This window comes from Notolepis coatsorum, assembly GCF_963971535.1.
Source record: "Notolepis coatsorum genome assembly, chromosome: 11".
In the NCBI taxonomy this organism is placed as follows: domain Eukaryota; kingdom Metazoa; phylum Chordata; class Actinopteri; order Aulopiformes; family Paralepididae; genus Notolepis; species Notolepis coatsorum.
The window spans coordinates 13075745-13203716 of record NC_140175.1 but is presented as its reverse complement, the minus strand read 5'-3'; the positions used below and the strand labels follow the sequence as shown (position 1 = coordinate 13203716).

The window sequence follows — 127972 nt, the reverse complement described above, 5'->3', positions numbered from 1 at the left end:
AGCCATCTAAAAACAGTTAATACATAACATACAATTATTTAGTACTTTGTTAAAAACAAAGTGTGTGCATGTGTCGGAGGAAGCATGTGATAGTCTCTGCCCTCCCAGACCGACGGTAGGGGGTAGGTGTGCAGCGACCAGGAAGGGGATTGGGAATTGGCATAACGACTAACATTGGGATGGGAGAAAAAGCGGAAAAAGAAGGGGGAAAAAGATTAAAAAAAAAAATAATAATAATAATAAGTGTGTGAAGTTTGTCAGGGTCCTGGTTATTTTGACATGATTAAAATCCCTGTTGATGAGTATGAATGCGTTGGGATGTGTTGGGTATCCCAGACTAGCAATGGTAGAATGGATGACGTCACACGCTTGGTGAAATGTAAACACGGAAACTGCATCTGCATGTGAAAATTCTCTCGGGAGGTAATACGGTCTCAGTTCTACCACCAATAGTTCTATGTCTGGGGTACATATATGTTCCTTGACCGTAACATGTCGGGGATTACACTGTTATGGTGATGTTATGGTGATGTTATTACTTCTCCGGCTGGTAATATCCAGTAACTGTTACCTCGGAGGACTAGCGGATGTCACTCTTCTTCTACGGTGTTGGAATGTAAACAAGCTCGGCACGAGCTAGAACGCTACAGCAGCTGTATGTGATACAGACGTTCAATAAAGTAACCAACTGAAACATACACCACTTCGGGATTTAACTAAAATATTCACCCGCCACCTTTCCACTTACCGCTGGCTTTGTTTCTGTCGGCTCGCATGATCGCATCATGGTGAAGCCATGCAGTTCCACCGCACTGACCGCAGTCTGGGATATTTCCATGCAAGCTGGACTCTGTATTCCACTTGGATTTTTACCAGGGCCGAAAGTTCATCTGTCTTGTTGACCAGTGATCTTACATTTCCCATGACGACGGAGGGCAGGTATGTTTTCCTATCATTATGTAAGCTATTGTGGTGCATGGGTCAAAACATAATGTAGCACTCCGTTGCAGTCTGTCCTCCCATATCTCCCGGGGGGGGGGAAACAACACCCACAGCATAACAGTGGTGCCCCCTACACACGGAACGCTGTGTTGGGGATAGGGTTCCGCACGGACAATTATGTTTGTTGTCTTGACAATAAAGCAAAATTGTATTTAGCAAACTACATTTTGTGTCGTCAGTTGTTGTCAACGATATTGCATGAATTATTTAGTCACGTTAGTGTCACATGGTCTACATTAACGTGACGTCACGTCTCGTTGTCGTCATGAAAAAGCGCTTCGTTGACGAACATCTTTAGTCATAATTTTCGTTGACAAAATTAACACTGCCTGTAGTGTACCTCCCCTCCCACCATGCTGCCATGACACCCACATTTCCCCAAGGGGATCATAATTGATCTGATCTTATCATCTCAAGCCCTGCAGTTTTATGTTATAAATACTTGTGTGGATCATCTGAAAGAGCTTTATAATTTTTTTCTATCTTTTCTTATTTTTTTATTATGTTATTATTGTTCGAAATAAACCATTCATTCAACTATTCAAGCCTTGTGATCCTATAAGCCTCACTGGTATGTTGATTTTTTCTTCAGAATATATCACATAACAAACAACATAACTCAAAGCAGCAGTGGACTTAACTGACTCAGCACTTCGGCAGTAAAACCTTCATAAGTTTGTCATGGCCCCTCCCCTCCCTGTCCCACCCACCTCATTATTACAACTGATTGATTTACTAGAATCAGTTAACAAGCTCGTGCCTATATTATAGACACCTTCCTAACTATAACTCAATATTTATAATACAATTGAGTACCTCAGACGAAGAACCATATAAGTTAGTTTTTTTTACGTTTTGAGAGGAACAATGTTTTCTAACTGTATTATCTAAAGATGGTACAGTAAGTTAGAGTGTTGTGTTCATTCATAGGTAAAGACAGTAGAGGTTGAGTACTTTATTATCTGAAGATGGTGAGTTAGAGTCTTGTGTTCACTCATAGTTAAAGACAGTCGAAGTTGAGTAGTTTCTTATAATATACAGTATCACATTCACACTCATTCATTCAACAAACGCATAATAAATACAAAAAAAAATAAACAGAAAGGTCAATCAATTAAACATTTACAGTCAAATAATTAAAAACAACTGCAGACTGTGGTGAAGTGGCTTAAAGATTTAAACTGACCAATAGATACTAATGCATTGAGTTTTAAAGTGCATTGTAAAACATGTTTCTGGGGCACAGAAGCTAAAAGCAGATGTTCCTACAGTAATTCAGTGCAAACTCTAGGAACCTTAAGTGTAAAAGTCAATCACCAGAGAGAGTATCATAAGGTCCAGAGTGCCAATCCAGCAATGAGGTGATGTAGGGTTGGGAGATGACCAATAATGGCCTTGTACAGAAACAGATACCAAAGCAAGTCATGTATCTCTACCAGGGAGGACCACCCACCCTTAGCATATAGGATACAATGATGGGTACTGTACTGTCACCAGTGATACATCTAAGAACAGAATGATATACAGCCCAGAGGCTTTAGAGTGGAAGCAGCAGCATGTCTATAAACTATGTCTCCATAATCCAAAACAGGCTTCAACGACCCTCCTTCTGCTAAACATAGGAAAACTGGTGTTGTTTCTGTACAAAAAGCCAACCTCCTGACGCAGTTTATTTGCAAGATTATCTACATGGCATTTAAATGTAAATTTCTCATCAAGCCAGATGCCAAGATATGCATTATTCTTTAACTCTCAATATCAGATGCATTTAGAGTGGATATATGTAACGGTTGTGACATCGTCACCTTAAACTTCGATGCCCCGGGGGAGTTTCGAACCCGCGGTCTCCCACACCGCGGGCAACAGCACAGACCGCTATACCAAGAGGTAAATTCACTGCTTTGCAACGTGTCTGTGTCTTTTAAGAGTGAGAGTGAGTTTAACCCATAGTACCGCTACTCGCCCCAGTCAAGTCCATCGTGACTGCGCTGCGCGGTACCATCCGTTACATATAATAATAATAATAATAATAATACAAATCATCACACACAGTACCTTTGGCACTGTACAATAGACAATAGTGTCATCTGCATAGAGATGAGCCCGACAACCCCTCAACAAAGAGACAATATCATTCATATAAATAGTAAATAAGACTGGGCCCAGGTTTGAACCTTGCGGTCGGCCTTTTGTAATGGGCAAGCACTCGGATTGGACATTTGGCGTTTTCAGACACTGAAGTGAGTGAAGTCTCTTGGACAGATAGCTCTTAATTAAACCATTTGCAGGCAACTGTGTCAAAACCAACATGTATTAAGCTTTGCAATAGAAGAGAGCGATCAACTGTGTCAAATGCTTTTGACAAATTTACAAAAAGGTTAATCTAAATCTAAGGTTGTGGACAGCGACTCCTACAGGTAGGTTGGGGGACGCCTGCACAGCAGAGACAGGAAATGGCGGGGGTAGTGTGAGCCTCCCACACGTTACACCTCGCCAATGAGAGTCCGCGCTGGCAGGTGAAAAGATGTGACAGGCTGCCTCCTCATGTACCGGAGGGGACACGTGATGCAAGGCTTCTATCCTCCCTACAACCGACCTGTGGGGGGCATATGCGAGCAACGTTCAAGACAGGGGAGGGGAGAATTGAAAACTGCGAAATTGGGATGGGAGAAAAATTGAAAATAAGGAGAAAAAGTGGATCAAAACAAAAAAAACAGACTTATATGGAAGGGTTCAATTATAGCACAATGTTTTCTTAAAGTCAGTTAACAATTCAAATAGAATGTTTCTTTTGGTAATTATTATGGGGTTCTGTGCTGGCGTGTTCCTTTAAATAATAAATATATTATAATATTCAAATCAGATCTTGCTCTTCTAACTAGGGCCGAAATGCTGAGTGGAGAGATTTACGTGTTGTCGTTTACATGTTCATACAGTTGCACACAACAACCCCCTCAATACATCACTTATTCATTAACAATAATGTTTTACTAACCTGGTCAACATCAGTTAAAGTCGATTAACAATTAAACGTTTCTTTTGGTCATTATTGTGGGGTTCTGTGCTGACTAATGTTTTCATTTTCATAATAATTGTTTGATTGAAGCAAAAAAAAAATTTAATGAAAAAGAATGAATAGTGACGTGAATGTCAAAAATATCCAACAAGTTTCTTGTGATATTATCACATTCACACTCCAAGTGATTATTTTAGATCAGTCAGATCTTGCTCTTGTAGTCTATTTTGGGCGTAAATGTCAACGACCCCCTCAATACATCACTTGTAGATTCATTAACAACAATGCTTTACTAACCTGGTCAGTGTCGAAGGTGTTCATGTTCCGCTCTGCGATCAGCTCAGTTCAGCTACAGTCACGACAGGCCTCGGCATACAGGACCGATCAGCTGATTTCACCGTGAGACGTGTCAGAATTAACCCAATGAGCACAGAGCAGCTCTCCTGCAGGGTTAGTTTCTCAAGAGAGATCAAAACGGGCCTAAGCCTCGTTACAAGAGGGAGTCGTGCCAAGGATTAAAGGGGGGCATTGAAATCTTTCATTTCTCTGCAGGTGTTTAAATCACGCCTCAAAACACATTTATTTCCTTTGGCTTTTGGTTTTCAGTTTGAGAGACCTGCCTTTTTTACGTCACACATTGTATTATGTTTTATTGTGTGCTTTTATCTTTTTACATCCTTTTATTTTATGCAAATATTTGTTGTGGGACTTGTACAGCACAACTGTGTTGTTTTTAAATGTGCTTTATAAATAAAGTGGATTGGGATTAGATATGTTTTGCAGAGATTTTGAGTAATATCATTTTGTAAACTACATCCTCACGCAATGACATCACAGCGTCATTTACTGTAGCAACAAATAGACCTGCCTGTAGCAACTTCCCTCGACCGGTTCTTTATAATAAAACACAAGATACTTGTGCCCTAATGATGAGGATAAAGGCTCAATGAAAAAACCCAATCCCCTTACCAAATTAGATTATTTGCCATCTACCCTGGAGTTAGACAAGAAGATACATACCTTTTTCTTCTCTGTGCATGCAGTAGAAGTAGGAAGACGTTGGGAACTAGGCTAATGGAGGAACCTACTTCCAGTGACTGACGCTAAGCTAGGCTAACGGTGCGCGTCTTCCTACTCCTACTGCATGCACAGAGAAATAAAACGTATGTATTTTAACACTCCAACATTTTGGGAACCCTAGAGTTAGACAATAAGATACATACCTTTTTATTCTCTGTGCATGCAGTAGGAAGACGTTTGGAACTAGGCTAATGGAGGAACCTACTTCCAGTGACTGACGCTAAGCTAGGCTAACGGTGCGTGTCTTCCTACTCCTACCGCATGCACAGAGAAGAAAAAGGGTATGCATCTTCTTGTCTAACTCCAGGGTAGATGCCAAATAAGCTAATTTCCCAAAATGTTGGAGTTTTCCTTTAACTCGAGCCTTTTAGCCCACAGCTCTTCTCTCTGACCGACATTACCATCATCTCTACATTCTCCTACAGCGCTTTCTCCCTCCTCAGTGACAGGGTCACGGATATCCTGCAAACTGTGGTTTTCTACCCGTCGCTGGACTTCAACAGACCGACTCGAATGACTTCTCGAGAAGTACTGATCAATGTGGCCAAACCGGCACTCCCTCTACCGAGCACTTCTTCCTTCCCTGGTGTATTCTACCTGCACTCCCTCTACCGAGCACTTCTTCCCTCCCTGGTGTATTCTACCTGCACTCCCTCTACCGAGCACTTCTTCCTTCCCTGGTGTATTCTACCTGCACTCCCTCTACCGAGCACTTCTTCCCTGGTGTATTCTACCTGCACTCCCTCTACCGAGCACTTCTTCCTTCCCTGGTGTATTCTACCTGCACTCCCTCTACCGAGCACTTCTTCCCTGGTGTATTCTACCTGCACTCCCTCTACCGAGCACTTCTTCCTTCCCTGGTGTATTCTACCTGCACTCCCTCTACCGAGCACTTCTTCCCTCCCTGGTGTATTCTACCTGCACTCCCTCTACAGAGCACTTCTTCCCTGGTGTATTCTACCTGCACTCCCTCTACCGAGCACTTCTTCCTTCCCTGGTGTATTCTACCTGCACTCCCTCTACCGAGCACTTCTTCCCTCCCTGGTGTATTCTACCTGCACTCCCTCTACTGAGCACTTCTTCCCTGGTGTATTCTACCTGCACTCCCTCTACCGAGCACTTCTTCCTTCCCTGGTGTATTCTACCTGCACTCCCTCTACCGAGGACTTCTTCCCTGGTGTATTCTACCTGCACTCCCTCTACCGAGGACTTCTTCTCTGGTGTATTCTACCTGCACTCTCTCTACCGAGCACTTCTTCCTTCCCTGGTGTATTCTACCTGCACTCCCTCTACCGAGCACTTCTTCTCTGGTGTATTCTACCTGCACTCCCTCTACCGAGCACTTCTTCCTTCCCTGGTGTATTCTACCTGCACTCCCTCTACCGAGCACTTCTTCCTTCCCCGGTGTATTCTACCTGCACTCGCTCTACCGAGCACTTCTTCCTTCCCTGGTGTATTCTACCTGCACTCCCTCTACCGAGCACTTCTTCCTTCCCTGGTGTATTCTGAGGCCTTTTACTGAATACAGACAAGAGATGAATTCCTTTAGTTGGATTAGATGCTGGGCTGAACTCACAAGGGAACAAACAAAACTTTATTCACATATTTTACAGAGCAAAGCCCAGAGAAGTATTCAGTGGCTTCAAACAATACTGATATGGAACTTGTGTTCGCACTTTTCTCTCGCATGATAAATCACAATGTATTGAACAGTGCATTTCTGTACAAGTCTTAAGGCTTTAGAATGAGTGGAATTTAAAGGTGCTGTAAATGGTATTCAAATAAAAACATGGTCTACGTGTTAAAATAATAGCTCCACATTCCGACAGCCGTCACTGATTATAGAGTGTCTGGTCAGTAACATGGGTCTCCCAGTCCCTCCTGCTCTGCAGTAAACAGCCATCACTGATATAGTGATATAGTACTTACTTTTTTTAATAGTAAAATAATCTGCCAGTGCAATAACCAAATTTGGCGTGGTAAGATTTCTTGAAATAAGTAAAGATAGCTAGGGTTATTTCTCCTGATTGGATAAAGTGGGAAGGGATACCAGAAAATGTAGGTTCTGTTTACTGCAGAGTGGAGGGACTGGGAGACCCATGTTACTGACCAGACACTCTATACCAGTGATGGCTGTTTACTGCAGAGTGGAGGGACTGGGAGACCCCATGTTACTGACCAGACACTATACCAGTGATGGCTGTTTACTGCAGAGCAGGAGGGACTGGGAGACCCATGTTACTGACCAGACACACTATATATCAGCGATGGCTGTTGGAATGTAGAGCTATTCAACACGTGTTTTAACCAAGAAATACCACTTACAGCATCTTTAAGTACAATTTGCATCTGTAAAAGAATTGAGCAAAGCTCGAGTTTCTCTGCTTGTGCCATGGTGTGGTGGGCCTATTTTTAAAGAATGTAAACAGGAAATGAGCTTCCTATGAGAGTGTCCGCCTGTCACTTGACCCCGTTACTCAGGTCAGGCATTAGAAATCATGATTATGTCCCTGAGTAAACGGCCAGCATGTACAGCGTCAGCAAACACCGCTTTCGAGTCTTCTATGTACACAGTACTTCTCATGAAAACAGATGCAGAGAAACATAAACATGATTACTGCAAAATACATTACTTTACAACCGCTTATTAACAGTAGCTGTTTATAAAACAAAACAAAATAAATAGTTTATACAACAGTTTCATATTCATAAAACAGATCTGAGAACAGGTCTAACAACAGAACAGACCCAGGGTCCATTATACGTAAAGCCTCTCAAAGTGAGAGTACTGATCTGGAATCAGCTCAGATATATATATTTTTTGTTTGAACAAGGTAATAATTAAGACTTAAGTGTTTCCTGGTCACTGACCGCAGATCAGCACTCCTGACTTGGGGACGCGTTGTGAATAGGAATCCAGAAAGAAGGGGGATGGTGGTGATATGAGATCATCTTTAGAAAGACTTCACGTGCTTGTGAGGAGAATAAAAAGAAAGAAATCTGCAAGCTCCTTCGGTTAGTTTTACTAGCGACTGTCAAATGCTTTGGCTGTTAAGACGTCTACAGTCCAACATCTACTCAAATTAACAAACATTTGATCATAAAACCTGAGAACAGCATTTTAGCAAGTTTTTTTTTGCATTTTCAAAGTGCTATTGAAATTCCTATTGAAATAACTATGTTTACTTATTTATACTCATGTTTAAATTACATTTTACGACTAGTAAGGAAATCATAGCTGTACAAAAAAAATAAGTTTTCTCAAAAGCGCCACCATTCAAGACATCTAGTCCTCCATGACTGAATCCAGAGTTAAAAAAGGGGCAGTTCACCCCAAAATTCAAAAAAACATATTTGCCCCCTTACCCAGAGCGCCCTCTATCCATCCAGATCGTTTTAGTGTGATTCGCCCAGTTTTAGAGACGTCTGCCGGAGAGACATTCTGCTCAGGGTGACAGTGGCTCAGGAGGTAGAGCAGTCGTCTGGTAATCGGAAAGGTTCCCGGTTTCCGGCTCCCGGCAGCGTGTCGAAGTGTCCTTGAGCGAGACGCTTATTAACCCCCTAACAGCTCCTGATGAACAGGTCGGCACCTTGCACGGTCGCCTCCGCTGTCGGTGTGTGAATGTCTGGGTGAACGGGTGAAAGTGAGGTTAGTTGTAAAGTGCTGTGGATAAAAAGCACTATATAAAATGCACCATTTACCAATTAGATGTCTGCCCGCCGTCATTCAAGTACAATGGAGCTGAATGGCACTTCAGAAATACATTTGAAAAACTTTAAAAAGCTTGCTTTCAGTTTAGCTGGTCGTTCATACTAATACACATTGGCAGTATTAGGGGGTGGGAAACTGATGGGTGGGGATCGGGCGTTGTGGACAGCGACTCCTACAGGTCGGTTGGTGCGCCTGCGCAGTAGAATCAGGAAGCGATGGGGGTGGCGTCCCTCCAAAGCGCAGACCCCTGACGCTGAAAGATCGCGCCGCGCAGGTGAGAAGATGCGACTGCTGTTACCTCGAGTATCGGAGGGGACTCGTGCTATGTATGACTTAGTCCACATTGCAGCCGGCTTGTGGGAGGCAAGAAACAGCGTTCGAGACAGGGGAGGGTTGAATTGGATGATACGAAATTGGGATGGGAGAAAAATAGAAAATGGGAGAAAAAGTGGATAAAAAAAAAAAACTTAAAAAAGCAATGTCTCTTGGGCGGCTGGCTAGCACAGTGGACTAAGCACTCACTGAGACTCTGGTATCTAATCCAGCTGTCAGCTGGTACCTCCGGCTTGGTGGGTCGGTCGGGGCGCCTGTTCAGCAAGAGGGGGATCGGGGGGAGATAGCGTGAACCTCCGCGTGCGTTACGTTCCCCCAGTGAGACTCCTCGCTGTCAGGTGAAAAGAAGCGGCTGACGACTCCACATGTATCAGAGGAGGCATGTGGTAGTTCTACACCCTCCCCAGGCCGACAGTGGGGCAATGCGCACAACGACCAGGAAGGGAATTGGCATAACGACTAAATTGGGATGGGTGAAAAATACGGAAAGCCCAAAAAGAAATATAATAAAAAAAAAATTATTTTTTTTATAAAAACGTCTCTCTCTGCAGAAAGCGTGACCCCGTCACTCAGGATAACACACAGACCTGGGGGCACTTCGGTAGAAAGTAGTTCCTACATGAAAACTGCTCACAACATGGTCTGTAGGGCTGTCCCCGACTAAGGATTTGGATAGTCGACTATGATTGGCCAAAATATGCCGTTAGTCGACTATTAGTCAAAAAAGTAATTTTTTAAAGTATAATATATATATATATATTTTTTTATCATTCCATTTGGGCTGTGGGGGTGCTTAATGTCTGAAGGAGTCGACTGAAGGCTTCTTGTCCTCTGCAAAAGCATGCAATTGGTCCACTGATGGATACATCTTGATATTTCTGATATACTGAATCAAACCGCACTTTTTTACTCTATCTATTCTATTTTATTATTTGTATTTCTGAAGAACTGTGATTTGCCTAACCTTGCTATCTCTCTATCTCTTTGTATTTACATTTTTTATTTTTATGCTCGCTTATGCCTGTATTTTTTACTGTTGTGAAGCACTTTGAACTGCAACCTCTGTATGAAAAGTGCTATACAAATAAAGTTATTATTATTATTATTTGTCTTGTCTAGTGTGTTCATTAGATGGGTGAAATCCTCTTTCAGTGCCTCTGTACCTGTTTTCGTAGGCAGTTAGCCTCTCTGGTATGCGTGCCATTAGCGTTAGCCACGCTTCTAGGTCTCTTTTCTTTTGGAAAGAATGAGAAAAAAATATATATATTTTTCTATAAATTTAAATTTAAATGTTTAATTTTTTTTTGTATTCGACTAAGAGGTTGGCAGTCGACTACGGCTCCTTTCGACCGCTTAGTCGACTAATCGACTAATAGGGGTCAGCCCTAATGGTCTGTGGAGTAACCGGGTCATGATTTCTGGAAATTACGGCCGACAGTGGCTCAGGAGGTAGAGTGGTCGTCTGGTAATCGGAAGGCTCCCGGTTCGATTCCTGCTCCTCCCAGAAGCGTGTCGAAGGGTCCTTGAGATGAGATATTCCTTTATTGATCCCCTTGGTGGAAATCAGGGCATCATAGCAGCATGGGGGAGTATGGGCAGGGTAATAGTAGAAAGACTACTATATAGGCATAAATATAGGCAATAAAATTGAATCTAAATAAAAAATAAAATAAATAATAACAATAGCAAGACACTGAACTCCTAACTGCTCCTGATGAGCAGGTTGAGCACCTTGCATGGTCGTCGGCGTGTGAATGTGTGAGTGAATGGTTGTAAAGGGCTTTGGATAAAAAAGCGCTGTATAAATGCAGTCTATTATTTACCGTTTGTACATTGCTTTTGAGTTTTTCCAAATGTATCTTTCTGGCCGCTTTGAGCGCTACATACCAAGACATCTCCACTGCAGACATCACAACCAAAACAATCTGGATGGATAGCTAGCCCTCCGGGTTAAGGGGGAAAATGTGTTTTTGTAAATATCGGGTGAACTGCCCCTTTAACCCCGATCCAGAGCGCCGCCGTCCTCCTCGTGTTCCTCTTCTTCCTCCTCCACCACCACCACCTTGGTCTTCTCCCGCCGCTATCCATCGCTCTCATCTACCTCTGTGATAATGTCACTAAAGAAAAACTGAGATATGTTGGTGGGCTCCTCGTCCACGGAGACCATGTCCACCACGCTGTCGTCCTGCGGGACCTCCGCCACCTGGAACCGGGAGATGGGGAGGAGTTAGAATTTTTGAATTTTTGAAATAGTCGTGCCAGTGCTGTTATTATTATAGGCTATGATGGTGAATGGTGTCATTTTGATTTATTGTCGATAAGCTGAGCCGATCAACGTTCTTCTGAAGGATTATCTGAAGTGGCTATTTATGTGCGATACCCTTTGATTTTAATGATCCATTCTATTAAAAAGAATCACTGAATTTAACTGAAACTGAACATTTGAACTGAAAAACAGGGTTAGGGTTGGGGGGGGTCGAATATTCGGTCATAAGAAGAGTAGACTATTCGAAAATGATTTTGGTCAGTCATGCACATCCCTACCGGAAGAGACCGTGGGAACGGGTCATCAGTTCAATATACAGTATTTCCATTACATCATCATCATCACAGACACGTCGGCAGGTCGAGACGACAGGCGATTGTAATCAAATTGACGGGTGATTATCATTAAATGACAAACCGTTGGCCAATGAGCAGCGGTAGCAGCACTGTGTCGTATCGCTAAGAAATGCACAACATGTCATGAGGATTAGGGACGGACAACTCACAAAATTACTATTCGATAGTCACTGGGAACTATTTGAATACTAATACCCCCCCCCCCTTCCCCCTCAACATATGATTTTATTTTTACTTAATAGCGAACATGATATAATCCAACAAGCGAGCTAGCTGGCTGCCGTCATTGCTAACAGCTAACGCTAGCGTATTTCCAGGAACAAACGCGTTCATTCTTGAAGTTACATCACTGATGCTTGAAATGTGTGAACTTAGTGAAACAACATGGCAAACTTACAAAACGTTGCTACCATGTAACATATCCGGCCTCTCTTTCTTCATCTTTCTTTTCTGTTCTCCCAGCCGTTATGCTACCGTTATGCTACCTGGTTAGCTAGCGAGCTGTACCCAGCATGCCGTTCAGCGGTGTAAAAGTTAATAGGATCCCCTCTCAATACAATACAGTGTAGTTGCCGGTAAAAACTAGGGATAACATATTTTTTTATACGATATTCGCATAAACGATTCATTTTGTTACGAATATTAAAAAATCGGTGCCCATCCCTAGTGAGAATGCTATGAGCATGTGTGTGTGTTGCTAAAGGCTTTACCTCCATTATAAAGGAAGAAGTGCTGGGTTCTGGGTCTGGGTGTAGCTGGTAGACCTCTGTGCAACCAGCAGGGGTCACTGGTTGCGTAGTGAGTCTTGTGGCAGTGGATGTGGAGGGTTGCGTGGCGGTTCTTGTGTCAGTGGATGTGGAGGGTGCAGCAGCTGGTAGTGCCGTCGTAGGGGCGGCCCGTTTCCTTCCTGCGCACGAGGCGTTGACCTGAGGCGCCTGAGAAGCTGCCTTGGCCGGCGGAGACTTCCCAGAAGGCACCGCGCTGGGGTCACGGTCGACGATTAAGGACAGGAACCCTTTGGGTCTCCTGCCGGGCCTTGGAAAACAAAGACAAACAGTGAGGCTGCGTTCAGACTGCAGTCAAAAGTGGAATAAATCAGATTTTTTTAGACTCAGGTGTGAACAGCAAAAAATAAATAAAAGGAGGTGTATTTCTATTGTTGGGGTTAAATTGTGGAACAATGCTGATATACATTTAAGAATGAGTCATTCACTTTTGGTTTTTAAGAAAATGGTTTGTACCGTATAGCTATTTTTGAAGATTACAAATGTGAATACTTTTTTTGTTATTTTCTTTTAGAATACTGTTTTGGAGTCTTAATTTAGTTAAGAATATAGGACAGGCATATCTAAGCATTATGCTTCAGTCTGTACCTTTTCAGTCACTGCCTGAATCAAAGATTGTTAAATGATTGTGTATTATTGTATTGTGTGATGACTGAATAAACTACTACTACTATATGGAATCTGATCTGGCGGCCATCTTGACAAATCATGAAGTTTCCTTTTGAACCGTAGCACCTGTATGCTAACCCTTCATGTATGAAGACACTTTTTCCACAACGAGGATTCCGATTCTGATCAGTTTCACGTTATGCACATCATTGTGACCCAGGAATCCAAGATGGCTGCCATCGAGTAGAGTGAAAACTTAACCTTTGAATGGGAAGGTAAACTATGTTTCAGTTTGTCTATACACCTTAATTTTACTTTTTAAACTATATTTGATCATGTATTCTGGTAGATCATGACATTATCTTTCAAATTATATATAACACACCAAGGTTAAAACAAATATATCTTGGTTGGTACACATGTTTTGAAGACATTTTAGTATGGGAGGAGGCATGGTGTTGAACCTGGTTTTGCTGACTTTCTGATTTTTTTTTTTATCTTTGCTGATTCTTGTTTTTTGGGGGAATCTCTTCCAAATAAATACAGGAGGGTGCCCGGTGATATCCCTCGAGCATTTTCCAGATATTAACTATTTCGTGCCCGAAGCACCAAAATCCAAGGAAAATAGGAATTTATGAGGTATTTAATTTATGAGGAAATATTAGGGATGAAAGTCAGAATGTAAAGCAATTATTTTAACAGGTATTTAAACAAATAAAATAAAATAAATTATTATTATTATATATTTTTTTAAACACCATGTGGCTCTAACTGGTTCCGCTCACCTGTCCGGTGGGCTACTCATCGACGGTAGAGTGCTGTGATGGGAGGCCTCTGCTCCTGAGGTTCTATCCTCAGCTGCATCTCCAGAACCCAGAGCGACCGACGCCTCGGGGGGGCCCGTGAGCTCCGACTCCTGGGTGGTGTCGTGCATCCGGGTTCTGGAGCTCGGCTCCGCTTCCTCAGCAGTGGTACCAGGTCTCCTACACGCCATCCTGGGTTTCACCTGCAGCTTGGCTGGTTTAAAAAACGGAGACAGGTAGATGGTGAAACACCACATTGACCTAAGACACGTGTATCACAGTGAGCTTCTAGAATAGAATAGTATAGAAGTAATGTATTCATCCGAAGGGGAAATTCAGCACTACAGATCACTCACAATAGACATTTTAGGTAGTGAAAAATGACACATCACAAATAATAATAAAATACAGTCTGGGATATACATTCTAAATAGGGATGTCCGATATTATTGGCCTACCGATATTATCGGCATTAAAATGTGATATCGGAAAATATCGGTATCGGTTTTCAATTTTATTTTTTTTAACATTTCTATCACCTTTATTTACCCAGGCAAGCAAGTAAGAACAAATTCTGATTTTATTTATTGTCAAACGTATGCATAATGTTGTGTTAATTCCACAACAAGAGATATGTAATGTTAATTACCTGAAATTATTTTTAAAAAAATGGGGGGGGGGGAACCCTGCATATATCGGTATCGGTTGATATCGGTATCGGAAATTAAGAGTTGGACAATATCGGTATATCGGTATCGGTAAAAAAGCCAATATCGAGCATCCCTAATTCTAAATATATATATACATTCTAAAATATACAGCCAAAAATAAAGAGTAATATACAGTAAAATGTACAGTAATAAGTGTACGATTTTTTTTTAATGCCGCTGTAAAGGTAAAAGGTTAAAAAAGAATCCAGGAACATATGCCAGAGTTTGTATCGTCACAGTGAGGCACAGTGAGCAGTTATATAGTCTGATGGTTGTTGGAATGAAGGACTTCCTGTGCCGTTCAGTGTTCTACACGCCCTATGTACAGTACTATAAACTCTTGCATATCTTCCTGGACATTCTACATCTACATTGTAAATGTTTACTGTACATTTGACTATATTACTGTATAATTTTGGCTGTATATCTTAGAATGTATATACATATTTTAGAATGTATACATTTGACTGTACTTTTATTCTTATTTTAGATTTTTGACTACCTACATGTTTATTGTGAGCCATCTGTGGAGCTGAATTCCCCTCAGGATCAATAAAGTACTTCTATTCTATCTAAGAAGCGTGAATCACGTTCAGTGTTCTACATGTCTACAGTAGGGATGAGTTGGAATATTAGAATTTTCGAATAGTCGATGCCAGTCTCCACATTCGATTTTCATGCCAGAGTCGATTTCTTTTTAATAAATTTTTTTTTAATTGACGCAAACCATTCTTATTTAATTCCTTTTTATATTTAGAGGCAGCCTAATTGTCATAGCCTAATTGATCTAAAAGATGCACATGCTACTGTTTCTGTTTGTTTATTAAAACCGATTGATAGGCCAAGGCAATGCTGTTATTATTATAGGCTACGATGAATGGTGTCATTTTGATTCATTGTCGGTCAGCTGAGCCGATAAACGTTCTGAAGGATTATCTGAAGTGCCTATTTATGTGCAATACCCTTTGATTTGAATGATCCATTCTATTAAAAATAATAACTGAATTTAACTGAAACTGAACATTTTAACTGAATTTAAACTGAAACAGAAAATAACAATATATTTTTAATATAATTTAAAAAAAGTATTTTTTTGGGGGGGTGGTTGGGGTCGAATATTCGGTCTTAAGAACAGTAAACGATTGGAAAATGATTTTGGTCAGTCATGCACATCCCTAGTCTACAGTCTCTACATGTCCTACCTCTCCTTAGCGTCTCTTGTACTCGTCTCTTCTTACAGGGAAGATCCACCTCCTCTTCCGCACTGCTCTCCACGGGCCTCGTCAACCCAGATGGTCGGGCTTTAGCCATTTCTGTTCCGGTGGTACACAACACACACAAGTTCAAGTTCTTTATTTGTCAAATACAAACAATACAGGGGTCATTGTGGCAGGTAATGACATTTTTTGTGTTTCGAGCTCAGCACAGTGCACAATTAAGAAACAACAATGAATACAAGAACGGTAACAATAAGTAGTAGTGGTAAGATTAAATGTATTTTTTATTTTATGAAATAAAATAAAACTAAATGAGGTAAGATCAAATTAAAATAGTCAATTATTTACAGAAAGTGTTGCGTATAGTGTATGTGCATATTAAGGTGCAGTGCAGGGTGTGTTCAATAACAATAAGTAGTAGTAAGATGAAGTAAAATGAGGTCATATAAAATAAAATAGTCAATTATTTACAGAATATGATGACACATGATGGACATTAACTTTAGACCATATTAGACAAACGTAGTCCAGGCTGAATGAATGACAATAAACAAGTAAAACCATCCTACCGTGTGGCTCCTCTGGGGTCTCAGTGACTGGACTCTGCGGTGAGGAAAACAAAATGTCGGCCGTGAATAAAAGGAGTGGGAAGAAGCATGTACACTTATTTAATCCCACCCCTATTTACTCACCAGAACATGATGAGTAACCCCCATCTTGCACGTTGAACAATCTTTGCATATTTCCTGGGAGTTTATTGTTTTTTGCTTTGTACATTATTTGTGCAGTGTGATACATTACAATACATTAAAATGTGTTGCGACGAGCGACGGCTAAAGGTTGAGTTACTTACTGCTGGGTCTGGAACAGCGTCCCCCACACCACCTGCCACGCCGCCTCCAGGAACAGCAAGAGCACTGCTTACGGATGCCGATGGTGAACTACAAGACAATAATAATAATAAATGTTCTCCTTTCTCCTCTTCTGTTTTCAATGTAAATTTATGTAAATTATATTCAGAGTTAATTATATTGTTTACACCGTTTCTTTTTCGCATTGCTTTTTTTTTTTTAAATGTAATTCCATGTCTTATATTTATGTTTATTTCATACAGGAATTGGACCCCAAAGTGCTTCACAGCAGTAATGTAGACATAAAATAGGCATAAAATAGGCATAAATATAGACAGGCATATTGGCTGTATGCTCCATCTCTCTTTGACATGACCACATGCACTCGGGTCACAGTCACAAGACTTGGTTAAAATTACAAATAAGGACAAAACTCATGGTGAATATCCACCCGTATGGGATATAGATCTAAGGTTCGAGTTATGGGGGGGGGGGGGGGGGGGGCAATGGGGACTTGGCCCCCATAGAAAGAGTCTGGGCCCCCATAGTCAACAACACCTGTGGGGGTATCTCTCTCCCAATTTTTTTTTTAATTATATACCGGTATATATTTTTTTTCAATGTACAAATTAGTATTATTTATGTTACCTAAATAAATTGTTAATAGATAATATTTTTCTTTTCAGTTTTTAAGGTTAGGGTTTGTCAAATAAAATTGTTGTATTTTATCAGATGCAAAATGCGACTGAATGATTAGACTGTTGTGTGATGTCATTACTCACTAGTATTACTCTAATCCTAATGAGATATTCCTCTAAATATGACTTCGAAAACTGCCACAATGTGGTAGTGAAAGGGTTAACCTGCTGTCGTGCGGCAGTGAAAGGGTTAACCTTCTGTATTGTCGCAGTGAAAGGGTTACCAGGCAGCCACTGACCTCCGAACCTGCCCTGGAGCCTCTGCAGTGGGACAGGAGAGTGGATGGGAGGTGCTGCTCAGCCACGCGCCCGGCGGGGAAACTGGGATCTCAGTCAGAGAGAGGATGAAGAAGGACTCCTCCGGTTCCGACAGGACCTGCTCCGATGGCGCTGAGATGGACGAAGAGAAAACGTGATGAAACTTGTATACAGCACCACTGAGAAGATAAGATTTGATTAGATTAGGGATGTCCGATATTATCGGCCAATATTGGCATTAAAATGTAATATTGGAAAGTATCGGTATCGTTTTTTTTTTTTTTTTAGAAATTCTTATTTTATGTTATTGTCAAAAGTATGCATAATGTTGTGTTAATTCCACGACAAGAGATATGTAATGTTAATTACCGGAAATTATTCAGTTTTGGGGGGGGGGGGGGGGACCCAACATACCGTATATCGGTATCGGTTGATATCGGTATCGGAAATTAAGAGTTGGACAATATCGGTATATCGGATATCGGTAAAAAAGCCAATATCGAACATCCCTAGATTCAAATGTATTGTCATCATGCAGCACAAGTACATTACAATGAAAAAAGTTTGGCATCCAACCAGAGTGCAAATGTAACAGTAAAGTGCTATAGTAATATACAATGTACAGGAGATTAACACTTTCTCTGCCAAGGACGCCTAAACTCGTCATTCCCCGCCATGCTAATTCTGCCAATGACGCCATAACACGTCATTGAGATCAATATTTCAAAAATCTGTGATCGCAATCATATTTCTCCCCCGGAGACTTGAGATCTACTGTTGATCCCCTCTCAACTCTCCAACGGTTCAAGAGCGCCATCCGGTGGCCGATCGGCGGATCGCCCAAACCGGAAACCGGAAACTGGTGCTCATTCCAATTCGGTCCGATCACTCGCTAATAGTCCCGGGACTCGAGCTAGACACAATGGATAGCAATCCGTTACCAATAACTCGATAAACAACATGATTTGGACGTATATACTATTATACAACCTGGAGATGGATTGCATATTTCAACATCCCATAATAGGAATCTGTTTGCTCCACGCTCATCGCCCAACGCTACGAGGAAGCTACGGTGAGTTTCAGCATTTTTTTTACCGTGTTCGATACAAACTGCTCTAATGATCATATCACCCACACTAGATGAATCATCTAACGTTGGCCACGGAATTATAAACGACCCCCCCCCCATCTGGTCAACATCAGATGATAAGTAGTAACTTCTAGAAGCACGTCCATTTGACATTTTTTATCTCGCGCTGATCGCTATCAAACTGTATACAATCATCAATATAATGCATTTAGGGCTATAAATCACGTTCTGCAGAAAGCTGCAGAAAACGATAAAAACATATTTATACTTTAGACCGTATTTTAGTATGAATATGTGAATGAAAAAGTATAACGTTGCTACACCCTGAACAATAGATACTTGATGTTGAATGGGCCATAGTAATGTCAATTTAGCAATACAATTTAAAAAGTTATAGCCCTGCAAAGAAGGGGAACTTCTCCATAGACAAATAGAGCTGGCAGAGGATGGTATAATGATGTACATAAGCCTGGCGAAGAAAGTGTTAAACTGGGTATAGAATATATAAATTACACATTATTAAACACAGTATTCAAAATGTAATAATATTAGTAACATAACGCAGTATTAAAAAAAACACAATAGATGTTAGGGGCATTTCACAGAGAAAAATATAATTATAATAAAAAAGAAAATATCATATACGGTACTATGTTCCCTCTTACCTATCTATCCAGGTTGTTTTGGTGTGATTCACCTAGTTTTGGAGATATCTGCTAAGGAGATATCTGCTATAGAGATACTCCAGTACAATGGAGATGAACAGCACCTCACTTTGTGGCACTCAAAGCACGAAAAAACAAATACATTTAAAAAAAACTCAAAAAGCATCGTCTCTTTCCAGAAACCATATATTACTCAAGATAATCCACAATAACTACCAACTATTTTCTACCATTCATTATTATGGGGGGTATATAGTTCGTTTGAAAACAGTTCCAAGTGATGCGCGAGCCGACTATGGCTCTATTTTGTGCAAAGTGCCCCTTTAACAGAGTGGATCAGAGGCTGGCATGCAGCCATGTAACATTTTTAGTTTAATATTTATAAAATTGGTAAACCTAAGTCATTGTGGTCAGAACTACAACGCACCAATACTAGACATGGCTATGTCACCAGACACGCCGTGGGTCTTCATTTGACTCGACCTCTACCAAGAACAAATGCCCTTAAGAGAACCGTAATGTATATAGAGCTGCTGCAAACTGGAATTGTATACCTGTGAAGATAATGATGATCAGCAACACATTTACTTGAAAAAAGTAAATTTGTTGAAAAATGCTGTTGTGAATAATGAAATACAGTTGAGTTACTGATTTATTTAGTTAGTATTGTTAGTTTAGTTAGTTAGTATTGTATTTGTGTCTAGAGCCTTTGTGTGTGTTTTTTTGTGTGAGATTTTAAAGATATTGAGAATGTACTTAGGCTAAAGTGTTTCTTGTGTTTTTAATATTGTTTTTTTATTACTGTAATGTAATGTAATGTACTGTAATGTTGTAAGTTATGTGTTCGGACCCCAGGAAGAATAGTCTTTCACCCATGGGTGTACTGTAGACTAATGGGGATCCATAAAATAAACAAATAAATAAACAGTGCCTACCAGCTGGGGTTACCGTGGAGACCGGGCGACTCGGGCCCCCCCTTGCCCCCGGAGGAGTGGCGCCCTGCGAGCGTAAAGACAGAGCATCAAACACACATCAGACACAAAAGGTGACAGGAATCTCAGGAATGGTTACAGGTTCATATATAGGGGGTTGAGACAAAGACTCCCTGACTCCTTCAGACAGTGACGGACAACCTCTCTGTCCCTGTTACACGTTTGCAGAGGGCGGGCTGGGCTCATGACTTAAGACAAGAACCTCTTAAAACAAGAAGCCATTGTGTCGTTTAAGCCGTTTATGTCACAAATGTATCAGTACTAAATACCTATATGTCCCTATGCCATAAATGTCATGTATGTTGTGTATGTCATAAATGTCTATATGAATTGAAAATGGGGGACCCTGATGGAAACAAGACAAACGTCTTTCTCAGGTCTGCATCCCCTTAACAATTGTATGTATTGAGCCGTACTGTATTGTACCCATTCTGCAATCTGTTAAATAAAGTTTTCATTCATTCATTCATTCATTCATTCATTCAAACACCATCGACACACACACACACATCCTCCTGGTTCTGCTGATGTTTCAAGTTTTCAAGTTTGTTTATTATTTGTCACAATAAAATACAGAATACTTTACGATGAAATGCTTGTTTCTGTATGAGCCCCTGAGAGTGTGCTTCATACAGTAAAAAAGTAAGTAAAAATGTTTTTAAGAAGTAGGTAAAAAGGAAGTAAATTAATGTTCAATATACAATATATACAATATACAGTACAGAGTAAAATGGGTAACAGTGAGGTACAATGCAGAAATGAGGTACAAAACGTAGGGTAATGTGCCAATGAGGTATGAATGTAGTGCAAATCTCTATAATAATAGATAAATATAATTTAGTGTTAAAGTGTCTAAAGTGAGTGGTAAGGTGAGTGTTTGTTTAAAGTGAGTGTGTGTGCCGTGAGTGTGGATGATGGGTTGTTACATAGTGTCATCATGTCACGTTTGCCCCAGTTCCTACCTGCAGGGAACGCACAGGTGTTGTGGGAGCGGTGCTGCCGTCTCTGGCGCCACCTGCTGGCTCCTGGGTGTCAGAGCTGGGCTTGCGGTCTTCCGTCTGGGAAGCAGAGTCCTCCAGAACGTCTAAACGAGTGCCGGGAAGGGTAGGGTTGAGCAGACGAGAGAAGAACGTTCATTATTGTCCAACTAAGATCCTCCTGCGATCATGTCTTGCAGGAGTCATAATTATAAAATGATTCTCCGATTCTTTTTTCAATTAAAATGTTTATATTCAGTTTATATTCAGAGTTGATTATATTGTTAACACTGTTAATTTTTTATTCAGATCAAAATTGTATTGCCTATATTTATGTATTTTTACTATTACCCTGCCCATACGCGTCTATTCGAAAGGCAACCGGTTTATGCGTTTTGCTAATCTGATTGGCCACTGGCGTTTCTGGTCATGTGACATGTGCGCCCAATCGCGTGACACGCCCATTTCCGCCTCGACCAGCAGCAAACTACCTAACGCCTAGTTTATCACTGGTTAAGCTTAGGCGACTCTTTCGAAGTTGGTTATGGTTAGAGTTTGGAATCAAAGCTGGTGTTCTATCGCCCTGTTCTAAGACAAACTCTAACCTTAACCAACTTCGAAAGAGTGCCTAAGCTTAACCGGCGAAAGAACTTGCCGTCACACGATTGGTGTGACCAGAAACAGCAGTGGCCAATCAGAGAGACGCTGCCCATACCTGTACCTCCCCTCCCCCCCTGCCCCATGCTGCTATGACTCCCGAATGTCCCCAAGGGGATCAATAAAGGAATATCTTATCTTAAATGACACTAAGCAATACTGTATTGGTCTGATTATAAGACGACCCCTCTTTTTCAAGACTCAAAATGGAATATTTATTTTTTTGACAAAATCTTGTTTTATAAAGAAAATATTGAATTAGAAAATAATGACAATAAAACACATTTCTTTATTCAATGTAGTCATTTTTGGTAAATCATATTTTGGTAAAATCTTTTTTCAACTAAAAACAAATTGAATAAAACAATAGGCTGTTGATTTTTAACATATTTTGGTAAATTATCTTTTTTAACATTGAATAAAAACGTTTTTTTTTTTTTTTTTTTTTTTAATAAATGTATGGTGTTTTTTAAACCAGGGCCCCACAAGTTTTTTTTTATTTTCAAGTGTTCTCACCTAATTCTGATGGTGTCGTGTCTCGGACTGGCTGGGAGCATGCAGGTTGAGATCTGCGACTCAGGTTGGGTTTGGGTTTGGGGAGTCTGACCCTGCGAACCGGGGGAGCCTTCTTCGAGAATTGATCCGGGTCAGATGTCCCTGGCTGGGCGTCTCCGGCACTGGGAGTGGAAGAGGAAGAAGATGATGTTCTAAACAAATGATTGTTCCAAACAAATTACTTTCACACATAATGGACCCAGATGAAGATGAAGGTGTGCATCAGACTAAGGATTTGTATAGTCGACTTTGATTGGCCAAAATTTGCAGATAGTCGACTGGTAGCCGAATGCAAAAAATATATACCGTAATTCCTCTAATAGTAACCCCGGCTTGTATTTGTTTCAACTGTAGCGGGTACCAGGCTTGTATTAGGAGGAGGCCTGTATAAGAGAGAGGCCTATATTTCAAATTTTCAAACGGATCGTAATGAATAAATCAACATTTTGTGTCAGTATGAACCCAGTAAAATGTACTGGGTTCATTTATTGAAACCAAGTACTGTATGAAATACGGTAGTAAACAGTGCAATTACAGGTGGTCAAAAAAAATTAAATAAAGTAAAATAGTGCAATCACAATACTGGTATAATAATAATAACTTCGTTTTATACAATTCTGAGGTAGGCTTACTCTCTTGGTAAACATTAACACATACCATTATATGGTATTTACTGCACAGCCAGGCCAGCATATAACAACAATAACAAAATATATTGCCTATGGTAAATCCGTTGAGGGAAATACCGTAATTCCTCTAATATACATGAAACCCGGCTTGTATTAGGAGGCCGGCTTATAATTGCTTAGCTCAACAGCACACCCGGTCATTAATAGAGACCCGGTTTTTAATTGAATACCGGTTACTATTAGAGGAATTACGGTATACATTTAAATGTTTTGTATCATTCTATTTGGGCTGTGGGGGGTGCTTAATGTCTGTAGGAGTCGACTGAAGGCTCCTTGTCCTCTGCGAAAGCATGCAATTGGTCCACTGATGGATACATCTTGATATTTGTCTACTCTAAGTAGTGTGTTCATTAGATGGGTGAAATCCTCTTTCAGTGCCTCTGTGCCTGTTTTCTTAGGCAGTTAGCCTCACTAGTGGTATGTGCGCCATTAGCGTTAGCCACGCTTCTAGGCCTTTTTGCTTTTGGAAAAAGCAACCGCTATGTGAGATGTGTGTGATGACTATGTGAGATGTACTCTGTCGTGTATACTGTGTGTTGTACCGTTAGAACAAGGACTGTTGTATGTTCTTGCGGTAACTGTGTCAAAACTGTGTGTCCTTACATTGGTGCATAACGTGATTCCGATTCTGCCGATTATTATGCCGATTATCTCTACAGTGTGCATCCATCATGACATTCCGCAGCTCCATGCCGATACAAAAGACAAGGGAAGAACATGACATGTCTTACCTCTGAGCCTGTGCAGAATCATCCTCGTTCGATCGCTCACGCTGTTCTCGGGAGGCATCGTGACCTTTCACCTCCGAGTGACCCATACGAATGGCACCAGTGTTCTCAGAGCACGACAGCTGGCTAGTAGTCGGCGAAGGTTTCGAGGAATCTTGTGTCGTGTCCTCTGCGGACTCTGTGGCTCTGGGAGACCGTCTGAGGTTGGGTTTGGGTTTGACTGTTGACACACGGCTCCTCCTGGTGGCCTGGGGGACGTCCTGCTCGGAGCTCGGTTCTGTCTGCAGAGCGGACCCAACGTCCGTCTTCTCTTCACCACTAGACGGCTCCTCTGGTGGTGTGGTGGCAGTAACGGGCATCTCACAGTTTTCCGATTCGTCCGTGAAGAACGGATCTTCAATAAGCCAGGAACTTTCAGTGACTACAGGTTCAGAGGTCACAGTCTCACTGTTGGGTTTGGGGAGTCTGGCCCTGCGAACCGGGGGAGCCTTCTTTGAGAATTGATCCGGGTCAGATGTCCCTGGCTGGGCGTCTCCGGCACTGGGAGTGGAAGAGGAAGAAGATGATGTTCTAAACAAATTACTTTTCACACATAATGGACCCAGATGAAGATGAAAGTGTGCATCTTCACCTCCAACGTTAAAGGCGTCCTTCTCTATGGTTCAGAGTAGGCCTGTCCCAGACTAAGGATTTGTATAGTCGACTTTGATTGGCCAAAATTTGCAGATAGTCGACTGGTAGCTGAATGCAAAAAAATATATACATTTAAATGTTTTGTATCATTCCATTTGGGCTGTGGGGGGTGCTTAATGTCTGAAGGAGTCGACTGAAGGCTTCTTGTCCTCTGCGAAAGCATGCAATTGGTCCACTGATGGATACATCTTGATATTTGTCTACTCTAGTGTGTTCATTAGACGGTGAAATCCTCTTTCAGTGCCTCTGTGACCGTTTTCTTAGGCAGTTAGCCTCGCTGGTATGCGCACCATTAGTGTTAGCCATTATTATAATATTCAAATGTTTTATTTAAATTTTCTTTATTTCTTTGCATTCGACTAAGAGGTTGGCAGTCGACTATGGATCGAGTCGGGTCGAAAACATGGAGAATGACAAAAAAGACGTTGCAGAAGATCCAGACACATGCTCTGCTTGGAGTTAATTAGCCCCTTTCGTGACTGTGATGCAAGCCTTGCTTGAATACGCAGTCACTGATTCTACGCTACTAGCCATGTTAATGTGCACCATCAAGCACTGGTTAAAAACGAGCGGTTGGTCCAAAATATATCAGATATACATTTCAAAAGGTACTCACTGTTGCATTAGGGTTTCACACACAACAGCGGGGGGGTTTAAAAGGTCGCCGTTGCTAATAAACATTTAAAATAATTTTTATAAACGAGTAAAAAAATCACTGAGCTAGCCTTGGCTAAAATGGCTGCTTCCTCATTTTGACGCAGGAGCGCTGTGATTGCTGGCTGCTTTGTCACATGCCTGGTGCGCCCAGCAATCACAGCGCTCCGGCGTCAAAATGCGGAAACAGCCATTTTAGCCAAGGCTAGCTCAGTGATTTTTTTTACTCGTTTATAAAAATTATTTAAAATGTTTATTAGCAACACCGAGCTTTCAAACCCCCCCGCTGTTGTGTGTGAAACCCTAATGCAACGGTGAGTACCTTTGAAATGTATATCTGATATATTTTGGACCAACCGCTCGTTTTTAACCAGTGCTTGATGGTGCACATTAACATGGCTAGTAGCGTAGAATGAGTGACTGCGTATTCAAGCAAGGCTTGCATCACAGTCACGAAAGGGGCTAGGAGTTAATGGGCCTAAGATAATGGACCCATCTCAAACCCTGCCCTGTTTTCCTGATCCTCCAATCACAATTGTTTCCTCAGACAAGCATGTTCTTCCCGAGGGAAGCAACATTGGAGGATCAAGAATAGAAGGCAGGGTTCGAGATGAGTCAATTGAAGCATTCAGAAGAACCATATATCTCTTATGCCGATTATCTCTACAGTGTGCATCCATCATGACATTCAGCAGCTCCATGCCGATATACAAAAGAGAAGGGAAGAACATGACATGTCTTACCTCTGAGCCTGTGCAGAATCATCCTTGTTCGATCGCTCACGCTGTTCTCGGGAGGCATCGTGACCTTTCACCTCTGAGTGACCCATACGAATGGCACCAGTGTTCTCAGAGCACGACAGCTGGCTAGTAGTCGGCGAAGGTTTCGAGCCATCTTGTGTCGTATCCTCTGCGGACTCTGTGGCTCTGGGAGACCGTCTGAGGTTGGGTTTGGGTTTGACTGTTGACACACGGCTCCTCCTGGTGGCCTGGGGGACGTCCTGCTCTGAGCTCGGTTCCGTCTGCAGAGCGGACCCAACGTCCGTCTTCTCTTCACCACTAGACGGCTCCTCTGCTGGTGTGGTGGCAGTAACAGGCATCTCACAGTTTTCCGATTCGTCCGTGAAGAAGGGATCTTCAATAAGCCAGGAACTTTCAGTGACTACAGGTTCAGAGGTCACAGTCTCACTGTTGGAGGTGAAGGCTTCATCAGAACTCAATGGAATAGGCTGCTCGGTGGGCTCTGCGAAGTATTGGGGTAAAGAGTGAAAGAGTGCACTGAAAGGGCTACCAACCCTTTCCACGGGAGGTTGTGATGCCGTTTGGAGAGGTTCTGGTTCTTCCGAGTGTGTGGTCACTATCCTAGTAGCCGGTCGCAGGCAAGGTTTAGGTTTAACCCTGGAGACGCGCCCCCTCCTGGTCAGTGGGAGGGTCTGCTCAGCGTCTAACCCGACTTGCATGACGTTCCTAGCTTCAGCACCTCCGCTCTTCTTCTCACCGGCACGTGGTTGTTCTCCTAGCGTGACTTCAGCAGAAGGCATCTCACGGCTCTGAACTTCAGGGACGGAGTCTGTCACCATGAATGGATCTTCAATGAGCCACGATGCCTCGTCGGCAACCGAGTTCGGATTTACGACTTCGGGCGGACGAACCAAAGACACTGGAACAGCAGTGTGTCCCGTTGAACTGGAGGTTTCTGAGATTGAGGTAACTTGCAGTGAAATTGGCCGTTTGCTGGAATTCCCTGCAATCTGTGGTTCTTGATGTGGACCTACATCCTCCTTAGTTGGTTGCGTTTTGGAGTATGCGTTTGATGCATCTTCCAAAACCTCTGGTTCAGAGTGTGAGAGGGCGTCTTCTCCGGGCTTTGGTATCGGTTGTGTGGTTCTGGAGGACCGTCTCAGGTTGGGTTTGACCTTTGGCAAGCGACCCCTCCTGGTTTGAGGGACATTCTGCTCAGAGCTCGGTTCTTCAACTTCAGTCTTCTCTTGACTACTAGATGGCTCCTCTGTCGGTGTGGCGGCAGTAGCAATGGGCATCTCACGGTCTTCCGATTCATCCATCGAGAGTGGATGTTCAATAAGCCAGGGATTTTCAGCAACTACGGGTTCAGAGGTCACAGTCTCACTGGTGAGCTCCTCGGTTAACCTCCGTGACCCGGATACTGAGGTGAAGGCTTCCTCGGAACTCTGTGGTATGTGTTGCTCAGTGGCCCGGGCAAAGTATTGTGGTAAAGAATGCTTACCGGCATCCTCCGCTGGTTCTGGTGCAGATTGGAGAGGTTCTGGTTCCTCTGGGCGTGTGGTACTCTCCTCTGTGGGTTGTGGTTCTGAGCATGCTGTCGTAGTAGCCGGTCCCGGGCTAGGTTTAGGTTTAACCCTGGAGATGCGCCCCCTCCTGGCCGGTGTGAGGGTCTGCTCAGAGGGTGAGGCTCTGCTTGCTGTGACTTCAGCAGAAGGTGTTTCACGGCTCTGGGTTTCAGGGACAGAGTCGGCCACCGTGAACTGATCTTCAATGACCAACGTCTCAGCAATTTGCGGTTGTAAATGTGGACCTACATCCGTAGCTGCTTGCGTCTCGGAGTATGCGTTTGACGTATTTTCCAAAACCTCTGGTTCAGAGTGTGATGAGGGGTCTTCTCTGGGCTTTGGTATCGGTTGTGTGGTCCTGGGGGCCCGACCCAGATTGGGTTTAGGCTTGATTTTAGAGAAGCGGCCTCTCGTCGTCTGGGGCACATTCTGCTCTGCGACCGACACCGCTTGTGAGGTGGAGGCCGCTTCGGCGGTCTTCCCCTGATTTGGACTAACCTGCTGCGCTGTCTGTGCAACAACTCCAGCGGTGGGTTTATCACTGCGGCTCCGAGGTTCAGGAACAGAGTCCGAGTCGGGACTAGGTTGTTCCGTCTTCGACGACGGCACCGAAGCCGAGGCGGGAGCAGAACCCGGAGATTGAGGTGTGATGCTCTCCGTAATCTGCTGTGGTTCTACAGAAGCGGGGACGCTCTCGGTGGAAGTTGGGCCAGAACCTGGAGATTGAGGTGCGATGCTCTCCGTAATCTGCTGTGGTTCTACAGAAGCGGGGACGCTCTCGGTGGAAGGTGAGCCAGAACCTGGAGATTGAGGTGCGATGCTCTCCGTAATCTGCTGTGGTTCTACAGAAGCGGAGACGCTCTCGGTGGAAGGTGAGCCAGAACCTGGAGATTGAGGTGCGATGCTCTCCGTAATCTGCTGTGGTTCTACAGAAGCGGGGACGCTTTCTGTGGAAGTTGGGCCAGAAGGAGTCTTTATAGATTTCGAGTGAGCGGCAGTGTCCTCTGTACACAGAGGACTGAATTGTAAGGTTCTGGTGGAGGCCCGTCCCAGGTTTGGTTTGGGTTGGATTTTTTTTGTGAATCGGCTCCTCCCCTTGCTGGGAGACGACGCCTCCTCTATGGGTGTGACGACGGCGGCAGCCGGATGGTCACTCGTCTGAAGGCGCGGGACAGCGGTTGTCGTAATGGACTCCTCAACAACAACGGAGTGTGATTCCACTACAGCAGAGTCAGAGGGGATGATTTCAGGCGGAGTGATGCTGCTGGTATCCTCGGTTGTCCTGACGGGCGATTCCAATGTTTCATCCGTGGACAGAGGCTTGGTCTGTGGTGCGGTTCTGGTGGACCGTTGCAGGTTAGGTTTGGGTTTGATCTTAGACAAGAAGCGGCTCTTCCTGTTCCGCGGGGAGTTCTGCTCTGAAATGTCCGAGCCCGATTCTATCCGAGGGAGAACAAGTCCTGGATCAGCACACATCTCCCGAACGACAGACGGCTCTTCTGTGGTTCGGGAGGCTGGGACAGAGTCTGTTATTGGTGAACAAGGTAGTGGCTGAGTAACTCTAGAGACGTCGGAAGGAATTACGCCGCTCTCCTCCGCCGTCCTCACCGGTGATGTCATGGGACTCTCTGCGGGCTGTGACCTCATGGGACTCTCTGTGGGCCGTGATGTCATGGGACTCTCTGTGCGCTGTGACGTCATGGGACTCGCTGTGGGCCGTGACGTCATGGGACTCTCTGTGGGCCGTGATGTCATGGGACTCTCTGTGCGCTGTGACGTCATGGGACTCGCTGTGGGCCGTGACGTCATGGGACTCTCTGTGGGCCGTGATGTCATGGGACTCTCTGTGCGCTGTGACGTCATGGGACTCGCTGTGGGCCGTGACGTCATGGGACTCTTTGTGGGCTGTGACGTCATGGGACTCTCTGTGGGCCGTGACGTCATGGGACTCTCTGTGGGCTGTGACCTCATGGGACTCTCTGTGGGCCGTGACGTCATGGGACTCTCTGTGGGCCGTGACGTCATGGGACTCTCTGTGGGCTGTGACGTCATGGGACTCTCTGCGGGCCGTGACGTCATGGGACTCTCTGTGGGCTGTGACGTCATGGGACTCTCTGTGGGCTGTGACGTCATGGGACTCTCTGTGGGCTGTGACCTCATGGGACTCTCTGTGGGCTGTGACCTCATGGGACTCTCTGTGGGCCGTGACGTCATGGGACTCGCTGTGGGCCGTGACGTCATGGGACTCTCTGTGGGCCGTGACGTCATGGGACTCTCTGTGGGCCGTGACGTCATGGGACTCTCTGCGGGCTGTGACCTCATGGGACTCTCTGTGGGCCGTGACGTCATGGGACTCTCTGTGGGCTGTGACCTCATGGGACTCTCTGTGGGCTGTGACGTCATGGGACTCTCTGTGGGCTGTGACCTCATGGGACTCTCTGTGGGCTGTTGTGACGTCATGGGACTCTCTGTGGGCTGTGACGTCATGGGACTCTCTGTGAGCTGTGACGTCATGGGACTCTCTGTGGGCTGTGACCTCATGGGACTCTCTGTTGGCTGTGACGTCATGGGACTCTCTGTGGGCTGTGACCTCATGGGACTCTCTGTGAGCTGTGACGTCATGGGACTCTCTGTGGGCTGTGACCTCATGGGACTCTCTGTTGGCTGTGACGTCATGGGACTCTCTGTGGGCTGTGACGTCATGGGACTCTCTGTGGGCTGTGACGTCATGGGACTCTCTGCGGGCTGTGACGTCATGGGACTCTCTGCGGGCTGTGACGTCATGGGACTCTCTGCGGGATGCGACTTTGACTGCGCGGTTCTCGAGGCTCGGCCCAGGTTGGGCATGGGTTTGACCTTGGGCAAACGTGCCCTCCTGGTCTGCGGGACACTCTCTTGTGAGATCGCCACGCTTGGCGGCTCCGACTGAGACGGAACTTCTCGATCGGGAGCACCCTCTTCCGGTCCGCTAATAGGCGTTCCCTCCCTCGCTTCGATCGCAGGCGTTCCGCCGATCTGAGGCGCCGGGACGGTATCTATTGCGTTGGCGTCCAGTCCAAAGATTCCAACGGCCTGTGGTGCTTCCGTTACTATAAGAGCATAGGTTTCGGTAACAGGAGTGGTGCCGCTTTGTAGCTGGGCGACATCCATGTCTTCCTGGAGGTCTTGGCTCCAAGTGTCGCCGTCGCCGATGATGAAAGGCGCTCCTGCTGTAACGAAAGAACATTTACATTTAGATATTTAGTCATTTAGTCATTTAGACGCTTTTATCCAAGCTGTGTACAACACACACACTACACTGTGGCTGGGGGGGGCACCAGGATGCTGATGATGTCTCGCCCTCCCAATCCCTCCCAATCTCTCCCCCCCCCCCCCCGTGCGGGTGTTCCGCGCCTAACATGGCAGCGGTGATACACATACGCCTGTCTCAAGACTAGTCCAGCATGTATCAACAAATGTGCATGTTGTTGTGAATTTATGCGTGTGCCATTATTCCTCCAAATGTAATAATTGTGGAATATTATTATAATGAGCTGTATGTGTATGAACCAAGCATTTCACTGTAATGTACCTGTACTTTATTCGTGACAAATAAACTACTACTACTACAAGTCATCAGGAAGGGAAGGGTACACAACCCTGGCCGCTAAGGGTCAGTAACATTGTTCGTCAAACTGAGTGTCGAACCCTGAGTGCTACACACTTGAGTACATATTAGCATAGTAGGTAATAATATAGATAGCGCATACTAGTAAAAGACAGTTCAAAGGTTAGTGTTTCTTAGGCAATATAGCCATTATAACTGCAATAGGTGAGAGAGAAAAAGTGATGCAACAATCGATGTTACCGTGTTAAGATAATGCTCTGACCTGATGCATCATCTTGCGTAGGTGCATCGTTCTCTGGAGATGTACAGTCCTGAGCGTATATATAATCCTGTGTGCTCTGGGAGAGATGTGAAAGGTTCCCGATGGTCAAAAGGGTTTCAGCCGCCTCGTTGTAACTCACATCAGATGCTGAAACACAAAGAGAACAGAAAACAAGGGGATGATATTAGACTAGATTAGATTAGATTAAAATGTATTGTCATTATACAGTACACAAGTACAGTACACTGAAAAGAAGGTTGGCGTTAGGGGCGGGAATCACCAGAGGCCTCACGATGCGATACTATCACGATACTTGAGTCACGATACGATAGTATTGCGATGCTAAATATATTGCGATATGCTGAGTATTGCGATATTAATATTGCGATATATTGCGATTTATTACCTTTTTTCAACTGCAAAGTAAAACTTTGTCATGTTTTATCTAATAAAATAAAGTTCAGTCGGTTCATCTCACTTCAATAATTTTTATTGCAGAACATGGTATTTTCTCAAGCAGACGGATGTAAACACTGTAATCTGTGTTGCATGTACCTGACAAACTGAACTGTTTGTATTACAGTCATATTCCAACTTAACTGAATGCACACGTGTGTGTGTGTGTATGTGGACTACTGTACTATTACAGGTATTGAAATGAACAATGCAACTTCCTTATACGCATATACAGTATCGCCACGCAAAGTATCGCGATACTACTACGTATGGATATTTTGCCCCGCCCCTAGTTGGCATCCAACCAGAGTGCAAATATAACAGTAAAGTGCAACAGCAATATACAGGTGATTAAACTGGGTAAGAAATATACAAACTAGTACTACAGAGTGTAGTGCTAATCAGATGTACGTAGAGAGTTGTAGGATAATATTTATTAATATGTTATATTACATTACAGTTGCCAGAAATAAGAGTTTTACACCATAAGATAAGGGACACGTAGGATAACGAGCATACCTTCCATGGAGTCTGAAGACAGGAAGTCTATCACATCCTGAAATAAATTAAACACAAACATAATCAAAAACAAGTGGTGTATAGACGAGCAGAACTTTAGATATTGTAGTTGTGATACAAATGGAACACAGTCACCCAGGTTACACTTCTGATTTGCATATACCGTGTTATCTGATGGTGTCATTGCCAAGACGCCTGAGCTGACAGGTGTGGATGAAAGGAGAAGCGGGTTTTCCTGGCAGTGGTGCCAGAGCCAACGGGCCGGATACGGTGGTGGTAGTCAGACTCCAGGGTTCCCACAGACATTGCCAAATGAAATTCAAGGACTAACAATATGAATAAATGTTTTTTTCCCACCAACTTGTTCAATTAACAACTGAAAATGGCTTAGTAGCCTCACTACAATTACATAGTGTGCACACCCTGCCCACACCTGTACCCCCCCCCCCCCCCGCTATGATGCCAGAATTTCCCCAAGGGGATCAATAAAGTAATCTCTCATCTTACGACTGAGATGACCATGTTGATGTGTCGAAGCACAAAGAACAAAAAACGAACCGGTTTGTGGCTGCAGATTGAAGTTGAAATAAAAAAATATATATAGGATATTCCAATCATTCAATTCCAAATGTTCAGCACTGCAAGTCCCGCCCCCAAAGTTCCTGTACTTTTGGAAAGTACTACTATCCCCCGAGCAAGGACTTTCCGAGGGGTACAATAATGTCCCCAGAACTAAATTTAGACCCTGGTCCCAGGGTTCCCACAGACATTGCCAAATGAAATGCAAGGACTTTCAAGTAGTGAAAATCTGATCAAATATTTATGACCAAATTTCCGACAATTAGTTACACATTAAATGGAAAAGATTCAATTTCCTGATTCAGAAATGTTGTATCATGGATGAACAAAACTTAAACGGTATTGAAATGAGAAGTGTAACAAGAGTCAGTGTGGACATGACGTGCACCTGGACACAGGACACAGCGGGGGACAACTTACAACCAGAAGATCCAACTGATGCTCACGCTCGTATGAGGTGTCGGGACAGAGTGCATCTTCCTGGGAGATGCCCAGCATATCAGGCACATCGACTGACATATCGAGCTGTGATGATGATGCGTGAATGGGGGGCAGGGGGGGCCCGGGATGGAAGGCGTGAGGTTAAGGGATGGAAAACCATGCATAAGGAAAAAGAAACAAAACACAGGGTCACTTCCACACACACAAACAAAAGTAGAAAACGATAAACCAACGTGAAGAGGCGCAGAAATGATAGAGTGGTGTGGAATGAGATCCGATGGCGGACGATAACAAAATTAACAGATGGGGATTGAATCTACGTTAGTGCTGCGCGATTAATCTAATCTCAAATTGAAATTGCTTTGTTGGGCAGACGGCTCCTTCTAATCAACACTGCGATCTAGCGTTCGCAAGCAAAGTGTGTGTAACGTTACGTTAAGCAACTTGTGTTCCCGTTGGGAAAGACCATTCATCACTGCAATACAACTTAGTTTAATCCAAAAGTCCATTCGGAAACTTTGTATTATTAGATAAGACATTGTGGGGATGTCTGGTGGTCGTGGTACTATTCTCCCTGTGGCTTCATGTGAGTCAGGATGTCTGGTCGTGGTACTATTCTCCCTGTGGCTTCATGTGAGTCAGGATGTCTGGTCGTGGTACTATTCTCCCTGTGGCTTCATGTGAGTCAGGATGTCTGGTCGTGGTACTATTCTCCCTGTGGCTTCATGTGATTCAGGATGTCTGGTCGTGGTACTATTCTCCCTGTGGCTTCATGTGATTCAGGATGTCTGGTCGTGGTACTATTCTCCCTGTGGCTTCATGTGATTCAGGAGGTCTGGTCGTGGTACTATTCTCCCTGTGGCTTCATGTGGTTAATTGTTAAGATTTTTTAATTGATTAAAAAAAGAATGTATGCGTTAATATTGACAGCCCTAATTTCTTAAATATAACAATCGCACGTGGTTACGTTTGTATGTTTGAGAAACATTTCAAAACGATCAGTAATCTCTGCATTTTCCTTGATAACCAAGCAAGTAGACGACACTGTTTATTTGTTATACCGCAATCGCAATATTGTCAACAATAATCGCAATTGCAGCAAATCGTGCAGCGGCCCTAATCTCCGTGTCTACGAGAGAAAAACGGAAAAGTAAAAACAAGACTTGCGTACCTCCTCCATCGTTTCCTCCACCTCCGACCAGACCACTGGCTGAGGCGAGCGCAGGCTGACGGGAACGAAGGCGGGGGCGCTGCTGTCTCGATGCTGATCCTCCTCCGTCTCCTCGCCTTCCATCTGCTCCTCGTCGTCATCGCTGTCCTCGCCGCCGTCGTCATCGTCGTCGCTGTACTCCGACGAGGCGGCCCTCAGGGTGACCAGCTTGGAGGTCTGGGGCTCCTCCGACTCCTTGGCCTTCTTCAGGGAGGGTGAGGGCTTGGCCTTGCGTTTGGGCTTGGCGGCAGAGGCCTTGGAGGGTTGCGTGTCCACTTTGGCGGGGTAGTTCAGGTGTTGGATGGGTTTGGGTATTCTCCCGGACCTACAAGACACAAATCCATATCAGTTGGCAACGGTAACATGGGTCAATGTAGCTATATTAGGAATTATTATTATTATTATTTATTTTCTTTTACTTCTTCCAAGGCGGAGGTTATGTAATTGGTCCCATGTGTGTGCCTTGTCTGTCTTGTCTGCGAGTTGAATGAGATATCTCAAAAAGAAATAGCCGGATTGCCATGAAATTAGCTGCGCACATTCATGACCCTAAGAGAAGGAAAGCTATTTTGGTGACCCCCTGACCTTTCTTCCAAGTTTTTCAAATGGACGTATTTCCTGACCCGTTTGTTGTACAGTCACGACTTGCTGTGAACATCCATGACTCCTAGAGGAAGACACCTATTGTGGCGCCACCATCAGGCCAAACTGAGAACAAGATATCTCGAAAAGCAATGGAGTCTGGATTGCCATACAAATTTGCTGTGCATGTTCATGACCTCAAGACATCACGTCACCCTATACGCTTTCCTCTAGCACCCCCATCTGGCCAAACATATCTCCTGACCCGTTAGTCATACAGTCACAACATTTGCTGTGAATATTCATGACCCCTCAAGGGAGAAACCTGTTGATTCTGGCAAACACAGTTAAGACAAGACAACACTTGTATGTTTCTGTCATCTACCCAGTCAAATGTGGCATGTGAAATTAACGGCACAGTGGAGAGATTGTTAGGGCTCGGCGGAGGTTTGCACTCTACCGAGTGCATTGTTCTAGTTGTTTTCTTTTAACTTTTTTACTCTAATGTGAGATTGTGGGTGTTAACATAAAGGAGGAGAGGTTGTACCTTGTAGGTTTTGGGGACGCAACGCTTGAAATCTCTTCCCCTTCAGAGGTAGAGTCATCGTCTTTCTTCTTCTCTTTCGCTGGCCTTGAAGGTGACGCATCTCCACTGACCTAAGATAAGATAAGATATTCCTTTATTGATCCCCTTGGGGAAATTTGGGCATCATAGCAGCATAGGGCAGGGGGGGGAGGGGAGGTACAGGTATGGGCAGGGGAATTGTAGAAAGACATAAATATAGGCAATATAATTAGATCTGAATACAAAAATATGAGAAAAATAAACAGTGTAAACAAAGGTGCAGGTGAGGGTCCGTATGCCCTATCGGTTATATTATGTAATGTTACAGTAAATATAGGCAATAACAAATTTGAATATAAATATATACTATAAGTATACACAAGGTACCCTAACTGGCATGATATACGTCATACGTTGTAGTCCGTGCAGTTTTTTGGTGGTTAAGACGAGTCAGAGACACTTAGTGGTCAAACATTCCTAACAGTTCTCTGTAACTGTAATATATGCAGAGAGCAGGGCTGTACGTTAACTTTTTTTGCACATAGCACTGGTGCTACAGAGGTTGATAGTTTTGTAGCACAGGCCAAAATCTTGTAGCACAAGTATAAAACGTGTTATATTTGTAACAGTCACAAATGTGCCTATTGTATTTGTGTTATTTAGTTGCAGTGCCATGTTTGGCTGTCATTTAGTATATCGCCATGTGTTATTATTACTATAATAGTAATACTCTCATATGCTATTTTCAATTAATATCATAAACAACATAAGGAATATTAGCATAATTTTGAGTGGACTGAAGGAATGAGTCAGCGTTAATAGTTTTAAATGCAAATAATTTATTGAAACATAGAAGTGGGGTCGGTTGGGACACACACACACAATGGGGGACCCTGATGTAAACAAGACAAACGTCTTTCTCTGGTCTGCATCCCCTTAACAATTGTGTGTATTGAGCCGTACTGTACTGTACCCATTCTGCAATCTGTTAAATAAAGTTTACATTCATTCATTCACACACACTGTTTCAACTCACCACCCCCGCATCATATTGTAGTCTAGTCTTCAAACTTCCACTCCTCTCGAAATTTTTTATATTTGAATATCAACATTATCTGTCCATCCTCAGTTTACTATAATATACTCCTGTCCTGAGTCCTGACTAGTGACTTCATCGTCTTTCCAAACGCACGCACGCACACACACACACAGGGAAGGGGAGAGAGTGCCCCCCATTTCCCTTTCCACACCGTGTCTGCTGGCTCTGCCTGATCAGGATTAGCTTGTTAGCTTGCTAACGTTGTAGTGATTGTAATGGTACATAAACGTTAATTTCGGGCGATGTGCGCATAAAGGAATGGCGACGGTGCAAAGCATGTAGATGCATTTGACCCGTTGCGAGAAAAAAAAAACACACCGGACTTATTTCGGGACGTGTAGGCGCACTGCTGTGTGCGCACCAACACGCTGCTCTGCTTGCAAGCACGGATAGGGCGGATATGACTCGTCGAGTTGTCACGGAGTTTTTTCAAAATAAGAGTATCATATGCACCTGAATGTTGCTAGCTGTCGATCCTAGTTATTATAGCTGGAGCTGCGCGTGGGCAGAAATGAGACCCGCTACAGGATTTTCAAAATAAGAGTATCTATATGAACCGAATCCCTATCGCACCAGTGCTAGTGAAGTAAATCCATCCATCGCACAGACAGCTGTTGCTGTAGCACGTGCGAGATATATGTCGCACTGTACACCCCTGCAGAGAGACAACCATCCGTTACCCGTTCTCTGGAGACCCCCTCGCCCGAGCTCTCCTCTTCCGCTGGGGCTCCATCTTTGGGCTCCACCACGGGGGGCACCGGCGGCACCTTCTTTCCCCATTTCCGTCCCAACTGCAGGAGGGGTTTCGGCGCTCTGCCTCTGAGCTGAGCTGGCTTGATCACGGGGGCCTTGGTCGCGGTCGCAGACTCGTCGGTCTTCTCAGACCTGGTTACGTGGACACATAAGATTCAGACCAGTGGTTCTCAACCTTGTTTTGGCCAACGCCCCCCCCCCCCCCCCCCCCCCTATCTGACACCCATGTTCCATAACGCCCCCCCCTCCCCCTATCTGACATCCATGTTCCATAACGCCCCCCCCCCCCCCATATCTGACATCCATGTTCCATAACGCCCCCCCCCCCCCCCCCATATCTGACATCCATGTTCCATAACGCCCCCCCTCCCCCTATCTGACACCCATGTTCCATAACGCCCCCCCCCCCCCCATATCTGACATCCATGTTCCATAACGCCCCCCCCCCCCCCCCCCTATCTGACATCCATGTTCCATAATGCCCCCCCCCCCTATCTGACATCCATGTTCCATAACGCCCCCCCCCCCCCTATCTGACATCCATGTTCCATAACGCCCCCCCCCCCCCTATCTGACATCCATGTTCCATAACGCCCCCCCCCTATCTGACATCCATGTTCCATAACGCCCCCCCCCCCCTATCTGACATCCATGTTCCATAACGCCCCCCCCCCTATCTGACATCCATGTTCCATAACGCCCCCCCCCCCCCTATCTGACATCCATATTCCATAACACCCCGCCCCCCCCCCCCTATCTGACATCCATGTTCCATAACGCCCCCCCCCCTATCTGACATCCATGTTCCATAACGCCCCCCCCCCCCTATCTGACATCCATGTTCCATAACGCCCCCCCCCCCCCCCCTATCTGACATCCATGTTCCATAACGCCCCCCCCCCCCCCTATCTGACATCCATGTTCCATAACGCCCCCCCCCCCCCCTATCTGACATCCATGTTCCATAACGCCCCCCCCCCCTATCTGACATCCATGTTCCATAACGCCCCCCCCCCTATCTGACATCCATGTTCCATAACGCCCCCCCCCCCTATCTGACATCCATGTTCCATAACGCCCCCCCCCCCCCCTATCTGACATCCAGTTCCATAACGCCCCCCCCCTATCTGACATCCATGTTCCATAACCCCCCCCCCGCCCTATCTGACATCCATGTTCCATAACCCCCCCCCCCCCCTATCTGACATCCATGTTCCATAACGCCCCCCCCCCCCTATCTGACATCCATGTTCCATAACGCCCCCCCCCCCCTATCTGACATCCATGTTCCATAACGCCCCCCCCCGCTATCTGACATCCATGTTCCATAACGCCCCCCCCCCCCTATCTGACATCCATGTTCCATAACGCCCCCCCCGCCCTATCTGACATCCATGTTCCATAACGCCCCCCCCCCCCCCTATCTGACATCCATGTTCCATAACGCCCCCCCCCCCCCCCTATCTGACATCCACGTTCCATAACGCCCCCCCCGCCCCTATCTGACATCCATGTTCCATAACGCCCCCCCCCCCCTATCTGACATCCATGTTCCATAACGCCCCCCCCCCCCAATCTGACATCCATGATCCATAACGCACCCCCCCCCCCCCTATCTGACATCCATGTTCCATAACGCCCCCCCCCCCCCCCTATCTGACATCCATGTTCCATAACGCACCCCCCCCCCCCTATCTGACATCCATGTTCCATAACACCCCCCCCCCCCTATCTGACATCCATGTTCCATAACGCCCCCCCGCTATCTGACATCCATGTTCCATAACGCCCCCCCCCCCCCCTATCTGACATCCATGTTCCATAACGCCCCCCCCGCCCTATCTGACATCCATGTTCCATAACGCCCCCCCCCCCCCCCCTATCTGACATCCATGTTCCATAACGCCCCCCCCCCCCCCTATCTGACATCCACGTTCCATAACGCCCCCCCGCCCCTATCTGACATCCATGTTCCATAACGCCCCCCCCCCCCTATCTGACATCCATGTTCCATAACGCCCCCCCCCCCCCCCCAATCTGACATCCATGATCCATAACGCACCCCCCCCCCCCCTATCTGACATCCATGTTCCATAACGCCCCCCCCCCCCCCCCTATCTGACATCCATGTTCCATAACGCACCCCCCCCCCCTATCTGACATCCATGTTCCATAACGCCCCCCCCCCCCCCCCCCCCTATCTGACATCCATGTTCCATAACGCCCCCCCCCCCCCCTCAACTACTCCCTACACCCAAAATGGGAATTACATTTTTTGGCTTTCAATTATGATTTTACCCCCATTTAACTTTTTACTACCAAGTGTATATAAATTAAACATTACAAAAAGTAAACCTTCTCTTTGCTAAAAAGTGACACTTTCCCCGTTTCTGAGATGATATTTGGGATTTTGATTGTGTTCACTGCATGTAGGCTGCTCTCTGTCTGTTCCAGTCAAGTTTCAGTCCTGATATTAAAACAATGATAAATAATCAAATAAACTAGCGCCCCCTTTCAACAATTCTGCACCCAGCGTCCCCCCAACACTCTCTGAACGCCCCCTGGTGGGGTGGTACCACACCAACACTCTCTGAACACCCCCTGGTGGGGTGGTACCACAACAAGACTCTCTGAACGCCCTCTGGGGGGGGGGGTTGGTACCACAACAACCTCTCTGAACACTCCCTGGTGGGGTGGTACCACACCAACACTATCTGAACGCCCTCTGGGGGGGGGGGTTGGTACCACAACAACACTCTCTGAACACTCCCTGGTGGGGTGGTACCACACCAACACTATCTGAACGCCCTCTGGGGGGGGGGGGTTGGTACCACAACAACACTCTCTGAACACTCCCTGGTGGGGTGGTACCACACCAACACTATCTGAACGCCCCCTGGTGGGGTGGTACCACAACAACACTCTCTGAACGCCCCCTGGTGGGGTGGTACCACAACAACACTCCCTGAACGCGCCCCCTGGGGGGGTGGTACCACAACAAGACTGTGAACGCTCCCTGGTGGGGTGGTACCACACCAACACTCTCTGAACGCCGCCTGGGGGGGGGGGGGGGGGGGGGGGGGGGGGTACTGCCCCCGTAGAGAAACCCTAATTTAGACAACTGTAACAGAAGCGAGTGGGACAGGCGAGTTTTACCCGGCGACAGGTGGCAGGTCCTCCGGCAGCGCTGCCTCGGAGTCTTCAGGAACCCACGCCTCCTCTGCAGACACATGAAGGCATTCAGAATCAGAATCAGAAAGGTGCCAAGTATACTTTTCGAATTTGCTTTGGACGTTACTGGTGCCACATTAGCGGACAGACATTAACAGACAGATAATACAATAAAGAGGTGGAGTAAAGTCAAATGAAATATGAGCTAAGTTAAGCACAATGGAATAATATATTTATGAAATAAAATATAGGCCAGAGCTGTACAACTGGGCAGATGTGATCAATTATATACACTAATTAGAATGAAGTAACAATACAGTGGGCAAGTATATAGTCCAGTAGTGTTAAACTGTGATCAGATCGGACGCCTTTTCCCGCACGTTCAAACGCGAGGCGCTGCGGTGTACAGCAAGAATTGAAAATGCAGAGGGCGCAACGAACGACCCTGCTGGTACCCTGAATCAGATCGTCACCTTCTTAAAATAATGTCTTAAATCAAATGGGCACAAAAAAATTTAAATGTTTTGAGAAAATCTAAATAAACGGAACCAAATATAGAATATATTATATTTATTATCATATATTATCATTATCATTTCACACACAGCGTGATGTTTTCAATTAAGGATGCCGGCAATTTTACCAGAGGTGGCCAGCATCATGAAGAGATTACTTCAAAAACATAATTGAAACATAATAAAAAAAAGTTTAAAAAGCGATTCAATATTCCTTTTTTAATATCAATTAACCAGTCGGGAATATCAAATAATTCATTGTTACAGTGCGACGTACCATCTTCGTTGGTTTTCTTGCCCTTGTCCTTCTTGTCCGTAGGTTTCTCAGGAGAGGACTCACCTCCGACTCCGTGTCTGCTCTTGTGCTTCTTCTTGGGCGGAGTGGAAGCGGGCGTCCCTCCCTCGTTAGAGATGTCCTCGTTCTCCTTCTCTCCCTCCACGTCCTCCAGGTCCAGCTCTCCGTCCTCGCCCCCCTCCTCCTCCTCCACGTCACTCAGAGTCAGCTTCTTCTCCGCTTTCTTTTCTGAGGAACAAAGATCAGGATTATGTACTCGTCGGCGTATGGTAGAGACGTCGCGTCAGACGTCGCCCGAAGTTGAGGTGACCGAGAGGTGCTTGATTGATTGATTGATTGATTGAAAACTTTACTAACAGATTGCAGAATGGGTACAATACAGTACAGCTCAATACACACAATTGTTAAGGGGATGCAGACCAGAGAAAGACTTTCGTCTTGTTTACATCAGGCCAGGTCCCACATTTTCAATTCATCGTGACATTTATGACATACACGACATACAGATAAACAGTACTGTTACATCCAGACATTTATGACATACAACAAGATATACAAGAAATATACAGTACTGTTTAAGAGACAGATTATAAAAGAAAATATATACATTCAAGGGGGGAAGAAACTGTACATTGGAGGGGGTTGGGTGGGGGTTTGGCCATTTACCGGGGGCCAGTTTCGAATTGCAGCCTCCCATAGGTGCTCTTTGAGAGCGTCTTTTACGGCTGTGGGTAGGGCGTTCCACATTGTTGTGGCATAATTGCTAAACGTGTTTAGTCCCTTGTTTTAGCAGAATCTGGGTAGAACATGATTTGTGGAACTCCCTCTTCAAGTTCAAGTTTCTTTATTAGTTGTCATACAGAAATACAGAATACTTTTGCATGAAATGCTTCTTTCTATAAAATAGTATAATATAAGTATAAAATGGAAAGTCAAGTACGTAAACAAGTGTAAACAAAACAAAAAAAGTTCAATATACATATATACAGTATATGTACAGTCTATACTTCTGTACAGTCTATACAGTCAGCTTCTATACAGTACAGTGTAGAATGTGAGGTATAGCTTAGCTTGTGGTGCCACCTTGTGGTGGTGTGGTGCAATGAGGTGCATGAGATTGATGCCAATAAATATAAAGTGTGTTAGTGTCTAAAAGTGGGTAAAGTGGGTGCTACAGTGTGTTGTTTATTTAAAGTGAGTGTGTGCGGCCGGCGGTTAGGTGGCCGAGCGGAGATTGCGTTCGTCACCAGCCCCGGAGCTGAGCTGGATTTGCCTGTTCGAATCCAGCTCACAGCTCCGGGGTTGTCACCAGCTTGGCTGGCCGTCTGCACTGATACAATTGGCTGTATCAGAGGGTGGGAGAAGCTGGCGGGGTGGGTCCGGGTCGTTGTAAACAGCGACTCCTACAGTTCGGTCGGGGCGCCTGCTAAGCGCGGATTGGACGTGAGGGGGATAGTGTGGTCCTCCCACACGCTACGCCCTCTCAATGAGAATCCGCGCTGCCAGGTGAAAAGAAGCGGTGATTGGCTGGACGTGTGTCGGAGGAAGCACGTGGTAGCCTCCACTCTCCCAGATGATCTGACTGTGGGGGATAAGTGCGCAGCGACCAGGAAGGGACTGGGAATTGGCATACGACTAACATTGGGATGGGAGAAAATCGGAGGAAAATGGAGGGGGAAAAAGACCAATAAAAAAAAATTAAAAAAAAGTGAGTGTGTGCGTGTGGATGTGTGTGTTGTGGGTGTATTTGATGGTGTGTTATTGTTCATTGTTCATTGAGCAATGAGCTCTGGTGTTGTGGTCGTGGTATTCACTGACCTTTGGGAAGTATTTCGACATGTACATGGGTACCTTAGTGGTGTAGAGGTGCTTTCTAGTTACCCTTTGGCTTCCTGTTGCGTTTCCTCGCTTCCTTCTTCTCCTCGGAGGACTTGCGTTTGTTCTTAACTTCCAGGATCTTTTCCAGCAGTTTGGAGAAGAACTCGAGATCCAGTTTACGCCTGTCTTCTACAACACATAACGAGAGGACGGTCCAGTCAAGAGAAAACGTCCTCAAGCAAAAGGTCTGGAACATCATAATGTCTCAACTTGTGTTATGATTCAGTGTCATATATGTAGTTGTATATTGTATATTTTGTACAGTGTTTGGACTTTTTACTGTATGAAGCACATTCTCAGGGGTAATGTAATAATGTAGTACATGTACTTTATACGTGACAAATAAAACAAAACTTGAAAACATATATATTTTGGTAGCCTAGTAGTTGTATCAACGTCTGTATGTAGTCAACAACTGACTGTCAAATAAAGAAAGTACTATTCAATAATATTTAACAATATTTATTTTGTGGAGGGACTGAAGTATTTTAATATTAAATACTGCAAATGTCATTTCAAGTAAAATAAGGGCTGCATTTAAAAAATAAAATACACAATGGAGCTTTTTGAAAATGTGCAATTTAAAATAAGTGGCATTAGTGAGCTCTGGTCTACAGAGCATGTTCAGCACAGAAACAGCCCCGCTTTGTTTTATGTACTACTGTTTTTACAGTTTGGCTCAGCACCAAGGAACAGAGGATGTGCATTATTTATTTTTTCAGCACAGAAACAGCACCACAGCTGCTCAGGATGAAGATGGAACCAAGTTCAGCACTTCACAGTAGGGCTGAGCCCAAACGTTCGAATGTTCGAACCTTCGTTCGTTACATTCGAATTCTAAATCAAATTTTTTATACTTTTTTTTTATTTTATTTTTTTATTCTGTCTAAACCAATGGGGTTTTTCTTCACAGTTGCAGATAAAGATTAGGCTACACTAATATTATAGTATTAAAAGAAACTGATGAGTTATATTCATTAAAGAAAGTTGATTTAATTGATTTAGTTGGGCTGGGGCTTCTCCCTGGGCTGGGTCTGGAAAGTTGATTTAATAAAAATAAAATACTAATTTAATCAGATTAATCACTTTATTAAAATTGAGGATTTAGTTTTGAGGATATAAAAAAATATATATATTATAATTTTTTAATTAAAAACAAACGTCAAACGTTCGTTCGAAAAACCCTGACGGAAGTTTGAATCCCAAAAACAGGCTTCGGGGACAGCCTTAGTTGAAACGGCTCTCAGGCTACTTACTGAACGCCTTGTCGATCCTCCAGGTGTTCAGTCGCTCCTCCTTCTTGAACTTGTTCTGAAAACAAAAAAAAGGAAACGCTGTGAGCAGCACGATTTAGACCCAATCCCCTTCCCTCTGCCCCTTACCCCTCCTTCTGGACTGCCCTCGGCTGGGTAGTGGCCCTTCCCTCTGCCCTACCCCTCCTTCTGCCCTACCCCTCCTTCTGTCATACCGCCCAAGCCTACTACCCAGCCGAGGGCAGTCCAGAAGGAGGGGTAGGGCAGAGGGAAGGGCCACTACCCAGCTGAGGACAGTCCAGAAGGAGGGGTAGGGCAGAGGGAAGGGCCACTACCCAGCCGAGGGCAGAGGGAGGGCCCTTCCCTCTGCCCTACCCCTCCCTCTGCCCTACCCCTCCTTAGTACATGATACCTAAGCCGAGCGCATACAGTACAGATATCCTCATAAGTATCTATTAATTTGTATCAATTAGATACTCTTTGGGCTTGTTTGTATCTACTTATTCTGAAAGAGTTGAACTAATTATTTTTGCTAGCAATAGATCTCATTCCATTATTCATTCCATTAAGCCTACTGCCATCAGGCACATTTAAATAAATATAATCTGATTGATTGAGGTAATGAGGGACTTAAAATTAGCCTATAGATTATGCATTTAACTTGTCGGCGAGGCTATTGAGCCGTACTGTATTGTACCCATTCTGCAATCCGTTAATAAAGTTTTAAATCAATCAATCAATGGTGTTAGAAAATCAGGATTTCTGCGATCGACACCTGCTGTCTTTTCAACTGAGGCGGCCGCTCGCAATTATCAAGTATCAAGTCTGGTTCGAATTAACGAGACTGAATCAGCGTTCGAGGAACAGGGAAAGCGCGGATTCAAACATCGGGTTAATTGAATCTGGATAATGGGACTTTTGATCGACTTAGTTGAACCAGGTACGAGGAATAGGGCCAAGGAAGACTAGCTCGCCACTTAGGTGGCAGCTAATGGGGATCCTTTTAAACAATAAACAATAAACAAAGAATATTTAATTAATAATTACCATGGTTGAACAATTGTAAAGTTCTTTGGATAAAAGCTTTTTTTATTTACGTGATTCAGCTAATTTCCTAAACGGGAAAGTTTAGTTTATTAAGTTTATTTATATTGTTTACCCAGGGACAGTGCACATTAATCAACATCTTCAGTTTCCACATCAATGTAAATGTGCCAGAATTAGCTAATGAGCTAGTTTCCATCTGTAGTCCCTGCCTACCATGCATGTCTTTATGGTGTGGGGAGGAAACCAGAGTACCTGGAGGAAACCCACGCGAACACACAGGGAGAACATGCAAACTCCACACAGAAAGGCCCCCTGCTGGGGTTCGAACCCAGGACCTTCTTGCTGTGAGGCAGCAGTGCTAACCACTGTGCCACCGTGCCGCCAGAGAGAGCCAGTTGGAGGGCTGGATGATCTCTTCCCCTGTGACCCACAAAAGAATGAGGACACCCTACGCTACACGGCCACACGCAAAACAGATGTGATTGGAGGATCGAGAAAAAAAGAGGGCAGGGTTTTGAGATAGCTCAATTACTACAGTACGTCGCTTGGTGAAGTATTTCTCAAATACAGGTATTCAAACAAAATCACTGGCACCTTTATCTCAGACCGGGCTCTGCGAGGAAACAGCTGGCAAATCATGGAGAAGTCCGTCCCCACCATGCTGATGGCCAGGAAGAACATGTCCGTCTCTGATGAGAAAACATAAAACATGTGCAAACAGGTATTATTAACACATTGAGTGCCAGCAGGGGGCACACGATTTATCGTTTGAATGCCAGCCTTTTGGGACTGATATTCCGATATTTCATGATTTTCACGGAGCTATTTCTATATTCTATATTATGGCTATGTGTCTAATACGCCCGTCGTTTATCAATGACTTGCTTGCAGTCAACATGTATGAAAGGGATTGTTTTTTCATCTGTAAATTTCCGTTTTATACCGTTTTGAAAAAAATAAGGTTTTTGGACATTTCTAGAATCGCCCTTTAGTGTAATACACACAACACATTTTCCGGCTGATTTATGAATAGTTTTCAAATAAACGCTAGATTATCGATAGTATATGTGTACTTATGCACGCTAGAGAAGGGGGCTGAAAAATCGATTATCTATGACCTGGTCAGCGCTAACGTCACATACACACATAGGGGACACGTTGTGAAATATGTAAAAAAATACATCTGATTACCCCAAGACTGGTAAAATAGATTCCTTACCTCAGATCAGATGTTCTGCAAAAAGATTATTCCAATTCCTGATCGCCGTTCCTAATAACGATCGCGTTTATTGATCCAACATTATGTACTCGAAACACATATTCCACGCTGCTCTGAGGGTCCCCAATGAATGCAATCGTCTCGGGTTACATGCCTGAGAAGTAAAATGTGGAATCCGGGTTTTTTTTTCACATGCATTTCCATTGAGTCCATTCCAATGGCTGCAATACCATCCGGGAGACGATATGGGGCGGTATTTGCCCTTTTCGAGGTCAGAGCAAGTCCCAATGATAACGTGAGGCTGGATTGATGAAAAATGTATGGATATCGCTAATAAAAGCAATAACGATTAAATAACGAGATTTCTCGTCGTTGGCACTCAACGCATGGCGGCCAACAACGAGATTTCTCGTCGTTGGCACTCAATGTGTTAAAAGGCAAGTAAGTAACTAACATGACAAAGTTTGTGTTGCACATCCAAGGTAAGGTCTCAGAGAAGAAAAGACAGATTAAAGACAGGTAATGTCCGGACACATGTTCACCAAACCAAACCATAGCAACGTGTCAAATCATACCTTGACTGGACCAGGGCTTTGTGTAGGTCCCTTTCCTGAAGCTGGAGTAGGTGGTGGTTGAGCCGCGCTCAAAGATGGGGTCTTTGTCGTTGGCCGGGTTTGGCCCCTTTGCTCTCTGGACCACCACTGTCAAACTGAGACAGACGTTCATCAGACAGTATGGTTAAGCTAGAACATGGGCAAGGTTATACAGAGAGTATGGTTAAGCTAGAACATGGGCAAGGCTATACTGATAGTATGGTTAAACTAGGGCAGGGGTTCCCTTTTTATGCATTATGAATTTAGAAGCAGGCCAGGCCAGTGTTTCTAGTTGCAGCAGCGCAATAGTTAGATAACCTAGATGGGGAACAACCAGGAGATCACTGCAACTCACACAAGTTGGAGAACTATCTCTCTCTCTCTCTTGCTCTCACACACACACACAAAGGGAGCCGCATGTGATTGGTGGAGGCGGGACCCTTACAAAAAAACTGTTGTTGCTAATCATTGCCACATGCTAGCCTGTAATAATCCCCCCCAGACAAATCTACTTTGCATTTGATATAGTGCAAATATATGCCATCACACACACTGGCATTTAAAGGGTTAGAATTATAAAATGAATATGTGGTGTTATGATCAGGGCTGAAGTTGAATAAAAGATAGTATTTTTATTCAATCTGACATTACAAAAAAACAGAAAGTCCATCAAAATCAGTGTTATTGCTAATCATACATATGCTAGCCTGTTTTTTAACAATAATTTGTGATGCCATCACAAACACTGGCATTTAAAGGGTACAAATAAAAAAAATCCTGCACCAGAATGCAGGAAATGAAGTCTTTGTAACAAAAGATTTCCTGGTGGGGGACCCCCAGACCCCCTGCTTAAAAAGTGGCCTGACTGGGGCTATATTTTGCACTATATTTCCTGGCCTGAATGATTTCCCCAGTCCGGCCCTGGTTAAAAGCCTCCAATGCTTATTAGTGTGTGTGCGTTTGAACGTTTGCATGTTTCAACCATACATTTCCATTTATATAAAAAAAGAAATATATATATATTATAATTTTCTTTTTAATTATTTTTTTGCCTCCTATAATAGTGGGGGTTGACACCGTTATTTGGGGGTCGCGGCCTGAAAAGTTTGGGAACCCCTGAGCTAGGGCATGGGCAAGGCTATACTGATAGTATGGTTAAGCTAGGGCATGGGCAAGGCTATACAGATAGTATGGAATGTGACTCTGCTAGAGAGAGACTGTGACTCTGCTAGAGAGAGACTGTGACTCTGTTAGAGAGACTGTGACTCTGATAGAGAGAGAGAGACTGACTGACTCGTTGATCACGGGGTTCCGCCACATACAAGTCTACGTACGGGACACACCGCTATGAGTCTTCAATGGCATTTGTTGATTTTTTGTGTCCCTAAAAGATTTGTTTATGTTGCCGTTTCTTAATGCTGGAGTACATGGGTTAGGAAAGATCCACAAAGCTTCAATTTACAAACCAAACTCGGTTCAGGAATATATGCATCAACAGTATGTGGTAAAAAAAATAGATCAGGGCTTTAATAGTCTCAGATAGACTATGAACTAGGGGTGTAACGATGCATCGATTAATCTAAATGCATCGATTCTAATGTGTTAGAATCGATGCATCGATTTTGAATATGTTAGAATCGAAAATTAATGAAAAAAAAAATTATGTTTTTTTTGTGTGTGTATTGTTTTTATTGACCTATGGTCCATTCATGCTGAGTGAATCAGTTCCCCCAGCCACATTTGTGTATTCAAAATGTTTTGGGGAATTAACCGATAGAAAATGTATCGAAAATGTATTGAATCGAATCGTGGTCAAATGAAGAGATTTCATGATGCATTGAATCATTGCCTGAATGATCGTAATCGAAATTAATCGTTGTGAGGTCGCATTGTTACACCCCTACTATGAACTATGCGATGGCCCGGCCGATGAGCTCCACTGACCTCGACTCGTCAATGATCAGCGAGCCGTCCTCTGCCACTTTCACCCTGGGAACCATCGAGTCGTCGTCGTCCTCTTCACCTGCCTCTTCGTCTTTGTCTTTGTCTTCATCATCCTCCCCCTCCACCTCCCCCTCCCCTTCCCCCTCCACCTCCCTCTCCGGCTCCGGCTCTGGGCGTGGCTCTGGCTCCGGGGCTCTCTCTGGGGATCTGGAAACAGGAAATGGGATTAGGTTGCATAATGTAAACAGCAGCAACGCTCCACAGCCGAACCCTGCATTTCAATGTGAAAGAGCTGTTCAGCAGGCGGGCCGACTGACTGACGATGAAGGTCGCCGCCCTGTGGCCGTGAGATGTAACGGCGGCACCGTGTTTTCAACATAGAAAACAAAAAAGGCATTTCATCAAGCAAGGTAAGTTTGGGCACTGTTTTACACATTTACATTTGTGTCGTTCACATTTTACACCGGTCATACCGACCTGAAGAGCTTGTATTGTATGTAAACTTGCAGATTTCACTTGCGTTTCATGTATCGCTCTTGGCAGGGTTTTCTCTTCAGCCCAACTCTGTGATTTAGCTTGATGAAAAGGCAATCGTTTTTCATGAAAAGGTTACATAGTGCAGGTTTAAATAAAAGGTGCTGTAAGTGGTATTAAAAAGGAACAAAGTGGTCTACATGTTAAAATAATAACTACATTCTGACAGCCATCACTGATACAGAGTGTCTGGTCAGTAACATGGGTCTCCCAGTCAGGTGTACAGAGACATTGTGGTGGTGTACAGAGTAGGGATGGGACTTTCTAGCAAAAGTGCTATTCGAAAATCGCTGGTTCTTAACACATTGGTTGCCAACAACGAGAAATCTTGTTGTTGGCCGCCATGCTGTGTGGGGTTAGGCGCTGAGCGCGGCACGAATAAATGATTTTTCAGCCCGCTTTTGTATCGTGCATAAGAACACAAATACTCTCGATAATCGTTTATTTGAAAACGATTAATAAAATCAGCCGGAAAATTACAACGTGTTTTGTGTATTCCAGTAAATGCCTATTTTTGCGGAATTTCTCTGAAATTACTAGAACTCTCCGAAACTATACTCTTATTCAAAACGGTATAAAACGGAAATGTACTGATGAAAAAACAATCTGTTTCGTACATATTGACTGCAAGCAAGTCATTGATAAGCAAGTTTATGCGTTCGCAAATGTGCTCGTCCTCCCATTGATTAACGTGGTGGCATCCAAGCGATAAATGGCCATATCCGGCTGGCAACCAATGTATTAAGACAGAATATTTGAATTTCTGTTTCAGTTTAAATTCAGTTCAAATGTTCAGTTTCAGTTATTCTTTTTAATAGAATGGATCATTAAAATCAAAGGGTATTGCACATAAATAGGCACTTCAGAATCTGAAGTTCAGATCATCCTTCAGAACGTTGATCGGCTCAGCTGACCGACAATAAATCAAAATGACACCATTCACCATCGTGGTCTATAATAATAACAGCATTGCATTGGCCTATCAACCGGTTTTAATAAACAAACAGAAACAGTAGCATGTGCATCTTTTAGATCAATTAGGCTATGAAAATTAGGCTGCCTCTAAATATAAAAAGGAATTAAATAAGAATAGTTTGCTTCAATTAAAAAAAAATTATTTTATAAAAAATAAATATAAATTATTTTTTTTAATTATATAAAAAAAATCGACTCAGACATGAAAATCGAATGTGGAGACTGGCATCGACTATTCGAAAATTCGAATATTCTCTCTCATCCGTGGTGGTGTACAGAGACAGAATTGTGAACATTGTGTCAATGTACCTAACTGTACGGTATGTGCTCCAATGAGACCCATTCCAGTTCCTTATGCAGGAATTATAACATCAATTTATAATCAATAGTTCCTGGAGAGCAACGGGTTGCAAGGAACAGCGAGAGGCATGTCTCCCTCCGCGCCTCGTTTGCACCGCCGTGCGTCTCTCGTTGGCTGTCGCGCGCAGGAAGGAACATCCGCGGCTTGACAAGGTGATGACAGATCATTTGTAGGCATCAGCGGGTGAATAGTGAAGTCTGTCACGAGGTTATTTATGTCCGTGTCGTGAGACTAAACCTGTCTGTCGAATGTGTTTCTTCCGTGTTTGGAAGGTGTGTATGTCAGGTGTGCTCTTCAGGGAACACACGCACACATGCACATGTTGTACGCATGTAAAATGTATGTAATTATTGTATGATCATGTAAAGAATGTCAGTGTTTATTATGTGCTCGTTTTAACTACGGTATGTACTTTTGGTAATGATGATGTAATGACCACTTTTAAGTACCGGTAGAACCAGGGACAGGGGTTGCAAATTAACCTTGGCTAGAAATCCTACATGCAATGCATCTGTATCTTGTTATTGTAACTTTCTACAATGTTTTCTTTTGCCTTGTCCCTGACAAATAAATACAATATTATTTTGCCATTATTGCTCAGACGTCCACTGGCATTTCTTGACTAGATTAAAATGCTTGAGACTCATTTCTGCTTCTGAAATAAGAGAATATATATATTTTCTTTAATGTGTGTTGTACAATGCATGACTTCTTACATGTCAAATAAACATCTTATTCACTGAGAATGTGTATTGTTTCCTTAATCTTTAATTAAGATACTTAAAACGAAGTAGCCACAATTTTATTTGTAGAATATTTTAAGTGCCATCAGTATTTTAACTCAATCAGCGCCAGACCCAAGGATAGTCAGGTTATCTCGCCACCCGTTCAGCGCCAGACCCGAGTATAGTCGGGTTTTCATCGTTATTTCTTTTATTCGATATTTCTATTCATTACAGGCGCACAGACTCAGGGTTAACATGGGGAATCATCCTGAGAATGCCAAAGTGCAATACCGGCCACATCCTCCCAGGTGGCAGTATCGAGCACCCTTTGAAACCTTATAACTTGGCCTGTGCAACGTTCAAATGTCTCCGGGCGCAGTTTTCTTTGTCAGGTGAGTCAAATCGCATTGAGAAGCGTCAAATGCCCCCGATGCATCTGTTGTGGTGGATTATGTTGGTGACACGATGGACACTAATACTGGGACTTGCGATCAGACAATTGGAATATTATTTTTGGGGTACCTCCTAGTGAAGGTAAGGACTAAATTATATCAATCCTGCTTTGATCCAACCATGATTTCACCTCGATCGCAACGTGTGTGTGTGTAACGTTACTCCACAACGTATATGCCGTTGGTGACGATTAAAGCATCAAAAAACGACCCCCCCCCCCCCCCCCCCCCTTTCATGCATTCATGATGAAACATAATACCCATTATATACATTTGATTTGGAAATAGTGTCCAGGCGAGAAACGGCAACGCTTTTAGTGAAATTCACGTTTTGCTGCATATCGTCGTTTTCTGGGATTAGACAGGATCACTCTAAAACTATACTTATATTCATCACGGTATAACATGCAAACGTATTGATGAAAAAATTTATTCTTTTTCACATATTGAACGATAGATAGTTGATGTCAAATGGGCCATAGTATTGTATCCATAGCTATAATATAGAATATATATATATATGTAAACACCGCCACTTATTCCTATCTTTTCGGGCATTGGAGTGGTAGGAACTAAGATGCTCTAGGCTTCTGGTGCTGAATGAGTTACCGTAATGTGATATTGTATGTTTGTTGTGTTTGAGATAAATAAAGACCAATCAAATCAATCAATCAATCAAATGACAAAACTGCGGGTTCTACACAGTCCTCATATAAGCTACAGACTCATCAGTCAGTCAGGTACCTCTCCTCTTGTGGGCCGGGCCCGGCAGATCCAGCAAAGTCAAGGGCACGTCAAAAGACTTACTTTTCTCTCGGTGGAGTGGGTGGGACGACGGTCTCATTTTCACACGCCGTCTCTTCCAGATAGGACCTGGAGAAATCACATTTAGTCATTTAACTATTTCTAACCCTAACTAACCTTACTGCCATGCACTTGTCCTAATAAACTAACCTACACTGTAGCCCTCAACACTTTGATGAACATTGTTACTCAGCTGCCTGATGACTTGTCGTACAGAACATGTAAGTCGCTTTGGATAAAAGCGTTCAGCTAAATGACTAAATGTAAATGTAAAATGTAAATTTAACTGATGCTTTTATCCAAAGTTATTTACAGATTGTGAACAAGAAGTCAGCAGGCAGGGTACAACTCTGGCAGTTAAGGGTCAGTGGATTTGTTCGTCAAATAGTATCGAGATTGTGTGTTACACTCTGAGTGCATAGCAGTAGGCATATTAGCATGATAGGTAGTAGTATAGACATGTTAGCATGATAGGTAGTAGTATAAAGATAGTAGTATAGACATGTTAGCATGATAGGTAGTAGTATAGACATGTTAGCATGATAGGTAGTAGTATAAAGATTGTAGTTAGTATAGACATGTTAGCATGATAGGTTGTAGTATAAGGATAGTAGCATAGTAGTACATTTATTTGTAAGGCCCGACAACACAAGTTAATGTCCCCATGGGCCGAAGGTACATAATAGATTAAATGCAAAAGAATATCATAAATGATATGCAAATCAGTCAGGGGAGAGTATATTGTAATTCTTTTTTTTTTTATCTACTTTTTCTCCCATTTTTCTCCCATCCCCAATTTCGTATCGTCCAATTCTACCCTCCCCTGTCTCGAACGCTGTTAGGACATGCCTCCCACAAGCCGGCTGCAATGTGGACTAAGCCTTGCATCACGTGTCCCCTCCGGTACTCGAGGAAGCAGCCGTCGCATCTTCTCACCTGCACAGCGCGATCTCTCAGTGGCGAGGGTCTGTGTGGGAGGGACACGCCGCCCCCGTCGCTTCCTGATTCTGCTGTACAGGCGCACCAACCGACCTGTAGGAGTCGCTGTCCACAACGTCCGATCCCCACCCATCAGCTTCCCACCCCCTAATACTGCCAATTGTATTAGTATGAACGACCAGCCAAGCTGATAGCAATGCGGAGAGCTGGGCTCGAACCCAGCGTCTCCTGCATTGGTGGTGAGCGCCTTGCCCACTGCACCACCTAGCCGCCCTGTATATTGTAATTCTTGACATAACATTAAATCTATGATAATGGACAGGGGAGAGTATATATTGTAATTTTTGACATAACATAAAATCTATGATAATGGACATAATAACACTTGGGAGGAAAAACATTCAGTGTTATATTATGTTTCAAATACAACACAAAACTAAATTTAGAGGGCGGCATGAATGCAATGGAAAGACGTGAATGAAGGCAAACGGAACACTGTTCACTCAAGTTAAAGAAAATGTTACTTGAGTGAGAAAATCACTAGGCGTTAAGTGATGGGCAAAACTCAAAATTACTATTCGATTAGTCACTGGGAACTATTCCAATACTAATCGAAGATCAGGCTTCCATTAATGTATGGTTTTGTTTTTACTTAGTAGCGAATGTGAGATAATCCAACGAGCGAGCTAGCTGGCTGGCTGGCTGCTGTCATTGCGAACAGCAATATGCGTTTATGCCTATAACTCATGTTCTAGGAATTACTGCAGAAAACGATAAAAACATATTTATATTCTAGACAGTATTTTTGTATGAATCTATGAATGAAAAAGTATAACGTTCCTACATCCTGAACGATAGATAATCGATGTTGAATGGGCCATAGTAATGTCAATTTAGCAATACAATTTAAAAAGTTATAGCCCTGCAAAGAAGGTGAACATCTCCATAGGCTTAGAGTGGTGGCAGAGAGTGGTTGAGACGGGCAAACTCCGTGGCAGTTAATGTGTTAAGGTGCTTTTTGTGTGTGTATGCTCATGAGATAGTTTAGAGTCTGTCTGTGGAGATAAGGGAGATAATATTTCTCTTTGCGTTGCAACAAGATAACCAAAACAACAGCAGGAGAGGGGCTTACGCCATGGGGTTGGTGTTGGGTAGATAGTAGATGAGGTCTCTCATGGTCATCTTGCCAGTATCCAGCGTATATTCCTTGACACGCAGCTTAGCCTTCTTGACTTTCTACAAGGTCACAAAATAAAAACCCTCAATTAACCTCCATGGACCAACACATTATTATTCTACGGCTACTGATATCCAAGCTATTATAGTGAAAATAAAGAGTGATTCGATTTCTGGATTTATTTCTCCATCTTAAAAAGGTGCTGTAAGTGGTATTTCTGTTGTTTGTTAAAATAAGTGGTCTATATGTGTTAATTGGATACTACTACTGATTGGATAAAGTGGGAAGGGATACCAGAATATGTATTGTCTGTTTACTGCAGAGCAGAGGGACTGGAGGGAGACCCATGTTACTGACCAAACACTCAGTGACGGCTGTTGGAATGTAGAGCTATTTAACACATATTTTAACAAAGAAATACCACTTACAGCACGTTTCATTTGGGGGTAAATTCAGATATTAAGCTGTCAATGGAACCTATGAATGTACCTTTTCTTTCTCATGATAACCAAATAAAAATGCAGGCTTGTTTGACTCCAATGTTTTACAAATAGTACAAATGTAAACAAACCCTTACACCTCAAACGTCATGTAGAACTCATGTTACAGGTAATAAAAGCTGTGGTCCTTATATTTTGGCTTACAAGTCCTATTTCACTGCAGTAGAACCAAAATACAAAATTCAGCAATCTTAACTTCATCCCAGTGTAAATCTACAGGTACGCTAGTGACCACTGCAATACTGCATCTCACCACCGGTCCTCCCAGGTGTCGGGCTCCTCATTCACTTCCATTCATTTTGGGGACCTGATCTAAATATCATACCTCTGAATCTAAACAAACTACACAGGCGATATTATTCTATTTAATATATTTGTCTGTGTCAAAGGTACCGTTTTCCAATGTTGCTGTTTATTTATCGAAAAGTAATAATAAATATGTAAATCTATCCATCCATCGGTCTATTGTATACGATACCTGCATACAATCCTACTTATACACCTGCATACAACCCACATAACTCTGTTTGATAGCATGTACAATAATGCTGTATATAACGTATATATATTTATTCTTACTGTACATATATATATCTATCCACATCTGTCTGTACATACCTGCATATAATCCTTTTTACATATCTATAGATACTATATCTGTACAGTATATCCCTTACCTAATACCTACTCTTACTAGTTACGCTGCTGGCCAGTATAACTTACTACCATGGTGTCTTTACCTGTATCACTGTAATACTACAACTCTGTACATACATCTGATTAGCACTATTACTCAGTAGTACTCAATACTCATTTATATATTTTATACCCAGTTTAAATCACCTGTACATTGTATATTACTGTTGCACTTCACTGTTAAGATTTACAGTTAAGTTGGATGCCAAACTTATTTTCGTTATACTGTACTTGTGCTGTATAATGACGATACATCTGTATCTAATCTAATGTGAGGCATGTCAAGTGCCAACACAAACACGTACATCCGACTCAGTTTTGTTCTGCTCTCCAGTAGCTAGTTTATACCTACATTACATTACATTTAGTCATTTAGCTGAACGCTTTTATCCAAAGCGACTTACAAGTTCTGTGCGACAAGACAGCAAGAAGGGTATAACTCTATCAGCTGAGTAACAATGTTCGTCAAAGTGTTGCGTGTTACAGTGTAGGTTAGTTTATCAGAAGAATGCTATTTTTAGACTATGTCCCCCAATATGAATGGAAGTGAATGAGGAGTGCGAGTTGTAGAATTAATATATATATATATATATATATATATATATATATATATATATATATATATATATATATATATATATATATATATATATATATATATATATATATATAAATGGAAGTGAATGAGGTGTGCGTTGTTGTATTTATATATTGTATATATATATATATATTATATATTATATATGAATGGAAGTGAATGAGGAGTGTGAGTTGTAGTATTTATATATATATGTATGTGTGTATATATATATATAATAGACTTTAATATATATATGAATGGAAGTGAATGAGGAGTGTGACACATGCAAGAACAACAGGGGACAGCAGCGGTCGCTTGCGTCCCTTCAATCTCACAAACTACTATGCAAACAAAAGGCGACAGTGATTCAGACTGGAGGCGTCGAGGTTGTAAATCACCCTGTCATGATCCTGCAGGTGTTAAAGCTCACCTCCTTGTGCATCTCCTGTTTGAGCAGCGCTCGGAGCTTCCGGGCCTTCGCCATCTTCTGCAGGTCCCCCGGGTCGTTCAGCAGGCTGCACAGGTCCGTGCGGCCCGGGGGCTGCAGCATCATCAGGCTCTTACTGGACCGGGACACCAGGGTCTTGGCTCTCTCCGATAGCTCCATGGCCTCCCTCGACGGGAAGACCCTATCCGGCGGTTTGGGGGGAACAACTTCCGCGGCTTGACCGCCCGGCGGCGGGCATTCCGACCGCTCGCCTTTATCCGCCGACGATAACTCGGCGGCTCGTTCCGAGGGGTCTTCTTCGGCCGCCGGGAGGACGGGTTTAGGGGTGCTGCCGGGCTGCTGCTGCTTGCTCCCCCCGGAGGGCCTCCGTCGGCTCGGGGACCGGAGACCCTCCGGTTGGCCGACGTCCGACGTGCCGCCTGGCTGCCCGTCGTCCGGGGGAGCGGGGGACTCCGGCGGCGGCGGCTGCGCTCTGACGGGCGACTTGGGCGGAGCTCGGGCGGAGGTGCGGGCGAGCGACGGGGCCACTCTGGGCTTGACGGTGACGCGCTTTCTCCTCTGGAGCGCAGCGGCGGCGGAGGAGGAGGAGGTGGCGCTGCAGGAGGTGCCAGTCTGGTCGCCAGCATCCCTGCAGGGAGAAGCATTCGTATAAGTGCTGCTCTTATTGAAAACAATAATAATAATAATAATAATAATAATAATACCGTAATAATAATAATAATAATAATAATAATAATAATAATAATAATAATAATAATAATAATAATAATAATAATCATAATAATAATAAACTTTATTTATATAGCACCTTTCATACAAGAATTGCGGCCCAAAGTGCTTCACAACAGTAATGTAGATAGACATAGGGATCAAATTTGCATAACATTTGCATAATTATAGACAGGCATAACTTTTGCAGAGAATTGACTAAATAAAAGCAATGCATATAAAGTGCAGACATAAAACAAGTACAAAATAAACTGAATAAAAGCAATGCATAAAGTGCAGACAGAATAAAAAACAGTGTAGTAAAATAGTGCAATAGTGCAGTGCGATAGAATAGCTCTCATTGACGATACAATAATCATAGTGTGGATGTAATGAGTGGCAGACAGAGTGCATTAAAAGGCTATGGTGAAGAGGTGCGTTTTTAGCATACTTTTGAACAGATTTAGTGATGGGTGTTTCCAATAGAATAGAAGCAAACAGAAACTTATTTATTCCGTCCGTTTAGACGGAAACGCTAGCAGGTGAATCCGCAAAAATATTTTTTCGGATGTGCCTTTCGTTTTTACGGGGTGAAACCGCAAAAAAGTGAGACTACCTTCCAGGGTGGAATTCCTAGAAACGCAAAAGCTTTGCGCTCTCGTCTAAACTGTCAAAACCGTATAAATCTGTTAAAACGATGACGAAAGGGTTGTCACGGCTCTGGTCGCGCGTACTGCTTACGTCACAGGTAGCAGGTATGCGCCAGTAGCCGAGACGTAAACAAAGCAAGTATGTCTGACTATATCAACGGAGATCACCTGAAGGCTACATTGGCAGTACTTTTAACCCTTTCACTGCCACACGACAGAAGGTTAACCCTTTACTATCACACAACCGGCTGTCGTGTGGCAGTGAAAGGGTTAAATACACAAGAATATGTCCCGTGGCGTGAGTGGACCCACTGTCTGTGAGTGACTCTGCTTTGGTCCAATCACATTCCCCATCCACAGTCTGCGAATCAGAGGCAGAGTAGGGCGGGTCTTCACAGCACGTCATGTGACATATGCGCCAATCGTGTGACAGCGAGGCTCCGTCGTTACAGCGTCGTCTGCACGGAGAATTCCACCCCAAAACGCTAGTCTAAACGTAAAATTAAAAGTGAAACCGCAAAACGACTTTTGCGGTTTCTGTTCACAAAACGCTCGTCTAAACGTAGCCTTAGAGAGAGGACTGTCGAGGCCCTACGGTCTCGTGGCTTGTAATCTTTACCCAATGGCTGTAGCCGTTTCTGCTGTGGTGGCCACACTGGGTTTGTCAATAACAGCAGCGCCTGCTGTCGCACTGATCTCCTTCACGTCAGCTGGAGCCCCGGTAGACTGAGCCCCTGGATTTGGCTGGGGGGGCGGCTCCTGGGATGTGGCTGGGGGCTCCTGGGATGTTGCTGGGGGCTCCTGGGATGTTGCCGGGGCGTCCTGGGACGTTGCTGGGGCGTCCTCCTGGGATGTTGCTGGGGCGTCCTGGGAGGGCCCCGCTCTCCCTGCTGGCCTGACATTGGGCCTGATACTGATCCGGGATCTGCGAAGCATTCTGATAGGGTAGAAGATAGCAAGTCAAGCATTCTGATAGGGTAGAAGATAGCAAGTCAATCCAATGTCACTTTTCCAGACTTACGTTACATTACGTTTTTACAATTTAGTCATTTAGCTGAACGCTTTTATCCAAAGCGACTTACAAGTTCTGTACAACAAGTCAGCAGGAAGGGAAGGGTACAACTCTGGCAGCTAAGGGTCAATAAGATTGTTCGTCAAACAGTTTTAAGCTTGAGTGCTACAGTCTTGAGTGAGTGCATGATAGTAGAATAGATAAATTAGCATATGTACTATGTAGTAGTATAGGCAAGGTAGATTACTTAGTAGCAAAGTGCATAACAGTAAAAGACAGTACGAAGGTTAGTCGTTTGCAATGTGTTGTTTCCATATTGAATGAAGACGTGTGTTTTTAGTCGACGGCGGAAATTTGGGCGGGTTTCAGCTGCCCTGACTGTGATGGTTTCAGCTGTCTGACTGTGGTGGGAAGTTTGTTCCACCATTGTGGAGCGAGGACAGAGAATAGCCTGCTTCTCTTTGATGACCCCCCCCCCCCAGTTGCTCAGATAGGAGTGGGTCTGAGGCGGACAGAAGATGCAGAGGGGAGGGGTCTTTAGTCAGAAGAGCTTGTTTAGCTACACTACATATATACTTAGCTATAGAACATATATACTTATATATATATATACATATTTGTTTTTCTATAGACGGTTCTGTTGCTAGACCCAAATGTATTTGCTGTTGCTAACTATTGCATCAGCTAACATTGCAAGTTGCAACAGGAAAGAAATGTGACAGTGGCTCAGGAGGTAGAGCGGCTGACGGCTGTCCTGTAATCTGAAGGTTCTCGGTTCTAATCCAGCTCCTCCCGGTAGCGCATCGAAGCGTCCTTGAGCAAGACACTTAACCCCTTCACTGTGCACGGTTTCCTCCACCGTGAATGATGTGAGGCATAAATTGTAAAGCGCTTTGGATAAAAGTGCTAAATGCAGTCCATTTACCATTGTTGTTGTCACTTTGAAACCTTATGTAACGCGTCATAACGTTATTGCTGTGTCAACATCAGCTGATCAGAACACTAGATTTCGTGTTGGTAAGCAGATTGATTGATTGATTGATTGATTGAGAAAAGTTTAACAGATTGCAGAATGGGTAGGTACGTACAATACAGTACAGCTCAATACACACAATTTTCAATTCATCATAACATGACATACATGCCATACAGATAGACAGCACATTGCTGAGTATAGCCAGTAGTACTAATTTATATAGTATATACTCAATTTAATCACCTGTACGTATATTACTATTGCACTTTACTGTCACATTTGCACTCTGGTTGGATGCCAAACTTATTTTCGTTGTGTACTGTACTTGTGATGTATAATGATGACAATACATATAAATCGATTCTAATGCCAACCCATTTCCAGAAACCTAGTCTATTGATCAGAAGATAATTGGGAAAGGATTAACTGGTGAAATGTTACAGGTTAGTTAATAGTTAGTAGGCGGTCTCTCCTGTGATAAAACAAGAGACTGACTAGACTAGTATTGATCAGTTAGTTAGTAGGCAGTCTCCTGTGATAAAACAAGAGACTAGTATTGATCAGTTAGCTAGTAGGCAGTCTCCTGTGATAAAACAAGAGACTAGACTAGACTAGTATTGATCAGTTAGTTAGTAAGCAGTCTCCTGTGATAAAACAAGAGACTAGTATTGATCAGTTAGTTAGTAGGCAGTCTCCTGTGATAAAACAAGAGACTAGTATTGATCAGTTAGTTAGTAAGCAGTCTCCTGTGATAAAACAAGAGACTAGACTAGACTAGTATTGATCAGTTAGTTAGTAGGCAGTCTCCTGTGATAAAACAAGAGACTAGTATTTATCAGTTAGTTAGTAGGCAGTCTCCTGTGATAAAACAAGAGACTAGACTAGTATTGATCAGTTAGTTAGTAGGCAGTCTCCTGTGATCAAACAAGAGACTAGACTAGTATTGATCAGTTAGTTAGTAGGCAGTCTCCTGTGATCAAACAAGAGACTAGACTAGTATTGATCAGTTAGTTAGTAGGCAGTCTCCTGTGATAAAACAAGAGACTAGTATTGATCAGTTAGTTAGTAGGCAGTCTCCTGTGATAAAACAAGAGACTAGACTAGTATTGATCAGAAGATAATTCCCATGGGGAAAGGATTAATTGGTGAAATGTTACATGTTAGTTAGTTAGTAGGCAGTCTTCTGCGATAAAACAAAAACAAATGTCAGCTCTAGAATGCATGTAAACGTATAACGTGCACAAAAAAACACATATTGTAACTTATTATAAAGCTAACATTACCTTTACAACGTTCCTCTTCCACGCTACTCAGCCGGAAAGTCGCGCTATCGCTTGTGTTTTGACGAAACGAATGCGACCTCGCTGGTATCTACATCTGCCATATCTGAACTTTTAATCGTGACAACATAACGCTAGATTAAGACCTTATAAATGAGTGAATAAGGTCCAGATAATAACAGACTGAGAGTGGAATAATATCCCACGCAGACACTACTCCGCCATGTTGACAACGCGAAAACCTTCTTCTTCTTTTTCTTCTTTTGCTTTACGGCAGGCAACAGGCTAGACGCCGCCTGGGCGCGTTGCTGCCCCGCGCTGGTACACTTGAGTACTGCATACAGTGCGCTTGCTTGCTGGAGCCTCACAGCCTTGATTTATTGAATGATTGAAGATCAATATAAAGTGCTAAAGATTATACAACCATTATAGATAAATATAGGCAATACAATATTAGATCTCAATCGAAAAACTAATAATCAGGTGAAACGAATGATTGATGATGTTGAAATTGAACGTGTATGAAAAAAATATTATTTAAAAAAAAGATTACTTTGATTGATTGATTGATTGAAAAGTTTATTAACAGATTGCAGAATGGGTACAGTACAGTACAGCTCAATACATACAATTGTTAAGGGGATGCAGACCAGAGAAAGACTTTCGTCTTGTTTACATCAGGGTCCCCCATTTTCAATTCATCATAACATATATGACATACATGACATACAGATAGACAGTACTGCTACATCTATACATTTATGACATATCAGATTTGCAAATACAGTACTGTTTGTGATACAAAAGTGTCCAGAAAAGGAGTGTATATACATTTGGCATAGAAACTGTACATTGGAGGAGGTTGGTTGGGTGGGGTGGGGTTGGGTGGGTTGGGTGAGGGCTGTACATTGGAGGTGGGGGGGGGGGGGGGGGTTGGGAAGGGGACACACACACATTTTACACTGTACATTGGAATATTGACAAAGCCTTACTTGGTCATTTACTGTACAACTAGGTTAGGACATTTGTAGGGGCCAGTTTCGAATTGCAGTCTCACGTAGGTGTTTTTTGAGAGTGTTTTTGAAGGTGGGTAGTGATTCACATTCCTTTACAGCTTTAGGTAGGGCGTTCCACATTGATGTGGCATAATTGCGAAACGTGTTTAGTCCCTTGTTTGAGCCGAATCTGGGTTTTACATGATTTGTGGAGCTCCCTCTGGTGTTGTGATCGTGGTATTCACTGACCTTTGGGAAGTATTTTGACATGTACATGGGTACCTTGGTCGCGTAGTGTATCTTGTAGACCAGGCCCATTGCAAGTTGCTGTACTCTGTCGTCTACTCTAAGCCATCCTAGGTTGTCAAAGTGGGCAGGGGTGAGGTGGGTTCCACAGCCCTATGTTCCTGGACAAACCCTCTACTACCAGAGGACAATTGGATAATAGGTTGTTGGGTCTAAATTGGCTACCAAAATTAAGAGAAAGGGGGATAAAATCAGATACAAATTGATGAAAAAAGGAAATGTGGGAACATAGGGCTGTGGGAACATAGGGCTGTGGGACCATTGGGCTGTGAAATGCACTATTTTCAGAAAATAGTGCATTTATCTTCTTGTTATACTTTAAACTCCACAAGAACTGTCTATAATCTCTTCCTTTCATTTTTAAATCATGGTAGATTTCCAGAGATAATCCCTCAAAATGTGTGTAAACAAAGTGAATAAACTGCAGGGATCTTCTACCTCTCTCTCGCACAGTCCCATGCTGCCCCCTGCTGGTTAGCTATATTAAATACAATGAGCTCTTAGGCACAGCCAAACCTATATAAAAAGATGTTGCATAGAAAACATGGCAAACATTTATGAATATTTTATACTTTCAAAGGATGTAATCAGAGCAGCATAAATGGACCACATAACTGGACCACATACCACTTTAACATGACCTTTAATCAGAGCAGCATAACTGGACCACATACCACTTTAACATAACCTTTAATCAGAGCAGCATAACTGGACCACATACCACTTTAACATGACCTTTAATCAGAGCAGCATAACTGGACCACATACCACTTTAACATCACCTTTAATCAGAGCAGCATAACTGGACCACATACCACTTTAACATCACCTTTAATCAGAGCAGCATAACTGGACCACATACCACTTTAACATCACCTTTAATCAGAGCAGCATAACTGGACCACATACCACTTTAACATCACCTTTAATCAGAGCAGCATAACTGGACCACATACCACTTTAACATCACCTTTAATCAGAGCAGCATAACTGGACCACATACCACTTTAACACAACCTTTAATCAGAGCAGCAGAACTGGACCACATACGACTTTAACACAACCTTTAATCAGAGCAGCATAACTGGACCACATACCACTTTAACATCACCTTTAATCAGAGCAGCATAACTGGACCACATACGACTTTAACACAACCTTTAATCAGAGCAGCAGAACTGGACCACATACCACTTTAACATCACCTTTAATCAGAGCAGCATAACTGGACCACATACCACTTTAACATGACCTTTAATCAGAGCAGCATAACTGGACCACATACCACTTTAACAGGACCTTTAATCAGAGCAGCATAACTGGACCACATACCACTTTAACAGGACCTTTAATCAGAGCAGCATAACTGGACCACACACCACTTTAACAAATCAGAAGTCAATGGTTTGAGGGTTGAACTCATTTATCCGGGTATTTCTACTTTCTTCCATCACTGCATTTCAACTTACACCTGCAAGTTTTGATTGTATATATATACACACACACACACAGTGTAGCGCAATAAATATCGTGGAAAAGTCATTAAATTTAAAAAGTGAAACTCGTATATTATAGATTCATTACACAAAGTGAAATATTTCAAGCCTTTATTAGTTATAAATAATTTTGAAAATTATGGCTTTCAGCTAATGAAAACCCAAAATTCAGTATCGCAGAAAATTTTAATATTACATAAGACCAATAATTTTTTTTCTCTATATGTCTAAATGTCTATATTTGATAGTGGCCTTCAGCTCATCCGCATTGTTGGGTCTGGTGTCTCATCTTCCTCTTGACAATACCCCATAGATCTCTACGGGGTTCAGGTCAGGCAAGTTTGCTGGCCAGTCAAGCACAGGAATACCATGGTGATTATTAAACCAGTTATTGGCACTTTTGGCAGTGTGGGCACTGGGCAGGTGCCAAGTCTTGCTGGAAAATGAAATCAACATCTCCATAAAGCTCATCAGCAGAAGGAAGCATTAAGTGCTCTAAAACCTCCTGGTTGACGGCTGCGTTGACTCTGGACGTGAGAAAACAGTGGACCAACACCATCAGATGACACCCCCAAATCATCACCGACTGTGGAAACTTCACACTGCACTTCAAGCAACTTGGATGAAGTGCCTCTCCACTATTCCTCCAGACTCTGGGATCTTGATTTCCAAATGAAATGCAAAATTGACAATCCTCTCAAGGCTGCGGTTGTCCATGTTGCTTGTGCACCTTTTCCTATACCACACTTTTTCCTCCCACTCAACTTTCTATGGATATGCTTGGATACAGCACTCTGTGAACAGCCAGCTTCTTTAGCAACAACCTTTTGTGGCTTACCCTCCCTGTGGAGGGTGTCAATGACCGTCTTCTGGACAACTGTCAAGGTCGGCAGTCTTCCATGATTGTGTAGCCCACTGACCCAGATGGAGACAATTTACAGGAAACCTTTGCAGGTGTTTTCAGTTAATTATGTGATTAGAGTCAGACACGGCAAGTCTACAATATTGAACCTTTTCACAATATTCAAATTTTGTGAGATACTGAATTTTCGGTTTTCATGATCTGTAAGCCATGATCAAAATTAAAACAAATAAAAGGCTTGCAATATTTCACTTTGTGTGTAATGAATCTAATCTATGAGTTTTGCTTTTAAAAATTGAATGACTGAAATCAACTTTTCCACTATATCTAATTTATTGAGCTGCACCTGTATACGAACGGCATTTGACGTTTTACTTCTTACTTACAATTTCAACAGCCACGGCTGTTTTGAAATCATGGTAGCTTTCCAGAGATAATTAAACTGGGAGAAAAAAAAAAACACGCTACAGTTTGTAAAGCCAGACAGACGTTTATCCTTTTTGACGTAACAAAACCCAGATAGTAAACTTGGAAGTTAGTAAGTATGACTAAAGACATTTTAATGGAGATTCTCAGTCTGCCTTGATATAGTATCAATCCAAGGTACACCGGTTTGTAAAGGAAAACGTACCTTGCATTGTATAGTTTGCTGTATATTGTAGTCTACAAATCTACGGTTGAGGAGCCGGGAAAAACAAGCATCTCACGTTTTTCTGAATGTATGTACATTTAAAAAAGCTGTAATCTGAATCTAGTGTTGAGTTTTTAAAACGGAGGCTTTTCATGAAACCGAAGCTAATCATGCATCCAACATTTCATAAAGTAGTGTTTCCATCTTATTTATTGTCAAAAGTATGCATAATGTGTTAATTCCACAACAAGAGATATGTAATGTTAATTACCTGAAATTATTCAGTTTTGGGGGGGGGGGGGGGGGACCCTGCATATATCGGTAATTAAGAGTTGGACAATATCGGTATAGGTAAAAAAGCCAATATCGAGCATCCCTATATGCATGTCTATATTTGATAGTGGCCTTCAGCTCATCCGCACCGACAAAAGATTATCTGAATCTACAGTGTTTTAAAACAGAGGGTTGAAGGGTTTCACATGCACACACAAGCTCAATTACTCTCAACAAGCCCTACAGAGGATTGAAGGGTTTCACATGCACACACAAGCTCAATTACTCTCAACAAGCCCTTTGGAAATATCATTTTATTTAAATTGTATTATTTTATTTTCCAGTTTAACATAGAAAGTATCAGCATTGAAACATATTCAGATAATCCCTTCCATTCCGTCCCTTCGTCACAGATCTTCCAACAGATTGTGACTAACGCACGTTAACATTCGCCTTTTACATTTTATTCAGTGGTAAGAAAATCAGCGTGGGTAGGAAAAACACAAAACACAGGAATAGTAGGTGTTAAAGACATTTTACAAAAACAACAAAATAAAGAGGAGAGGTCTAGATGTAAGAATTAAGACTTGATCATTTAGATTGTCTGGCGCATATTGTACTGTTGCAGCAGGTTCAAGAGATGTCATTTCATTGTGATTGATCTCTGCTGCACAGAAGGAGGCCTGGGGGAGAGAGAGAGGGCAGAGAGATTAACATGACCGTGTATACATATGTATACATACTCAACTAAAATGATAAAACAACATGCAACAATTTCAAAGGGCTTACTCAAGTAACAATTCATAGTATGAACTTCATACTTGCCTTATAACGTATAATATAACGGATGGGGTATATTATTATCATCATCATGCCAGTTAGGGTACCTTGTATACAGTCAACTTTAACTCATAGTGTGTATATATATATATATATATATATATATATATATATATATATATATATATATATTCAGATTCAAATTCTTTATTGCAAGGTATAATATAACCGATAGGGCATTCTGATCAGACCCACATCTGCACCTTTGTTTACACAGTTTATTTCTCATATTTCTATATTCAGAGTTAATTATATTGTTTACACCATTCATTATTATAAAAAAAAAAATGTGGGGCCATCTGTATTTTTCACCCATCCCAATTTAGTCGTTATGCCAATTCCCTTCCTGGTCGTTATGCGCATCGCCCCACTGTTGGCCTGGGGTTGGGTGTAGAACAACCACATGCCTCCTCCGATACATGTGGAGTCACCAGCCGCTTCTTTTCACCCGACAGCGAGGAGTTTCACTGAGGGACGTAACGCGTACGGAGGTTCACGCCATTTCCCCCAGATCCCCTCCCTGCTGAACAGGCGCCCCGACCGACCAGTAGGAGTCGCAGTTTACAACGACCAGGACACATAACCCCACCGGCGGCTTCCCACCCGCTAACACTGCCAATTGTGTCAGTAGGGACGACTGACCAAGCCGGAGGTACCGCCGACAGCTGGATTCGATCCCAGAGTCTCTGCGGTGGACGGTAGGAGAGTGCTTAGTCCGCTGCGCTACCCAGCCACACCACACCATTCATTTGTCATATTTCAATCCATCTAATTTGAAGGCCTATATTTACATCCATTACCCTGCAAATACCTGTACCTCCCCTCCCCCATGCTGCCATGTCGCCCCGATTTCCCCCAAGGGGATCAATACAGGAATATCTCATCTCATCAGTCAACTATACACTCTTAGGGACACTTATGCATTGTTTGTATGACCCGAGTGTCACACCAGTGTCCTGGGGTGATGCGCTACAACCGTCCTACAACCGTCCTACAACCGTCCTACACCATCCAGAGAGCGTGGAAGGACAGTTCAGACTGCTGAACTGTATGTTTATGTTTTTGTATAGTTACATATAGCATAACTGTATATTGTATAGGACTCATTACCTTTAATTCGTAAGCTTATCATTGTATAGTATTTTATCTTAGTACCTTTTATCATGTCTATCTATTATCTATTCCATTATTTTTTTTATTTTCTTTTTTGCACAATCAAGGCGAGCATGGCCACCTTCATTTCACTACATGTATGAGACCAGGGGTGCAGTGCTGGGCAACCGTGGTCAAACGGCGATTGGGCTTCGAAGTGCGCGCATCCTATTATTATGCAAAGTCTAGGTGATAAGTGCCTAGACTTTGCATAATAATAGGATACCGTTTGGCCTCCGCCCATATTACGACTGCACCCCTGTATGAGACTAATAAATCTCTTGAATCTTGGCAGCAAACACCAGACCAGTAGAAACGCAGCACAATGTCGGCTGATGCCAGTGATATGAAATCCAAGGGGCGGCAAATGACCGATAACTTACTCCTACTGGTCGGTCGGGGCGCCTGAAAAGAAGCGGCTGGTGACTCCACGTGTATCGGAGGAGGCATGTGGTAGTTCTACACCCTCCCCAGGCCGACAGTGGGGCAATGTGCGCAACGACCAGGAAGGGAATTGGCATAACGACTAAATTGGGATGGGTGAATACAGGAAAAAGCAAAAAAAAAAAAAAAAAAAATTTAAATTAAAAAATATTAACGCTAAGTTCCTTATACGAGCTGTAACTCTGAGGCCCTGTTCACACTGCAAGCTAACTTCTTATACGACCTGTAACTAAGGCTACGTTCACACTGCAAGCTAACTTCCTTATACGAGCTGTAACTCTAAGGCTACGTTCACACTGCAAGCTTTAGTGCTCAATTCAGATTTATTGCTCAGATCCTTTTATATATATATATATATATATATATATATATAAATGTGGCCCAATATCAGATTCCAGTGTGAACCCGGTCACACGCTCCTGAACTGACCCGCATGGCGCAAATTAACAATAACAATGATGGATGTAAACATGGAGGACACTGAAGTCACAGTTTATGGTTTCATTTATAAAGTTGAGTTATGCAGTAGAGAGGCCAGATAATTAAAAACAGTCAAACCTGTATCCGATTTAGGGCCACATTATGAAAGTGGCCCAAATTAGAATTGAAAAAGATCAGATTCTATGTGATTTGTGCTGTGTTCACACAGTCATGAAAAAACAGATCTCAGTCACATAACAAAAAGAAAATAATCGGGCCTCTTTTGCATACAGTGTGAAGTATTTGTTGCATGTCACTCTTGTCTAGACGTTTTTGTCTAGTATAGATTAAGACTGTAAGGCTTAGTGCTCAATTCAGATTTATTGCTCAGATTAAATGTATGTTTGTCTGGCTGTTCACATTATTTTTGTACACGTGGCCGATATCAGATTCCAGTGTGAACCGATCACCGCTCCTGAACTGACCCGCATGCACAAATTAACTATAAAGATGGATGTAGAAAAAAGAAAGTGACAAATGTCAAATCTAGAATTATTTTTAATTTATTTGACATGTCTGCACTTTGTGCTAATTTTACGTCTATTCGAATACTTTATTGCACTGCACTATTTTACTCTCGTCTATTCTAGCTTAGTCTTTTTATTATCGTCCATCTTTAAAACTGAATCAAACCATAAACGGGGTGGCCTTTTGGGATTGTACTGGAAATATTATCATGTCATTATAGATCCGTGTTGAAATACATATTCGACAGCCTTGACTAGTTTAATATAGGTCAACTAGCAGAGCTCAAAGACACTAGGGAGACAGTCTGGCTGATGTTCTTAAAACAACCTCAAGGGCCGGGAGGACAGATAGACATTTCCAAGTAAATCACATCTTGTTCTTTTCTCGTTTAATCTCGACTCCAGTCTCGTCTCAGGGACGATAAACCCTTAGACCATCTTCTGTTTTTATTTTCTCTTCTATGTTAAATCTATGTTTACCCGTTTGGTCATCTTAATGTATACGTCATGTTCAGTGATGTATTTAATTGTACGTCTGACCAAGGTTCGGTCTCACTTTCTGGTCAGAAGCTTGTGTACACTTGGTCTCCGATTAGTAACTGAGCACTTTCACTGTGATCACAATGAGTAAATCTATGTTCATTTTTTACAACTAGACTCAGAATTATTCAGCTGACGTTTCTTCTCTTGGGAGTAATTTCCATGACAGGATGTTAGATCCTAATGTGAAAAACTGTGATATGTCTGCACTTTATGCGTGTGACGTACCCTGATGATAAACCCCCCCCCCCCTCCCTTTCTGTTTGCCCTTCTGAGGTACCGCCCGCCCCTTCCTGTAGAGACTGCCGAGTGCCCGCACATAACCATCGGTAGTGCGATAGTAAAGGGTTAACCTTCTGTAGTGTGGCAGTGAAAGGGTTAAGGTGCGGGTGGATAAAGCCCAAGAGCCTACACACACACACTCTGGGTGCCTTTTCTGCCATTGCCACTGAGTGGATTGCCCATTGCCACTATTTGTGTGGATTTGATTATTGTGTTGGTCTCATTGCTCAACTGTTTTGGGACTGTGTGAACAGTCACACCCCAGTTTGTGTGGGTATATTATTGCCGGGTGGTTCCCAAAGTGCCAACCATGTGGCTTTTGGCTTCTGTCCTGTGACACGTCGAAAACGTGTTTGTTTAGTGTTTACCGTTGTTTAGCGTTTGTTCGTCTTATTATATATATCCCCGTTTTGTTTCCCTTCCCTTGTGGCAATATTGTTGAGAGTTTCATTCCCCCTTCTTATTTAATAAATACTATTTACATTTGGAAAACGTCTTTATTATTTCTTCCTGCCGGGACCCGTGCTTAAAGCATTTACTGGACAGGTGGTCGTTTTCACAGCAAACCGGTCCAGGTACATTTGTTATTTATTAAACAATTTTGTTTGAGACAATGTGCCTGTCTTTTTTCTGTTGTGAAGCACTTCAAATAAAGATTATTATTATTAGAAAGTCGCATGACTGACAGAGGTTGCATTGCAAAAATGTTTACCTGTATCGGATTTAGGGCCACATATGAATGTGGCCAAAATCTGAATAATTTCTTTTAAAAAGATTTGAGTGACATGGACCGTATGGGCAGATTCACAGACAACAGTGGCCTTCAGTCTCACTCACGTGGTCAGGGTCAGGCGAAGGGGTTTCCGAAAGGGTCCCCGAAAGGATCTGAAGAGCCGGAAGTCTGTGCAACAGGAGGGCTCTGCCGGGTGTTCGAGAGAGGGGGGGGGGGAAAGAATCGAGAAAATAAAGATAAATAAAAACTAAATTTATATTTCAAAAGTTTGAAAAAGTGTGCCTTTTCCTTCCATACCGTAGCTAAGAGCGGCACTCCAAAGGGACTGGCATCTGGAGCCCCGAACGCTTGATCGAACATATTCTGGTTGAGGCCTTGTGCCGGGCCTGGGGCTGGAGTAGTGGAGAAGGCCGCGTCCAGGAGGCCTCGACTGGGGCTGGGAGCCAGGGCGGCCGCGGGAGACAGTTCTAGAGGAGCTGGTTTGAGAGCGTCCGATTAGACACATTGACACGGTTCGTATTCAACAACACTGTTCATATAAAAAACGAATTGAAACATCACAACGGACAGACTCATCACATGAGCGTACACACAAAAGCACCTTAAGTGACTTAACCACACAGCTGCTATTTACATAGTCTATTTGCCATCCCATAGAGCCCCATTGTGAACCCGGAAATTTCGGAACTACCAAAGTTTTATGATGGATATGGATAGTACGGATCCCCAGCACTCGGAAACTGCCGGATGCTAAGTTGTAAATGTTGGGCAACTTTTTTTATTTGCATAATTAGCACACATATTGCATAATCGCCTAAATGGCCAAATCTCAGAAACTACTTGATCAATTTCAACAATGTTGGAGTTGTTTTGGGAGTTATTCGGGATACTGAATCCAGTTATGATACTTAAGAGAAGAAAAAAGTTTCAAAATTGCAATATTGACTGGAATTTACCAAATTTTGGTGCAATTTGGGTCACAATCCATGGGCAATCTGCGCATGTACATGGGGAATAGGTGCTTAAAAATGGGCTTTTTCTCTGCCGATTTAGTTCTGATCGATTAGGAATGGGTTGCGCCGTGTTCAGGAGATTCAGGCGCATACAAGTCTATTCGATCATGTCTCTAGCACCCCCACAGCCGTAGCTGCAATCACTTACATCAAGGCTCTCATCCACATTCATTCATTTGCTCCCCCCGCTATCTCCTCCCCGATTTCAGAATCCCGGAAGACTATGGTTGATGAGTTGTTATGAAGAGATCGCTACAATCCAGGAACAAAGAGATACAATGGTAAACCACTATCCATATCTTCCTCATTCCTGGTTGTGTCTGTGTGAAATCTCTCCCCAAACAGTTTCAAATGTTCGAGGTCATGTCCTACAAAGTATCCTCTATACAGTGCCCCATTGTTCTGACTAGGATTATTACGTTCCTTTTGGCCTCCTTGCTGACGTGGACGAGAAACACATCTATAGGCCTAGTTATCAAATTCTTGGTTTGCAATGGTTTTGCACCTTGTAGGTAAATAAAAACCCAGTTTTCATCTACAACTCCTGTTTCCTCATTGTCTCACTGCTTGGTCCCTAACGAGGAGAAATGGGCATTCTAAACACTCTGTGCAAGGCCTCTATTAGGCGGTAAATTGTTCTTTGTTTTCACAATGTGTGCCCTCCATCGTATCGAGATACATATTCCATATGTATGGAATAACACTCACCTTTGACATTCACTTTAAACACTACACCATATTGTATCTATTTATTAGTAAAAGATTTGCACTACCTCTCCAACTCATCTTTGCATTTGTTTGCATAGTGTACTTGTACTAGTTTGTATATTTTGTATAGTGTTGTCTTTATTTTTTTTCACTTTTTTACTGTCTGAAGCACAATCTCAGGGGGCTCATACAGAACCAAGCATTTCACTGTAATGTACCCCCAAATAACCCCCAAAACCACTCCAACATTGTTGAAATTGATCAAGTAGTTTCCGAGATTTGTCCATTTAGGTGATTATGCAAATGTAGCTAATTATTCAAATAAAAAAAAGTTGCCCAACATGTACAACTTAGCATCCGGCAGTTTCTAAGTGCTGGTGACCCATACTATCCATATCTATCATAAAAGTTTGGTGGTTCCAAAATTTCCGGGTTCATTGTGTTGGCAAATAGACTAACACTGTAGAATATATATATCTTTTATTATCCAGTTTTTTTTACCTTGTATTGTATGTATAGATCATTGTATATAGTAATCTACTACGATTGAGGAGCCGTGAAAAAAGCTGCGACAATAAAATAATCTGAACATTTCGGTCTTTCATTTCTACATTCTCGTGAGAATATGGCCGCGGTTCACACACGGTACTTTACGATTAGAAATGGCCGCTATTTCGTGGAGTTATATATATATATATATATCTTTTTATCCACAGTTTATTTTACCTTGTATTGTATAGTTCGTATATAGATCATTGTATATAGTAGTCTACAAATCTACTACGATTGAGGAGCCGTGGAAAAACAAGCATGTCACGTTTTTCTGAAAGTATTTATGTAAAAAAAGATTTAAAAGCTGCGACAATAAAATGATCTCCAGTCTTTCATTTCTACATTCTCGTGAGAATATGACCGTGGTTCACACACGCACACAAACACGAGTACTTTACCATTAGAAAAGGACGCTATTTCGTGGAGGTCGAAGTCGTCGTAATCCGCCTCGTCCTGAAGCACGCCCACCTTGCTGGAGAAGTACTGGTCGAACGCCCCCCCTCCTCCCCCTCCGTTGGTGCTGGCCACCTGCTGCTCGCCCTTCCTGGCCGGGATGGCGGGCGGCTTGGCCATCTGGAAGTCCTTGAACATGTCCTTCCCGTGCTTCTTCTCCTTCTCCCCCAGGGGATCCAGGGCCGTGAAGGCGCTGTTCTCCACCTTGGGCGGCGCCGGCACCTCCTTGACGGGCGGCCGAGGAGGGGGCCGGGGCGGGACCACCTGCTGCACGCCCATCATGGCGTACGGGCCGGCCTGGAAGGGGTTGACGGCGGAGGGCTGCGCGCCCCAGCCTGGGGGAGCAGCGCCCCCCATGATGGGCCCCGCTTGCAGAGGAGGGTGGCCCCAGGCGTGGGCCCCCAGGGGGACCGGCGGCGCGCCGTATTGGGAGGGCATCTGCTGGCCCCAGACGCTGGGCGGTATGGGGAGGCCACCGAAAGCGGACGGCTGGGGGTAGGCGGCGTGCTGAGCGCCCGGCATGGAGTACATGGAGGGCATGGTGGTGGCGGCTCCCCATGTCGCGCCGGGCATGCAGGTCACCGGGGGGCCCATCTGAAGGTTACCTGGAGACGAGAGGGGCACGAGTGGGTATACAGAAAAATAAATAATCTACGGGAGAACGGAAACCTTGAAGGATGTTGTTCGGATTTCTAAATCTGAATATTTCCTTTAGTCACAAAACAGAGATGGTGTTTAGAGTCAGGACCAGTCATGGTGGAAGGTAGGGCCGTTTCCCCGAAGCCCGTTTTTGGGATTCGAATTTCGTCAGGGTTTTTCGAACGGGCGTTCGAACCTTCGTTTTTAAATAATAAAAAGAAATAAAATATATCCTCAATTTGAATAAAGTGACTAAATCCGATTAAATTAGCTTTTTTTTTTTTTTAAATCAACTTTCTTTAATGAATATAACTAATCAGTTTTAATATTATAATATTAGTGTAGCCTAATCTTTATCCGCAACTGTGAAGAAAAACCCCATGGTTTAAACAGAATGAATAGATTCATTAAAAAAATATAATACATAAAAATATATATTCTAAGGTGGTGTTTAGAGGACCAGTCACGGTGGAAGGTGGTGTTAAGAGTCAGGACCAGTCACGGTGGAAGGTGGTGTTTAGAGTCAGGACCAGTCACGGTGGAAGGTGGTGTTTAGAGTCAGGACCAGTCACGGTGGAAGGTGGTGTTTAGAGTCAGGACCAGTCATCATGGTGGAAGGTGGTGTTTAGAGTCAGGACCAGTCATCACGGTGGAAGGTGGTGTTAAGAGTCAGGACCAGTCACGGTGGAAGGTGGTGTTTAGAGTCAGGACCAGTCATCATGGTGGAAGGTGGTGTTTAGAGTCAGGACCAGTCACGGTGGAAGGTGGTGTTTAGAGTCAGGACCAGTCATGGTGGAAGGTGGTGTTTAGAGTCAGGACCAGTCACGGTGGAAGGTGGTGTTAAGAGTCAGGACCAGTCATCACGGTGGAAGGTGGTGTTTAGAGTCAGGACCAGTCACGGTGGAAGGTGGTGTTTAGAGTCAGGACCAGTCATGGTGGAAGGTGGTGTTTAGAGTCAGGACCAGTCATCATGGTGGAAGGTGGTGTTTAGAGTCAGGACCACAACGTTACCCAGTGCAGCTATGGACGCGGTGGTCGAGGCGAAGAGGTCAACGACAGCGGGGTCAGATAACCCCTCAGGCTGACTGGGAGCAGCGAACAGGTCGGCTCCGCCGAATAGGTCGTTAGCCGCAGACTATTCATAGAAAGTCGCAAGAATATTCAAAAATTAATAATGCTGTAAAAGACACGTCACAAAAAAGGGCAACTTTTTAACAGATATTTCATGAATTATAAAAAGAAAAAAATTGGCTACATCATATCAAATAATAAAAGTTGCTGTAAGTGCTATTCTTTGTTTGTTAAAAGAACTGGTCTACATGTTAAAATAATAGCTCTACACTCTTGACAGCCATCACTGATATAGTGTCGTCAGCAACATGAGTCTCCCAGTCACTCCTGCTCTGCAGTAAACACACTAAATACATTTCCTGGTATCCCTTCCCACTTTATCCAATCAGGAGAGAGAACTATACACTGCAAAAATAGTCTGACAAAAAGAATAAAACTTAGTTTTAAGCAAATAGGTCCTTGAAACAAGTAAAATAATCTGTCAGTGCAGTAAGCAAATCTGGCTTGGCAAGATTTCATGAAATAAGTTTAAAATGTCTAGGGTTCTCTCTCCTGATTGGATAAAGTGGGAAGGGATACCAGGAAATGTATTTTGCGTTTACTACAGCGCGGAGGGACTGGGAGACCCATGTTACTGACCAGACACTCTATGCAATACTCTATGCAAGTGATGGCTGTCGGAATGTAGAGCTATACAACACACATTAACAAAAAGAAAATATCACTTGCACCACCTTTGATGCGATTACTTGTTGAAATAAACATTATTTCGCATAAACATCCATAAAAAGATGCAAACATCACTTACCACCTCTTTATTCACCGAAGCATGAATGTTATAAAGTAGCAATACGAGATGACAAACGAGAACAGACTTCACAGATTAGCGATGCGGTCACACACTTGTCCTGCATCAAGCCGGTTAGATAAGCATGCAGCCACCAGTGCAGTTAGTAAACCCACAGGCGTCAAGACAGGCAGAAACAGAACACATCAAAACAAGCCAGATTCCTGACCTACACACCCATCATGTCACCGAACACCCCAGTGCATCCAGTCAGTAAGCCTAACCAGAGAGCAAAAGTGAGAGGTTAGGAAAACCAATTATGGTTTTTTGGGAAGTGTGCAAACAAAAAAACTAAAAAAAGAAACAATTATTATAGCTGGAGTTTTTAAACAGTGTGCGGATACTACAATATAATTCTCAATGCGGATCTAAGTTGTTTGTCCTGCACCTGATCACCAGAGTGGATGTGTGCATCATGCTCTACTTCTCCAAACAAAGAAAACCCCTCATTCCTAGGCGTCGGGACATGCAGCATAGCTCGGGACGCTTCTAGCGGTGCACTTTCACCTTTGCACTCCTCATGCGACCTCGTCCGGCCTTAGTACTCTGCGGAGGGGGGCTAATGACAACGGCATCCTTAGTCATTGGGGCCAGCGGGTCACACAGCGTGCCGTTAGAGGAGGGGGGCGCGCCTGTCGCGTCAAGAAAGGGGTTCTGGGTGGAGAGAGCCGGTCCAAAGTCACTCTGCTCCTTTATGCCAATGTTGCTCTCCTGTGCCATCAGGCCCCCTAGTGGCCACTGGCCGTTACTGAGCGCCAGGATCATGGTCTCGTTGGACAAGCCGCTCATCCGCTGGCCCATGTGGTCAGAGTCTCCGTTCAGACCGCCGCCGTTCATGATCGTCTTACTAATGACGGGCACGACGGCGCTGCTCTCGAGGCCGCGATTGGCGGCGGCGAGCGAGATCTGAGAATCGGGGGGTGGCGATTGGGTGGTGGCGGTGGTGGTGGGCGACGTGGAAAGGGGGTCATCTCTGAAAGGGTCAGTGTTTGGGGTTGGAAAGAAGCCAAACATGGATGAGAAGGGGTTCTCTGTCTGGGGAGACGCCCAGGGGTTAGGGGCAGCACAGGAAGTGACAAACGGGTTTCCCTTTATACAGTTCTGATTGCTGTCAACTTCAGCGGAAAAGTCCAGCAAGAGAATATCATTAGTCTCCTGGTTTAACGAGGGGAGGAGAACGGGGGGGGGGAGGGAGAGAGACAGAGACAGAAATCAGTTCTGTTGTGAGAGGAGATCAGCAATTAGTTAAAAACACACAAAAGCACAAAATGAATCACGTGACATGAAAAGTCTCGACAATTTATGAAGAAACGGGTATGAGAGAAATGGTAAAAATCGGAAACTCAATTCTTTAAAGATTATTTAGATTTTTTTTAAATGTGCAATAGATACAGTACTGGTACATTGTGGTGAGAAAAAAAAATATGCTTGTGAATTTAAATATTATGCAAACATGCATTAGTCTTTATAGATTTGAGTTTGAGATCATTTGACATGTGGAATGATTGAGTTGGGTTGCTGTTATGCGAGTGAAGCCATGTTTTGGGTCCCCCCCCCCCCCCAGAAGACAATCCATCATTATTGCAGAGACACGTCCTTGACGACACACAACATTAAGCTATAGCCACATTTGCAGTTATTGCACGCAAAGGTAACATTACCCAGAGGCTGCGTTTTCAAAGCGTCCGGATCATAAAAACAAAACAGGAAATGCTCATTATAAAAAGATGAATATACATAGCAATAGCCTGGGATCACGAATTACTGCTAAAACCTTATAATCAGCAACAACAATCCCTTTTCGCCCGAGTGTAATGATGCAAACACACTGAGGACCAAAAGCTATACAGCTGGCGCCGACCGATCCATCGGTACCCTACGTTATGTGTAGCCGCGCTTGTGGGACAACGAGGTCCAACTCTGCTCTTCGGCGCCGAGAGGCCCGACCCGGAGAACACGCACTTACTGATGGAGAGTGGATATCTGGAGGAGTCGACATGTCGCCAAAGAGGTCAAGCTGCTCCGCTGGCTGAGGGAGAGAGAGAGAGAGAGAGAGAAAATGGGATAGATTTAATTAGATTTTTATACATACAGGTGTGCCCAGCCCATATGGGCTTATACAAGACACATACACAATAAGTATATAATAGTATACTTGACATTGACAATAAGTTGTATAGACCAAGATGGCCACAAAAAAAAGAACACAATAAAACATAATATAACAAGCTGTAAGCAATGTAAACTAGGGCTGACCCCTATTAGTCGATTAGTCGACTAATCGGTCGAAAGGAGCCGTAGTCGACCAGCCAACCTCTTAGTAGAATATAAAAAATAAAAACTTTTTTTATCATTCTTTCCAAAAGAAAAGAGGCCTAGAAGCGTGGCTAACGCTAATGGCACGCATACCAGAGGCTAACTGCCTAAGAAAACAGGCACAGGGCACAGAAAGAGGATTTCACCCATCTAATGAACATACTAGACTATAGACAAATATCAAGATGTATCCATCAGTGGACCAATTGCATGCTTTTGCAGAGGACAAGAAGCCTTCAGTCGACTCCTTCAGACATTAAGCACCCCCCACAGCCCAAATGGAATGATAAAAATTAATATTTTTTAAATATTATACTAACGGCAAATCTTGGCCAATCATATGCTTAGTCGGGGACAGCCCTAATGTAAACAAAGAAACTGAAGATCTCCTCCACAAAGAGGATTTAACCCTTTCACTGCCACACTACAGAAGGTTAACCCTTTACTATCACACTACCGACGGTTGAAAGGGTTAACCTGCTGTTGTGCGGCAGTGAAAGGCTTAACGCGGAGATTACAGAGAGATCGCTCAGCTCAAACAATAAGACTTGGTGGTGTTTGATACTTTTAGAATGTGATTTGGTCCAAAAAAAAAAAAAAAAAAAAGGGTATTGAACCAGACGGGTCAGAAAGACTTACTTTGGCGGTTTGTCCGTCAGCACTCGGCAGGGCGTCGCTTCCGTTCTGAGAAGGGATTGCAATCGAAATAAATCGGGGTCAAAATCACGTGAAAATAGGGAGTCCAAACACGGTAAATGGTGCATTTATCCAAAGCGGTTTACAGTTTTTCCGTTCCTCACATTCACACAACGATGGCGGGAGGCGACCGTGCAAGATGCCGGCCTGCTCATGGGGAGCAATTAGGGGTCAAGTGTCTCGCTCAAGGACGCATCGATACGCTGCCCGGGAATCGAACCGGGAACCTTCCGACTCCCAGACGACTGCTCTACCTCCTCCTGAGCCACTGTCGCCCCCAAAAACGTGTTCATGCTTTTGAACTACTTGAAGAAACACCATACGAGTTGGCAAGCTATACCTCTTTATGGTAAATCATTATTTGTAAGCAACCTTCTTATACTACATCATTATTGGAATGGAATTTTGATACCTATATGGAACCTGTTCTAGTGACTGGCTGGTCCGTAAGGTCCCCTGAGTTTGCTCTGAACAGGGTAAATCTGCATTTTGCCATGATGCCCCTCTAGCTCATGGAATGAACTCCAACAATCCTTAAGGCTCGAGATTCTCCCCAATATTGCAGAGTTTAAAACCTGTATCGCCAACCTTTGTCAATCAAGTTGTACGTGTTTTAATTGATTCGTTATCCTTGCCTCGTTTAAATAAAGGTTTGAAATTAAAATGAAAACACACACAGTCCACACTAACATGCGCAAACACATGCTTGCCAAAGTCGTAATGCACCATCCCTGGGCTTATCCCTCTATATACAATATGAGTTTAAAACCTTGATCTCAAACTTTTGTCAAGTTGTAAGCATTTTAATTGATTTGTTATCCTTGCCTATAGTCTTGCGTTGTGATTTGATATGCTTTTTTTTCTTTTTCTTCCTTTTGCTCATTTCTGTACGTACACTCGACGCGACTGTAAATGGAGGGAAACCTCGGTTGCCTTTGAGTTTAAATAAAAGAAAAGTGCCTACCTCAACTACTGTGCCAGAACCACCCTGCATAAAAAAAAAAGGAAACCATGATTACATAATCGTTTTGGCCCTTCCGTCGAGGAAGGCATAAAAGTGTGTAGAGGAACAAAGAGACATCCTTATTATTTCAATGAAATGGATAAAAGTGTGATTCTGCGAAACAGCACAGGGAGGCAGTGTTGATTCTTTGCCCATCAAGTCCAAACTTGGGACCATTTTCTTCCAGAAAAACAAAATGGTGTTTCTTATACAGTTATCTTAATTCGGGGGAAAAAAAGTGTCTTCCTGTTTCATTTGCCAAAACGATTAAAACCCGGAGTTGTGGTTACCTTCTGCGAAGCCTCAGCCTCCTTCTTCCTCACATTGAAGATGACGGTGAAAAGGTCTTTCAGATCAATGACCAGGGGTTCCGCCTGTATGGTGAAAACAATGTCAAAAAACATGGTCAATTGGTTCTTAGGGTTCCTCGATATGCATAGTTTCAAGTTTCTTTAATAGTTGTCATAGTAAAATACAGAATATGTTTCCATGTATGGGCTCCTGGGAGTGTGCTAGATAAAATAGATAAAAAGTATAAAATAGACAAAGTCAAGAGTACGTAAACAAAGTGTTCAGTCAATCAATATACATACAATATACTGTACAGAGAAAGAAAAAAAAAGTGTAACAGTGTACAATGCAGCAATGGGATCAGGTACAACTTAGGGTATAATTGTTAGACTAGAAGTCTTTATTTGTCATGCAGTTTAAACACACGCGAGATGGGCGACCCACAGGAACACACACGCATGCACTGAGTCACCGATGAAATGTCTCTCTGCACTTTTCCCATAGTAAGGTGCAATGAGGTACGAGTTGTAGTGCAAATCTCTTCGTTTATAAATATAAAGTGTGTTAAAGTGTTTAAAGTGAGTATAGTGGGTATTACGGTGAGTGTTGTAGTATATCTCCTGTACAAAAATAGATCAGGCTTTCCCGTGATTAATAGAAAAGAGAATCACTGAAGCGGTTTTCTTATCAAGTTTGGACTATGGCGATGTGATTTATAGGCTTCATGCTGCAGCTTCAACTCTTAAACCGCTCGACTCGGTCCATCATTACACCCTCAGATTTATTACTGGCGACAGATAAGATACCCACCACTGTGACCTTTATGAAAAAAGGTTGGATGGCATTCTCTGGTTGAAAGGCGTAACCATCATTGGTATTTTGTTTATCTTTGAAGCCCTTGTTGGGAAACCTCCCCCCCCCCTCCCCCGTTACATCACAACACTGTTGGAATGGAATCTTGGAACCTATTCTACACGTCCAGACGACTTGGTTGGTTCTTAGGGTTCCTCCAGTTTGCTCTGAACTAAGGAAACGCAGCCTTTTCCTTTGATGCTTCCAACACCTGGAATGCCCTCCGACTGACTCTGAAGCCGAAGGTTCTTCCTTCTCTCGCTGCGTTTTTAAAAAGTATGATCTCCGACCACCGCGCGTCGACTTGTAACCACCTTAGCCGATTCCATTTTATAGTTGATTGTTATTTATTGTGCCCATGTAATGTATGAAATGCTGATAAACTGTCGTGTAAGCTCATCGTCGCTGTAAATGAGGGTAGCCTCAGTGTCTCACGAGTTTAAATAAAGGTTTATATTATCGAGAGGTTTATACAAACACTCTCAGTTTTGTCCATGGATCAGATTGTGTCACGGTTGAGTGAGTGAGTGAGTGAGCGTCCAACCTGTTGGCTGGTCTTTATGGCATAGAACTGGTGCTGTCCTTCCGCACCGCACACGTAGCCAAACGCCCGGTTGTCCGTTACGTCTCTGGCGATGAAGGAGATCTTATTCACAATGTGTTCGTGTTCAATCACCTGAAGGAAAAGGGATACGTTTTTTTTTTTATTATTATTATTATTAGATCGACTTGAATGATACATTAAAAAAATAATAATAATGTTGGTAAGAAAGTCCAAGAATATTCAATAATGCTGTAAAGTAAGTTAAAAAAAATAAGGGAACTTTTAATAAATATTTCATGAATTATAACTATTCTTTGGCTACGTCATATCATCAAATATGAACAAAAAGAAAATGCTGTAAGTGGTATATTAAATTTTTTTTTAATAATGTTGGTAAGAAAGTCCAAGAATATTCAATAATGTATATCAATAATCAATAATAATGTAAGTAAAAAAAAAAAGGGGGAACTTTTAATAAATATTTCATGAATTATAACTATTCTTTGGCAACATCATATGAACAAAAAGAAAATACTGTAAGTGGCATATTTCTCTTTGTTAAAATAAGTGGTCTACATGTTAAAATAACTACATTCCGACAGCCATCACTGATAGTGTCTGGTCAGTAACATGAGTCTCCCAGTCCCCCTTCTCTGCAGAGTAATATAAATAAATATATTTTGTGTTTACTGCATAGTGGAGGGACTGGGAGACCAATGTTACTGAACAAACACTCTTAGCAGTGATGGCTGTCGGAATGTAGAGCTATTTTAACACTTTAACAAATAAATACCACTTACAGCATCTTTAAATGCTCTCCATAGACAAGTCGTCATGCCTTTACAAGTTTATAGTCATCTAGAAACGAAGAAACTCCAGGAAACGTGATTTGGGAAGAAAAACTGGGAAGAAAACAACGAGACTCACTCCCGATTTCTCATCAATGATCTTGATGCCCGACATGGTGATGTTGACCCAGATCTTCTGTTTGTGTTTGCCCTGCGTTCTACCCGCCACAGCCATGCCCTGGAGAACAGATATCACACAGATAATATAGAATAACGGATATCACAGCTAATGTAGAAGAACAGATATCACAGTGAATATACACTAGAGCTAGCATTGTGACCTGTGTAACACCAACAGTCACCACACTAGAGCTAGCATTGTGACCTGGTGTAACACCAACATGGTCACCACTAGAGCTAGCATTGTGACCTGTGTAACACCAACATGGTCACCACTAGAGCTAGCATTGTGACCTGTGTAACACCAACATGGTCACCACACTAGAGCTAGCATTGTGACCTGGTGTAACACCAACATGGTCACCACACTAGAGCTAGCATTGTGACCTGTGTAACAGCAACATGGTCACCACACTAGAGCTAGCATTGTGACCTGGTGTAACACCAACATGGTCACCACACTAGAGCTAGCATTGTGACCTGGTGTAACACCAACATGGTCACCACTAGAGCTAGCATTGTGACCTGTGTAACACCAACATGGTCACCACACTAGAGCTAGCATTGTGACCTGTGTAACAACAACATGGTCACCACACTAGAGCTAGCATTGTGACCTGGTGTAACACAAACATGGTCACCACACTAGAGCTAGCATTGTGACCTGGTGTAACACCAACATGGTCGCCACACTAGAGCTAGCATTGTGACCTGTGTAACACCAACATGGTCACCACACTAGAGCTAGATTCCTTTATAGTCCCTTATTTCAGTACTTTACAGCAAGAAGAGTGAAAAACTATTTATTGTGGTCCCTCGACTATAGCAGCTTCCAATAATAAAATACAATAGATTTAGCATAGAATAAAATAAGATTACTACCGTAATTCCTCTAATAGTGACCTGGGCTTGTATTTGCTTAAACTGTAGCAGGTACCAGGCGTTTATTAGGAGGAGGCATGTATAAGAGAGAGGCCTATATTTCTAATTTTCAAACAGATCATAATGAATAAATCAACATTTTGTGTCAGTTTGAACCCAGTAAAATGTACTGGGTTCATTTATTGAAACCAAGTACTGTATGAAATAGTAAACAGTGCAATTACAGGTAGTCACTGGTCATTTCAACGTTTTCAAAGTGAAATCAAGTAACTTTACCTTAGCAGCTCAGTATGCAGCTCAGTATATTAGTAACCCGGCTTGTATTAGGAGGTCGGCTTATAATTGCTTAGCTCAAGAGCGCACCCGGCCATTAATAGAGACCCGGTTTGTAATTGAATACTGGTCACTATTGGAGGAATTACGGTATATACAGTTTGAAAAAGTGTGCAGTGCAATACAATAAATTTAGCATAGAATAAAATAAGATTACTAAAATAAACATTACTATATACAGTTCTAAAAAGTGTGCATTGCAGATCAGGATGTAGATATTTTACTATGAAATTGAATAACAAAATGGCTATGTGTACATGAGCTAGCATTGTGACCCGTTCTGGTGAAATGCCAACATGGGGTTAAGGTTCTAAAGATTTTAGTAGAGCTGTGAACTGGAACAAGTTACCTTTACATATAAAAACGGGTAACAATAAATTAAATATAATAATAAATTAAAAAAAAATGGGTCAAGTTCTGGCTTATGGAGAAACATAGAAGCTCTAGCTCAGCAGTTGCAAAAACGTTAGTTTTAGTAGTGTAATGCAGGTAGTATTGCCATTTTTAAAGAGGTTTTCATGTAAACATTTGTATGTGTAGTACTGTAGTGTATTGTCCCAGTAACAGCCAGGACCATGATGAAAATAAGTCCTGTACTTTATCACGTTATCCTTGTCACCACTGAAATGAAGCAGTTGTTTTGTATATGACTCATGCTTTTTGTCAAAACAAAAAAAAGGGACGACTAGCGTTTCAATCATTTAATGACAATATTTTCCCCCACAGTCGTCGTCGTCACAAACCTTCAGTTTCATCATGGAGTCCTGGGACATCTTGTCCCCGCGGGCCTCCCCCACGTCATCGACGCCAATCAGCTTGGCCTTGTACCGAACGCCGTCCCCTTGAAACCTGGCCAGCAGGTACTCATCCGTCTTCTCCGAGACTAGAGGGGGGGGGGGGGGTGGAAGACATCAAGGTCATCATCAAACCTTTATTTTAGGGGCGTCAGATATTATCGGCCGATCGGCATTAAAATGTGATATCGGAAAATATCGGTATCGGTTTTCAATATTTTATTTTTTTTACATTTCTATAACCTTTATTTACCCAGGCAAGCAAGTACAAATTCTGATTTTATTTATTGTCAAAAGTATGCATAATGTTGTGTTAATTCCACAACAAGAGATATATTCAGTTTTTTGGGGGGGAAACCCTGCATATATCGGTATCGGTTGATATCGGTATCGGAAATTAAGAGTTGGACAATATCGGTATAGGTAAAAAAGCCAATAACGAGCATCCCTACTTTATTTGTATAGGCAGGTTAGAACAAGTTCTTATTTTCAATAACGGCCTATTTGGGGGTAAAAAGCCCCCTAGGGGAAAGGGAATAATATAAAAAACAAAACACAAAAGGAACATTATTAAAAAGGCAGGACATTCATACAGAGCAACAACCGAACTGAACAACAACTGACAAGACAACAGAACAATAGTGGCAGCATGGTGTTAGCACACAGAGAAACATCTACATGAGTGCTCTAGGGAGTTTGTTTAAAGTTTCCTTAAACAATCGAATTGAAATAAACGTTTCCATACTTAAAGTTTTTTTGTAGTGTGTTCCAGCCATCAGCTGCTGCGTACTGAAAGGAGGAACATCCTTGTGAGGAGTTGGCATGGGGGGTGTTTACCAGGATATGTGTGGCTGACCGGGTGTGGTAATTCGGGAGTGGACTAGGCGAGTAAGGTAAGGGGGAGTACGGCCTAGTTTATATACAAAGGCCAGCCAGTGGATGTTGAGTCCAATTTCCAGGGAGGGCCAGTTTACTAGGGAGTATAGCTCGCAGTGGTGGGTCCTGTAGGGGGCATTGGTAGCGAAGCGAATGGCGGAGTGATATAGGATATCTAAGCGTTCTAGGTCGACTTGACTAGTTGTCGATATGATGTTGAACTTTGAACATGTTAATACATGGGACTGCATTCATATAGCAGCTTTCATCCAAAGTGCTTTACAACTTATGCCTCACATTCACACACAGACGGTGGAGGCAACCATGCAAGGTGCCAACCTGCTCCTTGAAGGAGCAGTTAGGGGGTTTAAGGTTCTTGCTCAAGAGGACACTTCGACATGCTGCCCGGGAATCGAACTGGAGCCTTCAGATTACCACGACGACCGCTGAGCCTCTTGTCACCCCTAGTGATTAAATCACCTAATCAGTTAGTCGAGAAGAGAATTATGACTAAGAATTCCTTTAGTAAAAAAGGACAACTCTATACCTTTTTCGACGCAGTCCGTCTTGGACTATGGCGTTGTAATTTAGAGACATGCTGCAGCCTGAACCCTTACATTTAGTCATTTAACGCTTTTATCCAAAGCGACTTACAAGTTCTGTACGACAAGTCATCAGGAAGGGCACAACTCTATCAGCTGAGTAACAATGCTCATCAAAGTGTTGAGTGCTACAGCCCTTAAATCATTGGACTCTTATCAGCCCTCAGATTCATCACTAATGATGGATACAACACTCATCACTGTCCTTTATGAAAAGGCTGGTTGGCCATCTTTGACGGAGAGGCGCAGCAAACACTGGTATTTAAAGACCTTTAAGGCCCTTATTGGTAAGCTACCTCTTTATACTACATTATTATTGTTAAGCTACCCCCTTATACTACATCATTATTGGTAAGCTACCTCCTTATACTACATCATTATTGGTAAGCTACCCCCTTACACTACATCATTATTGGTCAGCTACCTCCTTACACTACATCATTATTGGTAAGCTGCCTCCTTATACTACATTATTGGTAAGCTGCCTCCTTATACTACATTATTGGTAAGCTACCTCCTTATACTACATCATTATTGGTAAGCTACCCCCTTATACTACATCATTATTGGTAAGCTACCTCCTTATACTACATCATTATTGGTAAGCTTCCCCCTTATTATAATACATCATTATTGGCAAGCTACCCCCTTATTATACTACATCATTATTGGCAAGCTACCCCTTTATTATACTACATCATTATTGGCAAGCTACCTCCTTATACTACATCATTATTGGTAAGCTACCTCCTTATACTACATCATTATTGGAATGGAATGTTGGAACCTAGGGAACCCCGTTCTAGTGACTGGCCGGTTCTCAAGGAGTACAGGCTACGTTCAGACCAGCCCCAAATCACACTGAATCGGATCTTTTCAATTCTGATCTCCATACGTGGTTCCTAAAACAGATACACGTGTGATTTATTTTCATTAGCTGGCCTCCACATCAACTCGTAAATTAAACCATAAACCGTGACTGCAGTGTCCTCAGTGTTCACGTTCAATCATCGGTGTTGTGCATGCCTGTTCAGAACCTATTGTACTCCCATTTTATGTAATGTAATTATAGCACAGCAAACATTTAAAAACTGCAGGTAGCATATAATGATGCATTTAGGATCCTCCATAACCCTTTCACTGCCACACGACAGCCGGTTAACCCTTTCACTGTGGCAATACACGTTATGACTCCGCGGATGCGAAGCTTATGATGCTAATGATGGAGCATCGCCGTCGGTTGTGCGATAGTAAAGGGTTAACCTTCTGGCGTGTGGCAGTGAAAGGGTTAAGCTCCCAAGACGGACTAGTGCAAGCCATTTGTTTGAGACTCCAAATGTCCCCACCTTCCATGCTCTGCTGAGGAACCTGATGTTTAAATGTACGTGTCGTTTATTAGTCAAAAACGAGATAATAGGTGCCATTAGTGATGTAAAACAAAGTGATACAAGGTACTCCTCTGATTTGTGGAAACCGATGCCTTTATGTATTTTAATCTATGTTGTTGGCCTCGTTTCTTTTGTTATTGTATCCTTGTTGTTGTTTTGTATATGTGTAATATGGACCTTGAGACTGAAACAAAGTCTTCATCATGCGGGAACAGAGCACTAAAGCTCGCAGTGTGAACGTAGCCTTGGACGCAAAAACTATTTGACCTGGACCCGGAGCGCCGTGGTCCTCCCGACTGTGGCCCAAGTATTCTCGGAATCTCAGGCTACGTCAGGGGTCACGTGAATCCCAGTGTCGCCCCCGAGACGTCCCATCTAGCACCAAAACACTGCTGTTTTTAGAGAGAGAGAGAGAATGCGGTCAGCTGTGTTTGTGCCGAGTGGGAGGAGGCAGGGGGCTGTTGGGCAGTGTGTGTGCGCGCGCGTGTGTGTGTGTGTGTCACTGTCGGAGCGGCATTCAAATTAAATGTGAATCAGCTTTGTGTGTGCAGAAGGATAAAGTACAAAGTCTGATCGAAACCGGTCGCAGAGGCTCTGCTCTTGCCATGTTTAACCACAGCCAACAGTGACAAGGCCGGCAAACTATTTTCAGGACGAGAGCAGAGTTAGCAGATGGACCTGGGGCTGGAGGCAGCAGTGTGTGTTTGTGTGTAGGGCCTATAGTATATATGTGTGTCAAGTTTCAAGTTTCTTTAATAGTTGTCGTACAGAAGTACAGAATACTTTCATACAAAATGCTTCTTACTGTTACGCTCCAGAGACTGTGCTAGACAAGATAGTATCAAATAACATAGTATAGCATGTAATTTAGAAGTAGAAAATGAGGTCACAGTGTTCAGTATAGACATATGTACAATGTTCGATGCAGAATAGACGTAACTGAGTTACCATATAATATACAATACTATGCAGTGTACTAATGTACAGTACTATATAGTGCAAAGCAGAAATGGGATGAGGTACAATTTAGGTACAATTTACAGTAAGGTGTACGAGTTGTAGTGCAATCCTTCATCAATAAATATAAAGTGTGGGGAGTGGGTGCTACAGTGTGTTTGTTTAAAGTGAGTGTGTGCTATAAAGTGTGTGGAGTGGGTGCTACAGTGTGTTTGTTTAAAGTGAGTGTGTGCGTGTGGATGTGTGTGCTATGTGCGTTTGATGGTTGTTGTGTAGTGTTCATTGTTAGTTTAGCAGCCTGATGGCCTGGGGATAGAAGCTTCTTCTGAGTCTCTGTGCTCGCCTTGAGACTCCGGTATCGCTTGCCTGACCGCAGCAGTTCAAAGAGGCAGTTGTTCGGGTGACTGGAGTGACTGTCACTGGGGACCCTGATGTAAACAAGACGAAAGTCTTTCTCTGGTCTGCATCCCCTTAACAATCGTGTGTATTTATGAGCCATAGGCCTACTGTATTGTACCCATTCTACAATCTGTTAATAAAGTTTTCAATCAATCAATCACTGTCGGAGGCATTCGCCTCAAACGCAAAGCATTTCCAAACAGAGCCCGTCGTTTTCACCGTTTTTAGTACCAGCTCTGTGTGTGTGTGTGTGTGTGCAGATGGATAAAGTACAGGGTCTGATCCAAAGCACTCGTGGAGGCTCTGCTCTTGCCATGGTTAACCACAGCCAACAGTGACAAGACCGGCAAACTATTTTCAGGACGAGAGCAGAACAGAGTAGCAGCCAAAGAGATAAAACTGCAGAGGAGACGTCGTGGGAAGATAGGAGTGGGATAGCAACACAAGTCATCTTACTTGGTCAAATGTATCGTCGACCTCCATAAAAAACAACCGTGTTGTTTCATGAGCAATATAATGCTCGGTTTAAAACAAAAAGGGCGAGAGAAACATTCCAGACGTTCTAAATGCACTGTGCGATTTTAGACCTTTATTTAAGCAATTTTACACATTCTAGTTTATCCTTAAAAGTACAGCTGGGAGGTACAAAGGGAAATATTTCCCTTCAAACAGTTAATCTCCAGCTCCAAAAATAATAATATATCTTTTGTAATATTCATAAGTCATTGACTTGGCCAGTATTATCAAACTAAAATACCTAGGGACAAAACAAATAGTCTAAAATTATGTTTACCTAGGAGCCATTATAAATACACTCCAAAACCTTCCTGTAAACATGTTGTGACCTGTGTATTTACCAGATATACATATTAAGCAGATATATACTCGGAACTATTTTTTGCAGAACCACAGCTGCCTGGGCGCAGTGATTTCAACACCTCAATAGCCCTGTTTAAAAAAAAATATATATATATATAGTTCCGAGTATATATCTGCTTAGAAAACAAAATGTCCAATTATTTTTTCTCCATGTGGTAAATACACAGGTCACAACATGTTTTGGAGTTATATTTGGAGTGTATTTCGTGACTGTTGGGAACTAGGCTACACTGGCACACCTACTTCCAGTGAATGGCGCTAAGCTAGGCTAACGGTGCGGCTGTTCCCTAAGCATCTGCTTGTCTAACTCCAGGGTAGATGGCAAATAAGCTAATTTCCCAAAAAGTTGGCGTGTTCCTTTAACGTTTTTTTTCCTCTTTTTTTTTTTTTAAATAATGGTATCCCGTTCCCACTTTTAGCTGAATGCAAACATTTTCACTTTGTCAATGTTAGCATTCACCGTCAAAGATGGAAAAAGAAAGTAATAATTTATATTCTCCTTTGGTTCATTACAATTTACTCAAGCATAGTAACAGAAACAATAGTTCTGACACTGGGAATACATTCCCTGGGGTCCATAGATGTTCCTAGATACCAAGAAAATGCAAATAGACCTTGTAGAATTGGAGCAATCTTCCATTTACTTGGGTATGTACAATTAGGAGAGTTTTCTGAAAATATGGCTAGGGCTTAAGAGGTTAATCGGCAGCTCTATGACACTAATGCTCACCTACATGAATGTCTGTCAGACAGAGTGTGATGAAGTCACACGATTGGGCGGCTGGATCAGGTGTCCGACCCGACGACAATCACTGGTAAAACACTGGAAGTGGAATTGGCCACAATTTTAGAACATTGACCTTAACGGTCCAGCCATGTACTAGACTCTGACCTGGTCTCGTTTACTTCTGGTCAAGTATAAAACATAGGTGTAGTTTTAAGAGGGTGGAAACATAGGCGTAGTTTTAAGGGGGTGGGGGGGGGGGGATATAGGCATAGTTTTAAGGGGGTGGGGGGGGAACATGGGCATAGTTTTAAGAGGGTGGGGGGGGCTCTAGGGGAGGTGTCCCCCTCAATATTGAGAAGAGGCAAATTTGTCCCACTCAGAAAAATATAGCCAATATGAAAGACAGTGGGTGACAGTGGCTCAGGAGGTAGAGCAGTCGTGTGGTAATCCAGAGGTTCCCGGTTCGATTCCCAGTCAGTGCGTTGCAGCAGTGTCCTTGAGCAAGACACTTAACACCCCCCCCCCCCCCCCCAATTGCTCCCGGTGGGCACCCTGCATGGTCACCTCCGCCGTCGGTGTGCGAATGAAATGGGTAAAATTGTAAAGCGCTTTGGATAAAAGAGATAAAATGCAGCCATTTACAACCCTGCCCCCCCCCCCCCCCCCACCTCCCCAAAAGGGGTCAAAACCATTGGTCAAAAAACATTTATACATCCTTCTTACCTTCTTAACTGTAACTATAATATATATACATTATATCAACACCCCTACAGGACCTCTCAACCTCGCAGACATGCCTCTCATGAGAAAGTACACCAGAATGCAGGAAATGAAGGATGTTTGACGGGGGGGGGGGGGGACACAACCAAGACCCCCTTGCTTAACCCCACGTTGAAAGCAAAACAACGGCCCGGAGTACGAATCAACCCTCACCTTTCTTCTTCTCCTTCTTGAAGGGGGTCCGGGAGGACGTGCCCGTGGCGGGGGAGGTGGGGGGACTGCCGCTGGAGGCCGCCGGGGTCGTGGCAGCAGCAGCGGGGGAGGGGACGCCGGGCTCCGCCGCCGCCGCCAGGACAGGCAGCACAACGCTACTCTCCACTTCTGTAGACATGGTGGGAGGCCAGCCTCACGGGACAGGCAGGCAGGCAGGCAGGCAGACACCAGGGGGTGGTGGGTGGGTGGGGAGGTAAAGCAGGCAGCAGCTCGACGTGCGGGGGGGTCAGGGTGGGTGGGTGGGGGGGGCAGGGAGGTCAGATCTTCGGGAGGCACTCAGAACTCACACCGAGGGAGGAGTCTACAGCAGAGAGAGAGAGAGAGAGGATGACAGGAGGGAAGATGTTACAGACACCAATATACAGAAAAAATAAATATAACGCACATCCTCCATTCCTTGGTGCCGAGCCAAACTGTAAAAACAGTATTACATAAAACAAAGCCAGCGGGGCTCGCAACTCACTTTTGATGCTCCAAGGCGTTTTACTTGTGACAAAAAGAATAGCATATACTATTAATAGATACGATATCTGCTTATTTTTTGTCACAATTAAAAAACACCTTGGAGCATCAAAAGTGAGTTGCGAGCCCCGCTTTGTTTCACAGACACCAATATAGCCACATGCACCTGAACTCAACCGAACATGAACTGACACTTGTTATGTGCGACTGTCCTGTATCAATCAGATGTATTTATATAGCACATTTAACATGACGCATGTCAACCACCAAAGTGCTGTACAGAGGGTAGATACACAGATGCATCTAGACAACAATCACATCTCCGTTTTACAGGAGGGCACACACACAGGCAAACAGGGCATGAGTCAGTGATGTATGTGTTTATTGTGGGGATTGGGAGGTGGGAGGGGGGGGGGGGGGGGGGCGTTTGATGTTTCATGTTGATCTCCCAGTGCTTAAATAACATGCTGTACCACAGACAATTACCACCAACCATAGTTGTTGCGTGTGGCATTAAAGTATCTTGTATCTTGTATGCGTCCAAAAAGGAATGACGTCAATGTTATGGTTTCTGCGCTGTACATGAAGACGCTGAAACAACCATAAGATATACCTATATTGATCCCCTTGGGGAGAATCATAGCAGCATGGGGGGGGGGGGGGTGTACAGGCATGGGTGGGTTAATAGTAGAAAGACCTGAATATAGGCAATAGATTTAGATCTGAATACAAAAATATAAATAACAGTTTAAACAAAGGTCCAGATGAGGGTCTGTATGCCCTATCGGTTATATTATATGTTAAAATAAATATAGTCCGAGACATTATAATCAGTAAAAGTAAACAGTATACACAAGGTACCCGAACTTGCATAACATAAAACAAAAGTCTTCTGCTAACTAGGATGGTGTTGTAGAAAGATTGTGTGAACCTTGTAAAAAAAAAATATATATATATATCCGTTTAATGATCCACACTGAAGGTTCTCCACAACAACAAGACCATACCGTCCAAGAACCAGACAACCCATGATGGTTATCTGACGCAGAACACACACCCAAGTTCCACACACCTTTTAACCCCCATCGCATACTTTTAAACTTTTTCACTCTACTATATTTCAAAGAAAATATTGTACTTTTTACTACATTTATCTGAACCCATTAGCTACTAGTTGTTTTGAAGAAAAAGATGTTGCATAGAAAACATGGCAAGAATTGATGGCAAGAATTGTGCACTTTCAAATGTCAACTTCAGACTAGTTGTTGAACGTAATTAGAGCAGCATAACTGGACCATTTACCACTTTAACCTTTGGAGGTCAATAGATCGAGGATTGAATGCTCCCAAGCACTGGAATACACAAAGGTCATGGTAAATGGTGCATTTCGGAGGTAACCATGCAAGGTGCCGACCTGCTCATCGGGAGCAATTGTCGGGGTCAAGTGTCTTGCTCGACACGCTGCCCAGGAATCGAACTAGGAACCTTCCGATTACCAGACGACCGCTCTACCTCCTGATCCACTGCCACACCATGATGTAGAAAGCGCACTTTTACTTTAGATTCAATATCAAATAAGTCTCAACTTTTACTTAAGTAGGGTTTGGAAGGAGGACTTTTACCAGAGTACTAGAGTTTCTGGGTATTTCTACTTTTACTTAAGCAAAGGAACCATGTACTTCTTCCATGAGAGGAATGATCCGGCCACTAAGATAAGATATTCCTTTATTGATCCCCTTGGGGAAATTCAGGCATCATAGCAGCATGGGGGAGGGGGAGGGGATGTACAGGTAGTAAAAACAAGCAGTGTAAACAATATAACAAATCAATATAATTAACTAACTGAAATATACAGTATTCACATAAGGTGCAGTATGCATAAGGTAGTATTATTGTCCTTTTTAGGTTCGTAGTAGTTGTAGTTGGATGTCTGGCAGCAGCCCCTGCCCACTGTTGTGGAGCCTGATGGCCGCTGGTATGAAGGACTGGCCGAGGCGGTTAGTTGAGTGTAGGGGGGGGGGGGGGTTGAGTCTGTGACTGAACTAAACCATATGTTCTCTTTAAAAGATCCATAATCCAAAAAGCAGACAAATGGTACATCTTCTTGAAGACCACTGTGGCTTCGCCTCTAGCAAAAAACAAAACAAAAGAAAGTCTAGACTTTAAAAAGACAATTTGCCATGGGCTGACAAAATGCCCCAAGGAGGAGACCATCATGTCAGAATCAGATTCCAATGGTTTAGTGCCATGTGGCATCGAGTCATGGTTTGCGAGAGGCTAAAGAGAGACGTACCACACTGGGCAATGGAAGCGGACATGGCCGTTTAGCCTTCAGGAGAAGTGTTAGTTGGACAATGCCTAGGCTAACCGGCACGGCCCGCTTCCATTCATTGTGCTAAGCTAGGCTAACGTGCAGCCAGATAGCTTTCTACTGAACGCACAGAGAGGAAACTGGTATCCCATCGTCTTGCCTATATCTCTGCAGAAGACGGCAAGCTAATTTCCCAAAATGTTGGCGTGTTCCTTTAACAACATTCAACAGCAGCATTTTGAGTCCATGGAGCTCCTATAGCGAGATTCAATATGGTAACGCATCCCCCCAATGGCTGCATCCGCGTCACATAACCTAACGTTGCTTACTAATGCTGACACAAGCAGAACGAGTGTTTCAGACTGACCAGTCACCCGTTTGTAGCAACGTTGCAATAGGCTAAATTGGACAGCAGTGTCACAACAGATCTGAAAACAGAAGTTTGTTGGGCCCCAACTCCAAAAACATAAGTGTACGTTTTCCTTCTCTAGTTGACAAGGATAAGTTAGTGATACAAGGACTAACACTAAACAGGGAACAGGGTTTTATTTAAATTGGATCCGTTTGCGTCTAAACATCACAAACCCCTGTTCTTCATGATGATTGAGAAGTTTAGAAATGCTTATTTTCCATCAACAAATCTAAATCCTCAAGACTGAATATACCCCACATTAACATGGTTTAAAATAAATAAACGATCCCGGATTGGGGCTTTAAAATAGTGTATTTGGGAGAAACATCTAAAAAGGTTCCTAGCATAATTCAGGTCTGGATTGACTGCAACAAAGTGATCAACTAGCGTTGACAATAATGCAGAAGTTCACCCATCAAGCCACCAGCACATGGACCAAACTTGAGATAAGATGGTCCCGTTAACTGGTCCCATGACAGCCTGGGAGTCATTTACCTCCACGCATCGTACAGACCTCGATCCAACCATATAGTGTCATCTAGCGACGATACATAAATCGGTCCAATATCTAGAATGTTTAAATAATCGTCCGATCGGCCAATTAGCAGAAATGTTAACACTACCCCTTGTGCCAAGAGGCACAAGTGTAAATTCATTCCAATAAAATGTATTTAGTTTGATACATTCATTGATTTAAAATAATAGGATTGCTGAAGATACCTTTGCGTCTCATTTGTCGTAATTTAATTGTTGCATGCAAATAAAAAAAATCATATCAGCCACGAGACACCCAGCTCTCTAAACGGTATCGGCTAGGGGTGTAACGGTACACAAAAACCACGGTTGGGTACGGGGTTTTCGGTACAGTGGGGGAAAGTTTGGCTTTCCATGTTCCACTCAGGGGTGATGTAGTGTGCAGTAACTAATTGTACTTGTAGGGCTATAAACGCATATTCTCGACTTAATTTTTTTATAAATAATAATAATTATATTAGATTGTGAAAAAAACAGCCCCCGGTGGGCGGTCGTTAGTGGTTAACATACCGTTGTATTCGGTACGGTACACACTTAAACGGTTCGGTACGGATACATGTACCTTTACACCCCTAGTATCGGCCATTGAAAAACCCACATGGGTCGACCACGAGTGCCCGCCCCCCCATCAGTTGTGATCCAGCCCGTCATATTATTAGCTCAGTCCAAATCCGAGAGGGGGGGGGGGGGGGGGGGCATCGGGGACCAACAGATTCAGAGACGACCAACGACCGCCGTCCAGAATAGCGAGCAACAAGATTGGCACGTCAAGATCTCCAATGATCCTCTCCCTCCTGAACGATATATAGCCAACAGGTCATGCACAGAGGGGATACAACAGGGAACCATGCAAGAAGAACGGGAACATCACTTTGGTTCCTGTGTATAAAAGCTAAGGAGTACCGTGATTGGTTGCATCTACACTCCTGTACGTTTTTGACTTTATTACATTACCATTGACTCGTGTAAAGTGCTCGTTGTCTCGTCAATGAAACATAATATGAAACGGTAGCCAAAGTAACAAAAATATGTTTAATTATATTTACCATGGTGAAGGTGAAGGGATAACAAAGAATGAAGACAAACAAACCACAGGACTGTACCTACAGGATCAGCCACCACACAGGGGAGAACAGAACACACATATGCACAAGGGGATGACAAGAACAAGAAACACCTGGGCCGATTACAAATGGATACACCTGGGAGGGAAACGACAAAGAACTACAAGACCAAGACGGGGGACTACAACCAGACATCACTGGCGAACCCCTGATCAGGATACCAACACACGTAACAGACTTCATACAATTTCTTCGGTCTTTCTCAATCTTTCCTCTCTAGTACTGCACTGCCGCCACCACCACCACAGATTTTAACCCACGCCGTTCTTCCTGAGCTCCGGCCACATGATTAGGTCATTCGGGCAGGTGTTCAGTCCAGACCAGCAGCGTGGAAACAACAACATGCAGTTCTTCACAGCTGGAGCAGAAGGTACACAAAATGGCTCCAATAAACCTACTAGGTACACGCCTGAGCACAGAGAGGGTCACTGCTCTCTCAAACGGCACAAGCCGCCGTGGAATACTACCAACAGAAAAACTGAATCATTTATTTTAATTTATTTTTGTACCGAGACATACCTTCAGGACCACTTCCAGATGCTAGTACACTGGTCGACACACGCTATAGTGGGGAGAAAAAAACGGCAACTGGGCTGGTTGGGCAGAACAAAGGTTGGACGTGTGTCCAAAGGTTGAGCAATTAAACAGAGTTAATCTTACGCTAGCTATAGTCGAGGGATCCCGTGGTGGCCAGCTGATCCAACTGAAAACAGATCAGGCCTGCTCTGGAATGGAACTGAAAGCCCCACCACACAACACAGGAAATTTTTTACATGATCTGTATTTCATGTCAGTAATCAAGATGTATTCACCGATGTTGGAAGTATAGACGTAATGTTCTTGCAACCGTATTCAACTTGTGCTTCATACAATGTCCTTCTGATCACAGGTAATCAATTAACGAAGGAGGCAGAGAGGACTCTTAATGACAATTATTTTCACCAAGGGAGCCACATTGAACCCTGGTTTATAATCCAATAGAAGTTTTCAGTAACACAATATTATTACAACCATAGAACGGTAGCTAAATCATGAGTTGCACAACATAGATAAGGGCTGGGGGGGTCATTCAGTGCATCATGGCTTCACATGCCAACAATTCCATCTCAGAGGATCAAGATAACATCAACCATCTTAGATTTGCACAAGTGTTTAGACAGTGCGCAAAGCCACAACGCAAGCAGACTTATGCAGACGCATAAGCACAGCTGTGCATCAAATCCACCTTTGTTTACCGCACAAATCAGTCCCAATTGCGTATTGCTGCAATCAAACTTAAAAGTTAGAGTCAACATCACAAGAGCCGGGACACTAAAACAATAAAACATTAAAGTTATTCTGCTATGGCTACACTTTTTCCCCAATATCATCATGGTCAAGGTCTACAACCACAGCTAGGGCTCCTTTCCGGTTGGTTACAATAGCATATCAGGAAATAGTATCTTTATATTGCCCTCTCTCTCAATCACCTCTCAGGTGTGCTCTTATTTGGCAATGTAATAAAGTTATAGAAACTATAGCCACAGCTTCATCTCAAGAAGAGTTGTCAAGACACAGTCAGCAAGGAGGGCATGGCCCTGGTATATTCAGTGTCCTAAATAGACCCCATCTTGTATCTTTAAGTGTCAAGAATAGATCAGATCGTTATACGTTTGGCACTGTGCCATGTGTATGTGCATGTTATGTTGCATTTCCACGTGTATGTATTTAGCACTCTTTATGCTGCATGTCCTGTGTATGTTGTATGGAAATGCACATAGTCTATAAATAAAAAATCTGTGTAAAACAGTAAAAGCCAATGCAGACACTGGGCCCTTCATGATAATACGCTTGTTGGATGGGCCTGAAATCCATTCGCTCTACGTCACAGTCAAGACGACACATGATCTCGGTTGTTCAGTAACTAATGTGGCATCAAGAGTGCCAGTGGCTTTTTACCCACATTGTTGTGTGTGTCAGCAACTACGGAAGAATCTAATAAAGATAGTTAACTGCCCATTTGAGTTAAAGGATTACCCGTTTCGTAAAACAGATATGTGACCCGCTTGTTTATGAGCTTCGCACAACAAGAGTAAAATGGCCAAGATGAAAAACATAATGTAATATGTAACTGTCCCAACACTTAAACACACAATGGTCTGCAGTGCAAACAGACACGTTTGCGTGCTGTAGTGTGTCACTTTCAACGGATAGTCGAGAAAGATGTGCCAATTTTACGGATGCGAGTGAACAAGGTGACTCAAGATAATATCCCTATCGTCAGCAGAATATAGCTGCTCTGCTGCAGAGACTGAGAAATGTCACAATGTGTTGCAGCTCGGAGGCCTTTGCTCTGTCAGGAGAAGTTTCACATCTGGAGGACATCAGGGGGGGATGACTCAGTCTGAGAGTGAATGAGATGGTGAAAAGAAATACCACAATTCAGACCCACCATCGCCGACACAAAGAAGGCCATGCTTTTAACATAGTGTGGAAAGTTAGGATAGGTAGTAAAAAAAAATAAAAAAAAGAACAGAAAGATACTATTATGTGAACCTACATTTTCTATCTGCACGTCATGCACCATAGGACCTTGTTCCAAATCAAACGGGCTAGTTATAGTGGTTTGATTGATTTAAAACTTTATTAACAGATTGCAGAATGGGTACAATACAGTACAGCTCAATACATACAATTGTTAAGGGGATGCAGACCAGAGAAAGACTTTAGTCTTGTTTACATCAGGGTCCCCCATTTTGTGTGTGACTGTGTTTAGTTATCCTGCATTAAAAACGTTATTTCCCCCCCCCCCGTCAATAGAATAATGTAAACTAGGCCTATATAGATATAGGAACAGAAAGGTCCAAATGACAGAAAACAATCCCAAAAAGCCAAAACAGCGACCTCCCACTAGAGACTACCTAAAGTGACGTGTGCATACCGGACCGCACAGCTGGAATTAATGGAAAAATCAGGGGTTTAGAAGAATATTTGTTCAAACTCTTTAACTAAAAACATTCACAATATACACGTTATAATAAAATGAGAAATAGACGCTCCTCCATAGACGCGCGCGTTAAACGGAATAACCTTATAATTAAAAAAAAAAGAAAAAAAGAGCGACTTTCTTTCCCCCACCAAGTCCGTTAACTGGATTTATGGAGATGCGAAAGAATGTTGGAAGGAACACTCAGTATATCTTACCGTTAACAAGCGCCCTAATGTTCCGTCTCGGGATCGGGAGTCACAATGATCCGGTAAATAAAAGAAGAAGGTTGAATTAAAAGTTAAATCACAGCGACTCTCTCCGTGGATCAGATGTTTTCCGCTCAGCGAGATCAGCCCCGACGCGCCTCGACGCACTGGACGGACAGGAGAGACTCGAACCACCGACACACACAGCAGCGCCACACTGCTATACCTCCCAACTTAACCCCTTGTCTGCCAACCCCCCGGGAGGTAACTGTATGCTATTTAAATTGAAAAAGGGGGAGGCCACCAATAAGAGGCCGCTATGTATTGTCCGATATAGGATGACGCACAGTCTAGAGAGTATATTTAGCATAATAGTACAGTAGGATAAACAAACAAAAAATCGAATTATTTTGACAGACTTCGAATGGAAAGCTGGGTTTCTTTTGTAAGGTTTTAGGTTGTATGCAAATGTGCCACAACTCGTTTTGAACGTTTTTAGAGTTTTGATTGATTGATTGATTGATTGATTGATTGATTGATTGATTGATTGATTGATTGAAAACTTTATTACCAGATTGCAGAATGGGTACAGTACAGTACAGCTCAATACATACAATTGTTAAGGGGATGCAGACCAGAGAAAGACTTTCGTCTTCTTTACATCAGGGTCCCCCATTTTCAATTCATCATAACATATATGACATACATGACATACAGATAGACAGAACTGCTACATCTATACATTATTATGACATACCAGATTTGCAAATACAGTACTGTTTGTGATACAAAAAGAGTCCAGAAAAGAGAGTAAATTTGACGTAGAAACTGTACATTGGTTGGGTAGGTGGGGGGGGGGGGGGGGGACTGTTGAAATCAGAGGTTCTGTGTAGGATTGTTAGTAACTGTCTAACTGCATATATAACTGTTTCCACTAGTAACTGTCTAACTGCATTATATAACTGTTTCCACTAGTAGCTGTCTGACTGCATATATAACTGTTTCCACTGGAGGGCGCTCTAGGCGGAGCCACTCAGGAACACCACCAGGTGGCAAGTATAAATAGAGATGTCTCCTCCCATTCTTTCTCTTTCCCCCAGCCTCTCAGTGAGAGGAGACCTGTAGAACTGCTGCTCTGCCATGTGAATAAATAAACCACGCCAGTTAAGGCTCAAGATAGTAACCATGCCTCTTGACCACATTATTGTCGCCCTATAGCCGAATTCTGTCAACAGGGTCCCCCATTTTCAATTCATCATAACATATATGACATACACAACATACAGATAGACAGTACTGCTACATCTATACATTTATGACATACCAGATTTGCAAATACAGTACTGTTTGTGATACAAAAAGAGTCCAGAAAAGAGAGTACATTTGACGTAGAAACTGTACATTGGAGGAGGTTGGGTAGGGGGGGGGGACTGTACATTGGAGGTGGTTGGGTGGGTGGGGTGGGAGTTGGGTAGGGGGTGGGTGGGGGACTGGGGGACACTGTGCATTGTACATTGGAATATTGAAAAAGCCATACTTGGTCATTTACTGTACATTGGAGGGCGTTGACTTACAAGTTCTGTACGACAAGTCATCAGGAAGGGCACAACTGCTGAGTAACAATGTTCATCAAAGTGTACAGTGTAGGTTAGTTTATTAGGACAAGTGCATGATAGTAAGGCTAGTTGGGGTTAGATTTGTTTTGTTATGTAGCTTAACACTTTGAATGCCCAGCAGGGGGCGCACATTTAGTGCTTGAATGCCCACATCCACTTCAATGTTAGCATTAATATCGCCTAATCTATGTTTTAAATTATGGCTATGTGTCTAATCTGCCCGTCGCATTATCAATGACCTATTTCCAGTCAACATTGTCAAAGCAGATTGTTTTTTTATCGGTTCATTTCCGTTTCATAGCATTTAGAAAACCCCTCGTTTTCACGGGAAAAAAAGAGGATTCCATGATAATCGCCCCGTACTGTAATATTCTAGAACGTTGTCATTTGTCGGCCTATTTATGAATCGTTTTCAAATAAACGCTAGATTATCGATAGTATATGTGTACACGCTAGTGGCGCGCGCTGAAAATCGATTCTCTCAGTTCCTGATCGCTCTTAGAGTCAAACAGCCATATCACAAAAAAAAGAAAAAGCTTATATCTCCGTGAAAACGGGTCTGATTATCCTAATACTGGTAAAATAGATTCCTTACCTGAGATCAGATGGTATCCAAATGGATTATTCCAATTCCTGATCGCCATTCCGAAAATCGTTCCTTTTATTGATCCACCGCGTATACTGTACAACACATAATCCCTGCTGCTCTGAGGGTCCAGAATGAAGCTGATCGACTCCGGTCACATGAGTGAGAAGTAAAATGTGGAGTCCGGGTCTTTTTTTCTCATGCCTTTTCATTGAGTCCAATCCAAAAGGGTGAATTACCATCTGGGAGACGATAGGGGGCACTTTTTTCACATCTGAGCGCCTGGAGTGGCTGATTTACCAACGGTAGACTCAGTTGATGAAATATGAATTCAGATTGCTAATTAAAAAAAAACGAGAAAAAACAAATATTCTCGTTATGGGCATTCAACCCGCGGGGGGTAAACCCGAGAAAACTCGGGTTGGGCATCCAAAGTGTTAAAGGGGCACTTCACTAAAGATAATGGTGATTTGTTTTGCACACAATCTTGCACACACACACGTCCAAAAACTCTAAAACAGTTTTGCACACATTCATTTAGTTAGTTATTGAGAGTACATTTTGAATTGTAAAGTTTGAATAGGGCCACCACCAGTGGCTGGGGACATTGGATCCTTGAGTTGTTTTAATTACAGCTCAATGAAATGATAGGTTAGCAGTCCCTATAAGACAATGTGTTTCTATTTTTCATCAACCTCATTTCATGGCGCTGTAATTAAACACAACACAAGGATTCAATGTCCCTGGCGATGACATCACCGGTTGCCATATTCAAATTAATTTACTCTCAATAACTGTTAAAATAATTTAATGTGGTCAGAGTTTTTGAATGTGTGTGAGATTCTGTGCAAAATAAATCAGCATTGTTTTTTTAGTGAGGTGCCTCTTTAAGGCATCTTTCATTTCCAGATATTATGGCTATACTTGTCTCTCATCGTCATCATCAGGTGGCTTCTTCATTCCGAAGGTTGCCTATCACTCTCCAACCCATTCTGTCCCCACTTCTTCTCTCCAACTCTGTGACTCCGCCTCTCACTCCGCTCCAATCACAGACGTCGTCTACCCAGCCTCTTCTTGGTCTTCCACTTCCTCTCTTTCCATCCACCTTCCCCATCACCACCTTCTTGAACATCTCCCCGCTGGATCCTCTCAGAACGTGCCCGCACAACTCCATCTTTCTTTTTTTCAACCTATCCAGAAGCTGTCCTCCTTGCATACCCGCTCTTCTCAATACCTCCTCATTCTTGATCTTATCCTTCCATGTTATCTTCAGCATCTTCCTCAGCATCCACATTTCAAAAGAGTCTATCATCCTCTTTGCCTCTTCATTCAGCGTCCATGCTTCTGCTCCGTATGAAAAGACTGACATAACATACGTTTCCAAAATCCTGGTCTTCGTTTTCCAGCTTATGTTTCCTCTCAATAATTCTTTATGGTTCCAGAATGCGCTCTTTGCAATTCCGGTTCTTCTCTTAATGTCCATGTTAGCTCTTCCACCTTCACTGATCCAGCTTCCAAGGTACATGTACTCCTTCACTTGGATGTGCTAAAGGTGCTGTAAGTGGTATTTTCTGTTTGTTAAAATAAGTGGTCTACATGTTAAAATAATAGCTCTACATTACAATTCTGATATAGAGTGTCTGGTCAGTAACGTGGGTCTCCCAGTCCCTCCACTCTGCAGTAAACACAAAATAAATGTCCTGGTATCCTGTCCCCTCTTTATCCAATCAGGAGAGAGAACTGATGAATGATCTGACAAAAATAAGAAATAAAAACAATTTTTAAGCAAATGTGTCCTGGAAACAAGTAGAATAATCTACCAGTGCAGTGAGATAATTTGGCTTGGCAAGATTTCTTGAAATAAGTAAAAAATATCTAGGGTTCTCTCTCCTGATTGGATACAGTGGGAAGGGATACCAAGACATATATTTTGTGTTTACTGCAGAGCGGAGGGACTGGGAGACCCATGTTACTGACCAGACACTCTATATCAGTGATGGCTGTTTACTGCAGAGCAGGAGGGACTGGGAGACCCATGTTACTGACCAGACACTCTATATCAGTGATGGCTGTTTACTGCAGAGTGGAGGGACTGGGAGACCCATGTGACTGACCAGACACTCTATATCAGTGATGGCTGTTTACTGCAGAGCAGGAGAGACTGGGAGACCCATGTTACTGACCAGACACTCTATATCAGTGATGGCTGTTTACTGCAGAGTGGAGGGACTGAGAGACCCATGTTACTGACCAGACACTCTATATCAGTGATGGCTGTTTACTGCAGAGTGGAGGGACTGGGAGACCCATGTTACTGACCGCACCGTCTTCTCCAGAGAGAGACAAGAAGATAGATACCTGTTTCCTCTCTGTGCGTTCAGTAGAAAGTTATCTGGTTCCACGTTAGCCTAGCTTAGCACAATGAATGGAAGCGGACAGTGCCGGTTAGTCTAGGCATTGTCCAACTAACACCTCTCCCGAAGGCTAACCGGCACTGTCCGCTTCCATTCGTTGTGCTAAGCTAGGCTAACATGCAGCCAGATAGCTTTCTACTGAATGCACACAAGACGATAAGCAAATTTCGCAAAATGTTGGAGTGTTTTTTTAACACTTATTGTAACAATAAAATACCACTTACAGCACCTTTAATTTACAGACCATGATGGAACTATGATGTTAGATGACCACATGAAGATGTGCTGAAGTGTAGTATTATCCCTGCTGGAGATAAGAGAGGCGTTGATAAACTACATTCTGTGTCCAGCTATTGTTCTACTAAGTGGAACACACTGACAGCGGAAAGGAAAGTGGTTGTTGATGTGGTGCGTTTCACAGCTGTGTGTGTGTGTGTGTGTGTGTGTGTGTTTTATTAGTGATGGTCGGACAACTGGTGCAAACCGGCTCCCAGACATCGTATCTGGGCCTCAGATCCAGTTCTCATGGAGAAACAGTAAACTGGTTTTAAAGGTGCTGTAAGTGGTATTTTATTGTTAAAGTAAGTGTTAAGTAGCTGTAGATTCCGACAGCCATCACTGATATAGAGTGTCTGGTCAGTAACATGGGTCTCCCAGTCCCTCCACTCTGCAGTAAACAGCCATCACTGATACAGAGTGTCTGGTCAGTAACATGGGTCTCCCAGTCCCTCCACTCTGCAGTAAACAGCCATCACTGATACAGAGTGTCTGGTCAGTAACATGGGTCTCCCAGTCCCTCCTGCTCTGCAGTAAACAGCCATCACTGATACAGAGTGTCTGGTCAGTAACATGGGTCTCCCAGTCCCTCCACTCTGCAGTAAACAGCCATCACTGATATAGAGTGTCTGGTCAGTAACATGGGTCTCCCAGTCCCTCCACTCTGCAGTAAACAGCCATCACTGATATAGAGTGTCTGGTCAGTAACATGGGTCTCCCAGTCCCTCCTGCTCTGCAGTAAACAGGAAATACATTTTCTGGTATCCCTTCCCAGAAGTTCCCACGTTATCCAATCAGGAGAGAGAACCCTAGATCTTTTTTCTTTTTTTTTCGTATAGAAATCTGCCACATTTGCTTACTGCACTCGCAGATCATTTTACTTGTTTCAAGCGCATATTTACTCAAAACTAGAGTTAGAGCTATTATTTTATTATGTAGTAGACCACTCATTTTAACAAAGAAAAAAATACCACTTACAGCAGTTTTGACTGTGATTGGTGTTATTGGCATATTTCTTATTTGAACTTAAGTGTGTGTGTGTGTGTGTGTGTGTGTGTGTGTGTGTGTGTGTGTGTGTGTGTGTGTGTGTGTGTGTGTGTGTGTGTGTGTGTGTGTGTGTGTGTGTGTGTGTGTGTGTGTGTGTGTGTGTGTGTGTGTGTGTGTGTGTGTGTGTGCATGTGCACATGCAAAAGAAAGAAAGGAGGACACTTGTACAGCATGACTAGGTTGGTGTAGAGCTGAGTGCAAGGAGGCCATCGCAGAGACAGAGGGAGAGAGAGAGAGAGAGAGAGAGAGAGAGAGAGAGAGAGAGAGAGAGAGAGAGAGAGAGAGAGAGACTCTTACTAGTATGACTTACTACCATAGTGTCTTTATACCTGTATCACTGTACAGTATATTAATATTACTACAACTCTGTGTATACGTCTGATTAGAGGGAGAGGGAGAGAGGAAGAGTGTCCTTCCTGGCTCTGCATCCTGCGTGCTGACACGGCTGTTATTGAGGAGATGAGCCTCTTTGAAGCTCCTCCTCTTCCTGTCTTCCTTCGTGACCAACCCGTGGATTCCACAGTCATTCCACAGGTCTTTCCATCTGCTTGTCTATCGGGGGACGACAGTGGCTCAGGAGGTAGAGCCACTGACTGTCGTCTGGTTACCGGAAGGTTCCCGGTTAGATTCCGCCCGGCTCCTCCCAGGCAGCCCTTCAGAGTGTCCGTGAGCGAGGTTGTGTGAGTGTGTGAGTGTGAGTGAGTGAGTGTGTGAGTGAGTGTGTGAGTGAGTGAGTGTGAGTGTGAGTGAGTGTGTGAGTGTGTGACCTCACATGGTCAGTCTGTGAGTGTGTGACCTCACATGGTCAGTGTGTGACCTCACATGGTCGGTGTGTGACCCCCTGTTACAACCAAGCATACATGACTTGCCCTCCCTAAGGCCTCAACAGTCACAGGAATAATGGCTCGTTTCCCGGTAGGCCTTGGTTGTAAAATGGTGGACAACAAGAAGTCGGACACATCTTCTTTAGCAAAAAAATAACAATATTTATTTCCTATTTAAATAACAAAAATGGAGAGCTGGCCTGGTGCACCACCAGCCTCCTTGGTTCAGGATACAACAATATCAAATGACAAAAGTGGACAAAAAGCAAAACAGAGCAAAGAGCAAAAATTGTGAGAGCACAGGTGAGAGAGCTGCAGCGGTGACGATGCTCCCAGTCTGCTCTGTAGGGGGCGGAGCCTCGTCACCACACCTGTGTTCAATTACACAAGAGCAAGTGTGTCAATTACAACAAAGAACGTGTGCCAATTACAACTCCCCACTTAGTGACCACACTCACACCACAATGTGAATGTATCACCAAAAGACAGTAAGTATACCCTCCACCATGTGAATAGTGCACATAACACCCCCCATGGTCGGTGTGTGACCTCACATGGTCGGTGTGTGAGTGTGTGACCTCACATGGTCGGTGTGTGAGTGTGTGACCTCACATGGTCGGTCGGTGTGTGAGTGTGTGACCTCACATGGTCGGTGTGTGAGTGTGTGACCTCACATGGTCGGTCGGTGTGTGAGTGTGTGACCTCACATGGTCGGTGTGTGAGTGTGTGACCTCGCATGGTCGGTGTGTGAGTGTGTGACCTCGCATGGTCGGTGTGTGACCTCACATGGTCGGTGTGTGAGTGTGTGACCTCACATGGTCGGTGTGTGAGTGTGTGACCTCACATGGTCGGTGTGTGAGTGTGTGACCTCACATGGTCGGTGTGTGAGTGTGTGACCTCACATGGTCGGTGTGTGAGTGTGTGACCTCACATGGTCGGTGTGTGAGTGTGTGACCTCACATGGTCGGTGTGTGAGTGTGTGACCTCACATGGTCGGTGTGTGAGTGTGTGACCTCACATGGTCTGTGTGTGAGTGTGTGACCTCACATGGTCTGTGTGTGAGTGTGTGACCTCACATGGTCTGTGTGTGAGTGTGTGACCTCACATGGTCTGTGTGTGAGTGTGTGACCTCACATGGTCAGTGTGTGAGTGTGTGACCTCACATGGTCAGTGTGTGAGTGTGTGACCTCACATGGTCGGTGTGTGACCTCACATGGTCGGTGTGTGACCTCACATGGTCGGTGTGTGACCTCGCATTGGTCGGTGTGTGACCTCACATGGTCGGTGGGTGACCTCACATGGTCAGTGTGTGACCTCACATGGTCGGTGTGTGACCTCACATGGTCGGTGTGTGACCTCACATGGTCGGTGTGTGAGTGTGTGACCTCGCACCTCGGTTTTCTTACGAACCGCTGATGCCACAGATTTGCAGTATGATTGACCAATGACGTATGTTTAAAACAACAATTTTTTTTTATCCACTTTTTCTCCCATTTTCTATATTTTCTCCCATCCCAATTTTGTATCATCCAATTCAACCCTCCCCTGTCACGAACGCTGTTTCTTGCCTCCCACAAGCCGGCTGCAATGTGGACTAAGTCATACATAGCACAAGTCCCCTCCGATACTTGAGGTAACAGCAGTCGCATCTTTTCACCTGCGCAGCTCGATCTCTCAGTGGCGAGGAGTAACGCGTGGGAGGCTCACGCTGCCCCCGACACTTCCTGATTCTACTGCGCAGGCGCACCAACCGACCTGTAGGAGTCGCTGTCCACAATGCCCGATCCCCACCCATCAGTTTCCCACCCCCTAATATGGCCAATGTGTATTAGTATGAACGACCAGCTAAACTGAAAGCAATGTGGAGCGCTGGGGTTTAAAACAACAATTTAAGTAGTTCCCCATTCTCTTGAAGGTGATTCACCCTGAGCTCACTTACACACCCAAAAATCTGGCCAGAAAAACATAGCGCTTCCCCATCCGACCTCCTCATCTCCGCTGATTCCGGTGCCCTCAACATCGTGATCCTACTCGATGTCAGTGCAGCCTTTGACACAGTGTGTCACTCCATCCTCCTCCAAAGGCTGCACCAACTGGGTGTTGAGGGCACAGCACTTGGCTGGTTCTCCTCCTACCTCACAGACAGACACCAATTCATCTCCCTCTCCGGCCACACCTCTTCCCCCCCCCCCCCTCAGTCACACAGGGGGTCCCCCAAGGCTCAGTCCTTGGCCCCCTGCTCTTCATCTGCTACATTCTCCCCCTTGGTCACATCATCCGTAAATACCACCTCAACTTCCACTGCTACGCTGATGACACCCAAATCTACATCAGTACACAATCCCCCCACAGCCCAACCCTCAGTCACATCGAATCCTGCATTACCGAACTCCAAACTTGGATGACTCACAACTTCCTCAAATTGAACAGTGACAAGACGGAACTTCTCATTATTGGCACCAAAACCACCCTCACCAGATCCGGACCCATCACACTCACCATCAACGACTCCACCATCACCCCCTCCCCCCTAGTCCGAAACCTTGGTGTTCTCCTTGACCCCACCCTCTCATTTGACCCCCACGTCCGCTCCATCGTAAAAATATCTTACTTTCACCTCCGCAACATTGCAAAAATCCGTCACTGCCTCTCCCCCCCTGCTGCTGAATCCCTCATTCACGCCTTCATCTCCTCCCGCCTGGACTATTGCAACTCCCTCCTCACTGGTATCACCTCCCGCTCCCTCCATAAACTGCAAATGGTCCAAAATTCAGCCGCCCGCCTCCTCACTAACACCTGGTCCCGTGAACACATCACTCCTGTCCTCCACTCTCTCCACTGGCTCCCGATCAAACACTGCATCCCTTGCCTTCAACCCCCCCCCCCACCCATAACCCCCCCCCCCCCCTCCAACCTGATTGATGTCTGTCTCCAGTCTTTTTGTGCTATCATGCTGTCTTCCCTGTTCCCCCCATGGTCTCGTGTTCCTTTTGTTTTTGTTTCTTTGTTGTTTCTCTGTTTTTGTTTCTTTGCTTTTGTTTCTTTGTTTTTACTTTGCTCCCGACTATTGTCAGCGACTTCTGGTCATTGAGAAGCGCTATATAAATTAAATGAATTATTATTATTATCCAGCCCCTCGGATAGAGATTTTTTCTTTTTTTTAAGATTCTTTTTTAGCGTTTATCGCTTTTTTCTACTGGGCAGTCCAGTAGAAAGAGAGAGAGAGAGAGAGAGAGAGAGAGAGAGAGAGAGAGAGAGAGAGAGAGAGAAGAGCGGGAGACAGAGCGGGGGGAAGACATTCAGCAAATGACGCCGGGTCCGGGAATCGAACCCGGGTCGGCCGTGCCGCGATGCAGCGCGTTACATGGTTCGCCACTTGGGCGCCCCTCAGATAGAGATTTAATAAAGAAAAGAAAAACTATAAATAAATAAATAAAACATACTTTGCTAACACTGTTTAGGCTCAAAACTCTGTATGATAGTGTTAGGGCAGCAGTGGGCGGAGCCCAATAGCAGAACACAGGAAGAGAGAGAATGGAGCGTTTTAGGTTGGTTTTAATATATAGGCACCAAGCAGACAGGCATTGAATGTACAGGAATGGGAGAGGTGGTCCTGGGCACAGGGAGAACAAAGGTTAGGACAAGGCAGGCAATAGGGAAAGAGCAGCAAGGCTAGTGTGCGTCGTGGTACCTAGGTTGTGAGGATAACACTGCGACGAGGGACGACAGGATCCGTGGGCTGATATAGGGGCTGTTGATGAGGGAATCCCTCACAGCCGCGCTGATTGATGTCCCTCTGGCAGCGTGGGAATGCTGGGGTCGGATGCTGCCCATATAAGGGTGTGGAAGGAGGAGGGGTGAGGAAGGCTCTCGCCGTGATTATGACAGATAGCATATCTCACCTACGTCTGCTGAAAGCCAAAGGACGTCAGCTGGAGCGGCTTTCCAGAAAAACCGGACTCACTGTTCACAAACAGATGCACCATACCCATATCCTCCACTACAAAGACGCCCTCTCCTCAGCCAAATCCCAATATTTTGCAGACAAAATCACTGCTGGTGCTGGGAACACCAGGGCCCTGTTCTCAGTGGTCAACAACTCACTCCGCCCCCCTGACTCCCTTCCCTCACACTTCTAATCCACTGAACATTGTAACTCCCTGATGTCATTTTTCAATTTAAAAATAGCCAATATCCACCAGCAACTGACCTTTCTCATGTCCAGTTGTCCATCTCCCCTAGCTCCACACCCCCCCCCCTCTCTGCACCTCTCTCCTGCTTCCATCTCCCCTCTGCTGCCGATATATCAAAACTCATCCGGAAATCCAAGCCATCCACCTGCCAACTTGACCCCCTGCCCTCCTCCCTGGTCATAGCCTCCCTCCCCTCTCTTCTGTCCCTTATAACTGCAATCATCCATTCCTCCCTCACCTCTGGTTCTGTCCCATCATCTCTCAAATCCGCTGCTGTAACACCGATTTTAAAGAAACCTGGTTCAGACCCCAACATTTTCAATAACCTCCGCCCCATCTCCAACCTGCCATTTCTCTCAAAAATCCAGGAAAAGGTAGTGGCTTCTCAGATTCATGCCCACCTCTCCAACAATAACCTCTATGAACAGTTCCAATCTGGTTTTCGCCCCCGTCACAGCACAGAAACAGCCCTCCTCAAAATCACAAATGACCTCCTGATGGCAGCTGACTCCGGACTATTATCCATCCTCATCCTCCTCGATCTAAGCGCCGCATTTGACACCATATCTCACTCCACCCTCCTTAACCGACTAGCCTCCATTGGAATCTCCCACACATCCCTAGACTGGTTCCACTCTGTGATGTCGTACTCAGTTCATTCAGTTAAAATCATTCACATCCCATCCATCCCCCCTCTCCTCCGGTGTTCCCCAGGGCTCTGTCCTTGGCCCTATCCTCTTCATCATCTACCTCCTCCCACTTGGTCTGATTCTCCGTAAATACAACATCGATTTCCACTGTTACGCGGACGACACCCAGCTCTATGTTTCCTCAAAACCCACTTCCACCCTCCCTCCCTCTTCCCTCTGTGCCTGTTTACAGGAAATCAAATCCTGGTTCACTTCAAATTTCCTCAAATTAAACAGTGATAAAACAGAGGTAGTCCTCATTGGCTCCAAGTCCACACTCACCAAGCACCCCAGTTTCACCCTTACCATAGACACCTCCTTGGTTTCCCCTTCCCCCCAGGTCAAGAGTCTGGGTGTCGTCCTCGACAGCACTCTTATCATTCCATTCCCACATCAATAACACCATCCGGTCCGCCTACTTCCACCTTCGCAACATCAACCGCCTCCGCCCTTCACTCACCCCCAACAGCGCCGCAATCCTGGTCCACTCCCTCATCACTTCCCGCTTGGATTATTGCAACTCCCTTCTCTTTGGTCTCCCCCACAAACTCCTCCATAAGCTCCAACTGGTCCAGAACGCTGCTGCCCGTATAATTACCAGAACCCCTGTCATCAGTCACATCACCCCCGTCCTACGCCAACTACACTGGCTTCCCATTAAACACAGCATAGACTACAAGATCCTCCTCCATACTTTCAAGGCCATCCACAACCTCGCCCCTCCATACCTGTCCTACCTCCTCCACATCAACATTCCCACCCGGTCCCTCAGGTCTGCCTCCTCCATCAACCTGACCGTCCCCCCAGCCCGTCTGTCCACCACGGGGTCAAGAGCCTTCAGCTGCTCTGCCCCCCGCCTCTGGAACCCCCTCCCCCCCGACATCAGGAACATTGACTCCATCATCCCATTCAAAACCCACCTCAAAACCCACCTGTTTAGGCAGGCGTATGTCTGATTTTATTTTTTAAATGTATTGTGATTGTTAATGAACTGTTTTTTTAATTGTTGTACGTGACCTTGAGTGTCTTGAAAGGCGCCTTATAAATAAAATGCATTATTATTATTATTATTATTATTATTATTATTATTATTATTATTATTATTATTATTATTATTATTATTATTATTATTATTATATACAATAATGCTGTATATACCGTATATATACTGTATATATTTATTCTTACCATACAGTATATATCTATTAACATCTGGCTGTACATACCTGCATATAACCCTTTTACATAACTGTAGATACTATATCTATATCTGTACATATCCCTTGCCTACTCTTACTAGTTACACTGGCCAGTATGACTTACTACCATAGTGTCTTTATACCTGTATCACTGTACATAATAATACTACAACACTGTACATACATCTGATTAGCACTATACTCAGTAGTACTAATTTATATATTTTATATACATTGTATATTGCTGTTGCACTTTACTGTTACATTTGCACTCTGGTTGGATGCCAAACCTCTTTTCGTTGTACTGTACTCGTCTCGTGCTGTATGATGGCAATATATTTGAGTCTAATCTAAGACGGCCCTGGTGGGTTCACTTGTACATAATGCCATGTCGCCAGTAGTTATGTTCAGCCTGGCTGGGGCTAGTAGCCATGGCCAGGTTTGGTATCAAATCAAATCAAATCAAATTTATTTGTAAGGCCCGACAACACACGTTAATGTCCCCATGGGCCGGACACGTCTTCTTTAAACAAGTCAAGAAGAAACATCACAATAAATCAAGAATAACACAAAATGTCCAAAAAAAATTTAATAAATGCAACACTCCCAGACGTACCCCGCGCGAAGGTAAGGAAAAACGCACTAAAACCTACCAATAGGAAAAAATGCACCACAGGCAATGTGGAGGAGAGAAACCTTAGAAGGGCCGTTCAAGGGGGGATCTCCCTTCTTAGATGTCGGTGATGGTAGTGTTGCAATAAAACAGGCGAACAGTAGGTAAGCATGCACTCATATGCGTAATGAAACACAGATAAGTGCATGAGATAGCAACTGAACATTTTGAAAGATAGAAATAGAGCTGATGGCGGATCTATTTGAGGCGAAGGGGGCGGTACAGAGAGGGTCGCATCCTCCCGCTCATCATCACGGGACGTCCAACACTCCGGTCATCACTACGAGACAGCCGGAGACAGGGAGACGGGACAGGCGTCAGAGAGTTTGCGTGATTGTGATGGGCGGACATAGCAATAGATACAAGTGGTAAGCATATATGTGAATAGAATAGACATATGTAGAAAGCATATTATGTGAATAGAATAGAAGTACTTAACCCAGCAATGAACTCTAAACCACATTGACAGACCACGGACAGAAGTCAGTAAGAAGCTGATCCAACCGTATGGTACGGTTTGGTTTGATTTGATTTGATTCACTTGTACGTAATGCCATGGCCAGGTTTGGTACAGTATGGTAGGGTTTGGTTTGCGTCTCCAATTGCGTTTCTTGTAAACTCTCCGGTTGCTACGCAACCTTTCAAAATTCACACCACCAGCTGTGGCACACAAGCTAAACCCATAATAATAATTTATTTGATTTGTAGGGGCGCTTTATATTTGTGGAACAAATCCCAAGGCGCTACAGTGTAGAAGAAAAAGTTAAAGAGTTAAAAAAAAAGAACATAAAATAAGTAGGACTAAATTCCGTGGAGGCATTGGTGAGTGAGCAGGGAGACTTTATACTCGATCCTGAGTGAGACAGACAGGGAGGGGAGCCAGTGAAGGGACTTGAGGACGGGTGTGTGATGTGGTGGTATTTCCGCACCAAGGAACGAAGGATGTGCGTTGTTTATTTTTTCTGGGTATTTCCGCACTCTCATCAGGATCCTAGCAGCGCTATTCTGAATGTATTGTAGCTTTTGGATGTTCTTGCTAGGGATCCCGATGAGAAGTGCGTTGCAGTAATCCAGCCTGGAGGAGACAAAGGCGCGGATGAGCTTTTCTGCGTCGGACAGAGTGAGTGTGTGGGGCGAAGTTTGGCTATGTTCCGTGTCAGGTGGTAAAAGGAGTTTTTGTAAAGTATTTTGATGTGAGCCTCAAAGGTCAGGCGAGGGGCCATTTTGGTGACTGTTGGTGGGAGGATGATGATACAACAGTCCCAGCCAGGTTGTGAAAGGTGGCTGTCTCAGCCGGGGTCCAGCCAGGTTTCGCCAGGTTCTAAAGACAATGGAGATGCTCACTGTGCGCAAGGCGGAACTGCACGGCTAAACCCTGGCTAGTGGAGACAAGGCCCCAGCACGGCTAAACCCTGGCTAGTGGAGACAAGGCCACAGCACTGCTACACCCTGGCTAGTGGAGACAAGGCCACAGCACGGCTAAACCCTGGCTAGTGGAGACGAGGCCACAGCACGGCTAAACCCTGGCTAGTGGAGACAAGGCCACAGCACGGCTAAACCCTGGCTATAGTGGAGACAAGGCCACAGCACAGCTAAACCCTGGCTAATGGAGACGAGGCCACAGCACGGCTAAACCCTGGCTAGTGGAGACAAGGCCCCAGCACGGCTAAACCCTGGCTAGTGGAGACAAGGCCACAGCACGGCTAAACCCTGGCTAGTGGAGACGAGGCCACAGCACGGCTAAACCCTGGCTAGTGGAGACGAGGCCACAGCACGGCTAAACCCTGGCTAGTGGAGACAAGGCCACAGCACGGCTAAACCCTGGCTATAGTGGAGACAAGGCCACAGCACGGCTAAACCCTGGCTAGTGGAGACGAGGCCACAGCACGGCTAAACCCTGGCTATAGTGGAGACAAGGCCACAGCACGGCTAAACCCTGGCTAGTGGAGACGAGGCCACAGCACGGCTAAACCCTGGCTAGTGGAGACAAGGCCACAGCACGGCTAAACCCTGGCTAGTGGAGACGAGGCCACAGCACGGCTAAACCCTGGCTAGTGGAGACGAGGCCACAGCATGGCTAAACCCTGGCTAGTGGAGACAAGGCCACAGCACGGCTAAACCCTGGCTATAGTGGAGACAAGGCCACAGCACGGCTAAACCCTGGCTATAGTGGAGACAAGGCCACAGCACGGCTAAACCCTGGCTAGCGGAGACGAGGCCACAGCACGGCTAAACCCTGGCTAGCGGAGACAGGGCCACAGCACGACTAAACCCTGGCTATAGTGGAGACAAGGCCACAGCACAGCTAAACCCTGACTAGTGGAGATGAGGCTACAGCACGGCTAAACCCTGGCTAGTGGAGACAAGGCCACAGCACGGCTAAACCCTGGCTAGTGGAGACAAGGCCACAGCACGGCTAAACCCTGACTAGTGGAGATGAGGCTACAGCACGGCTAAACCCTGGCTAGTGGAGACAAGGCCACAGCACGGCTAAACCCTGGCTATAGTGGAGACAAGGCCACAGCACGGCTAAACCCTGGCTAGTGGAGACAAGGCCACAGCACGGCTAAACCCTGGCTAGTGGAGACAAGGCCACAGCACGGCTAAACCCTGGCTAGTGGAGACAAGGCCACAGCACGGCTAAACCCTGGCTAGTGGAAACAAGGCCACAGCGCAGCTAAACCCTGGCTAGTGGAGACAAGGCCACAGCACGGCTAAACCCTGGCTAGTGGAGACAAGGCCACAGCACGGCTAAACCCTGGCTAGTGGAGACAAGGCCACTGCACGGCTAAACCCTGGCTAGTGGAGACAAGGCCACTGCACGGCTAAACCCTGGCTAGTTAAAGCATAAGTAAACGCTGACACAAGGGGAAGTGTCCTTTCCTTCAGTTTATGACAGGAAGGCCACAATCCCAAGAGCCGCCGTTTGGGGCGTGAATCCTGGCATCGACTGCCACCACAGTCAGAGCCGGAGGCACCGAGGCAGCCACTTATCTCCATTCTATAATTGAGGGAGTCTTTTCGATTCGCTGCTCCCACAGTCTTAACTCTTGACTGACTGCCTACATTAATATGCTGCAGTTGCTGGTGATTTTGTTCTATTATGTAGACACATTTAATAATAATAATAAATGGGGAAAGAAAGAAAAAAAGATATAGTAACGCAAATAGAAGGGCAGTAGAGTCAGAGTTGTACCCTTCCCTTCCTGCGGACTCGTTGTACAGAACCTGTTCAAGTCGCTTTGGATAAAAGATTCAGCTAAATGACCAAAAATGTATATATGAATCAACTCCATGATGTAATCTCTCTGTTTTTCATGTGAAGGGAGTCGTCGACACGTCAACGTACGGGCGAGGCGTGTCGACTCGACACGCCGCGTGCCGCGGGTGACGCATCGTAAGCGACCGTCGTAACTATTCCTCCCCTTATTCCGTTTTAAGACGCGGTAAATCAGTGTTAATGATGGTCTGTCCCCATGCGGAACCCATGCGGTCCCAATGCACGCCCCCCACCCCCCATGCCCACCCCCCACCCCCCCCCCCCCCCCCCCCCATAAATAACAGGAAGTCTTTCTAGTGAGGAGAAACATTGACCAAGCACCTTACCTCCCTCTCGCTTCCTGGGAAAGTGAGAGAGGAAGCTGCGGAGCCGAATAGAAGTGGTGAGCTCAGCACATAGTTTTGAGTCCCTCGGTCGGCCCCTGACCAAATGGCCCCTGCACTACCTCTATTTTGCTAGCAGCCGTTTATCGGGGCCGGGGGGAAGAGTCAGGAGAGGGCAGCTCCCAGATTGACTGTTAGGGGGCATCTGGTTGAGGGGGAGGGGTGGCTGGGGGGGGGAGGGGGGAAGGATGTCAAGTTTTCTTCACTTCGTTGAGTCAGCAAAAAAAAGTTTTGGCGAAATGGCCTAGAATGTTTCAGGTTTTCACACACCGCCCCCCCCTCTTTGAAATGGACACGGATCCATCCGAGTTAACTGACTAACGGCGGCGGGTGGCGGCATCAGCGGGTAGAGCGGTCGTCCGGTTAACCGGAAGGTACCCCCCCCCCCCCCCCCCCCCCCGGTTCGATTCCCCCGGACGGCACGTCGAAGCATCCTGGAGCGAAGCCGCTTCTTAACCCCCTACCTGCTGCTCTGCACCTCGCGTGGGTCGCCTCCACTACCGGCGTGTGCGTGAACGTGAGGCATACGGTGTTAAGCGCGTTGGAATATATATATATACTGTATATATAATATATATATCTGCTATATAAAAGCACCATTTACCGCACATGTGAGTCGCACAGCTAAAAAAAGAAAAGAAAAAAACGAAGCCCGCTAGACGACATACACCTGAAAAAATAAAAACATCTACTCTTACAATAACTATTGCACGGCTTACTTAAATCAGGTATAACGACGACAAATGAGGGGCGAATCCTTTTTTAAGTTCCCTATTTAGTAGTGGCCCCTTGTTGCTTCACACTGTCTGTCACACACAGTGTGCCGGTGTGTTCTTCCCTTCCCTTTGGCCTTTTTACGGTGTGTAGCTACACCGCCTCCTTCTCAGGGGCCATGCAGACTCAGCAAAACCCCAGAAGAATCACATGACGGACTGTATGGTTCAACAGTCTGTAAGACTTCCTGGACATTGTGCAAGCCTTATAATCTAGCCCTACTTATATGAGGCAAAACGCTGTGTATAATATCGCATGCCAATGAAAGAAACGCATTGTCTACGCCGGCGTATTATTATATCGTTGTTGTCATCTCTGTTAGACTGTATATGTGCTTTCTTTGTTTCTTTGCATCTTTGACGAATTGCCCCTTGTCAAAATATAATGTGTTTTTCTTTCTCTCTCTCTCTCTCTCTCTCTCTCTCTCTCTCTCTCTCTCTCTCTCTCTCTCTGTATGACTCCTGTTCCTGCAGCTGGTCTCTCTCTCTCTCACTTCGACAATATCGCCATCTTGTGTGGACATACGGTAGTGCTTCCCAAATGCATTGTGTCCTACCTACTTCAGCCCTTAGGGGGAGCACTCTCCCTGGAGGAGATCCAGAGAGAGAGCTGCTCTAACAGTCTAACCTGCGCACAAACAAACACAAGCTCAAACTCCACACACACACAGAGAGAGAGAGAGAGAGAGAGAGAGAGAGAGAGAGAGAGAGAGAGAGAGAGAGAGAGACTCTTACTAGTATGACTTACTACTTATACCTGTATCACTGTACATATTAATATTACTACAACTCTGTACATACGTCTGATTAGCATTATTTCTCAGTAGTACTTAATCTATATATTTTATACCCAGTTTAATCACCTGCATTGTATATTACTATTGCACTTTACTGTTACATTTGCACTCTGTCTGGTTGGATGCCAAACTTATTTTCGTTGTACTGTACTTGTGCTGTGTATGATGACAATACAATACATTTGAATCAGATACTCTAATGTTGAGTGACGATGACGGGAAATGGACTTTCTCCTGTCAATATTGTTGTACAACCCAGTCTCCAAAGCGACCCCTTTGAATGTTTGCTCTGCCTTCCCGTAAACCGAATGCTGTCATTTGGGGGGAAATACAGAAATAGATGAAGTCAAGTGAGTAAACCAGGATGTTTCATAGAAGGCGTTGGGCAACTTTCACGTGTTTTTGCTCATGGACCCGAGGGGCTGAGTCACTGTGGAAGCATTTCTGAGCAGAAACGCAAACCACACGTCTGTTTGCCCACTTCTCTCAGGCAACGTCACTCATCATTAGTGCAAATGTGACAGTAATGTGTGATAGTGATATACAATGTACAGGTGATTAAACTGGGTATCAACTATATAAATGAGTACTACTGAGTAATAGTTGTTGAGATCCGAGGTTCTGTGTAGGATTGTTAGTAACTGTCTAACTGTACATATGGCTGATTACACTAACTGTTTACCTGCATGCATATATAACTGTCTCCACCAGTGACTGTCTAGTTGCATATATATCTGTTCCCACTAGAGGGCGCTCTAGGCAGAACCACCCAGGTACACCACCTTGGGGCAAGTATAAAAGTGAATGTATCCTCCCACTTCCTTCTCTCCCCCATGTGTCTCTCAGAGAGAGAAGAACTGTAGATCTGCTGCTTTCCATGTGAATAATAAACCACGCTACGTTAAGGCTCAAGATAGAATCCATGCCTCTTGACCACATTATTGTCGCCCTATAGTTGAATTCTGTTAACAATAGTGCTAATCAGATCTATGTACAGAGTTGTAGTATTAATATGTACAGCGATACAGGTATGAAGACAATTATGGTAGTAAATCATACTGGCCAGCAGCGTAACTAGTAAGGGATATGTACAGATATAGATATAGTATCTACAGATATGTAAAAAGGATTATATGTAGGTATGTACAGACAGATGTGGACAGATACAGTACGGTACGAACAGAGTTGTATGGGTAGACTGTAGTATGAGGTAGGTAGTTATGATTATTATGATTACTGGTAAACGTGAATTACTCATCATGGTTTGACACTTACCTTAATTGTAATGTATAACTACAGCACTATTTTACATGCTATGGTACAGAGTTGTATGGGTAGACTATAGTACATGGAGGACGAGGACCCTTATGTAAACAAGACGAAAGTATTTTTCTGGTCTGCATCCTCTTAGCAGTTGTTAGTATTGAGCCGTACTGTATTGTACCTATTCTGCAATCTGTTAATAAAGTTTTCAATCAATCAATCAATCAATCAATCAATCACGAGGTAGGTAGTTATGATTATTATGATTACTATGATTACTGGTAGTCGTAGACGTGAATTACTCATCATCATGGGTTGACACTTTGCGGATTGATATGAACCAAGTGCTCTGAGGCTTTGATCACAGCTGGTTTTGATTAGACACACAAGTCTGTTATAGAGCGGCAGCGGTCATTATCAAGAAACAAGAAACAACACACCGCTGAATTCAGCGAATGACCGACCAGAATCAAGCCGTCAACCAAGCGGCGTAATAAACAGCATTATTTGACATGCTATGATGTTATATGACGGCCAGGTGGTGGTGGTGCTAAAACTAAAATGTCAAACCCCCTAAAGAAGAGGTCACAGCTCCCACGCTGTAAGTCTGATTGACGTGGAATTCCTGACACATCTCCCAGGTGTCTGTTTGCTCTGCTGCTCAGACCACCCCAGTGTTTAGCGTCGGCCATCTTTTCAATTCCTGCCATTTTGCATTTTTTTTGGGGGGGAAATCTGCTTTTTTCCCCTCCGCCTAATGACGTCTTTTCCAGTCCCAGCACTATAAACACCACATTATGATGATAGCGAGCCTCTTGGCTCCGAGACTCACACACATCCTCTGCAAACAGACCCCCTCGGATAAACATCAGATCCACTAGTAAGTGATTAACTTTTTTTTTTTTTTTTTTTTACAGAAAGAGAAAAAGAGTGTGTAGCCAAGGACAGAATTGGCCACAACTCTGTGGCCGTTTGTCCAATAATCAAAACATCATCATCGTGAAAACTTTGTATATCAATGTTAATAAGTAGAAGTCTCTAATTTCTGTTCAAACTGACCCGTGGGTTGTGCCACGGATGACTATTTAATGGAGGCCTTGCACGGAATGTTTGTGTAGTTCTTTTTCTTCCAATATGGCTGTCGGTAACAAGATGGTAAAAAAAAATAAGTTCTGTGCAGTGGTAGAATAAAAATAAATGGTGCATTTATATAGCGCTTTTATCCAAAAAGCATGTTCCTCACATTCACACACCAACGCCGGAGGTTACCATGCAAGGTGCCAACCAATTAGCAATTAGGGGTTAAGTGTCTTGCTCAAGGACAGTTCGACACGCTGCCCGGGAGGAGTGGGAATCGAACCGGGAACCTTTCTACTACCAGGCTCTACCTCCTGAGCCACAGGTAAAAAAAAACAAGAGTCTCTCTCTCTCTCTCTCTCTCTCTCTCTCTCTCTCTCTCTCTCTCTCTCTCTCTCTCTCTCTCTCTCTCTCTCTCTCTCTCTCTCTCTCTCTCTCTCTACCAAATCCATTCTGAGACAACGGAATGCGATCACTCTTAGAATTTGGTCTTGCCTAAGAGAAAAGCAAAAATAAGAAAACATTGCTGAATCCCAGGTAAGAACAAAATAAGAAAAAATGCTAGTTAAGAACAAAATAAGAGGAAATCTGTTCTTATATCGCTTTGTGAATGAGGCCCAATGTGTTGCGTTTGATATACTGGTTGATGATGTATATTTGTTAGTTAGTATTAGTTGTCTACTAATAATAATAATAATAATAGATACAATTTCTATAGTGCCTTTCATGAAACCCAAGGTCGCTTCACAATCATAAAAAAAAATATATATATATATATAGGGCTAGGGAAGTAGGGAAAAAAGGGGGATGAGGGCAGGTAAGGGATAATGGATCTAATCTAAACTAACTAATGGGGAAAAGCCTTGGTGAAGAGGTGTGTTTTGAGAGCAGTTTTGAAGGTGTCCAGGGGTTGGGGCGTTGCGGATTTTGGGGGGAGAGAGTTCCAGAGGGTAGGGGACGCCACGCTGAAGGCTCTGTCCCCGAAAGTCCGTAACCTGGTGCGAGGGTTGGAGAGGAGACCAAGATCAGAGGATCGTAGGTTCCGGGATGGAGTGTGCTGGTGGAGGAGATCAGACAGGTACCGGGGGGCGAGGGCATGGAGGGACTTGTAGGTGAGGAGCAGGAGTTTGAAAGAGATGCAGAACTTGACTGGGAGCCAGTGGAGGTGGATGAGGGTGGGGGTGATGTGCTGCCAGGGCTTGGTGTGAGTGAGAACCCTGGCAGCTGAGTTCTGAACATACTGGAGCCTGTCCAGGGCTACTAGACGCTGATGGAGGCTGTTTCATAGCCAAAGTACAAGACGACGTCATTTCAACGCACAGTGAAATACAGAGCATTTCACTGTGTAGCAAGTAAAACATTTAATTTACTTTCAAATCATATCACGCAACATAATAATGTACATGGTTTTAAGAAAAAGATTAAAGATTATTATTTAACCATTTCACTACCACACTACCGAATGGTTAACCCTTTCACGTGACAATACAGAAGGTTAACCCTTTCACTGCCACACGACAAAGGGTTAACCCTTTCACTACCACACTACAGAAGGTGTGGTAGTGAAAGGTTAACCTTCTGTAGTGTGGTAGTGAAAGGGTTAAAAAAAAATATTTTGGTAAGTAATAGGGCTGTACCGGATATAATTATTTAGCTTTCTCGCATTTGAATGTTCTGTTAAGGTTTTCGAATGTGGGTGTTCGAGTATTTGCTGTGACGTCGTCGTTGTGCGAAGGTTGGTTGGTCCTTGCTGACGGAGAGGCACAACAAACACTGGTATTTGTACATTTTTAAGGCCTGTATTGGTAAGTTACCTCCTTATACTACATCATTATTGGTAAGCTACCTCCTTATACTACATCATTATTGGTAAGCTACCTCCTTATACTACATCATTATTAGTAAGCTACCTCCTTATACTACATCATTATTGGTAAGCTACCTCCTTATACTACATCATTATTGGTAAGCTACCTCCTTATACTACATCATTATTGGTAAGCTACCTCCTTATACTACATCATTATTGGTAAGCTACCTCCTTATACTACATCATTATTGGTAAGCTACCTCCTTATACTACATCATTATTGGAATGGAATTCTGGAACCTATGGAACCCGTTCTAGTGACCAGGTTAAATCTGAATTTAGCTATGATGCCTCTCATGGAATGAACTCCAACAGTCCTTAACTGGCTTGAGAGTTTTATACCTCATTGTCTGCATTTTTACTTCATTGTACTTAGGTTGTACTTTAGTTTGTATGTGTTATTCCTCTTTTACTTACTTTTTGCTGTATGAAGCACATTCTCAGGGGGCTCATACAGAACCAAGCATTTCACTGTAATGTACATGTACTTTATACGTGACAAATAAAACAAAGGTTGAACTTGAAACTTAACGAGGAGACGGCTGACCCCATTCAACTCGGCAGAACTGAACGTTTTCACACTTGGCACCAAATGTGCGTTCACGCGCTACACGGTGACGTGATGAGTCATGACCCTTCCTTCTTTTATAGGTTCCTTGGGTCGAAGGAACATTCCGCGCGAAGAGCCTCTATTCTGCGCCTTTGATTGATTGATTGAAAACTTTATTAACAGATTGCAGAATGGGTACAGTACAGTACGGCTCAATACACACAATTGTTAAGGGGATGCAGACCAGAGAAAGACTTTCTTATTGTCTTGTATTAGGTTCTCTGTTTAGTGTTTGTAGTCTGCTTGTTTTGTCTGGTGTTTGTCTGTCGTGTCGTCCATAGTTGTAGTTCATTGTGTTGTTTTCTTGTAGTTCTTGTCAGTCTGTTTCCCCTCCCAGGTGTCTCCAGTTGTAATCATCCCAGGTGTTTCTCGTTTGTCATTTGTTCCTGTGTATTAGAGTTCCTTGTCTCCTGTTCTCTGTGTCGGTCCATTGTCTATGTTGCACCGTCCATGTTTTTTTTATTTAATTTTTTTAAACTTCATTTTTTAGCGTTTATCGCTTTTCTGGTCAAGCATGACCGATAGATGTAGGGTGAAACGGGAGAGAGAGCAGGGGAAGACATTCGGCAAATGACGGCGAGTCCAGGAATCGAACTCGGAGTCAACCAGATCCGTGACGCAGCGCGGTAACATGGTGTGCTACTGGAGCACCCCCACCGTCCATGTTTCAAGTAAGTGGTCCCCATGTTTGTTCTGGTTAGTATTTAGAGATGGTTATTTTGTTTTCCCTTTTTTTTCCCTCTTCCAGTTTTTACTGAATTTTTTTTGTTAGTTTTTATGTATGTTCTGTGTATCTTATGTTATTAAAAACCCTTGGACTCGCTGCCCGCCTATCATCTTCTCCTGGGTCCTCCTGTTACACCACCACACTGTGACAGATATATTATCAGAAGGACAGAAGGATTATATGCAGGTATGTGTATATAATATGCTAAGAATAAATATACTTATATATATATACAACACAAAAGCTGCATTCTGGGTTGTAATAATCACAAAATAACTGAATAACTGGTGGGTCTGTATGGTCAGGTGAGAAATTAAATAGATATCTTAGGCAACAATAATTCAGATCCACTGTTTACCCACTCACCTTCATCGTACAGCAATAAACTTGATATCCAAATAGATAAGAAGTGTTTATTCTGGTGCAACCTCTATTCTGGCATTAAGACAGACTTATTACCTCGCATTATAATAATAACTATGTATAGCACCTTTCATACAAGAATTTCAGCTCAAAAGTGCTTTACAGCAGAAAAGACAGGCACATCAGTTAGATCTAGCATCCCAATAGGCCACTTTGTTTATGGTTTGATTCTATGGCATAAAATGACATATAAAACAAGCATAGAAAAGATGGCAAGGTAAGGCAAATCACTGTTTTAAAATTACATAAAAAACATATAAAACGAGCATAAAAAGATGGCGGCAAAGTAAGGCAAATACATTTTTCCTATTGGGATCTAACATCCCAATAGGCCTCTCTGTTTATGGTTTGATTAAGTTTTTAAATGGGCAGTAATAAAAATAGAGTAAAAAAGTGCAGTAAAAATAGCTAATAAAATAGAATTGACAGTAAAATGATGCAGTACTACATTATGTTTTGTGAAAGTCAATTGCTCTACGTATGTCCTTCTACTACCTATTATAGTTCTCTTGTCATTTTACCTTCGTTACTCGAACATAATTTTCAGTTTCTTGAATATGGGGGGATGGAAAGGCTTCACCTGCACATTGAATAACGAGTTAGTTGTTCAGTCTGCATTCTGCCTAAATTCAAAAGTAATTCTGTGCACTTCAATCTGGCTTTGGCATGGTGTAGGTTTGGTTTCAACATGGGGGGGGGGGGGGTCTGGGGGGTCCTCCCCCAGGAAGTCCTGAGCGTCAAACACTTCATTTCCTGCATCCTGGTACTTTTCTTCACCAATTTGTGCCTTTTTTGCATCAATCTATGGTGGAAATATCTTTATTTATGTAAAGGAAAAGACGGCATTCAGGTACCCGCAACATTCAGTGGCTCGGGAGGTAGAGCAGTCGCCTGGTAATCCAGTGGTTCCCGGTTAGATTCCCGTTCCTCCCGGGCAGCGTGTCGAAGTGTCCTTGAGCAAAGACACTTAACCCCTAACTGCTCCCGATGAGCAGGTCGCTTCCGCCGTCAGTGTGTGAGTGAATGGGTGAAATGTGAGGAACAAAGTGTTTTGGATAAAGGCTGCTATATAAATGCAGCCATTTACATAATGGAATATAATGCAGAAAGGCTCTTGGGCAATATATATATTTATGAAAAAAAAAATTGAGGGGGACAAATAGACCTCTTCTTAACACACATCCAGTGCCATTCAGCAGAGGGCGCTGTGGGCCTTTAGTGCCAACGCTCTGTTCAATTAGATAAATGCCGGTGTTTTGCAGTGCTAAACTTATATTATAGCTATGGATCTAATAATGCCGTCTGTCAAGTGAGTTTCTTCCGGTCAACATGCAAGAAACGGATACCAATAATAATGATGTAGTATAAGAAGGTAGCTTACCAATAATGGCCTTAAAGATTAATAGAAATAAATATATACATACTGTACATGCATACAAACTTAATACAAGAACATTCCTATCACAACCTCTATCAATTAGCTAATTTGGTTGATTTCTTTTTGTTTTTTTGTTGACAGAGTCTGGCTATGGGGCGACAATAATGTGGTCAAGAGGCATGGTTTCTACCTTCAGCCATTAATCAGCGTGGTTTATTATTTGCATGAAAGCAGCAGTACATGAGTTCTCCTCTCCGTGAGAGGCAGGTGGGAAAGAGAGAGGGGGAGGAGACATCTCTCTCCACCTGGTGGTAGCATTAGTGGCTCCGCCTATAGCGCCCTCTAGTGGAAACAGTTATGTACAGTCAGTGGAAACAGTTAAATACAGTTAAACAGTTACTTGCAATCCTACATAGAACCTCTAACTTTAAAAATGTTCCTATACAAAATATGCGACAAAGGGTTAACCCTTTCACTACCACACTACAGAAGGTTGACAAAGGTTTAACCCTTTCACTACAATACATACAAACTTAATACAAGAACATTCCTATCACAACCTCTCTCAATTAGCTAATATTGTTTTTTTTTCCCCCATTTCCAACACCAGGTGGAGTTTCTCAAGAGGGGAACTGGGCCTGTTGGTCCCGCTGGTCCACCTGTGCTGCAGGGAAGCGCACCAGAACCAGAGGCTGCAACACAGAGGGCCTGACTGGAGCCAGCTGCGTAGGAAACACCGGTCATGATAAACTGCGGAGCTGACGCATAGACATTATTTTATATTTGCTATTTGTGTAGCATTTTCTTAGAAGATAAAACCATTAAGACGATTATATAGGTTCACGTTTGTTTTTATTTGTCAGAACAAAATACAGTATACTTTATAATGAAATGCTTGTTTCTTATGAGTCCCTGAGAGTGTGCTACATACAGTAAAGAGAAAGTAAGAAAGAAAAGATTTAGAAGTAAAAAGTAGGTAAAGTCAATATATACAATATAGAGTAAAATGATTAACAGTGAGTTTGGTTTTATTTGTCACATATAAGGTGCATGTACATTAC

General features: G+C 43.7%; 2 protein-coding genes across 5 annotated transcripts; both read right to left on the bottom strand.

Moving 5' to 3' along the window:
* Window positions 1-10551: 10551 nt before the first annotated feature.
* Window positions 10552-58101, bottom strand: LOC311236511 (uncharacterized protein). Its single transcript, XM_084324188.1, has 30 exons — window positions 57869-58101; window positions 55618-55721; window positions 53550-53615; window positions 49696-49902; window positions 47734-47867; window positions 46534-46628; window positions 44896-44950; window positions 43643-43768; window positions 41807-41989; window positions 40937-41000; window positions 37708-37912; window positions 35911-36020; window positions 34743-35106; window positions 33551-33655; window positions 32552-32588; window positions 31577-31723; window positions 30497-30916; window positions 29316-30398; window positions 26143-29233; window positions 24056-24592; window positions 22597-22757; window positions 21409-21530; window positions 20390-20453; window positions 17678-17828; window positions 16743-16830; window positions 16459-16492; window positions 15875-15985; window positions 13945-14176; window positions 12476-12800; window positions 10552-11346 (listed from the first exon to the last, which is right to left on the bottom strand). The coding sequence occupies exons 1-30, from the start codon at window positions 58043-58045 to the stop codon at window positions 11224-11226; spliced, it is 8721 nt and encodes a 2906-aa protein (XP_084180314.1). The 5' UTR covers window positions 58046-58101; the 3' UTR covers window positions 10552-11223.
* A 9270-nt stretch (window positions 58102-67371) lies between these two features.
* On the bottom strand, window positions 67372-101040 carry LOC311236717 (disabled homolog 2-like). 4 transcript variants are annotated; one of them, XM_084324454.1, is made up of 15 exons: window positions 100823-101040; window positions 92737-93097; window positions 85925-86064; window positions 83926-84024; window positions 82999-83130; window positions 81602-81685; window positions 81273-81296; window positions 80252-80296; window positions 79263-79325; window positions 77804-78451; window positions 76390-76513; window positions 74685-75344; window positions 72311-72489; window positions 72118-72199; window positions 67372-67758 (listed from the first exon to the last, which is right to left on the bottom strand). In XM_084324454.1, exons 2-14 carry the CDS (start codon window positions 92912-92914, stop codon window positions 72128-72130), a joined length of 2448 nt encoding a protein of 815 aa, XP_084180580.1. In that variant the 5' UTR covers window positions 92915-93097; window positions 100823-101040; the 3' UTR covers window positions 67372-67758; window positions 72118-72127. The 4 variants fall into 4 exon arrangements, with proteins under 4 accessions (XP_084180580.1, XP_084180582.1, XP_084180581.1 ...); XM_084324456.1 differs by lacking the exon at window positions 77804-78451; XM_084324455.1 differs by lacking the exon at window positions 81273-81296.
* Window positions 101041-127972: the final 26932 nt, after the last annotated feature.

What these genes read in the sequence shown, in the direction of transcription:
- LOC311236511 (XM_084324188.1), bottom strand. Translation starts at nt 58,045, where the DNA reads ATGGAGCTATCGGAGAGAGCCAAGACCCTGGTGTCCCGGTCCAGTAAG. An exon ending in GACCTGCCACCTGTCGCCGG is followed by an intron (nt 37,913 to 40,936) that starts GTAAAACTCGCC and finishes CCACGTAACCAG; the next exon opens with GTCTGAGAAGACCGACGAGT. An exon ending in GATTCTGCACAGGCTCAGAG is followed by an intron (nt 24,593 to 26,142) that starts GTAAGACATGTC and finishes TTCCACTCCCAG; the next exon opens with TGCCGGAGACGCCCAGCCAG.
- LOC311236717 (XM_084324454.1), bottom strand. Translation starts at nt 92,914, where the DNA reads ATGTCTACAGAAGTGGAGAGTAGCGTTGTGCTGCCTGTCCTGGCGGCG. An exon ending in CGCGTCCATAGCTGCACTGG is followed by an intron (nt 75,345 to 76,389) that starts GTAACGTTGTGG and finishes TCTCGTCTCCAG; the next exon opens with GTAACCTTCAGATGGGCCCC. An exon ending in GAGTGCCGCTCTTAGCTACG is followed by an intron (nt 72,200 to 72,310) that starts GTATGGAAGGAA and finishes AACACCCGGCAG; the next exon opens with AGCCCTCCTGTTGCACAGAC.